The sequence below is a fragment of the Pelodiscus sinensis genome, chromosome 1, assembly GCF_049634645.1.
Source record: "Pelodiscus sinensis isolate JC-2024 chromosome 1, ASM4963464v1, whole genome shotgun sequence".
In the NCBI taxonomy this organism is placed as follows: domain Eukaryota; kingdom Metazoa; phylum Chordata; order Testudines; family Trionychidae; genus Pelodiscus; species Pelodiscus sinensis.
Window position 1 is genome coordinate 301,030,473 of NC_134711.1, and position 134,966 is coordinate 301,165,438.

A 134,966-nucleotide genomic window follows, 5' to 3' on the forward strand; every position below is an offset into this window, starting at 1 on the left:
CAACTCCGCATGTTCTCATTGTACATCTTCTTTTTGTGATAAGGGATTAATTTTAAATATATATATATACTACAGACAGGAGTTGCTAAAATTATATTTACAATTGCGTAATATAGATAGCATAAAGCAAGAACAGCATCTTATTACATTGATTTATTGAAGGGTATTGCTAGGAAGTAAACTTTTACATTGTGGCTTTGTCTACACTACAGTGTTTTTGCGGCAGAGAGTACACTAATGATGGACTCATTAGCATGAGTTGCGATGTCATTAGCATATTTTCTGCTGATGCTTTTTGAGCAAGGGTTTTTCCTCTCCCACCCAGACTTCCTGTTTGTGTCTTTGTGGGTCTTTCTTGATTTATAAACCACCACCCACACACACATACTTTCTTGCAGCCTACCTATTTGTTTTGCCTTTGGTAAATTTCCACTTCTCAAAATCCCTTTCCTGCAGAACAACAGCTGAACTGTTTCCCCTAATCAAACACTCTCTTAACCTAAGTATTTTGTGGATAGAATACAGTCCTAAAGATTGTCTCTGTTCTGTGGAAATGTGATATAGCTTTTGCCTGCAATATTAGATACATATTCACACAAAGGGCATTTTTCTTAGTAACAACTTCATAACCTCAACAGGAATTATAAATTCCCCCATGCATCTCACTTGGTAACTATTGGCCAGTTAGCCTAATATCACTTCCAAGCAAAATAATGGAAAAGCTGACATGAGATTCAATTAATAAAGAAATAAAGGCCAGAAATATAATTAATGCCAATCAGTTTGGTTTTCTGGAAAACAGGAATTGTCAAACAAACCTGCTTTCATTATTTGAACAGATTGTGAGTTTGATTTACCAAGATAACTGTAAATGTAGTTCATTTAGATTTATCAGTCATTTAATTTAGTACTGCATAACACTCTGATTAAACAATTAGCGCTATACAATATCAGCAGAGCACATGCTAAATAGATTAAAGAGTGGCTAGTAGACAGATCTCAAAAAATGGTTGTCAATGGGGAATCATCATTAATGGGGATGTCTCTAGTAGGTATCTGTACCAGTGTACACGGTTAACCGACAAGCCGTGGCTCATCAGTTAACCTATACGGTTACACACATTCCCCTCTCCAGTTTCCTCTGTATCAGAGGCAGCAGCGCTGAGGAGCAGGCAGGAGCCGGTGCTCAGGGGGAGCAGGCTTAAAAGCCAGTTCTCTGCAAGCATTGGCTACCACTGAGTGATCAGGATCCCCTGGGCCCATTCAAACAAAATGTGTTTTAATACAGCCCAAAACAAAGCTATGCTAGAAACAAGGAATGGAAGTCAGATATACAGAATGAGGAATGAACACCAGCAAGCAGTCTGAAAACAATGGAGGGGTTATAGTAGACAATACAACATGAGTTCCCAGTGTGATATCCTGGGGGAAAGGATCAGTGCAATCCTTGGAAATATACACAGAGGAGCAGTGAATAGGAACAGGGAAGTGATTTTACCTTTGTATGTGGTATTGATGAGATCAGTTCTGGAATATTATATCACGTTCTTGTGGCCACAATTTTAAAATGAGGTTGAAAAGTTAGAGAAAAGAGAGACAAAAATGTTTTGAGGACTGGAGAAAATGCTGCAGAGCAAGAGACTGAGAACGCTTGATCTGTTTTGCTTCTGAAAAACAACAAATTGAGAAGCAACTTGATTACACTGTGTAAGTACTTTTAAGGGAAGATAATACTGGGGACAAAAGGGCTCATTTGTAGGAAAAGGCGTAGCAAGAACCAGCTACTGGAAGCTGAAGCCAGACAAATATATTTGATAAATTAGGCACAAATGGTTAAGAGTGAAGGTTATTAACTTTTGGACTAAACTACCAAGGGAAGTGGGCATGTTCTCCATCTCTGGGTGTCTTCAAATCTACACTGGTTGACCTTCTGAAAGACATGCTGTAGCCACCCAGAAGTCATTAGGCTCAACACAGGGTGGATTGCCCTGAAATTGAATGGTCTATAGCCGTGGTCACCAACCAGTAGATCGCGAGCTACCGGTAGATCTCAGGGGCTCTAAGAGTAGCTCTTGAGCCCTCTCTGAACTGTGCACCTGCGCAGTACATTTACATTAGATTTCCTCATGTAATGTAGGCGGGGCTTCAAGGCAGGGGCGGGGCAGTAGATCTTCGCCTGTTCTGAGACTTAAAAAGTGATCTTGGGTGTAAAAAGGTTGGAGACCACTGGTCTATAGTATACAGGAAATCAGGCTAGAGGATTTAATGGTCCTTTCTGCCGTTAAACTCTATGAAACTATGATTTATTTACAGTAGCTTCAGAGTAAACGTCCTATTGGACAGCCTCTCGGTTAAATATTGAGACATCTCTCTTTAGCTATAAACAAAAGTGAACAAATGGTTTCACCATCTACTTCCTTAGGACACTTCAACATTTCATTTTTTAAAAAATTATGTGCTTTTTGTATCTAAAAAATATTTTCTCCGTGACTTTCTTGTACTGTTAATTTTGTAATGTGTGTAACCGTACTGAATTTTAAACATCACCTCATACAGAGCTCCTCAATGGAGCATGAGCTTCCAAAATAAAATCACTGAGGGTATGTCTACACTACCCCGCTAGTTCGAACTAGCGGGGTAATGCATGCATACCGAACTTGCTAATGAAGCCCGGGATTTGAATTTCCCGGGCTTCATTAGCATAAAGCCGGCTCCGCCATTTTTAAAAGCCGGCTAGTGCGAACCCTGTGCCACGTGGCTACACGCGGCACGGGCTAGATAGTTCGAACTATGTAGTTATTCCGAACTATCTGTACGCCTCGTGGAACGAGGTGTACAGATAGATCGGAATGGCTACGTAGTTCGAACTATCTAGCCCGTGCCGCGTGTAGCCGCGTGGCACAGGGTTCACACTAGCCGGCTTTTAAAAATGGCGGAGCCGGCTTTATGCTAATGAAGCCCGGGAAATTCAAATCCCGGGCTTCATTAGCAAGTTCGGTATGAATACATTACCCCGCTAGTTCGAACTAGTGGGGTAGTGTAGACATACCCTGAAATTATTATTAGATCTAGGTTTTCCTTGGTTCCATATGTTTTTATATTGCATCAGTGGGAGAAATGAACTGTGATGATGACTGACTACATTAAGGAGAAAAAGTTATTACTAGTCTATCTATCACCTGCATAAGCAGGCACCAGCAAAGAGAAGGGAGTGCTTTGTATGAAGCAGTATTACAATCTGAATAGACTGCAATTATAAGAGGAAAACAATTATCTCAATATAAAAACTTTTCAGAAACTGAATTGCTGAGAGTAAATGGTGGTGAATGGCTTATGGAGCCTTGCAGCACTAGGAAAGAATAATGGTTCATATCTGAAATTACTAGTTACTTAAATGGTAAGTTTTGTGGGGGGCAAGAGTCATCTTTTGTCCTGTGCTTATGCAGCACCTACCAAAATGGGGCCCTGGCTCCATGAATACAACTCCTAAGTGCCGTGCTAATACAAACGACTGAACGCTGCTACCACCTGCCTACAGTTTGTTGGTCTATGTTAAATGAGTTGGTGGGCTGACTAATTCCCAGTGGTCCAACCCAAACTTCCTTCACAGTTGGCCCCTTTATTCACACAGCAAGACTGAAAAGAGACAGACAAAACAAATAAAAGATATTTTATCCAAGCCAGGCCTGAAACACAGTGGTGAGGGAGTTTGTCCTGCTGCTGCCTCTGCAGTAGCTAATGTGCATAAAGTAAGGACTTTGATCTCCACGGTGGCATGTTTGGGAGAGAGGAAAGGAAAATGCAGGAAAAGAAAGGAAAACGCCAATCCTAATACAGGCAGTCCCCGACTTACGCGGATCCGACTTACGTTGGATCCGCAGTTACGAACAGGGCTGCCCCAGGGTACACGGACTGCGGGACCTCGCGGTCCTGCCGCCCGTGTACTCTGGGGCTTTCTCTGCGTCTCCCTGGTCTGCAGACCAGGAAGACGCAGAGCAAAGCCCCGGAGGGGCTCGGGCAGCGGGCTGGCCCTTTGCCCGAGCCCCCTCCCCCGCCCCCTGCAGCTTTGCAAAGCCACAGGGGGGCTCGGGCAGAGGCAGCCCAGGCGCCCCTGGACTGCCCCGCTGCCGGCTTCCCCGCGGCTTTGCAAAGCCGAGGGGGGGGGGGCTCGGGCAGCGGGGCACCCCAGGCGCGCCTGGACTGCCCCGCTGCCGGCTTCCCCAAGGCTTTGCAAAGCCGCGGGGGGGCTCGGGCAGCGGGGCACCCCAGGCGCGCCTGGGCTGCTCTGCTGCCGGCTTCCCCGAGGCTTTGCAAAGCCACGGGGGAAGCCGGCAGGGACAGCCCAGACGCCCCGCGGCTGTCCCGCTGCCGACGTCCTCAGATGCTTTGCTCCCCGTCTCCCTGGTCTGCTGGTCTCCAGCAGACCAGGGAGACTGGGAGCAAAGCCACGGAGGACCCAGGCGGCGGGACCGCGGTGCGTCTCGGTCCGCCGCTCGTGTCTTCCTGGTCTGCTGGGGTAGGGGGGGGGGGGCAGCTAGTACGCCCCCCACACCCCCAGCAGACTAGGCTTTTCTCCGGACGCCTGTGGCAGAGCAGCTGGGGTGCTGCCGGTTGGTCCCGCAGCGCCGCTCTGGGCGCTACTGGTCCAACCCAGCAGCACCCCAGCTGCTCTGGTCCTGATTCAGCCGCTGCTGGTCATTTTCAGCAGCGGCTGAATCAGGACTCCTGGGGCAGAGCAGATGGGGTGCTGCTAGGTTGGTCCAGTAGTGCCGAGGAGCGGCGCTACTGGAGCAACCCAGCAGCACCCCAGCTGCTCTGCCCCAGGCGTCCTGATTTAGCCGCTGCTGAAACTGACCAGCACTGACTACAGGAAGCCCGAGGCAGAGTTGCTCTGCCCCGGGCTTCCTGGAATCAGCTGCTGATCAGTTTCAGCAGCAGCTAACTTGGGGAATGCTTGGGGTTCTTAAGTTGATTCTGTATGTAAGTCAGAACCGGCGGTCAGTTTGAGCAGCGGCTGAATCTGGACGCCAGTTCCGACTTACATACAGATTCAACTTAAGAACAAACCTATAGTCCCTATCTTGTACGTAACCCGGGGACTGCCTGTACTAACAATAAAGTATCAAGAATCCATTTATTAGCAAAAAATTTTATTCAGTACTCAGTATCTTATGGCACTATACATTCATTAGCATTGCTTTTTCTTGACATACAACTCAAATGCAACATAATTGTAATAAAACAGTAGAGTAAAATGCTATCCATGTGTATTTAACAGAAATTCCTTTTGTTAGGTTGACAGTAGGTCAAAGTATCCATTTAAATTGAGACCTCTCACAAAAAAATAAATAAAAAGGTAACAGCTTATTAATATGTGACCAGGCTACTCTCTAAATTACCTTTTAAGTGTGTCTGTTTATAAAGAGCTTTTCTAATTGATTGTTCTATTAGAGAGTTTGGCTGAAAGCCCTGGAACACCAATCAAGAATGTCAACCAATTTGTGAGCCATAAACACTTTTTAAAAGACAATATTTAAATCCCCTGAAAATCTAGGGGGATTAGAGCATGACCATCACCATGGTATCTGAGCAATAACAGCTTATAAATCAGTCTTGCGCTATACTTCATTTAAAAAGACATATTTAACCATTTAACTGCTAGTTTACAGAACATTATTGGCAACCTCAGGAGTCTGTAAGCTTTGTGACCTTCCTGCAGATCCTAAAGCAGAGAACAGGTCATTTTACAGAATAAAAGATACTCTTCATTTAACTTAATTGTGGGTAACACACACAGTTTGTTCCAAGCAGTGAATGAGGTCGAACCACTAACTGTGGGAACAATGAGTACAGTGCAGATAACAATTTTTTATCTTTATTCCTTATGCAGAGAAGAGAAGATGAAATAAGAGCTAGCAACCTATGACATTTCAAGAAGAGACACTTTAAAAATGCATTAAACAGAATCAGCTTCTATGCAGAAAATTAGAAAATAACTGGAAAAAATGTGCTCGTTTTTATCCTGTTAAGAATCCCACTAGATATGTTTGGACTGCTCATCATAGGACTAAAACAAATAGGATTTCCCCCAAAATCAGCCTGGAAACCACTAAAAATGCTCTGTTAGATTCCTGGAGAGTATGAAGTAGTAATTTGTTGTTTCACACCCAGCTACAGGATCGCATGTTTCCACTAGTATCGCTAGGGGATATTAAAGAGAAGCCTACTAAAGTTAGAAATTGTAAATCATTAGGTCCATGTAACTTGCATCCAAGTATTTTAAAAGAATTGGCTGAGGAGCTCCCTAGACTATTGTTAACAACAAAGATTTGTGTCATACTAAAAGCAAAAGAGAGGTATATTTACTTACAAAGGCAAATAAAGCACTTTCTAGTGACAAATTTAATTATAGCACGTTATAATCTTTGCCTAAGAAGTTTTCTCACTTATACCAACCTATTACCAACTCCTGCTTTTCAGGCCAAGAGGGATTCAACTTTCACAAGCTCAGAGTGTGCTGTTCCATATATTGCTGAAGGGATGGATAACAAAAATGGAAAATATAAAGGGGAGCAAAACAGACAAGGTCCATTGTCTTTTTCTCAAGAGCCAGGAAAATTTCCTGGACTCCTGGTGTGCTCACTAAAATGTTCCCTCTGTTATTTGTTAGCTTATCTGCTTTACCTTATATGTAAATGTACTTTCATCATCCTCTGCCGGTAATTAAGCCATGTGGACAGAACCAAATACTGTCTAGACCATTCCTGATAGACATTTATCTCACCTACTCTTAAATATCTCCAGAGATGGAGATTCCACAACCTCCCTGGGCAATTTATTCCAGTGTTTGACTACCCTGACAGTTACGAACTTTTTCCTGATGTCCAACCTGAACCTCCCTTGCTGCAGTTTAAGCCCAATGCTTCTTGTTTTAGCCTCAGAGGTCAAGATGAACAAGTTTTCTCCCTCCTCTTTATGACACCCTTTTAGATACCTGAAAACTGCTATCATGTCCCCCCTCAATCTTCTCTTATCTAAACTAAACAAACCCAATTCTTTCAGCCTTCCTTCATAGGTCATGTTCTCTAGACCTTTAATCATTCTTGTTGCTCTTATCTGGACCCTCTCCAATTTCTCCACATCTTTCTTGAAATGCGGTGCCCAGAACTGGACACAATATTCCAAATGAGGCCTACCCAACTCAGAGTAGAGCAGAAGAATGACTTCTCGTGTCTTGCTCACAACACACCTGTTAATGCATCCCAGAATCATGTTTGCTTTTTTTGCAACAGCATCACACTGCTGACTCATATTCAGCTTGTGGTCCTCTATAACCCCTAGGTCCCTTTCTGCTGTACTCCCTCCTAGACAATTGCTTCCCATTGTGTATGTGTGAAACTGATTGTTCCTTCCTAAATGGAGCACTGCATTTGTTTTTATTAAACTTCATCCTATTTACCTCAGACCATTTCTCCAATTTGTCCAGATCATTTTGAATTATGACTCTATCCTCCAGAGCCATGGTAATGAATGTTAATAAGTTGATAGAGATCCTATAGGTGTTTTTCTCTATCTATGATATTGGAGCAAATCTGGTTGTATCTTAGGGCCTGGCTGTAAACAATTGACTGTGAAATGTGTTGTGGATGGAAGCTAGAGACATGTAGGTAAGTGTAATGTTCGCTAGGTTTCCAGTGTAAGGTGGTGGAAATGTGGCCATCATTTACTTTAGGGCCAAGGAAGTGGATCTCTTGTGTGGACTGGTCCCGACTAAGGTGGATGGTGGGGTGGAAGTTGTTTAAATCCCTGTGGAATTCTTCAAGGGTCTCCTTCCTGTGGGTCCATATGATGATGTCTTCATTAATGTGGAGTAAAGGTGCTAAGGGGCAAGAGCCAAGGAAACATTTTTCAAGGTCAGCCATGAAGATGTTGGCATATTGTGGGGTCATACAGGTACCCCTAGCTGTGCCGCTGACTTGAAGATATAAATTGTCCCCAAATTGGAAATAGTTGTGGGTGAGGACAAAGTCACAGAGCTCAGTAACAAGGTATACAGTGGAGTCATCAGGCATAGTATTCCTGACAGCATTAAAACCATTAAAAGCAGTCAGCCGTCAACTGAATAGCCCATGTGAGTCAGGCAAAAACTTCTACCCAGTGAAAATTTCCACCTGGGAGGAGAAGCTAACTGCTTTAAAATTTAAGCAAAAAGTAAAGGAAAAAAATACAGGTAGATTGAATATTTTATTGCATCATGCAGCTAATCACAGAAAAGAATATATAAGAACCAGAAAAGTTCAGAGAAGGGCAGCAAAGACAATTAGATTCTACTTTAAAGACATACTGGGAAAGGATTTCCAAAGACTGAGAGATTAAACATACTCTGAGTATTTAGCTTGGAAAGGAGAAAAGTAAGAGAAGATATGACAGAAATCACTACAATAATGCATGGAAATGAGGCTCAGGCAGATGTTCCTGTAGCCTTCATTGATTACGGTGTTGAGTAATAGCTATAACCCCTTTAAACTCTAGTATTACATAGAGGTCCAATCTCCATGGCTACTATGGTATTCAAAACATTTGGTCTAGTACTACATGTGGGCTGGTGACTTGAGGAGCATGTGAGAAACAACATTTGCATCCAAGAAGCTGTACTTTTATAAAAAGCCTTATCACTAAAAAAAACCCAATAAATATAACTGCCATGGAGATTGTAATAACTTGAAAGTACATGCCCAACACTAGATTTTCCAACTCTTTCATCCTCCCATCGACACACGGAATCCTGAAGAAGAACAGAGGTGGCTGGCTCCTGTCTGAGGGTCAGGAAACAAGGATCTCCAGGAAGTGATGATCTCCAGCCATCAGTCAGGTCCCATTTATAGTAATTTACCCATACAACCACCTAAGCTTATTAATATGCATGAGGGTTGAACCCCTTTATGTCCATCTTGGGGAATGTTATACCGTCTATTATTGGCTTGACAGGCCAATTCTATAGTTCACCTATCAACTTATTAACATTCATTACCATGGCAACATGCAGTTACCTTAAGGAAGTCTGCAACTTTTTACCCCAGCCATCAATGGTCAGCCTATAATGTCTACTGATCTCTCTGAGACATTTCAGAGAGGTAGCCGTGTTAGTCTGTAACTGAAAAAAATTAAAAAACAATGAATAGTCTTGCAGCACCTTACAGACTAACAAAAAATGTAGATCAGGCATGTAAAACTTGAAGCCTACTGAGGGTCGCACGAATGAAAACAGATAGCTTTCAGGGCCACCAAAGAAAATGTACTTCTATCGGAAAGTCGTAATTATTTATTATTATAGATTATGTTTTGGGTATATTTTATAATATTTTTTCAGGTCTTGTTTGAATACAATAATTTGATGTGTAAAATTGTTATTTGCTCATAATAATTTTTAATTTAAATATAAATTTAAGGTACTTTTCAATTTTTTTTATATGATACATAACTTGTTTTGTTGAAATAAAAGCAAATATAGACAGTGGTTAATCAAATAGAACAGGCTTCTGTGAAAATTTGAGATACTTTGTAAGTCTGAGATTTTGCATAAACATATAATTACTCGTGCGATTGGGTGAAATCCATAACACAAAGGCTGCATCTAGACTGGCAAGATCTTGCCGCCTGTCTACACTGGCCGTGAGTATTTGCGCAAGAATACTGACTTTGTAATGTACAAAATCAGTGCTTCTTGCACAAATACTCTGATGCTCCCGCTCAGGCATAAGCCCTCTTGCACAAGTATTCTTGCGCAAGAGGGCCAGTGTAGACAGGAACGTTAATTTCTTGCGCAAGAAAGCCCAATGGCTAAAACATGTGATAATTGGGGAAGTTTCTGAAAGGTAATGACATTGGGGTGATAACTTTCCCAATTATCACCCCTATGTCATTACCTCACAGACACTAACCTTCCCTCCTCACCCCCACTCTGTTCTAAAATTTGATTTGTCAATTTCACATGCGTTCATTTTTGTGATTGTATCACTTTGGTATATATGGTTGTGCCGATTTTCTTCCACATATTGATCTGAGGAAGTGGGTTTGGCCCACGAAAGCTCATCACCTAATAAACCATCTTGTTAGTCTTTAAAGTGCTACATAGTCCTGTCTTTTGTTTCAAGAGCAAGGATACCTCCTTTGCAGTAACTGGTTAAGAGACTGGGCAATCTTGCCAAGGGCCCAACAGTTACTTTCTTTAAGAGAAAAGGAAAATACAGGCTGACACTGCTCCTAAAGCCACTGTTGTAATTTTTGTCTAAAATATAACTTACAAATCTGAATGTGAAGTGATGCAGCCCAGGCTAACATGGCTGCAGCTATGAGTACATAAGCACAGGCCTGCTCGTGCTGGTGGCCAGCCAGGGAACCATCCTGTGCAGTCCAACATCAGCTCTTCTAGATGTGAGGCAGGCAGACCCAGAACTGTACCTGCTCCTTGCTGAATCTGTGATCACACTCCATGTGCTATCTCTGTGTGCTAAGAGCTGCTACCTGCTTTCCTTCTGTAGCCAGGAAAAGATGCTTTTTCAAGATAGCTGAATTGTTTCATTTTCTCTGTAACTCCAGGTCCTTCTCCCTATCTGCTCCTCTCTACAGTCTATCGCCTTTCCTCTTCCTACTGTCTCTCATTTCTCTCTAATGTCTCTCTTCCCCATCCCTATTATCTCTCTCTCTCTTTCCACAGGCTCCTCCCCTAGTTACACACAGCTTGGTCCCAAACCCTCCCCCATTATCTCTTTTATCTCCCTTCCTGTCCTGCTGATGTGCTGTCTCATGCTGAAATGGCTCAGCAGAAAGCTTTGCCTCCTGAAAGGATTCAGCTCTGTGGCTGAATGAAACAGAGCATTTCTCTCACTGTCAGGGTATGTCTACACTACAAAGTTAGTTCGAACTAACGGACATTAGTTCGAACTAACTTTCATAGGTGCTACACTAGCGCTCCGTTAGTTCGAATTTAATTCGAACTAACGGAGTGCTTAGTTTGAACTAGGAAAACCTCATTTTACGATGATTAAGCCTAGTTCGAACTAGCTAGTTCGAATTAAGGGGTGTGTAGCCCCTTAATTCAAACTAGTGGGAGGCTAGCCCTCCCCAGGTTTCCCTGGTGGCCACTCTGGCCAACACCAGGGAAACTCTTCTGCCCCCCTCCCGGCCCTGGACCCCTTAAAGGGGCACGGGCTGGCTACGGTGCCCGTGCCAGGTGCAAGCCTGTCAGCACCCAGCCAGCAGACCCTGCACCTGGCACGGATTGAGCCAGCCACCTGATGCCCCCCAGCCCTCCCCCTCTTCCCGGGACCAGGCTGGCGGCTCCCGGGAGCTTGCCCGGGACCGCAAGAGGCGGGCACCTGCCTGGGCTAGTGCAGACGTCGCGGACCTCATCCACGATCTCCGCACTAGGCACAGGAAAGTGGCCGTCTAGGGCAGGAGAGCTGCCAGCCTGGCCACCCAGGAGCAGGTGTGCATGAAAATCAAGGTGATCCAGTGAGACCCCCGACCCTGAGCCCTGAGCTTACAATGGCCGTCCTGGGTCAGACCAAAGGTCCATCTAGCCCAGTAGCCTGTCTGCCGACAGTGGCCAACCCTAGGGACCCTGGAGGGGATGGACCGAAGACAGTGACCAAGCCATTTGTCTCGTGCCATCCCTCTCCAGCCTTCCACAAACCTTGGGCAGGGACACCACTCCTACCCTCGGCTAATACCACTCCATGGACCCAACCTCCATGACTTGATCTCACTTCCCTTTAAACTCTGTTCTAGTTCTAGCCTTCACAGCCTCCTGCAGCAAGGAGTTCCACAGGCTGACTCTTTGCTTTGTGAAGAACAACTTTCTGTTACTAGTTTGAAGCCTGCTACCCATTCATTTCATTTGGTGTCCTCTAGTCCTTCTTTATGGGAACTCATGAAGAACTATTCTGTATGCACCCTCTCCACCCAACTCCTGCTTTTAGAGACCTCTATCCTGTCCCCCCTCCGTCTCCTCTTTTCTAAACTGAAAAGTCCCAGTCTCTTTAGCCTCTCTTCATATGGGACCTGTTCCCAACCCCTGATCATTGTAGTTGCCCTCCCCTCTCCCAGCCTCTCTCTTCCCCTCTCCCACCTCCTTTTCCCAGTCTCCCCCAGTTTTGTTCAATAAAGACAGATTCCATTTTTGAACACAATTGTCCTTTATTTTGTACATCAAGAAGAGGGGCTAGGAAAGGGTAAGTGGAAGGAGGTGAGGGAGGAATGGGGTATGCGCCCCCGATGGGGAGGACTGGGCTGGCTCTGCGGGCTTCTGGGGGTGGAAGCTCTCCTGCAGCCCCCCCAATTGCCCTCTCTCCCCAGATGGCAGCCTGCGGCAAGTGCAGCCAGGCTGATGGCCGAGTGCTGTGATATGCCCAGTGTGGGTACTCTGGGCAATCCAAGCCAGGACTGCTTTGCAAGCGGGGCACCCCTGAGAACTGTCTGTCTGGGGTGGGGGTCGGGACCCTTTAAGCACAGCCCTCGGCTAGACTGAGACAGCATCTCCACGCTCTAAGTCCTCCTCTGATGCCCTGCCGGCACTGCTTCCGGCCATCCTTAAGCCTGGTTCAGGGTCCACTTAATGTGGACATGCTAGTTCGAATTAGCAAAACGCTAATTCGAACTAGTTTTTTAGTCTGGATCCGTTAGTTCGAATTAGCTTAGTTCGAATTAACTAATTCGAACTAAATTAGTTCGAATTAACGTTGTAGTGTAGACGTACCCTCAGACATGAGGAGGGATGCTGAGTCAAGCCATCTTATCTGCAAGGCATTTCAGCATATCACTGGGGCAGGTGGGTTTATACAAAGAATAGAAATATAGAGGGATCATGAGTAGCTACTGTACTCTCCTGCAGCTAAGCATTCTCTCACTGTGACACAGTACCAATGGCAATCTTAAAATTCCTGCTGTCGGTCGCTAAATCCAAAATGTATGTACTGCTGAGATCGTCATAGCCCCTGCTCAGGTGCTACTGAGCTTTGGAGGCACGGACTGTCCCTTGACACCTACATTTTTCTGCCCCCACATTTTGTCCCCTACACTAAAGATTTCTTCATTTGGGCAGGTGCACAATGTGTTACTAAGTCTTTCAGTGCCTATTTCATGTTTAAGCCCTAGTGTGATGCTTAAAGCAGTTGAAGATAGCATTGCCCAGCCAATTTCACCTGCAAGACCCAATCTGGCAGGCACTCTCCAATGGCTAACTCCACACAGACTAGCACAAGGGAGAGGAACCTTTCCTTATAAGCTGTAGTCAATGTACCAAGGATATGAGAGACCCCAGTTCAATTTGCATCCCACTCCACTTAATGAGGGGGAAGGTTTTGCCTGAGGATTTCCCACTTTTCAGGGAAGTGCTAGTAACCACTAGACTCTGGAATATTCAGATGCGTGTCTTGAAGCTGTTCCTCTTTGCATAAATAATTAAATGTGCACTGGCGTAGCATGAGAAAATGTTCTCTAGTCCAGTAGTTAAGGCACTTAGCTGAGAGATAGAAACCCATGTTCAAATCCCTGTATTACACTCCCAGACCAGGGATAGTTTTAAAACATTATGGTGAAGAATTTGTCCCTCTTCTGCTTTTATTTGGTAGCTTGGACTATTCCCTTTTCTTTCAAATGCTACCTGCATATTACCTTCCCAACAGGATCTTAATTTGTCTGGTCCCCCCCAAAAGATTCTAGACAAGTATGCTTCTGGAATAGCCTTTGCAGGGCTTTCAGCAGCTGACATAAAACAGAGCAGCTTAGACACTGCTCCACTTTACACTGGGAAGCCGGCCAGCCCCAGGTTAGAGCAAGCCATGTCTGCATAGCTCAGACACAGCCCAATATGGGATTCATAGTTTTATTTAAGGTCTGAGATGGAATCTCAAAATGACAACAAAGTATTGACTTGCAAAAAGTACATTTGTTCAGTAACAGATCATCAATGTTCTAAAAACACATTGTCCTTCCACTAGCAAGAATCTCAATAAACCTCACTGCATTAAATTGTATTCTGCAACCGTGGGTGTTCACTCAGTTTTAATTTTTATTTCACGTTGTGACAAGTTCTTGTAAAAAGGTGCTTATTATGATGGAAATGTATTGCAGTGGCACTTCCTCCGCCCCCCCCTTTTCTAGTGATCAAAGGGAGCTACTGAACAAGAGAGCATAAAAACAGCAACACTTGAAACAGCTTATTATACGACAAGCTAACATCAACTGCAAAAGGAACAGCAACACTGTCAAGATATGTCAATCTGCTTCCAATACACAGTAATAGAACAATGCTGTAATTACACTGTGTCTGGGTATACACTAGGGGTGCATCTAGGCTGCTTTTGCGCAAAAACTTGCCAGCTGTCTACACTGGCCGCTTGATTTTGCGCAAGAACGCTGACGTTCTACTGTCCGAAATCAGTGCTTCTTGCGCAAATGCTTTGACACTCCCGTTCGGGGAAAAGCCCTCTTGCAGAAATGTTTTTGCGCCAAAGGGCCAGTGTAGACAGGCAGCTAAGACATTTTGCGCAAAAGCAGGATAAATGGAAAAAAGCCATAGTGGACGCTTGGAGGCTCCATAGCTGCAATCAGCTCTCGGACTTCCTGGTAACCCAAGCCCCCTTAAAGCAGACGAAGGCTGCTGAGGTCACAAGGCAGGAGCCCTTCTCCAGCCTCTGGCCAGAGGTCTGCCACGTGGCCCCTGCCATCCAGCAAACACCCACAAGCACGATGGCAGCTCCAGGTGGGGATCAGCCACCCGCACCCCCAGCACAGGAGGAGTCCAGGGCCAGAAAAAGAAGGGCCCCATCCTGGACCTTGGGGGAGCTGGAAGCCCTCCTGGACCTCTGGCAGGAGGAGGCTGCCCTGCATGAGACCCACTCCCGGCGCCGGAACGCAGAGATCTTTGCCCGCATGGCCCAGGCGCTCGCCCAGCAGGGCCATCCAGCCCGGACCCTGGAGCAAGTCCGGGCAAAAGTAAAGGAGCTGCGCCTGGGCTACGTCCGGGCCAGCGAGGGCCAGGGAGCAGGAGCAGACACCTGCCCCCATTACCAACAGCTCCATGCCATCCTGGGCCAGCAGCACCGCAGGCACCGGATGTCCCCTTGGACAGCAGCATGCGCCCCCCCCCATCACGAGGACCAGCGAGGCGGGGGAAGGAGACATCAGTAGTGCATTGGAGTATGAGGCCAGCACTGCACCCTGCAGGCCCCCTCCAGCAGCCCCGATGTCTCCCGTGCATCCTCAGAGGCCGGGGAAGGATCCACCGGTGAGTCTTGCACTTTGCACTCACAAGGGCGGGGAGTTGGGGGGAAGCCAGGCGCCCAGAGGGGGGAGGGGGAGAGCATGTCACTCAGGCCACGTGAGCTGCACGCTGTATAGCATTAGGCAGAAAGCAGCACGTGCAACCACATGCAGCCTGGTGACCAAGCGGGATGTGGCCACGGCAGGCAGCTGCAGGGCACGCCTGGGACCGTGCTGCTCACACACATGCGGCGGGACCAGGGGGAAGGGTGGATGCCGGCTGGAACCAGCCAGGGCCCCAGGGACTCAGGCCAGAGCCCGCACCACTGCAAGGGTACAGCACGCAGAACGGCAACACTGTCCCATGCCTGGCTGTGAGGCACAGCCAGCTGCTTCTGGGAAAACTGCAGCATCACAGCCCTGTGAACGTGGCCCCCACTGAGCCCCTCGCCTGATCCTGGTGCCTTGGCTGGCCCCCCGAGGGAAGTCCCCACTGTGGCCACACATTTCCCTGGGCTACGTGTGTGAGGGCTAATGGGAGGGGGAGAGGGTGAAGCACTCGGGCTGGTACTAGGGCCACCTGAGTTTTGCTGAAAGGTTGGTAGACTCCCCAGTCACCCTTGGTTCCATCCAGGAGACATCCCACATGATGGGGATCTGAGAGCCCAGACCACGTCTGCCAGATGTGCTCCCAGGCACTGTGTGGGGATTCATCTTGCTCCCTGTCAAACACCATTGATTAGCCCAAATCCTCACAGCCTCCAGCGGCAGGGAGTTCCACAGGTTAACACAACACAAGCGCCCTTCCACCCTCCACGGGGCCAGGACACAGACCGGTGGTTACAATACATGCAGGAGGACCCTACTCCAGGGGCAGTCCTGTATGCAAACATACAACACGGAGGGGAAGGGGGGTAACCGAATGGGCCCAAGCCACACTACTGTGGTGTCACCTGGGCTCAGGTGTGGAGGGCATGAGGTGTGGGGGCAGTGGCCAGGATGCCTGACTGACCCATCCTTTCTTCTCTGCCCTGCAGAGGGACCAAGCACAAGCCGGGGATCCTCTAGTCCTGCAGCAGCGGCAGCAGCAGCACCCCAAGCTGCCCAACCACCGAGGCAGCGGCTCTGCCACCAGGACCAGCTCCTTCGGCGCCACGTGCAGGGCGTTGAGCGCATCGAGGCAGCCATCACTCGGCGTGTGGAGGCAGACCTGCAGTGGTGCCAGGAGGCCTGGGGCGCCTTCCAGGCCCAGTGCATCTGCATGGCGGATTCCATCGCAACCCTCACCGCCCACATTGGCCATGCCATCCATTATGCTCCTGCTCCTGCTCCTGCCCCTTCTGCCCATCTCCTTGTGCAGCCTGCCCCCCATGTGCAGGTCTGCCACCGCAGGAGCGGTCGCAGGGGCCACCCCTCCCAGGAGTAGCTCTTCCCCCTTCCAGTTCAAGATCTCCTCCCCCTCTCCCCTTTGTAAATAAAAAAAATACAAGTTTTTTCTGTTCAAAACAAAACTGCAAAACCCCTGACTCCATGGCAGAAAAAACAAGGGAAATGAAAAAAAAAACAAGCAAAGGCACTAAGTGACAAAAGGCAGCGGTGACCAAAAAGGCAGAGGGCAACCACCAAAACTGCTAGGGCTGACAGTCCCAGCAAGAGGTCCTATAGCACGCAGCAGGAGAGAAACGGCTGTCCAGGGAGATCCCTTTAAGCACGTGTCACAAAGGAGCTCCAGCCCCCGCCCCCGGAAAGGGCTGGTGCCCTTTTGCCCTCTTCAAAATGGTTCTGGGTTTCTGCTTTTGCGCAAAAGCATCCCACCAATGTAGACGTGCTTTTGCGCAAAAGCGCATCATTATAACGATAACTCCGGGACCAATCTAGACACGCTTTAGCGGAAATACTTTTAACGGAAAAACTTTTCTGTTAAAAGTATTTCTGCAAAATCATCCCAGTCTAGATGCAGCCTAGGAGAAGCACTTTTATACCAGTGTAGCTGTGTTGACAGCAGGACTTTCACTGGCACAGAAAAAGACGCAAAGAAGTGACACCCTAGTCAACATTGCTAGACTGGCAAATCTTTCTAATGCAGACCTGTCTGATGGCAAACAGTAAGACCCTTTATCAAGAAATGGGGTTTAACTGAGGTTTCTATAAAGTACGTTGCCTGCCATTACTACAGTGTGATAAACAAACTGTAAGCTCTCTGGGGAAGGGACCTTTCAGTTCAGTGTTTGTATAACACCTAGGATAAAGGGACTCCACTCCATAACAGGAATGCTTAGGAGCCACTCAACACAAGTAAAAAAATAACATTGTCCACTCCAAGTGTCATTGCTGTGAATAAAAAAAACTCTCCAAAAGCTGTCTGATAATCATCTGCATTCATCTCAACTTTACTTGGTGTGGGAAACTGATCCTTTTTTATTATTAGAGAGAGATTATAAACCAATAGTGCTAAACTTTAGTTATTATGGAGCTCTGGACTTAATATTCCAGCTAGAGAATGGCACAGAAGCCACTATTGATTTCCATTCTCTCAGAGAGCTGGCTTCATATCTACTTAAATTAAAGGTTATACATATTCCAGCTATGGATTAGTTGTCATTCAAGTGTTGTTCTATTGTTATGAAGACAGGCTGACCTACTGGCAAGTTCCATTTTAAACAGGCAATAAACACACCTAATTAAATCTATATGGAACTAAGCTAAATAAAGAGGCTCTATGTCTTAAAACATTTCTGGACCTGACAGCATATTTACTCAGGAAACTGTGGGATAGATTCCTCCAAAGAAAGAAAATGTCATAAATCTGTACCCTGCAAAAATATGAATTCAGTGACTGTGTTTGTACAACACAAAGGTGTCCTAATCTCCCTGACTAAGAATGATCTTCTTTCTTCTCATCAGCTGGGGGACAGTGTCATGGTGTCGTGTGTAGCTGTGGCTCCACACAGGTGTGGTACAAACCCTCGGGTTAAGTCCAGCCTTTCAAAACAGGAATGATGACCTGAGTTGGGGGGGGGGTTTCATACAAAACCACAAACTTTAAAAATAGTCATGAACATCATCTCCATTCATTGTCAGAGGGCAGGGACACACACCAATCTAGTCTCACGTGGACTGAAATAGTAGGTCTCATTTCATTTGCTGGGTACGTGGATACTGAGAGGTAATTTCCAACCTTGCCCCAAAAATTGCTTAAATGTTCTTCCATTGCCCACAATGGTATGTGTAATTAATTTGGGATTTGTTATAAACTTTCTGTTTATAAAGTTTTGTTTTCCATCCCACTGATTCTGGAGGAGACAAGTGCAGGCAGCAGAAAAAAAACCCAACAGAACCAGCGAACAATTACCTTTAGCACTCTGGGAACAGAAATGGTCCATGATCTCCACTGGCTCAAGAGGAAACTCTTGCAGGAGAGGGAGGCAAACAAACGTCTAGTTCATCCCTCTATCACGCACAAATCACTGCTCCTGGGGAAAGGAGAGCTCTAGATCCTATTGCCTTTGCATGTTATTCCTACCCAGCTTTGGGAAATTGGTCCCCGTTGCCTCTCCAACAAAATCTATTCCTGGTGAGGAAAGGAAAATAAAGCTCTTAGACCTATCAGAATTCAGAATCATCCTAAAAAATGGCTGCTTCTGAATAAACTCCTATAATTGCCCCATTTGGCCCTGGGAGATCAGTGTCTTTCCATCAAAATATACCCTGCCCCTCACCCCCATACCAGGCCTTAGCCTACAAGGCAGCCTGAAGCCCCTTCCATTCTGCTTGAAAGCTGTACCTATCAGGTTGAATTAGGGTGCCTAAAATGTTTCCTAGTAGGGCTTTGGTCAGGATTAGAAAAGAATCTCCCAAATTGGCAAAACCAGCATTATGACTCCATCAACACAAAAAGCTAAGAGTGCAATTCCTGGCTTTCATACACATTTACAAACTCCATTCTCAGTGGCCATGCGGGGGATCTTACCAGTATGCCTATAACTATGGTGACCATGTTTTCCAAACCAAAAATGGGGATACATGATATAAGGGCTCTACCATCAATCAAATATTCGCCATACCCCTGACCCAATTAGCCATGCCTGCCTGCCACAGGAAATCCCGCCCCTGGAGGTCGTACCTCGGGAGTCAAGATGGACACATGACCAGAAATAAAAGGTGTCATGTGATCTAAGAATTTCTCCCACCATCCACTTCCCCAACCACCCCCATGGACTTGGGGGGATGTTTCTTGTACCTGAGACCAACCACTGGGGGGTTGCCAGGTGTCCAGTTTTGAACTGGACAGTCCAGTATTTGAGGGTTCTGCCCAGGAAAAAAATTAAGAAAATACCAGACACATAAAATGTCTGGTATTTTCTAATTAGGTACGTTTTATTATTATTAGGAGTATCAGTACCTAGTTACATACTGCCTGGCTGGTAGACACACTCATTCTGCGTGAGTGTCTACCAGCCAAGCCATACACAACTACATGGGGCGGGGCCGGGAGGGAATCCCTGGGGCTGGACTCGCTCGTGCTTTGCCAGGACAGTGTGCGGGACAGGCAGCGCCCCGGGATCTGCGTGCACCTGGGTCAGTCCTGCTCCCCGCCGGCTGATTCTCTCCCCCTGCTCCCCTCCCCAGCCAGCCCCACTCCTTCCGACCCCCTCCCGGCCAGCCCCACTGCCTTGACCCCCATCCCGCCAGCCCTGCTTCCCGCCAGCTGGTTCCCCCCACACACACATTCTCCCAACCAGCCCCCCCCATCTGAGATCAAGTGTGTCTGGTATTTTTTGAAGCCACCTGGTAACCCTAACCACAGGCCTCCATTGTTGAATTCAATGGCATTGACACAGCCAAAGTGGCCCAGGAGGTCCTTCTTGTAGAGGTTTCTGTAGCCCCATGGTCCCCTCTGCAAGTTCTGGATGACCAGTGGATCCCCCTGCAAGCCCCACTGGGACAAGAAGCCCACCACCATGGACCTCCTGATGTCCCCCAGCCCAGATCTCCTCTCCATGCTGCTGCCTCTGCTGCTGCTCCCCTCCCACCTCCACCCTACTCTTTGCCTTCTTTCCCCTCCCCTTGTTATGATTATGATGATTTTTTTTCTTTAGCCAGCAATAGCAGAGAGAGGTGTTACAGGTGGTACCTCTAAAAACCAGCATTCTCTGGTCCAGCAACATGCATGGTCCAGCAAGACTAGAGAGTCTGGGAGCCTAAGGGCAGGAGGGACAGATGGGGCTGGGGAAAACAGGGTCAGCTGCAGGCAGCACAGAACTGGGGCCAGCATACTTGGGCAGCCCCATGGCAGCATGGGTGGAATCTCCTTACAATCCTCAGGAGCACGAGGCCAGAACCCTGCAACAACCCCTGGAAACGCAGGGTTGGGGTCAGAGCCCCGCAGCAGTTCAGGATCCGAGTCCCCTGGCAGCCTACAGAAATGCTGGGCCAGAGCCCTGCAGCAGCCCCCTGCAGTGTGGGGCTGGGACTGGAGCCCCCAGGCAGGAGCTGGAGCCTGTGCCACTCAGGGAGCTGGCAGCAGCTAGGCAAGCAGCCCAGCTAGCTTTGGGGGGGTGAGGCAGGGTGTCTGCTGAGGCAGCCTGCCAGCAGCAATGAGGGAAAGGGGGAACACTTACTTGCTCTCACGTGGCTCTCAGCCCCATGCTCCAAGCACCACCTTCTGCTGCTACTATTGGTTGGATTCTGGAGAAGCAGCAGGAGAAGTTTGCACAAAGTGTCCCTGCACTCCTGTCCCCCTGCTAAGGGAGGGGAAATAGCAGTGCGCAGCCTCTTCTAGTTGCTTTTCAAGCATTGGGGCTTTCTGGAACATTTCACTGTTGCATGAGGAAATGGGGACAGGAGATTTAAATTCAGGACTATCCAGGAAAATCCTCTGCGGGGAGGTTGGATCCCAATGAACAGGGGCTATATTGTCATCCCACGCTGGTGCCTCTGTATCAGGAAAAAAATGGGAAAAAATTAGTGCACTCTTTAACGGATCTCAAAGTTGCCATATTATTACAAGCCAATTTCAAAAACCTGCTTGAAAGGGAAGCTGCAGAACTTTTTAAATTTACAAGTTTGATACCTGCAGTAGAGGTTTAAACAAAGACCTTAACTGGATTACCCGCTACATTCCACATCATAATGACATAAAAAGCCAAGCACTGGGTACTTAAGAGTACTTAGAACCCACTTCAGCTTAATTTAGCATGGACACTCTAAATGACCATTTTCCCCCCTTTTTTTCCTTCTCTTTCCCTCCTCTCTTTCTTTGCAACCTGGACCCCTTCACTCCAGTCATCTGAAGAAGTGGGTTGTGCCCATGGAAGCTCAATACCATCTACATTTTTGTTAGTCTTTAAGGTGCTGCAGGACTGTTCATTGTTTTTTCAGTTACAGACTAACACGGCTACTCCTCTGAAACTTCAACATGAAAGATGCTGCAATGAAGATATTATTTCAGCAGAACACTTAAAGATTGTTAAGCCCATTGGAGTCACGTGAAGTTTTGTAGGAACAAATATTTCCAGCAGAGGTGAAAGTAAGGGGGTGCATCTTAGTGCACTGCTTGGACAAGAGCTGGCCTAGTGTGTGCTGTTTAAAGAGCCAACTAGGGCATGGCTTGCAATGAGGTCTCCCAGCTGAGCTCTTGCTGTTGCAGCCTGATGCTGGCCAGGCACACTCAGCCAGGTAAGGCAGCAGCACTGAAGGCAGGTTACAAGTGGCTGGGGCAGCGCTGCCAGGGAGCCGTACACTGGGCAGCACGGGCACCCTGGCGTGCCCTGTTGACAGTGGCCCCAGGAAGAAGCTAGGGTGGGGAAAGAGTTTCACACTGCTGCCGGTTTCCCTATAGCAGTGCCCCCACACAGATGACTCACAGCTCCCTTGTGGCTAGGTAAAGTTACCTGGCAGTTCCTGAGCTGTTGGTTGCATATATGGTCCTGGGCTGGCCTCTGCCACAAACTGCTTCTCTGCTCTGGGCCTAACAAACAGCTGATTCTGAATAAACTAGAATTGCCCCATCTGGCCACTGGAGGTCAGTGTCTTTCCATCGAAATACGGCTCCTTTTACCTGTTGGGTTTGCAGGGAAGTTTAATCCGCTCACGCCAGTGCTCCTATTTTCTAGTAGTGGCGTTTTTTAAGGCTGCAACCTCAATGCAGTGAGCAGATTGCAGTCTTTGGAGATGGCCTCTGTCACACAACAGGACTGCAGTAGGGTGATTCCAGCTGCAATCTTTCATCTTCAAGACTTGTACTTGCAGCCTGGACTCTTCTGGGCAGTATCATTCAATGGTCTCAGTACTCACATGGGTAAGAGCTGCAGAATGGGGCCCCACGGCTGTCCAATTTCACCAGCTGCCCCAGAGTGAAGAGAAACTTCCCATCAGAATTCCACAGGCTGCTGTGTCCTTCCCCATCCCCCACCCCATGCTTCCCTCGCTTGAATTCTCTTTTTTAACATGTCAAATGTCTAGTCATCTCAACTCCCCCATCTCTAGAGAAATGACATTTGGTGCATCAGGCTTTGATGGCATGCAGAACACATGTTCGCAAACGTTTTTCATGCTTCCTTTAATACTTATCCTCGTGAGTATTTTCAATCAAATAATGTTGTAATTACTAGCTCCTTGATGCTTCCCAACTCCAGTCTAATTAATCCTGCTTGGCTCATTTTCTAGGATTAGCTGCTGAGAAGCTGCCTTCTTAGGTGGTTACACAAGCTGCATACGACAGTTATTCTCCAGTGCTCCACTTTTGGAAACTCACTGTAATATTACTATTGTTTACTTGCTGAGTGCCAAAAGTGCGCTAAAAACACATAGCAAAGACATAGTCCATGCCCCAAACAGTTCACAATTTAAATGAGACTCGGTGCAAAGGGGAGCCAAAAAATGGCGGGGAAGGAGGAATAGTAACAAAAAAGCAACGTTGCACAATTACTCAGCAAAGCCAACTAGACAGTAAGGCTATGTCTACACAGCTCCCTTTTGCGCAAAAGCCTCTTGCTCAAAAACAGCCCCTAATTAGTTATGCAAATGAAGTGCAGCAATATGCTAATCTGTGCTTCATTTGCATAGGCTTTTGCGCAAAAAGGAAGCAGCATAGACGTAGCCTAAAGGGTGAATTATTATTTTAAACTACCACCAGACTTCACCATTACTGGCACAGAACTAATGCTTCACTCCAAGATAGCACTTGCCATTTGAAAATCTCCGATGAGTTGGGATCAGACAGCAATCAGCATAACTCTTGGTTGAGCAAACACAGCTTTTAAAAAGATATTTAGCCTGATTTACAATTTTTGTGTGATGACGAATCCACCATACCCCTTGGTAAGTTGTTCCAGGTCTTCATGACCTTCAGTATTAAATATCTGTCAATTATTTCCGGACAATTTCTCTAGCTTCAGCTCCAGCCATTGGATCTTGTCAGAGCATTAGGCCACATAAATCAGAGTGAGATCAGTATCAATCCCAATCTATTCGTGTTCACCCATTGTATACAGCGCCCATCTTATCTGATTGGCATTTGTCTCCTCATGTTTCCTATGGCACTTGGATTGTTATCTCAGCACTTCCCAGGGAAATTAGGTCTGCTCATAGGTGATGCTACTAGGAGATCAGGGAGCTACTGGAGCACCCACTAGCTTGAAGGGGTTTCCATAATATATTGGCTTTCCAGTTTGGTTCAACAGCTCTCAACACTCCCACTATACAAATTATTTGAGCGCCTCTGGGTCTGCCTGAAGACATCTGAAGGGATCTTCACTCAAACTGAGTTTATCTGTCCCCCAGGAGACTTGCACAGGAATTACAGAGGTTTGGGAGGTTTTTTTTTTTTTCATTAAAATAACCTGCATTCAAGGTTGGAAGGCTTTGCCGAAAAAGACAATCTAGCAGCATATTCTAGGTGGCCAGTCTTCAGGTTAATCCAGTCTCTTCAGGTAGCTCATAGGAGCACAGGATTAAAATACGGAGTGATACCCAAATACCCTGTCTGCAATAGTGGCCAGCACTAGATGCTTCAGAGGATAATGTAAGAAAATCCCACAGTAGGCAGCTTTGGAATGATCTGTCTCTTACACAATGTGCTGGACACTCTGGCCATATCTACATTAGGAAACTATTTTGAAATAACTAAATTCAACTTAACATTCAATTTTACAAAATCAAAATAGCGTGAATCCATTATAGGGAAGCCTCGAAATTAGTCTGAGGCAGACTCCTTTAATGTGAACGCGCTACCTCGACTTAGAGCCCCAGGAAGCACTGGGGAGTAATTAGTTCCAATTGCTCTGGGGAGTAGTTATTTTGAAGTAGTGACACTGAAGCATCCACACTACCACTATTTTGAAGTAACTATTTTGAAATTAGCATTAGTCCCCAAGAAAAGCAAGAGTACAGATTTCAAAATAAGGGGCTTGATAGTGTGGACAATCCCTTATAAATTCAACCTAAGGGGGGTTACTTCGAAACAAAGCCCTAGGCTACGACTACACTGCAGGCTTCGTGCACAAAAAACATTTTGCCCAAGAGGTCTTGCACAAGAGCATGTCCACACTGGTCAAAGCGCATCACAAAAGCCATGTGCTTTTGCGTAAGAGAGCATGCACACTAGTGGGATGCTCTTGCACAAAAACTTCCCCACCGGAACTACTTTGGAGAAGGCAAAAGGGCACCAGGACTTTCTGGGGCTGGAGAGGGGGGCTGGAGCGCCTTTGAGACGTGTGCTTAAAGGGATCTCCCTAGACAGCCGTTTCTCTCCTGCTGCGTGCTTTGGGACCTCTTGTAGGAACTGAAAGCTGTAGCAGTGCGTGTCGTGGTTGCCCTCTGCCTTATTGGACACCACAGCTTTGTGCCCTAGTGCCTTTTGTGAATTTTGCCTTGTGCTTGCTGTGCCATGGATTGTCCTGTGCCTGCTCTGGCCCCACACAGCCATTTTGGAGTGCCTGCAGCTGCTGCTCCATGCTGCGTCACTACTCCTGCATGAGCTCGACACCAAGCTCACTCTGGACTCCTTCTCCGTGAATGCATCCCCACCTGACCGTGGAGAGGCGATACTAGAGACTGGACACCAGTTCTGACTGGTGGGACCGGCTGGTCCTGGATCAGTGGGACAACCAGCAGTGGCTCCAGAACTTCAGGATGTGGAAGCAGACGTTCCTGGAGCTGCGTGCCTGGCTCGCCCCTGTGCTCCTGAGACGTAACACCCAGCTGTGGCCCGCCATCCCCATGAACAAGAGGGTCGCCATCGCCCTGGGGCACACCAGTTCGGGGTGGGCAGGTCCACAGTTGGTTCTGTGTTGATGCAGGTAAGTCCTGCGGGGGGGGGGGGGGGGGCGCTGCACTCCCTGCCCAAGGGAAGGGAAGACTTCAGACTGGGGGACGGTGAGGGGAGTGGGGGAAGCCTCGTCGCCCAGGGCTGTTGCCATCCCTCTTTCACACAGGCCTGCTGGTATGGGGGGGAGGGAGCGTGTTTCTGGGGCAAAGGGGCCCTGGTGCATTTGGGGGCAGAGGGCATCAGAGGACATCACAGGGAGGCAGGCATCCCCCAAGGGTTCATGCACCTACCCTGCCTCATTCAGTGTGTTCCCTGTGTTTGTGTGCCCTTCTGCAGGTTGTCCACACCATCAGCAACATTCTGCTCCAGAGGGTCATCCGCCTGCGGGACATGGACCCAACAGTGGCCGGCTTCATTTCCCTGGGGTTCCCCAACTGCGGGGGAGCTGTGGATGGGACTCACATCCCCATCCGTGCCCCGGAGCATTGAGTGGCCCATTTCATAAACTACAAGGGGTACTTCTTGATGGTGCTCCAGGCCCTTGTGGACCACCTTGGCTGCTTCACAGACATCTATGTGGGGTGGTCTGGCAGGATGACGCCCGCATCCTGAGAAACCCCAGCCTGTATCACAGGATGGAGGCGGGCACTTTCTTCCCCCAGCGGGAATTTACAGTTGGGGATGCCCACACCCTCTCTGCATTGTGAGGGACATGGCCTACCCCCTCATGCCCTGGTTGATGCGGCCATACACCGGACGCACGGACCTCGGCCAGGAATGTTTCAACCAGCACCTGAACCAGGCCCGTAACCAGGAGGAATGCGCCTTCGGACGGCTGAAGGTGCAATTCTGTTGTCTGCTCACCCGTCTTGAGATGGGTGAGAAGAACATTGCGGAGGTTGTGGCAGCACATTGTGTGCTGCACGACATAGTGGAGTGGAAGGGGGAGGCCTTCCTCCTGGCATGGATGGCATCTGAGGGCTGGGTATTTGAGCAGCCCCGCACAGCTGTCATCCAGCAGGAGCACTACCATGGGGTGCGCATCTGGACATATTCTCCCAGGCCTCACTTCTGTCTCCTGCCTACATCTCCCCCCCTCCCCTCACCTCCCAATAAACAAAACCGTTTTTTTGTTGAAACAAGATGAAACTTTATTTGTATTTACAACAGGGAAAGAAGGATGGGCAGTGGGAGGGGGCTCTGAACTGCGAGGGGGAGGAGGAAGAGGTTCTTAACTGGGAGGGGGAGGAGGAAGGGTCTCTCAACTGGGAAGGGCAGCTCCTGCCAGTGCCTCCACAGGTGCGGAGGCCTCAGTGTCCTTCAGGCTGGGTTCAGGCAGGCAGCATGGCAATATGGGCAGGACGGGGTGCAGCAGGTGGGGGCATGGCAACAGTAGCAGGAGGGGCGGCTGGAGGGGGCATGGCAATGGCAGGAGGAGGGGCAGCTGGGGGGGGCGTGGCAATGGCAGGAGGAGGGGCAGCTGGGGGGGCGTGGCAATGGCAGGAGGAGGGGCAGCTGGAGGGGGCATGGGCACGGCAAGGAGGGCAGGAGAATGCGGCAAGGCCATGTCATAGTGAACGGCATGGCTGATGTGCAATGTCAGGGTGGTGATCACGTCACACATCCAGTCGCACCTGTGGAGGAGAGGCTCTGGACTGGGAGAGGCGTCTGGCCACTTAGAGCTTGACGCTGTGTGGTCACTGCCAGAGCAAGTGTGTCCAGCCTGCAGCTCCCTTCCCCCCCCCCCCCCTCGCAGCACATCCAAGGCCTCTAAGGGGCCTTTAAGGAAGAGACTGTGAACTGTCCTTACACTCTGCAGGCTGCTGTTTTGATGTCCCTGTGCTACAGAGCAGGGCTGTGTGTTCTCATTTAACCATTCTCATTGTTTCTTATTCTATTCTCTTTAATCAGTTGATGTTTAATAAATTGTATTTGCTTTGAACCTTATGAAGTGATCACTGGGCCAAGAAGGCCTGCAGTGTAAAGAGAGCACCTCGGAGTGGGGACACCCTAACTCCTGCCCCTAGTGACTACAAGGTCAGGGATTAAGCCCCCGGAAACCTGGGCCCAGCCTTGTTGGGGTTTCAAGGGCTCTGCTGCTACTCAGGATAGTAGAGGGGGAGCCCTCAGGATCAGGGAGGCCATGGGGTAAAGGAAGTGGGAGCGGGGACTAAGATCCTTTCGCTGGTCCATTTCACCGGGGTGTATAGAAGCTAGGAAAGTTCCCCACAATAGCGGGACCATTCCCCTGCTTACACATGCGACTGAAAATGACCACGTTGCAGTGATGGGTACGGGGGTCATGGAGGTCTTCTTCCTCGGCCCACAGGTCCAAAAGGGCCTCAACCTCAGCCCCGGACCAGCAAGGGGCACGCTGCTTCGTGCCCCTCCAGGCCTGTTAGGAGCCCTGGGGTGGCTGCTGGGAGCAAGGTTCAGGCTCTCAGGGTACCTGGGGGCAGACATCCTGGGGCTCCTGGATGCATCAGGGCAGAGCCATGTGGTGGAGCTGCTGGCTGAGCCGCTGCTGCTGCCGCCATGTGGCATCTGCAGGCTGCATGTGGCTTTAAGGGCAGGTCCAGCAACCAGGAAGTAAGGAGCTGTGAGTACGGACCATCCAAGCGGCCACTTGCGTTTTTTTCCTGGGAGGCCAGTTCTTGCGCAAAAACTCTTGGCTGCCTGTCCACACTTCCCTCTTGTGCAAGAACCCTCGCTGCTGCTTCTTTTCAGGAAGAAGGGCTCCTGCGCCAGAGTGGGTTTGGGAGCAAGGAGCAGTGTAGACAGCCCCTTCTTGCGCAAAAGCCTCTTGCGCAAAAATGGCAGCTCATTAGGTATGCAAATAAGCCATGGCGATATTCATCACTGCACCTCATTTGCATATCTTATGCAAGAATGCTCAATATAGCCTCAGCATATTGCTCTATTGTATTCTGGGCTCCTTCTCAAGAAACCTCCAACTCCATATATCCACTGTGCCTCAGTGACTCTACTGCCAGTCTTCATCTAGCCCCTGCCTCAGGGCCAAACTGCAGTCTGAAATGGCCACTTATCATCGGCAAGGGCTACGCCTACATTGGCAAGATTTTGCGCAAATACTTTTAACGCAGGAGTTTCTGCATTAAAGTATTTGCACAAGAGAGCATCTACAGTGGCATGTATTTTGCACAAGAGATGTGCTTTTGCGCAAAAGCATCTATGCCAGTGTAGACGCTCTCTTGTGCAAGAAAGCTCCGAGGGCCATTTTAGCCATCAGGCTTTCTTGCGCAATAAATTCATGTTGCCGGTCTATACTGGCCTGTTGCGCAAGAACAATTGTGCAAGAGGGCTTATTCCTGAGCGGGAGCATCATAGTTCTTGCGCAAGAAGCACTGATTTCACACATTAGAACGTCAGTGTTCTTGCGCAAGAACTCCCCGCCAGCGTAGACAGGCAGCATGTTTTTGCGCAAAAGTGGGTGCTTTTGCGCAAAATCATGCCTATGTAGACATAGCCAGGGGCTGCGTCTAGATTGGCATGATTTTCCGGAAATGCTTTTAACGGAAAAGTTTTCCGTTAAAGCATTTTCAGAACAGAGCGTCTAGATTGGCACGGACGCTTTTCCGCAAAAGCACTTTTTGTGGAAAAGTGTCCGTGCCAATCTAGATGCGCTTTTCTGCAAAAAAGCCCCGATCGCCATTTTCGCGATCAGGGCTTTTTTGCGTAAAACAAATCTGAGCTGTCTACACTGGCCCTTTTGCGCAAAAGCTTTGCGCAAAATGGACTTTTGCCTGAACGGGAGCAGCATAGTATTTCCGCAAGAAGCACTGATTTCTTACAGTAGGAAGTCAGTGCTTTTGCGGAAATTCAAGCGGCCAGTGTAGACAGCTAGCAAGTTTTTCCGGAAAAGCGGCTGATTTTCTGGAAAAACTGGCCAGTCTCTAGCCAGCCAAGGTGTGTGGACCTGCTGCCTTATTCTATCTTGGTTGCCTCCCTGCAGCGCTAGTACACTCAGGCCTTGCCTCAGGGTCTGCAGCCTGGGAGTGAGGTCAGGCCAGAGCTCCTCGGCTCTGCTTGCTTTCCCCCTGCACTACTCTGTGTCAGGAAGCCTCCAGCTTCCCTGGCAGCCACATTGCTCCTGCTCCCCTTCTGAAGCAAGAGTTTGTCTGTTCTCTTTCCCTTTAGGAGCCTTTATTCATACAGCCCTCAACTGGGCCCTAATTGGCTTCTATCTGCTGCAGCTGCTTGCTCCACAGCCCAAGACTTCTCCCAGGGCTGGATTTAACCCTTCCTAGGCCAGCATGGACCAGATTCCCCATCACATTGTCCCACACATTTGGTCTGATCCTGATCTCTAATAGCTAGAGCTTGAAGTTTAATATCCCTTCCACAATATTTGTTACCATGATTATGAAATACTGGCTATTCTTTATAGCCATATACATGCCCATTGCCTTTCTGAATCTTAAGTTCATCTCACCAATTTTCTATGGCACTAAGATCCATAGTTCCACAGTGAAAACATCCTTTTCAGTTTTTAATTTCCCATAAATTTAAACATTTAATTTAGCTATCCATTTTTTATATGTGAGTTACTAATGTGTGTGCTATTGGCAGAGAAGCTCAGGGTCTCTCTCAATCTCTCCAAGCTTTTTCTATTCAGCTCAATTAATTTCAAATAAGGTAGGTAGGGGTGGGTGGGTGCTCAGCCCCACTCTGCTCAGGCCCTGCTCCCACACCATTCTTCCCCCAAATCCACACCCCTTTCTACCCAGTTCCACCAGGCCATGGGAGGAAGGGAGATATGCTGATTAGGTAAGCCCTAAGAGCTGGGATGGACTGAGGGGAAAGAGGAGCCAGCTGCCAGAGGGTGCTAAGCACCTGGCACCTATGTATCAGATATTTTGATTACAAAAAGCTTGGGTGACATTTTATGTGCAGAGTTCAAGAGGAAAAACTGAAACAGGCTGCCTGTAATGTGACCCTAGGCAATGAGGGAGCACCTAAGAGGGAGCTGATCAGAAGTCCTCTTCATGGCTATAAAATCCCATCCCCCTAAAGAAAGCATTTAATATTTGTCTAATGCTCTCAGCTACATAATTTTTTTTCTTAGTGTAGCCACACGCTCTGTATCACACATGGCTCTAATGCTGAAGCAAAAGTAGAGATGGTTTCATTCTGAGTTACTATGGAGATTTGGCCTGGCACTAGTGTACTGCAGCATGGCACAACCACAAAGAGGCAGCAGATCCAGACCACAGTTCTAGGGCCCTGGAGATCTGGCATTCTAACATGACTTTCTAAATCTGCACTATTTTCTTAAACCCCAGCACTAATACATTCATGTTGTGGGCAGTAACTTTAGTGACCTGACAAACAGATCATTCTGGGGTTAGCTCATGTCTCAGCTTCCAAATACTTACCACCTTCTCTCAAGGCAAGTTCTTTGAGGCAGTGACTGTCTTCATTTTGCACCCTGTACAGGATGGAATTTATTGTCAACACTTGACAAATAAATAATACATGAAGCTGGATAAATTATTGTGCCAGAAGATGAAGAGAGAGAATGCAAAAGTAAGGTTGGGAACCAGAGTAACAGGAGTGAAATTCACCTTTGGAAGCTTTAAAATTAGCCTTTTTAAAAAAAAAATCAACACAGAGCATTTGCCTCTGTTCCCTAAATGACACATGTTCCTGGATGTCCATATTCTGACTATTTTTCCATGAGAGAATCTGCCCACTTTACTACATGCTCCTCTTTAACATTCATGACTTAAAAAAAAAACAGCGAGGTATTTCTTTTTAATGTCATCTTTAAGACTGCATGTCCCAATGGGGTAGGAAGGCCAGCAGTTACTGCCAATGCTATTTGCCCTCTCATACATCTCAGCTGATTGATGAAGGAAATAACAGCTGAAAGAGGCAGATGGGTGAAGAGGGAGGAAAAAATCATTAAGTACTAAACAGATCAAGCAGACAGAATATAAAGTGGAAGGTGATCTTCAGGAATGAAGGATTAACAAATTAAGGTTATCACTTAAAGGGCAGAGTTTCTCACTATGTAATAAAATATAAATGAAATAAAAAGGGAGCAGACAAATACACTGTTCACTCAGATATCTTCAAGGTCTTAGCATGGCATGAAGCCTGGCCTGTCCCTCAGTCCCTGCCTCACTCTTAATCTCTCACATTTATTAAACTACATAGCTCCTTTCATCCAATTGCTTGTCAAAGTTGGGTAAGTATTAGCCTACCAATCTTATGGATGAGGCAAGTGAGACATTGAGTAGGTAAATGACTTGTCTAAAGTCACTAAGTGAGGTAGAAGCAAAATTCTAACTAGATTCCTTTATATCCTGCCTCTGCTCATTCCAATCCCCCACAGGTGCCTAACCATAGAATACTAGGACTGGAAGGGATCTCAAGAGGTCATCAACTCCAGTCCCCTGCCCTCATGGCAAGACCCAGTACAGTCTAGAGTCTAGACCATCCCTGATAGACATTTATCACTAACAGTTCACTATATCCTACCTGGATCTGAAGCAGTGTGATGCTGCTTTTTCAGTGCACTCTAATAATGGATACAAAGTTAAAAGGGAAATTGAAGCCGCCTCTCCTCCCCCCCCCCCCCAGTTTTCATGGCTTTCACCATTCACGGTGATCCCAAGAATGTATCCCCCACAAATGGCAAAAGCTTCCTGTAGGAATTCCAGAAATGTAGCAAAGACTAGGGAGTGGCTAGAAGCACAAAGAAGATCACTTCCTTTGTTTAAAAAGCACTCTGCTGCAGAAGCAAAGTTTCTGAGAAAGCCTATTTAAGTAAAATGAAAAATGGAAAGTGACCAGATGGTAAATGGATGGTTTAGAATAAAACTCAAGCAGGAGTCTTTGAAGGGAATATAGATAGGATAGAAATACTGTGACTCAAAATGGATTACAAAAAGAAAGTCAGTGCTAAGACTTTCCCCTGTACAATCCAGTTAGAAGAGATACTAAACAAGTGGAGTAATGTAAAAAAGAAAAAAGTATCAGTGGGAACAGGAGATTTCAGCAACCAGGACAAACCAGGGACCCACTTGTGTCTATATGGACAAGAGACAACAAAACAAAATTAAATGGAAAACTCTGCTAAAGTGCTCGTAGTAGAAAGGGAAAATCTGGGGCAGGCAGTGTGTAAATGGAGGCTTTCAGTGGGGCTAAGGGTGTCACCACTGCAGGCACACACCAGCTGACTCAGGTTTGGCTAACAAGCTGTTTAACTGCAGTGCAGAGATTTGTGCTGGGGCTGCAGCTCAAGCTCTGAGAGCCTCCCATTTTGCAGAGTCCTGGAACCCAAGCTCCAGCCCAATACCGAACATCTTCACTGCAACTCAACAGCCCCTTAGCTGGCATGGATCAGCTATGGGAAGAGGAAGTTAATTGCAGTGCAGACATACCCTAAGAGGAAATACAAAGAACTAAGAGTCCAGTCCCCAGATGATGAAAATCACAGTTCCATTGGCTGCAAAAGCATTACTCCACCTTACACTAGCTGAGGATTCAGCCAAATTATTTTAAGGCTGAGAATTAAGATATAGACCCAGTTGGCCCACCAAGTGATAAAAAGGACTGGGGGGGAGGGACAGAATTGCAGGGCCGTAGGCAAGGTGGGCAGCAGCTCTGCACTCCTAGAAGGGGCATGGCTAGCCTCCCCTCCTCCCCCGCCAGTCCTACAGTGACACTTAGAGCATGCTTCCCAGTGATTTGTAGGGCTGCCCCAGGCTTCAGCAGAAATGGAAACATTAAAAAAAATATGGAATAAGTCAGAAACTGAAGATTAAGGAGCCATCAGGATTGGTTGACATTCAGCTGCTTTCAAATCATAGGAGAGATTGAGAAGATCTAGTTAAATCTTTTCAGCTATTTCCCCATATAACTACTGGGAGTAGAGTAGGATTATTCTTATTCTCTATTTTTCCCCATCATTTGCTTACCTTATGTATAGCAATAAATGTCTTCCATCAGTTCTCTTGGGAAATAAATCAAAAGATCACCTAGAGTTCATCTGTTCTTAGGAAAATATTTGAGGTTCATAGGCTGGTTCATATTTGTTACCATTAGGGTGATGTGATCCCATACTCATTTTCCCACACTTCCCATTTAACATCTGACAGGTAACAGTGACCACTGATGGGGTCACATACTCGCTCTCTCTCTCTCCAATCTGCTATCAACTAATGCCAAGGGAGAGCAAAGCTGCCTGTGCCACTGGTCCCACTATTCCATCAGATGCAGGTAAAAGAGGGATTTTCCTGCACTAGCATGGCCTTAAATAGCCCGGTCTTCTCATCTAGCTGCCTGTAGGAGGATGGGTCAAGGTCCATGTTGACCTATCGGTGAAGCAGCCACTGCCAGTCAATCTAGCTCTCTAGCCCTGAAAGGGACCATATACATCTTGATAAGCCAGACAGCCCCACACTGCTCAATGAGCAATGAGGCCATTAGAACAAGTTACCTTGAAATGTGATATATTCGCCATTACTTGAAGTCTTTAAAACAAGATCAGGTATCTTTCTAAAAGGATACACTATAGCTCAGCCATTATGGGCTTTATGCACAACTCACTGGGTGAGGATGCAGGGGCTTTCAGTTATGAAAAACTGAAACTAGATGATCATAATGGTCTTTAAAACCTATACATTTATACTCCAAGCTCTAATTTAAAACCTGAACTGCTGGAAACATGTTAGGTTTAACCATGGTCTGAGAAAACACAGGTACTTTGCACAATTGAACTCTTAGATGACAAGTATTAATTTTCCACCCAACAAAAAGTTTGGCTAACATGCTCCAGAACAAAATGTTTTGGTACATTAACTTACTCTTTTATGAATTACTTGTGCCACCTGAAATGTACTGAAATCTCCCCTAAGCATTATTTGAAATCAAAGTTTGAATTAATAGTGCAGTATATAGCTGCAAAACTGCCTTTTTTTAAAACGCTGATATTCCCTCATCTAGGAGTCCCTCACTGTATCAGCATCGCCAAAGTCAAGCTGCAGCATACAAGAAGCCTTGCTATGATTGCAGCTAAGAGAATAACCAAGGCCTGGTCTACATTAGGGCTGTGTCTACATTGCCGTGATCTTGCGTCAAAGCGGCCGCTTTTGTGCAAAAACATGCTGCCTGTCTACACTGGCGGGGAGTTCTTGCACAAGAACACTGATGTTCTAATGTAAGAAATCAGTGCTTCTTGCGCAAGAACTATGATGCTCCCGCTCAGGAAAAAGCCCTCCTGTACAACTGTTCTTGTGCAAGAGGCTAGTGTAGACCAGCAACATGAATTTCTTGTGTAAGAAAGCCTGATGGTTAAAATGGCCATCGGAGCTTTCTTGCGCAAGAGCGCATCTACACTGGCATGGATCCTCTTGCGCAAAAGCACATCTCTTGTGCAAAGGCACATGCCAGTGTAGATGCTCTCTTGTGCAAATACTTTAACGCAAGAGTTCTTGCATTGAGTATTTGTGCAAGATTATGCCAATGTAGACGTAGCCTAGGAGTTTAGGTAGAATTTAGCCACCTAAGTTCAATTTTCTGAATACTATACCAAGCCTGTTGAGTCAGCTTTAAGGTTTTGGTACTCCTTTGCATGAGGAGTAATGCTAAATTTGACCTGGCATGGTCAACTTTATGGCAGTGAGATATAGCGTTACGGAAGTTTATGTTCTTGTCGCCTAGCTGCAGCGCCATGTGCAATCACCAGTCTGTGCTTGTCTGAAGGCACCAGAACTACCATTCCACTGTGTAGAGAGGATCAAATGCTGGCAGCATTTCTAATTCACTCAATTCAAGGGCTTGCATGAACAGTGTGCCCACAGCATCCTGAGATTTGTCCTTTTGTTGGAGTGCCATGCAAACACTCTTGACATAGTCCACCATAGGTGCACCAAGACATCATAAGGTTTTGAGGCACAGAGTGTCCATGCTCATGCTGCTATGGTGTCTGCATGGGTAACCAGGACCAAAAAGAGCGTGAAAAGATTGTTTCTTGTTGAGCTCAAAGGGTGAAGGAGAAGACGAGCACATTATGGGCTGCTGACAACATGAACGTGTAACCACCCACTGCACAGTTTTGGTCCCAAAGTTTACCAGTAGCATAACACAGAATGCCACGTGGTGCAGGCACTGTAAGATAGCTACCCATAGTGCATTGCTCTCCAAGTTAACAGCAGTTGCCCTACTGGGAACCCACTACTTCAAACTACACTGAATTCTTCTGCACAGTGGGGACATGGACTTTCGACTTTACAAAAATCAGGTGGTAAGACATCAACCTTAAGAAATTCAACTTTACCCTGTAGTGTACACATGGTCCAAATTACCATTCACCACTTCTTCACATGGTGATGGGAAGTTGGTGAACTGTGCCATTCTAGCAGAGAGACAAGTTAAACCACAATCACTGCTTGAGGTGATGGGCTACCTGGAAGCTTCTTCAGCTCTAAAGGCAGCTCAAACCTTTGTCACCAAGACTGAAAGTGAGGCAGACGTGCCAGCATTGAAGATGACATTGACTAGTGAGTTAACAACTGATTCTTGCTTAAATCATGGTGGCAGGAGAAACATCCCAGGAATGCCAGACTCCACCGTGCACCCCACCTCCTCCGCAGGCTAGGAGAAGATGCTGTGCCAACAAGAGTTTGCTTTCAAAAGAGGAATGGCAGCCAACTATAGACAGACTTCTCCCAAACAGTACACCTGGTTCCAGAGAGTGGTGTCTATGGGGCTGTGGCAGACGCTTGTAGCAGTACAATATACCCATTGCTTCCCTTGCCCAGTATAACCACTGATTCAAATTAGAGGTCAAAATGATTTAGCAGACTATCCACATTGTGAGTATGTATGCACAAATTCCTGAATGTCTTCTCTGAAACTAACGTAAAAGGGAATCTCTTCACTATACTAATTATTAATTCAATTAAAAAGCCATTTTCCTTTGCAACAAAGATATCCCACACCATTTGCATTTTTCAGTATTTGCTATTAAATTATGCTTTTTTGGCAACTGGAAAATAGACAGTTTTCTGAGCAGCTATACATATAGGACAAGTTGGTAGAAACAAAAATACTATAAAACTGATGAACAAGAATCCTGATTAGACCATCTTTACAAAAAAGTGAGGCGTAACTATTACATAGCAGTTCAAAAGTATCATGCTGTCATTTATGTTATTTAGCAAACCAAAAACAAATCAAGCTAAAATAAATTAGCAGCCAGATTCATGGATTGTGTTCTACAGAAAGAAACACAAAAGCGCAAAAGTGATACTTTATTCATATTTGTTATTTTTATAGAACCCAGAGTAAGATATACAAACAGATAAAAATTACCTAAGACCGAGTTAGTTTACATCACTAAATTCAATTTAAATTTGTATTGATAAAATACTGAACAGAGATGACAAAATACTCCAAGTTTAGAAAAACAGATTGGCTACAATGGCTGAAAAATTCTAGTTACCTTTAATTGATCACAAAGTATCTCTTGGTTCTATATTCATCGTTTAAAACTAATTGACGCATGTTACAAAATTTCCATGGTACACTCAGTCTCTGTGCTCATAAAATATATTTTGTCATATCAAATTTCCTTATAATGGAAAGAATTGTGATGTCATAATATTTTACCATAACACATGTCAAAAGAATATTGAAAGTAGCTCTTCCACCCATATAGTGACACTGGATAATACTGCAATATTAGTTGAACTTTTATCCATTCTATTTGTTCACCCACAGCATCATTTTGGTCAGTTTTGCAAGCCACTGTATATCAATTATATCCTTATGACCAACACAAATAACATTTCTTGTGTTAATAGGGAACCCACCAGACCAGAAATGGAATTTAGCCCTGTGTTTTAAGGCAAAAACAATCCTGTAACATGCTGAGTGCCCTCCTTTCCCATTGGCTAATGAGAGTTGTGGCTGCTCACCACTGTTCAGCTTCTTACAGGATAAGGCCCTTAATGGGCAGAAAAACACAAACACAGAGGCAGAGGCATTTTTGCCACTGTACTATAAATCAAAGTCAACTCAGAAACTCACATGCAGATTAAAAGAGCAATGAGGCAGCCAATATTTTAGTACGGGAATATTGTGATTGGCTGAATATTATTTTCTTTGGACAAAAATAAAAACTGTTGTGTTCAGAGTGGATGAGGATAAAGGTTAGTTGCATGATCTTCCTTCCCTTCCTTCTTAAGAACAGAAGGGCCTTGCAGAACAAAAGAGCTTTACTAAATATTTGACCTGGAATTATACAGATCTCTTCTGCTACAAAGATTAAAATTGTAATCTGGTGAGGAAAAAAAAAGACCAACCTTTTCCCCTCACACACACACCCCATAAAAAAGCCTTATTAGGCAAGGAAGCAGTCTGACGCACAATGTACACAAGGAAAAATATGCAAGTTTCAATTCTGTACGGAATAAAGCATGAATTATTTTTCAAGAGAATATACTGAGAAAGCAAAAGCTGACCATATGGCAGCCTTCTTTTCTAGAAGAAACTGAAAAGATATACAGCATGGTAACGAAACACCAATCAAGCTGTTTTAATTGTCAGTGTTATATAAATGGGACATACTGGGCTGGAAATATATTCAAAAATCAAGGGCCTTGAATGAAAAAGTTATAAGAAACTGCAATGATATTACATGATTATACACATACCATATAAGCAAAAGCCTATCTACATGCATTTATATCGACAGGAATAAAAAAACCTAAATGTAGTACTTGTAAAATTTATTCAATTGCTAGCATTAAACCGAGGTTGCTCTTTCATCCACATAATAGACACAGAATTAGCAGTAGGAGAGTAAGCTTTCCACTCTGTACTAACCACGTGGTTCCACCCAGGTTTCTACTCCTAAATTTAACATGGCACTTCAATCTTCAAGTAAAAGTCAAGCCATGTCCACAGCCAGCCACAAAGAACCTCAATTCCAACTGTGGTTTTTATAATATAAACATGTGTCTACAACATAGTGAACTGAGACCACATTGTTATTTTACTGTCAAATCATCATCTAGCAACTTCCCATTACTGACTGGGCAATCCAGTCCCCTATCAAAAATAACTAGTGAATTTTGTGAATATACTCTTCAAACTTACATTTTAATAATGAGTTTTCAATGGATGGAATTTGTAAAGGAGATTAAAACAACATAACCAACTAAATCAAAAAAATTACTTAAAACTGGTATTAGTAAGACAACATTTAGTTGATGTCTGTTATATTTTAAGGTTGACATGACTGATTTCTGAAAAATGTTAAGATGACTTAAGAACTTGAAGACATTGCCCAGTCATGTATCACTGAATCTTCTAAAAGTCCTCATGACTAACAGCCAGTTTCACAAGTACTGAGTTTGCAAAATTATAAAGAATAAGATGTAAAGTAAAAATATATTCCATAAGTTCATGATCAATAAAGTAAAACAAAATGCTGGTTTTGTAACAGTGCAACTGCAGCCTACTTTGCATGCAGTGCACGATTTGCTACATTTAGTGGCACTTATGTATTATGCAGTAAATACTGAAAATAAGACTCAACTTTGGGATCTGCATCGGCATAATCACATTACAAAATGTGCTAAGCTACAGCATTCTGAATACCGACTCATTTTTAGTACTTAGATTTCTAGTTTTTAATACATTTCAACACACTGCCTCCTGTCCTGCTAAATGTGTGAATATTGGAGCAAAACATTTCATGAATTCTGCTCCTGCACTGGAGCAGGTCTCAGTCTGACCAATCATTTTCATCAAATTCTGAATCATCATCAGAATCGCTGTATTCCACAGCAATGCGCCTTGAAAGAATAGTTGCCACATCATTTCCAACAGGTTCTCGCTTTGCTTCTTGTTCACGTTGCTCTTGTACCTTTTTCAGCTGAATTCCTATAGAAAGGAAAACAATTATTTTCAGAAACTTTTCTTTGCATATAAAATAGGTTGTTGCTGCATGTTATATTTTAAGTTGACACACAACCCACAGGTGTGAAGGAAAAAGAGACTGGAAGTCATGAAAACTTTCTTGATTAAGACAGACACACAAAGCAGACTGAAATCAGTCTTTCCAGGACCATGTGCCCATAACATTTGCAAAATAGCTGGATACGGTTTAAGTTAAAGCTCCAAAAGACTATAGAGCACTTTCATAGGAATGATTTTAAAACTATGTTTTTTAAAGCAAGCATAACCGAATGAAGACTGTAGCACCTGCTTACAAAATATTTTAAGTGTTAAAAAAGTCAAATGAAATAACTGTGAAAACCAAGCATTGATTCCAGTACGTTACAAGGGACCCCATGGAACCCTCACACTTTTTTAAATGGCTACTTCATATACTGAAGATAAGTAAAAGTTTTCATTTGACTTCATTTAAACAAGCACCTGAATTAATCTGAAATCAGTTATAACTTTGGAACATGTGACTTGGTGTACAGACCGCACCTCAGGTTTTTCAAGGAGATTTAACACTGAGTAGAGGCACACCATACTTCATGTCCAAAAAGCACGGACTGTCAAGATCCCAAGGCTTGCCCAATTGTAGTGAAGTATTTCTCTCAGAAAATTATAAAGACAAAATTGTGGCTTGTTGGTAACAGCAGCCATGAACACAAATTGCAGTTGTCTCACTGTGTATAAAAGGAATAGGTGTGAAATTCTCTGCTCACTTACCCATTCGAATAGCAGCAAGAAGATCACTTCGAGCATCGCTGATTGGCGGCTGTGTGGGCTCATGTCGTTTTGCCTCTGAAACTGGAAAAGCATGCATTGGGGAGGATGTGAGAGATGCACCTGTAGTAGGAGGACCTGGTGGGGGAGGAGGTGGGCCAGGGGGAGGGGAAGCTGTGACAAGCACAGAAGAAGGAGCAGCAGCAGTGGCAGCATAGGTAGATCCGGTCACTAACCCAGAATGGGAAGGTGGCATAGGAAGCTGAAGAGGACTAACAAAAGCAGTTTGGGCTGAAGGAATCATAGGGGGAACTGGAGTGGAGGGCGGTCCAGTAGGATTATAATAATCCACCATCTGAGCTGGGAGCATTCTGTATTTAAAAAACAAAACAAAAAACAAATATAACCTTAAAGAACTGAAATGTGTGTCAGTAAGAAGAATAACTACTTCAGTCATTTCAGAAAAGTAAACACTTAGCATTTACTCAGTAGTCACCCTTTAAAAAATGTGCTTATTTTGCCTCAGGTACCATTAATTCACTCTCCATAGCTTTCCCCAGCAAATTCCTTAGATTTTCACATAGAGAATATTGTGAATACCAAGTGGTAGTATTATATTGTTATCCAGGCAGCTGACATTAAGAGAAAATACTAAATATGACTTTTCATATTCAAAGAGCTTTTACAAATACTGTATGATTCTCAATATCCTGGTGAAGTAGATAATAGAAGTATTTGCTTCTAAAGAATCATTTTAACCTCTCACATGTGATGTGGGAAATGTCATTAATATATGCATCTATTTCCTTTTTTTCTTGAAATTTGGAATATTTTCAGTGCATTACTCTATAACTAGTGTTCCTCACATAAAAAAACCTTACCATGATCACTTTGGTCAGCAATGCACTGAGAAGCTTTTCATATTTTACAGTCATATCAACGAAGCCATATTAAATATTATTCTGTATTTTAGGTTTTGACTATTCTCCTTCTCCATTCAGTTCTCACTGTTAAATATGCTTTTCAAATCAGCAAATTTTCTTCTTCCTACCTTACTGAAGTGTTCACAGAGTTAGTTATGTTTGTATAGAGTTCTGAACATGTAAAACAACTCTTAAGTACTGTATTATGATGATGACAAATGCACACCCTATTAGTCTTTCCAAGAAGCCACCAGTAAATCAGAAGTTTTACCCATAGTCTGCTGGTACCAAAGGTACAGAGCTGTGTGGGCCCTCTGAGGCCTGGGGTGGAGGTGGAGGTGGTTGTTGAGGTCTATTTAAGGTAGCATGCCGCACTGTGATAGAAGATGGTCTATATTCATGCTCAAGACCCTGGTTTACACCCATATACTGTGGTCCATCTCCTGATCCATATGAAGACATCACTGGTTGCTGGTGAAGGGAATGATTTGGAGTAGCAGGATAAGAATAATCGGTAACATCGGACGCATGGGACCTAAAGTAAATGGGATGGGATGAACAGAACAAATGAGTGTAGCAGAATGCTGTCTCAACAGCTAAGCAGTAAAGCTAATGACTACACAGGGAATAACTTTTCTTGTAAAGAGTTTCCCTATTTTCATTATCAAGCACGTGTCAGGTGATGAAAACTACACCAGCAGCAATGAAATTATTTCAAAATAAATTAATTTGTACAAACCAGAATACACAAACTAAATCTTAATCTGCAGGGTTTGTATCTTTTTGCTCTTTTGGCATATTAACTGACAGAATATTGTAGAACAAATCAAATTAATTTAAAAAAGCAAAACCAATATTAGCTTTTTTTTCTCCTAGTTGCAAGAAAACATTGATTTTTTTGACAACACACAATTAATAACTGTGGGTAACCAGCTAGGTATTAACAGAAAGCAGAAAAAGAAAGCAACAATAGAAGTCAGTTATACAGAAAATATATTTTACCAAAGCAGAGCGCTAATTTCAAAAGCTTCATCTTTAAAAGCTTTCTTTGTGTAAGTAGTTTGATTGGAAAGGCGGAGAGAGATTGAAAAATGCAAATATTAGTTTAGCAGAGAGTTCATAAAGATGCAAAGTCTATGATGTTTTGTCAAATAAACCCAAGAGAGGAAGCAAAAGGATCTCTTCATCCCATAACTGCACACAGCTGTACTGCATTAGTAACAGTCGTGCAGCCTGTCACTTGGTTAAAACAGATAGTCAGCAAAATGATGCACATCATCTCTTAGACTGGAAACAAGGCAAGCAACAAAAAGCCAGGGTTTTGAATAAAACAAAATGACACACCCTTTGGGCATTTTGTCCTTTTTCATGCTTCCTGCCTGCTCCAGTTTCTTTGCGTCACTCATGAACTCAATGCCCATTTTCCTTCTTTCCCACTCTTCTTTTCTTGTTCTTACTTTTCTCACATTTATTTGCTGGTTTCTATTTGGATTCAGCTTGTGTCTCTCTCTCTGAAGTACAACAGGTGTAACAAATGAATTGTAATAGGCACACACAGTCTGGTAACTTGGATTTCAAACTTTATGGCTTTGATTGGGACAGCATACTCACAAAGGCTTTTTAATTACCTAAACTCTATATTAAACTATAAGATAGATGTGCTTCTATTCATACTTTGTATTTTACAAAAATGTACAACGAAGTTCAAAAGGTTTGTATGTCCTAAGTTAGCCTACAAATAGTGTCTATAAATAAACTTTCTATTTGCACGCATCACCATAAGACCATTTTTGTGAGAACTTGATTCATTTCTACTTTTATAGCTTCATTCACAAGGTAGATCAAAGTTAAAAGGATGCATTATACAAATTACTAATCTTCTTCATCCTACCACACTAACCCACAGTTGAACTGCAGATTTTTGCAATGTGGTATTATTATAGCCATGTCAATCCCAGGATATCAGACACACAAGACGGCTGAGGTAATATCTTGCATTGAACCAACATCTGTTAGTGAGACAGTCAAGCTTTCAGGCTACACAGAGCTGTTCTTCAGGCCCGGGAAAAGTGGAGTGTCACAGCCAAAATGCAAGACCAAACAAATAGCGTATGTGCCAACTCCTTATGCTAAGCTACCTGACTCATCTTGTATTTAGCAATGACACTAGTACTTTTCCAAGACCTGAAGATAAGCTCAGTGTTATTTAAAAGCTTGTGTCTCTCACAAACAGAAGTTGGTCCAACAGAAGTTATGACTTCACTTGCCTTGTCTCTCTAGACTTTGCAATACAATCAGGTATTTGTACCATGCAATATTGATTATTCACATTACTATAAGCATTTTAAAATCTGTAACAAGAGAGAGATGGTATAATGTCGTAACCAGCTTGATACTACTAACCACCCTCCTGGCACCACCCACACCAAAATAATCCAGATCATAGCTGAAGGACCTCATAGTTCCTCCTTAGGGAAAGTTTCACATTGCAACTATTTCTTTGAGGTTGCTTTCTTCACATCACAAAAGTCTGCCTAGAGTGTGTGATGGAACACATTTTGACATTACAGGGAAATAAAGGGCAAAAAGAAAGACTTAGAATGTGTGAAGGAAGAAAGCTCAAAGATGCAAAGAACCTACATCTTGTAGTTGCATAAAGGGCCCTGATGTTATCTGATCTGTTCAGTTAGGCTTGGTTCAATTAACCAATGTGCCCTTAATAAACTTGCACAGGATCCCCATCTCAGGTCCCTCCCTCCAAACAAAATGGGGTGTGAAAAGACACACACACACACACACACACACACACACACACCTGCCAGTGCCAGGGAGGGGGTGGAGTAGGGCAGGGTGAAGCAAAGAGAAGGACCTGTTTACATGCTGTGATGTTAGCTAACAGGCCAAAATGGGGAGCTGAATCAGTCACATGAGACAGGGGCTGAACAGGATGACTGTAGGAGAACTTGCTCTGGAATAACCTCCTTGTCCTATGGCTTCCCACCTGGGAAGGTGGGAGCCTCCCCTCCATTGCCTTACTGTACAAGGCACCCAAATTCTTACCTGGCACTAAGTTCAAGCAAGATTCAGATCAACATTTTGAAAATGCTAACTTAAAAGAACTTTGAATAAAAAGAAAAAATAGAATTATTAGCAGGACACCCTTTTGGCATTAGAAATTATGGTAAACTAAAACTGTTAAATTACCAACAAGCAAAGGAAAAGGATGAATATTCTTGAAATTTAACACTGATAGAAAGAACAGCAAACATTCTTACTGGTTTCCAAGGAGTCAACTTCATCTGACAGAAGACCACAGCAAACAAAACACACTCGATACTGAATAAACAAAGTTCTGAGCAGACTCCCCTTCATTAATCACAACTATACAGTGAACTGAAAATATCAATACATTCTTGCTCAGTGGTGGTTGCCCAATGGCCATGGAAAGTAAACAAACTAAACACTTACTGGAATTGTGAAATAGTTTGGCTTTTTGTTAGATTCCAATTTCTTCCTTCTATCAATTAACTACTACACAGAAATATGGTTACTCACCATTGTAATGGTTGTTTTTCGAGATGTGTTGCTCATATCTGTTCCAATTAGGGGTGTGTTGGGTAGCTGTGGAGCCCCCTGGAGTGGCACCGGTACAATGCCCTACATATGACCCTGCCAACCTGGCCCCTCCTTAGTTCCTTCTTGCTGGCTACTCCAACCGAGGGGGAAGGATGGTAAGGTATGAAAGAGATATGAGCAACACATCTTTAAGAACAGTTACAACAGTGAGTAATTGTTTTTCTTGTACGAGTGCTTGCTCATATGTATTCCAAATAGGTGATTCACAGGTCAATACCCAGGAGGAGGGGGTCAGAGCTACAGTCTGGCTGACTCCAAAACTGCAGTACCAAAAGCTGCATTCTGTCATGACAGTTGCACAATAGCATAGTGCAAAGCAAAGATATGCACCAATGACCATATAGCAGCTCTGCCGCTTTGCCAGGAATGCTGCCGAAGAGGCTTGGGGACGAGCAAATAACGACAATAAAAACCCCTGCCCCAGAATTAATGAGGAAGCTCCTCCACAGCCCCTCAATACAAGAAGAGTCCGTGAAGAGGGGTGGGCAGAAAGGGTGGGAGAGGAAAGGTATCAACTAGCCCATCTCCTCTGTTCAGAGGACCCAGCCGTCTGAAGTGATTCAGGACCAGGCATAGGAGAAACAGGATATTCTGTCTCAGAAGGGGAAAGGATCAGGCTACATCAGCACTCCATACTTGGGCACACCTTCAAAGGGCTAGCTTGAACCAGCCCTGATTGTTACCCAACCACAGCCCAGGTGATTTGCAGCAGTAATAACAAGGCAGCCAACAAGAAAAATTAGTGCAGGTCTGAGGGTTAGTGGTACGCCCACAGAAAGGGCCTCCGCTGAGGCTGCAGCTTGAAGGTCTATCTTTGTGTTGCCAGGGTATGCATGCCCAAAAACGTCATTGTTACGAGAGTCTTTGAGGCTGCGAAGATAAGACTTACTCTGTTCAGCAAAAAGGTCAACTCTATCAAAGGGAATGTCCTCTATAATTTGTTGCACCTCTGGGGAAAGGCCCGAAGGCTGCAGTCATGGCACACACTTCATGGCAAAACCAGAAGCCAAGACCTGGGCAGCTGAGTCCCCAGCATCTCAGAAGACCTGAATTCTGGTCAGGGAGTCTGCCTTCCCATCCTGGATGTGTGGCGCAAACTCACTACAGGAGCCCTGGGGCAGCTGGTCCTGGAACTTCAGGAGGGAAGACCAGGCAATAACATTGTACAGGGTCAGGATAACCTGCTGATTAGCAACACACAGCAGCAGACACCTTCCCTTCCCTCCCCACCATGGAGTAGATCTTTCAGCAAAAAAGGGCAAGACGCTTAGTGTCCTTAGACTTAGGAGCCAGGGCCTAGCGGCCTTGGCATGCCTTTTCGTTCACCGCCTCCACAACAAGAGCAGGGAGGGTGGGTGGGTGAAGAGTTATTCAAACCCCTTAACTGGCACAAAGTATTTGTGCTCCACCCTCTTTCCCATAGGTGGGATGGACACTAGCATTTTCCATAGTAGTTTTAATTATAGAAAGGACCACCCCAGACAGTACCTCTGTGGTCATGATGTCAATGATGGTGTCACGCTACTCAGCCATCTCCGTCTGGAGGTTTAGGCTAAACTTCAGGAGCTTCAGGGGGCGCCACAGGCAGAGCAGGGTCATGGGGAAGCTAACCGTTGCCTCTGGAACTCTGGGTTTGGAGGAGGCTGATAAGAGGCCCAGCTGGAAAGGAGCCCTGGGCTTGGTGGTACAGCCACGGAATCCAAAACTACCACTGAGATGGCCACTGTGGGACCAGCAACCTCCGGGAAGCGGGGACAACAGATGTGGACCAAGTTGAGCCCACTGAGAGTTCCCTCTGGGATGATGCTGGCATGCCTGAACAAGATGGCTAAGGTGCTGCCAATTTTGTAGCAAAGGAAAGAACGCTCAGTGCTTTCTATTGGGAGGGGGATCAGCCATGCAACATAATCAATGTGGAGACCTCGACAGAACCCGTGAAGAAGGACATTGATACAGGGATCAGAGCCAGGATCAAGACAGAGAACTACACGGAGAACAGGACCAGGACTGGTGTCAATGCTGAGATTGGGAGAGGCGACCGGAATGGGATTGGTGCTGAGGAAGGTATGGCGATGACTGGTGCCACGCCAGGAATGCTCCTAAGCACGGTGCCAGCTGAATGACACATGATCCAAGAAGTGACATTGGGACAACATGTGAAGCCATAAAGAACTCCAAATGGGATGGCAGCATCGAGACGGGAAATGGAACCATACCGGTGCGGAGTTCCACAGCACTGGTCACTTCTGGACTGGTCAGTGTGTCAAGAACACACCGAATTGGATCAGGAACAGCTTAGCAAGGAGGCTCTTGAGCAGGGAGCAGCTCCAAGAGGATTGGTGAACCGGATGTTGAGAGTCAGACCAGGGTCACAAGTTGGACCAGCAGTGCTGGGACTCTTGAGCAGCACCGGGACTCTGAGACACATGCAAGAGGGCCCAACATAGCAGGTTTTCCCTGAGAGGTCTGGTGCAGAGCCAGGCATCTGTCGAGCAGCAGGAGATGGGGCCTCATTGAGATGACCCCAAGAAGCTTCAAAAGATGTCCAGCATGGAGGACAGGCCCACAGGCACTGTCTCAGCCCTGGGAGAGTCCAAGACTATAGGAACCATAGCACAGAGTCTTTGACAGTCATGGATGTCAATGGAGTGGGTCCGAGGAACAGCAGCGGTTCCAGAGTGGACTTGGCCACCTTGGAGTTGTGCCAGTGAGTGAGAACATTGCCAAGCAGAGACCTTCAGGGACTTCCTGTGCCGGGGAAGTGGGGAGGGGGGCAACCGACAGACAGACTTCTGCAGCATCAATGCCGGTACCAAGGATTGTGTGCTGCGGACTGAGGTGCTTGGTGCCAGGTCCAGGTGATAAGGTTCAGGGTGGCCTCCATAAGAAGTTACTCCAAACAAAAGTAAAACCTCCATTCTAGCACAAGGTTTAAAAGCAGCACAGATTTTGCATTTATCTGGTTGATGAGATTCCCCCAGACACCAAAGACAGGAGATGTCAGGGATGCTTTTTGGCATGTGTTTCAAGCAATAGTTGTAGTGCTTAAAGTCCCGGAGCTGTGGCATGCCCTAAGTCTCCCAAGGGACATGGGAGAGAAGGGAAGGCCCCTTTGCTCCTACTGCTAAATACTTAGCTGGCTATCTTTTAACTACTGTTAAACAAATGAACTAGCTACAACTAGTTAGGAATGAATGGCACTTGCAAAGCAAGAAAGCCAAAAGTTCCAACCGTCACGACTGGCGGTAAGACAGAACTAAGGAGGAGCCAGGTCATCAGAGTCATATATAAGACGTCGCATGGATGCCACATTTCAGGGGGCATTCACAGTCAAGATGATGACTAGCAGATAGGGTAAAAAACTTTCTGGCAGTCATGCTTGGAGCATGCACACACCTAATTGGAATGGATATGAGCAAGCACTCAAACAAACATTTAGGGACTTTTTTTTTTACGTAGATCCAATTGAAGAGACTCAGATGTCTGGCTCTCCCTTTGTATACAAATCTCCCGCTGAGCTCAAAGGGAGTTTCATGCACATGGAGGGAGCAGAAAACTGAAGAGGAGTTCTGTTGTGTGGACCCGGCAGGAGATTTTTGTTCAAAGTGACTTGTTTTAAGCAATAACGATGCATCTGGTTTTGAAGCTTGATTTTATAAAAAAGTAGAACAAAGAACCGTCCCTCAATTACAGTATCCCACTAAAGGCAAAACTATTTTTCACCACCAGTTACCTGAAATATTTCTCATTAACACAGAAAAACAACAGAAAAATCTGACAGATGACTAGATCCTGAAATAATTAACAGTCATCTTGCACAGAGAAACAACATGTACTGTCAGAACCAATAAAATGTATAAGGTCAAAATGAAGGAAGACATACTGGTTAAATACAAGTCTAAATCTTTCTTCCATTATACCTGTTCAAAATGCAAAAATAAAATAAGTAGCAAACACCATCATGCAAGTTCAATACAATGATTAAAGATCTGAGAACAAAAATCATAAGAAATTGATGCACAGAAATTTAAAGTAATTAGTACATATTCCTTAAATTTCACATTGCTTTCGAAGTATTTTGAGAACAAGTTTAAAATATGTATTGTGTCTTTTCTATACTGCTACATTCTTAATCTAAGGCTGCTCAATCTCTGAACATGTAACTGTGATATAGCAAAGGGCTTGTTGGAAACAGACCTAGTATCTGGGGACAGTGATCCCTCTGAAGATGCTCCATGGTACACATTTTGAGACAACCTGTTGTCAGGCCTAAGCTCTTTGTCATATGCCATCATATTCCACTCCTGGCGCCTGTTCCTGGCTTTTCTAACCTTTTTCACCTCACGGGTTGTGCCATCTATACGCTTTTGCTCCTAATGTTCAAAGGAGAGAAAAGCAAGCATGCAAAAGAAAGAAAAAGGAAAGGAAAAGAGCAGGTTAAAATGCAGTTAGCGTGCATAGAAATAAGACTAGAATAACAGATAAGCTAAGTCTACATAAAATTCTTCTGCAGTAACAATGACAATGAAAGAATTAAATATATCCTTATACTATGGACCTCATAGAAGCTGATGTGATTATATTGTTACTGTTTCTTTGACAAATTAAAATTTTCTACAAAAGTCTAATTATCTTCTATTTCCCACCACCCAGTGAACAGAGTAATTGTCATTGTTAAAAGATACTCTTAATCTTTCGTCACAATACATGGCAATGATGTATTCAGACAATTCTGATATGCATCTGGTAATACTACAGTACTTAGACCTACAAATAATGTGTAAAACATGATCAGAATGAATCATATACAAATACCAACTGTTTTGCATGCCTAAAATCACCTAGATTTTTGAAAGAAATATAGAAAATTGATAACTCTTTCCAGTTGCTATTACATACAAAGAGAGCACAAATTGTGGTAACTCATTTGCCCTTTCATATCTGAACAACAAATAAACAAAATCCCTCCTATTCTGTGTTCACTCATTTCACATTATCTTATAGAAAATAAGTCACAATTATATTTGCAATTCAATTCAGTAATCTATTTTACCACAGTGCTATCAGTCTATTTCATATACTTGAGATTTTGGTGACAGTTTTCAGTCAATTCTTTCCCTCTTCCTCTCTTTCAGGTATTTATTTTAATCCTTTCACAAACATCCATGACCCCAATGGCTACTATCCTGCCCTATCTTGAGGAATACATTTTTCACTTCTTAGAATTATAATTCCATTAGTGCTTTGGTGATAAGGATGTGGGGTGATGAATATAGAACTCTACTTTCAAAGAAAACGGTGATGTAAGTGGTACCTGTCTCTCTAAGTAACATGCAACATGGATATATTTGTATATGCATCTGATATAGGATTAAGATTGCCAAATTTCTAGGATGGCCTGGAGTCTCTCTGGTCACTAATCTCCCAGTGACTATTGAAAGCAATGCTGGGGATTTTAATAGGATATGATTATATCACGTAGGGGGGAAAAAACCTCCTGGAATATCATTAGTCGGAGTTGGCAACCCTATCCAGAATCCACAAAAACTGTCCATGTATATAGAAAAAATTCCTGTGGATTTGCAGGGCTCTAAAATGTAGCACAAACAATGTAAACAAGTAGATGCTATAGATTAAAGATAGAGAAGGAGTGCGTAATGTAATTCTTAGTAAAGAAGTACTTCAACAGACATGGCAAACATTATTTGAGACCTCCGGGAAATAATTAGCTTCAGCAAAATACTTGCCTTAAAAGGGTTAGCAAAATGTATGCACAAAAGCATCTGCAATGAAGTGCTAGGTATGATATAAAGAAACAGTTTCAGCATATACCTGCAGTACTTTGAAGAAAATTTAAAAATTCACCTATAATTAATATATCAACCTGACGTCTCCAATTTACAGTATAATACATCAGATCACTGACTGACTTTTCTACAATTGTAGAAAAATCACGTCAACTGCTTATAGTCTTAAAATTATTAGTTAATATGTACACTATTCTTCAGAGGGAACACAGAGGAAAAATTAAAAAGCAAGGGAAAAGAGATAGCATAATTATTCCCTCAAAACCTGTTAGATTGCTGTAACACTCATCAAAATCTAATTTGGCTCACATTTTTTAATATAGATTTAAAAACAGGAAAGCAAGAACTTACAATTTCAAGTACACTAACCCTTAGTTCATTATCCTACATAGTGTGCAAAGCATAACAGTGCAGAACAGGGGACCTTATACAGGTTAAACACCTCTAGTCTGGCCCCTTGGGGACCTGACCAATGACAAACCATGGGAAGGTCAATAGAGAGTGGGTCTCTATTTTTATTTCACTGAGGTAAATAGATGGAAGCAATGCTTTCAATGGCACTTAATAATGTATAGCTGTATTAATACATCCTATATAAGCCTATTCCTTGCTAAGGCTTATCCACTCTCTTCATAATAAAGTGTTAAGTGTTGTTACACAATTCCACTGTATTGGCCATAAGGCAACAAGTAGATAAAGCATAAAACACATGCTTAGGCTTAGCAGCATTACAAGCACTTCCATTGCTTGCTGGTCACTTAGACATTTAGGGGTAATTTAGAGCCAAATAATAGCACAGAACGCTGAGCGCCGGAACTGATGGCTATGAACAAATTTTACAGGACCAAGGGAAAGCTGGCCATACCCATGAAAAGTTGACAGCCAACAAACTAAAATCATGCCAGACTATGGATGTTGCCGGACCAGAGTGTGCTAGACTAGAGAGGTTCAACTTGTAGTGGTTTTTAAATGCATGGAAGATTTTTAAAAGTTACACTTTTGTTCGATAACACCATCACTTGAAAGAGCCATTATACTACATTTTCATGTATGCTTCCCTGAGTTTCCTAACCCTGAAAAAACAGGGTCAACAAAGAATAAAAGATATCAAGAATTTCCTATGGCCGATAACTCAACCATTTAAGGTAACTGCCCCACATCTACTCTGAAAACCTGATTCTGTGTGTTATAATCACCTTTTAGTCGCTCACTGATTGCAATGGAAGTTGAGGCAAAGAACATTACATGATCAGATCCTAAATTAGTAATCCATTTGGATGCCTGGTTTTTAGCAGACATCCAAACAGTTTTCATTTAGAAGACTTGTAGAGATTTTACTTTGGTAAGATACAAATTATTTGTGGAATTCTCGTACTAAATTCTAAATAGAATTTCAGCTGTAAAAATGTAAACAAATCAATCTTGCTTTCATTAGTTTCATTTGACATTGGTGTGTATTATTCTTTTATTTTTTATTTTTATTTGTGGGGTGGTGGGGGGGGGGGGGAGGGAGAATGCTGCAACCCTATCATAAATGGTTGCCATTGCCATTTGGCTAAATACACTCAAATCTAAAAAGTTGCCATTCTGTGAAGCAGATTAGCAGTCTGTAATAACTACCATACTAATAAGATTTGTAACAGATGGGAAGGTTACTCCCCTGGTGCAGTAACTGAAGTTCTCCAAGATGGCTGTCCCTATGGATGCTTCACCTTAGGTGCTTGAGCGGTGCTGCGCCTGTAATTGGAGACTATAGGTAGCAGTGCCCATAGTCGGCTACACATGAGGAACCACCGACATGCGACATTTAAAACTGCTATTCCGCATGCGCAGCCAACAGTCTCTTCAGTTCCTTCTCTAAACCGGATGTAGAGGAGTCTGAAGCAGAGCGGAGGAAGGGGGGAGGTGGTGGAACGTCCATTGGGACAACCATCTTGAAGAACTCCAGTTACTGTAACCTTCTCTTTTTTGGAGGAACATCCATGTGGGCGCTTCATCTTAGGTGACTGCAAAGCAGTCATCTTGCTTGGTGGTGGGAACTTCAGAAGATGTGAGTCAGTGTCAGAGAGTATTGTTCGGTTGAACTGGGTATCAGAGTCTGCGAAAGTCTGAATGGCATAATGTTGCGTAGAAGTGTGCACCATGGCCCATTTGGCAGCCTTGCAGGTTTCCTTCATTGGTACGCCCCGGAGAACGCCATTGATGCTGCCCTAGCTCTTGTGGAGTGAGCCTGTATGTTGGACAGGGACTCCTTCAGAGATATAGTATAGTCAAGGGCTACGCCTACACTGGCCCCTTCTTCAGAAGGGGCATGCTAATTTTGAACTTGGGAATAGGAAAATCCGTGGGGGATTTAAATATCCCCCGCGGGATTTAAATAAACATGTCCGCCGCTTTTTTTCCGGCTTGGGGAAAACCGGAAAAAAGCTTCTAGACTGGCGCGATCCTCCGGAATAAAGCCCTTTTACTTTGAAGTAGGAATAAGAGATCCTCCGAAAAAGGGCTTTATTCCGGAGGATCGCGCCAGTCTAGAAGCTTTTTTCCGGCTTTTCCCCAAGCCGGAAAAAAAGCGGCGGACATGTTTATTTAAATCCCGCGGGGGATATTTAAATCCCCCGCGGATTTCCCTATTCCCAAGTTCAAAATTAGCATGCCCCTTCCAAAGAAGGGGACAGTGTAGATGTAGCCAAGGTGTATACATCCCAAGATTCATTTGGATAGTCTTTGTTTTAAAAATGGGTAATCCTTGTGATCTCTCTATACAGGAAGTGCAAGTCCCCTATCGTGAATCGTAGAAAGTGTCTGTGACGGGTGTATCAAAATATGAAAACAGGCATCGTAGAGGTCAAGGGTAGACAGCCAAGCTCCCTTTTCCAAGGCAGGAATGATAGTGGTGAGGCTTACCATCTTGAATCGCTGAAATCAAATGAAGTGGTTGAGTTCGTGGAGGTCTAAGATTGGCCTCAATCGTCCTGTCTTCTTCGTGCTGCGGAAATAGTGGGAGTAGAATCCCTTGCCCCTGTGCTCTGGTTGAGCTTGTATGGCCCCCTAGCTGGAGAAGATGTTCTGCCTCTTGTACAAGCACATGTTCATGAGAGCGGTCTCTGAAGACAGACGGGCAAGGCGGACACAGGGGAGGTGGTAACTCAAAATAGGATGCAATAAACAGTTTTGAAGATTTCCAGCACCCACCTGTCAGTGGTGATGGTATGCCACACTGAACAGAATGCAGCTAGTCTGCTGCCAAATAATGTGGAGGATTTGGATAGTTGCTGTGGAAAGACTGGGGCTCTCAGACCCTCGACCAGCACTTCAAAAATGCCTGTCATGATGTTGATGGCTGCTGAGCTGTCTGCTCAGGGGCCTGTCTGTGCCTGCTTTGGTGTGGCCAGCATCTGTGGTCATAGTGCCTCAGTTGCTGATTGAAAGGTGTGGGTTTGTACCTCTGCGTGAATGACCTTCCCTGTTTTTTTTTTTTTTTTTTTTGGTAACAGGTACATGTATGCCAAGAGTCTTGAGTGTGGTCCATAATCCTTCAGTGTATGAAGTGTGGCATTGGTCAATTAAGCAAAAAGCTTAGTTCCCTCGAAAGTCAAGTCTTCAACTGCAGCCTGAACTTCCCCTGGAAATCTAGAGAGGTAGAGCCACGATGCCCGCCTCATGACAACCACAGAGGGGATGGATCGTGCCCCCTCATTAATGTTCAATTTAAATTGTTTTCTTTGTCAGTGAGAAACTCACTAAAAGATGTGAGCTGATCAAATATGTGGTGTGTGTACTTGGCAAGGAGTGCCAAATAGTTTGAGATCCTGAGCTGGAGGCTGGCTGATGAACATGCCTTCTTGCCCATCAGTTCTAATCTCTTCCTGTCATAAGGGACCGTGCAGGTAGCCTGATGTATGGCATCCACCACAAGGGACTTTGGGGTGGGGTGGGGTGGGGAGGGAAAACAGAAAGTCTGCCCCTTTGGGTGCAACGTAGTATTTCCAATCTGACCTTTGGCAGGTCGGAGATATTGTCTGCCAGATGGTTTTTGCTGGGTTCATGAGGGCTTCATTCATGGGGATGGCTAGTTTGGCACGTGGAGAGGCATGCAGTATATTTGTCAGCTTATGCTAGGTCCCTGGCATAGCTGAGGGAAATCGCTAGTGTGTCCCCAACTATCTTAAAGAGTTCTTGGAATGATTTAAAAATCATTCCCTGAAGTCAGAATCCCTGCCATGCTTCCCAGCCCTTTACCCTGATTCTTGCACTCCCCATACCTCCAGTCTCATGCCCTGAGCCCCTCACATCCCGCAAGCCAAAGCCCTGACTCCTGCACTCATGCACCCACAGCCGCCTGCCCTCAAGGATTCAAGCAATGCCAGGTAAATTTTGTAGTTTTCTATAAATATGTTGATGAAAAATATGAACCCAATGAAATTATTCCTTTTCTAACCTGAAGAATGAAAATTACTTTGTGTCATAAAAGTATTTTTCATTTTTTGATATGCTCTAATTCTCTACTTTTCAAGCATTTGCTATCAGTAAGATATTCTCTCTTCCCCAAAACACACTAGCCAAAGTACCGTCAGTAATGATATTTGTACATCTATTTAATGTGCTTCTCCATTTCAGATGATTTGGGCCTTCCACAAATTCTTACAGCTTCCTTAAGCCACCATGGCACTTTTAATGAATTTGAACAGTAAGTTCCACATAGACCTGTCTGGAACTAGACAGTTGCAACTAAGACCCATGTTCTCTCCCAATGCATAGCAGAATTCCCTATTCATTACTGGGACAATTTGTTGTGGCTAGCAGTCTTCTGGTGACTACTGACCAATCCTTCCAATTCAATCTACTTCTATTCTTGGCAGGCATGTATCCTGCCTCCCTTCTGACGGCAGGGTTCCTTGTAGGCTGAGCAGCGAAGGGCACAGCAGTTTCATCAGGTCTGTGAACACTAACATGAAGTGAGAATTCTTTGTGATTTATGATGCTGAGAATCCCGTTGGGTCATAAAGAGTAAATTTCATGTTATGTATCTGGAGAAGTGAAATTTTACTATTGTGACTCTTCATTAGAGTAAGGTTGCATACATGCATTCTAAGTTTGAACATGTGACTCTTCAAATCAGTAGTCTGATGGTCCTTCCCTGGAGCTATTTTCTTCTGGAATCCTTCAGACCAATTAGGACCCTTTCCTGCAACTTCATCTACCTTATTCTCTCTCCCCACTTTCTTGGAACCGTATGAAGAATCTTATGGACCTTCCAGAACTTCCTCAAATTAATCAGCAGCAAAGAGGGAACATAAATGAGCATCCATTAAACACTCTATCCCATGCAAGCTAAAAACAAACACTTTAAAACAAATATACACATACATCCTCATGATACGTGATGCACATTGTTCTGACCACTACCAAATACCTGAACACACTAGTAAAAATTTGAAAGATTCTTCTCTTTGAAGAACTTTTTTTTTTGGCTTTGAGGGGCAACAAGCAGTATGATTCCTAATCCTCATCAACTCTAGTTGCTGATCCATAAAATATCTGTACTACCTTATTGACTATGTCTTCCAATAGAAGCAGAAAAGCAAAGAGTCACAATTAAAGAAAATAAAGGAAAAACGGTAATTATCTGAAATTTTTGTTTTCCTGGGGGAGTGGGACAGCTGGATAAAGAACCCCTAATGATGAAGAAATATAAAACATTACAATTCAACCTTTATGGCTACCAATGCATAAGCTGATTTCCAATATACTAAAAGTGGAGAACAGTAAAGATTAAAAGAAAACTATAGCTCTGGTTCATTCCATTTCCAGATTTCTTTGAATAAAAAACAAACTATAATAAAAATTCTAATGCTAAACGTACCATTTCAGTCATATCTAAATAGCAAAAGACTTTAGACATATACATAAGCTAAACACAATTTAGCTTGTACAAGTGTACATGCATAAATTGTTGTACAATTTATTATACTGCTATTTACCTTTTGTCTCCTTTTCTCTTTTCGTTTGTCTTCTGTATCTTGTAACATTTTTTCTTTCCAAAGATCAAAAAAATAGGAGGGATCAGTATAAAACTTCAAACCATCTTTCTTATCATCTCTGTAAACACAATGGAAGAAAAGCTTAGCAAATATCATCTGTTATTTACAACTCAAGAGGCCCAGCTTTTAGGTTTGTTGGATTTAAGCTTAATCCTTTTAATCATTTAACTGAAGTAAGTCACATCAAGTAAGGATGTTAAGTATTGTGTAATAGACTAATTGAATAGTCGATGCATTTTTGTATCGACTATTCAATTGGTTAATAGGGCAGCACTGCCCCTTTCAAATCTGATAAGTCCTTAACATCCCTAACAAAGTACATCGCACATACTTTTAATTCAACATCTATGAAAAATCTCCAGAGTAATGTTATATTTTAGTGAAATTCATTTACAGATATCTAACAATTAGAAGTCTTGGCATCATGATTTGAGGATTTCAGTACAGGCAGTCCCCGGGTTATGTACAAGATAGGGACTGTAGGTTTGTTCTTAAGTCGAATTTGTACGTAAGTCGGAACCGGCGTCCAGATTCAGCCACTGCTGAAACTGACCAGTGGCTGACTACAGGAAGCCCGAGGCAGAGTTTCTCTGCCCGGGGCTTCCTGGAATCAGCCGCTGGTCAGTTTCAGCAGCGGCTGACTTGGGGACACCTGGGGCAGAGCAGCTGGGGTGCTGCCGGGTTGGTCCAGTAGCACCGAGGAGCGGCGCTGCGGGACCAACCCGGCAGCGCCCCAGCTGCTCTACCACAGGCGTCCGCGAGAAAAGCCTGGTCTGCTGGGGGGGTTGGGGGGGCATGCACTAGCTGCGCCCCCACCACCCCCCAGCAAACCAGGGAGACGCGGGCGGCGGGACCACGGCGCGTCTGGGCGGTCCCGCCGCCCGCGGCTTTGCTCCGCGTCTCCCTAGTCTGCTGGGGGCCCCCCCCAGCAGACCAGGGAGCCGCGGAGCCGCTTTTCTCGCCCCGGAGGACGCGGGCAGCGGGACCGTGGCACATCTGGGCGGTCCCACCGCTCGCGTCCTCCGGGGCAAGAAAAGCCCCGTTCGTAAGTACGGATCCGACATAAGTACGGATCCGACATAAGTCGGGGACTGCCTGTAATTCAGATAGATGTTATGGGTCTGTTACAGGAGTAAACTGATGAAGTTCTGTGGCCTGCCCTTCAAATCTTTTGAAGCACAATAAAGCAAAATTTCTCTGTAACACTGCTATACTCAAGATATAATTAAAAAGCACAAACATATATGCAAAATACTCCATTATTCAGCTATTTATGGGCACTGAACTAATAACATTTTAATTTTTAAATATTCAAGTTGATACTCAAATATGCTGCAATCTCTCTGATTGATATAAGTGATATTTATATGGAGCTTTTTCAGATACATTACTGAAGTACTAGCATGTACTTTTTGCAGAAATATTGTGTAATCAGAAATCACAAGACATCCTGTTACAAGCATTAGTTATATTTAAACAATCTAATATATACGACCTTTAGGGAAAGAAATAATGTATTTCCCAGGATAGCTAGGAAAGACTTAAAAATGAGATTCTTCCAATTGACATTTTAAATAATAGAAATCAGAGAATGAAGTCCTGATTATGGTGTTTATTTGCTGGAAGTCAGGTAACAAAAACAAAGAACAACAGCACCCAAAAGTCAAAATAAACAGAATAAAATGGTAAATACAGTATTCTTCCTTTACTCTCCTGTATTTATGAAACTTCCATTTCCTAGTACCAACTAGGTTGAGATTTAAATTATTCTAAAATGGGATGATTTCAACCAGAATGTAGGCATGGAGTGGAATTACCCTATATAATAGTTTACAATTATTTTGCAGTATGAAAATCCAGTTTTCCATTCAGCACAAGCCCCCAAAACACCCCATATTGTATAGCCCCTAAAATTACGCATCTCGCTTCTTAGGTTCACTTTCAGATGTTAATTTGAGACATTTCAATTCAATATGAATGAATGAATGAATGAATGAATGAATGAAAAGCACTTTCAGATCAATGTACTGTACTTGTTAATAGGGAAAATACCTTTTACCAGTTTTTTTCCCACATTCAGAGGAATACCAATTAACTATAAAATAATGTTTAGTTTTAAAGCTGCTCCATAGGAATCTGCAGTGCCCATTATGTTACCAGAATAACCCAAGGAATTGTGAAAAGGAATTATCTGTACCTGACAGATATGCACACAGTGTCCCTTTTCCACTGCTGCTCCTCTGTCTAGGTATTTATGCCACACTCACAGGTGAGAGTCATTTGGCATGGCAATACTCTACAACACTGCTTTGCACATGGATAAATTAAGATAGAGATGAAGTGACTTTTCCAAAGCTAATAAGGAAGAGAGGTTTAGAAATGGGGTAGGTCTCACTCACAGTCCTAGGTTCCAGCTGTGTATCTTTAATACAATAATTTCTATAGTTCCTTCCATATACAAAACACTGAAAAAACCAATTATGTTATATTATAGCCAATAAGCCATTTTCCACTTTAATAGAAAGCTAATCTATGAAGCTAATATTATGGATTACTTTTCAAATACCAAAAATATTAACACCTAGATCTTAATAAATTGCTACAATTTAGTCTAAATCATTTATTCTGTCTTAACTTTTTATCACCTTGAATTTTGTAAAGGGTGACCCCAACCACTACCTCGCAAAACATGAGGGTACACCTAAAACCTTCCATTCAAAAATGCATCTCTACTGTGTAGTTACCTACCCACACCATTCTATACTACCCAGGATGTATCTAGAATTAAATGAGATGAATAGCACAGTGCCCCAGAATTCAGGTACTGAATATAGTCATACCTATATGGTGTAAGAATATTCAATGGAGGTGGTTTGTCACTCTGATTGTAGATGTCAGCCACTGGATTAGGAATGCTATTTTTTGAAACTACTTGCTGGTCCTGTATTGTTGAACTTTTAAATGCTTTTTTCATGTTGATATCCTGTAATGATACTATTAGAGAAAGAAAACCATGTAATTGTGGATTTTTTTCTAATATTACTATAAACCAAAAATCAGATCTCAGTTTTATAACATTAAAGAGTTATCTGAAGATATTTAAACAAACTGCTTGGTACTCATATGTACAGTAGTAGCAAAACTCAAGTTATATTTATAAATCATGTCAATGCATCACAAGAAAATAGGATTTACCATACTGAATCCACATTAGGGATATAAAATCCTGTTTAATTGGTTAACCAGTTACACATATTGCTTGATCAGTTAACAGATTAAAGGAGAGGGGCAGGCAGAGGGGGGAGTCCCCCACTTGGGTCCACCACAGCAGTTTTTCTGGATGGGCCAGAGCAGCCCCCACCTGCAGCACACCATGTGAAGCAGCTCCCTGCCCGGCCCCACCAGTTAACTGGACCCAGTAAGCATCATCCGTTAAGAGTTACCATTTAACATCCCTAATCCACACCCCATCTCCAACAGGGTCATCAGGTGCCTCAAAAGGTATGAGAGCCGCACTCTGATTTTTTAACACTTAGAGACTGGCTTGTCCTTTTGAATGAGATAGATGTTCCCAATCTACATTCTCAGTATCATTCATTAAATATATTTTTGTCACATCTCGCCTTATCTGACTGTGAAAGGTGAGTCTTTTCATACCTCCTCCACATGAGCATTTTTCCATCTCCTTGACCATTCCTAGTGTCCTTGACCACTACATTTTTACAAAATATCCTAGATGAGGCTACACTACTGATATATTAAATATATTTAAGGCATTATTTATAATGCTCACCAACGCATTCTTTATGCAGCCTAAGCACAGCTAAACCATAAGCAGAAGTTTTCCATTCACTGGGTACGTGTACTCTTTGAGTTGGGGAATGTGATTACCAGTTCAAAGAGATGTAGCTTATGTTTACACTGCAAAAAAACCCATGGCCGCAAATACAAGAGCATAGGTAAACTGACTCTGGCTCACACTACAGATCATAAAACAGCATCGACATTTGGGATGCCAAGTCCCTCAGACCCACCTCTCAGCCTTCAGAGCCTGAACCTCGGCACTGCAAATTTTATCCCCATAGTGCAAGACCCAAGAGCTCCAATCAGTTGACTCAGTCTTTGAGACTCATTGCCATGGGTCTTTTTTTGCAATGCAAACATACCTCTACTCCCACTAGTTCTCATGGAGCTACTGCACTAAAAACAGACAGGAGCTGCAGCCACATGAATGGCAGGAGGGGCTAGCCACCGTGAGTGTGTGCCCATCAGAGAAACTAGATATGTACTTAAGGTGGCTCATGCTGCTATGGCTGTACTCTATTCTTAGCACACCTGTTTGATGAAAGCTAGATCAAATAGGTCTCCTCAAGCTGGGAGTCATACCCACAGCTCATAGTGTAGACTTACCCATTTAGCTATCTACAATGACATGCAGGTCCAGTTCTTCAGTTGATATAGTTAATTTAGAAACTTTTTAAATGAGTGAGTTTAGATTTTTCCCTTCAGTGTGTACTGCTTTGCATTTACTTGCATGTAATTTCATTTGCCATCATGGTGCCCATTTACCTAGCTTATTTAGATCATTATGAATTCCTCTCAAATAGTCAACAGGCTAGTCGACTAGTCACTTCCCCCACCAGTGCTGCTTCTATTAGATGGAGGTAGCAAAAGGAGGGGGAAGAGAGAGAGGTACTTCAAAGAGACAGCACCGCATGAAGCCCAGAGTCCCACGGGCAGGTGGCTCTGAGGCATACATGGAGAGCTGGCTTAAAAGCCAGCTCCCCACATGTATCAGCTCCCGCCTGCCCCCCTACCCTCGCTGTTGCCTCTCAGAGGCAGCAGTGAAGGGGAGCAGGTGGCTCCATGGGAGCTGACACGCGTAAGCAGCTGGCTTTCCATGTCTACCAGCTTCCTTCTACCCCCTCCTCTGTGCTGCTGCCTCTCTATGAGAGGTAGCAGCCCGAGGTGGGGGGCAGCTCCACAGGATCTGGTACATGTGGGGAGCTGGCTTAAAAGCTGGCTCCTGCCTCCCCCACCCCTTGCTGCCTCTGATACTGAGGCAGCAAAAGAGGGAATGGGAGTGTGTGGAGTTGACAAAATTAACTAGTAAACTCAGGCTTATCGGTTAATCGCATAGTTGTCTACACATTGACATCCCTACTAGACAGCCATGAACATTGAAACAAAAGCTGCTCTATATGTTTCTACTGTTTCAGAGGCTAACCAGAAACTATCCACAGTGGAATAAATGGGCTGACAAAAAGTTTTAATTAAAAAAAAAAAAATCAAATGAATTTTGTGCTCCTAAAATGTACCAGATTGAAAGACCTGAAGATTGAGGTACTCTAATTTATCAAAGACTTGCTCTAGTTTCCTCCTATTTTACTACAGCAATGACTGGTGTCTCAAACACATAGTGCAGGAGCACCTGAAAATAAAGCAGCCATCCTATGGAAGTACTTTGAGTCACTAGCAGTCTCGATGTGAAAAGCTTCATGTTTCCAATCTCCTCAGCTATATATAAGTTTGTAAAATCATTTGCTAATTTTAGGGAACCTTAAATATCAGGGTGATATTGATCGGACATCCATATTATATTGCTGTGCTCTTCCAGTCAAGGGAACATGTTCAGCAGCTGCTTAAAACTCTCGTGGTTGGCCATTAAAAACAGGCAGACACATTACCCATTCAGAAGTAGAGCTAATCAAAATAGATGAGATAAGGTTTGTGGTCTGAATGAGAAGTTGGCAATTTGCCCTGCCAGCTTGATTGGTTCCAATTGACTAGATTCAGAGCTGGCATTAGAGGTGAGCAATCAGGATGATTAGCTTGAGTGCCAAATTAATGCATCTGGGAAGAGAGACCAAATTGTTGTTTTGTTTGGCTGTTAGGGGGTAAAACATATAGGTCTAGCCCTGACTAGGCTGCCTCAGACATGGTCTGCCTTCGTAATACCCTCACTGAAGACATGCAAAAAATGATTTATATTTCACACTAGATTCTTCTGGCAAATCCAGTTTCAAGATTGAGACCCTGTCACATGAGGAACAGTACAATTCCCAAAGCAAGTGTTTGATTACAGCTGCAAATCCACAGTATGCAAGTTCCTTTAATTCAACTCAAAAGTATCCTTTGCCTGGCACATAAGTGAAACATATATCCTAATTTTATAATATTTAAATTAAATATGAAAATTATTTTTAATATTTAAAGTCAAATTCTTTAAGAGATCCTTTTTTTTTTTTAATATACCCAGTTAGCATTATGACTAGATAAATCCAGCATCAAATGATATAGACCCTTTGAATTGAATCATTTAAAAAATAAAAAACCCAAGTGTTTCAATGTTAGGAAATTGAACTTGCAAGCAAGCTTGCACATTTCAGCTTTTTTTAAAAGGTAGGGCATAGGAATAAATATGTTTTTTAAATTATTTAATGCACTTTGTGCTTCCAATAGTATGGGTCTTAAGTTTTTAATGTATATTAAATCTTAGATGACTATCAACATAGTCATTAATTTTGTAATTATATACATAAACAAGTCATGTTGTAACTTCGGCTTTATCCAAGGAAGTGCAGTCTCTGATGATACAAAGTTTGTAATGTATTAGCTAGTCAACTCTCCACTTTCATTAGTGAAAGAGGATGATAATAGCATAGATGAGAGACAATGATATTGGAGACACACTGCTAATAAACATCAACACTAACTTGCAAGACCACTCAAACTTCATAGTTTTACAATTTATCTGTGATGACTAGATTAAGATGACATTCATGAGTGTAAAGTTATGTCTTAGGGTTATGAGTTACATCTCTTCAGAGTTATGTCTCTTATGTCACAAAGCCCTCAAAAACTAAAATTTTAAATCAAATATGAAAAGAGTTAAGAGATTCAAAAATGAAGCTCTCCTAGTAAACATGATGAACAATCAGCTCAGCATTATTCCAAAGGAAAAGTACTGATTGTTGTGTAATTAATTACTGTGACCTTGTCAACATCACTTCTGGTTCAGTGCTTTTATGCAATTACCTACCCTCTTCCACTGTTGAATCCAGCTGGGTTACTTTGACAGCAAGACGATCAATTCTGTCTTGAAGAGAATTTGCTCTGATGTAGAAGTTGTTGGCCTCATTAAACAACTCACCAAATACATCTTCAGCATGTTTGCCTGTACAGAAAAACAGAGAATGCCATCTGTTAAAGACTTATAAAAATACAAGGAACAGAGCTTCGATGGCATATTATTAAACACTCATAACAGAATTACAGTATACTGATGTACTACACACCTAAGCAATGCAGTATTACTTTCAGACAGTTAGATGCAATGCAAATGGTCAGATAGCTCAAAATAAACTTAAACCATCTCCTTAAGTAGCCGAGCTGCTAACAAAAGCATGCAATCACTAAAATTCATTTCTGTGCTGAAAACTCCATGTTAGCCAATGTTATTGCTATCTTTTAAAGGTTCCAGAGCCAATCCAAAGAATAGCAGTGAGCCTCAGTAAATTAGGTGTAATTTAGTATATTTATTAAATCATCTGAACAAGAGCGAGTAGCAAGTAATGGTAGGGTTATATTAAGGTTTTAAATTGTGCCCAATAACCAGGCTTAAATGTACACATGGCTAATTAAGGACATTCCAAACATGCCCTTCAATACTGCATATTGACTGCCGAGTTGTTCAATGAAATCCTTTTGGCTGCTTTGGAATCTACTGCTGGACAGTAAAAATGTCTGCATTATAGAATTGTGAGAGAGCACCTCCCTTTTCCTGGACTCTTCATTTAGGAAAGACAGACTTTAATTTAACAGTGACAAGTGATTCTCACAGAATAGGGATGAGGGAAAATGTACAATAGTCTGATATTATTTTCTCACTTTTCTAAGGGGGTAGGGACTTCCTAGCAGTAGAACCTCCTGTAAATGTTGTGTCAAAATCTGTAGATAACATGATGAGCTAGTTCCGGAGGTACACCCCAGCTCCGCTTAATGCTCCACCTTTGTCAGCCCCCCCTCCCCCTAAAAACGTGTCTTGGAGATAGCTGACAAACAGTCATAAGTATCAGGAAAAAACAAAGGAAACAAACTTATCAATGCCTCTATTCATCTTCAAGCTTCAGAATTATCTGTTTGCAGCTCATTATTGCTTCAGTGTATTTATAGTTTTAATAAGACAACACTGCATCTGTTCACATTCAGAAGATTATCTTCACAACTAGAAGAACTAGGGAAAAATGTTAAAAAGTTTGTGTTTTACTGATGCTGTCTGTATGGGAGAAACTGCACCACTATGCTTCCCCAGGCCCTTCACAGTCTTTTACAGACTGACTTTCATTCCCTCTGATGCCTTAGCTAACTCAAAAGCTAAAGTTTACAAAGTGCTTTAAAAGAGGAAAAGTAATGTATGCTTTAAGTATCAGTTTGTCACTTAAAGGAGGTTGAAGAGATTATTAACCATCTCTAAAGTGAATAACTTTCTCTTTTTAAACATTAAAAATAATTTTCAACTGCACTTCCTGCTCTAAAAATGAATGATTATAGAACGCTAACTTACTGCTGATCACCACCTGGTAAAACAATTTCTGGGTCAATGGTTTTACAAGCAGAGGGATCTGTTACTCCTTAATTTCAGGAACTCCTCCCCATCTCAAGTAGATAGATAAAATGAAAATCTTTTCCTCTTCATGTTTAAAGTTACTGTGATAATATGGAGGAACCAAAGAGCCGTTCCTCCCTACACTTCCAAGTATCATCCTAACACTACTCCACATTATACTGTACTTGACAATATGGCTTGCAAAATACACTTACCGTATATACTCGAGTATAAGCCGAGTTTTTCAGCACATTTTTTGTGCTGAAAAATGCCCCCCTCGGCTTATACTCGAGTCAGCCTCCTGCTCGTGGGCGGGCTCAGCGCGTCTCTGCCGCCGGCCAGGTCTAGCCGCGTGAGCCCGGAGCTCCGGCCCCGGTAACCGAGGCGCTCGGGGCGGGGGGCGCTGCCGGGAACGGGCTGGGCTCCGTGTGTCGGGGGCCGTCGCTGCACGGGGCGCTCGGAGCCTCTGCCGGCCGCTTGGGTTGCGGGTGCGCCTGCAGGTGCTGCTTGGAGCCAGCGGCCTCGCCCCGGGGCCGCCGGCAGGGAGGCTCGGGGAGCAGCCGAGAGGGGCTCTGGCCTGGGAAAGGTCCGGGCGGGGGCGGCGGGGGCTGAGCTGGTTGGGCCGAGTGTCCGAGCATCTGTTCCCGTGTGTGACTGGTGCTGGCGCTGGGCGCTTTCTTGCAGGCGGCCCTTCAGGGGCTCATTGGATTGGCGGGAGGACTTTGAGCGGGAGTTACGGTATTTTTGATATCATATTGTTTTTGTTGACCCCCTTTTCCACTTACAGAGCTAGGTTATTGTTTTTCTTTGAAATAAATATTCATGTAATTTTATTGGTATCTATCTTCATTTTTTACATTTACCAGTAGCTGCCTCATTTCCTACCCTAGGCTTATACTCGAGTCAATATTTTTTCCCAGTTCTTTGTGGTAAAATTAGGTGCCTCGGCTTATATTCGGGTCGGCTTATACTCGAGTATATACGGTAAATCTTTTCGAAAGATCACTATTATGCTTCATAAAATACATATCATGGTATTCTCTCAAATTCTGCAAAAAATCTGTCCACAAAGTTTTCATAGTCTGTAGTTGATCTTGGTATTAACATACTGAATAAAATGTCTCTGAAGTTACCTTATGTAACTAATGAAAATGATTAGTACTCAATACAGAAAAACAAATCAATGATAAAGATGAGCCTGAGGAGTAAAAACCTATCAGTGTTAGTTACAGAAGACTATCTTCTTTTAGCTTATTAATGAAAGTATCAGAGATTGAAAAAATAGTGTTTCTTTGCTGTGCCTGAAGTTGCTAATATGCTACAAGTATTCATGTTGACTTCAAAGTAGAGGGTTTCAATGCATTAATTGAAGCACTCTTTTTCTAACTGTGGAAGCCTATATTAAAGATAGATGGTAAACAATGGGAGAAAGGCAGCAAGAAAATCAAAACACATTTTATCCTTTTAAACATGATAAAAAGAATGCAGACTTAGCAATTTAGTTTAATATTTTCAATACATTAATGTACTATATATTTGAGAGAGTTTGTCTGTTCAAGAACTTTTCCTACATTTTCCTAAGAATTAGGTTCACCAAATTTGGCAATACAGCCTCCTCTTATAACTGAGATCAAAGAAACAATTGGTTGTACCAGGAAAACGGGATGTGCCTAGAATGGGATTGCTTCTCATAAAACTGTACAGAAAAGAGATAGAATCACCAAGCTCACTGAAGGTGCCCCCTGGTCCACGACTGCCCCAACCCTGAGCCTCCCACCACCCTTTAGGGAAGGAAGGGGGGCCCGAAGCTTCCTTCCTCCCTCCCTCTCTCTCCTGAGTTATAGGGACACACTGCTGGCTGTTCCCCTTCATCAGCCAGAGAAAGGCAAGTGCACAATTTGCTGCATGCTTCCCTCTGGCTGGGACGTGCAGAGGGCAGATGAATCTGGTCCTGCCCCAGCCAGGGGACATGCACTCCTCCCCTGGCTGAAACTGTTGGAGCTACAGAGGCCATGGAGACATGCTTCTCACCTGGCCCCAAGCTTCTGCCATGAGGGAGGGCTGAGGTTGTCCTCTCCCCCCAAGGCACCCTGCATACTGAACCCTTCATCCCCAGCCCCACCACAGAGCAATGATTTAAATGAAGCATGTACATTTTCATTTTATTTTCCAAAAAACAAAAATTGAGTTAAGGACCCAAGCAATGCCAGGTAAATGTGCTAGTGAATTTATAAACTAAATTTATCTTGCAATGTATCCAATGCAGGGGTACCGACTGGCTCAAGTCCTGCTATTACACGGAATGCCACTAATGTGCGATGTGCCCTGCTGTGTTAGTTTCCCAACATATGTCTGCATAGTTGAAGGTCCCCATCACTGTCAAATCCTGTGCTTTGAATGATTTTGTTAGTTGTTTAAAAAAAGCTTCATTCACCTCTACCACCTGGGTAGGTGGTCTAGTAGACCCCTAGCATGACATCACTCTTGTTTTTTACCCCTTTTAACCTAACCCAGAAGCTGAGATGGGGAGAATAGATCACTTGATTACCTGTTCTGTTCATTCCCTCAATCAACTGGCATCAGCTACTGTCAGCAGACAGGATATTGGACTAAATGGACCTTTGGTCTGACCCAGTATGGCCATTCTTATGGTCTTAATAAATTTAAGTTCAAAAGAATAATATCTAATGTCATCATCTAATGATGTTGGAAAATTAGAGATATCATAGACTTTTTAAGTAGGTGTTTTATCTGCATCTATTACTTCAGGAAACCTTTTGTTTGTCAGAAAAGTCTAAAATTTAACATTTAATTTATAGCTAAAGTAAATGCTATAATTATCTGAATTTCTAAAATATGCAACAATTGAAGCTCTTTAGTTATCAAATCCTAGACTTCCTAATAGCCTCTTAACTAAAGTTACCCTAACTTATTTTCTTTATTGTCATTCTGTTTACAAAGGGATCCTCTTTCTGATATTCGTGCTTAATTCCCACTAGTATTTACATGTCATGTGCATGTAAAAGAAAACAGACTCGTAAGAAAAAAATAACTTCCCTAAAACACAAATTGAACCAACTTCCTATGGCCATCTAATGCCAAGTGTGCTAGACTAAGCAAGGGACTTGCCAGGAACTCATGATTCATGTTCTAATCTTGGCTTCTACATTTATTTCTATTGCCTAGGGCAAGTTCACTTACTCTCTCTGTCACAGTTTCTACATTTAAACTCTAGCTACCTTAGAGAGATTTTGTTTGCACAGACCTTTGAAGATGAAAGTAGTATAGAAGAGCAGAAGTATTATACACTTTGCAAATCAAAGTTTTTAAATGATATTTTGTCCATTTAAAACAAAACAACGCCTTTGAGCTACTCTATTTTCCATTAACAAACAAAAGCTCAAAACTATACTTACTTAGACTGCTAAGTTGTCGTATAATAGCAGCGAGGGTACTATTGGTTACACATTCCAGTTCACTCGTAATTCCTTCAGGAAGGGCTCCTCGGCAGAGATGCCTAGGTTCAATGTTCCTCTTAACTAAAGGCATGGCTCTCAATCTGCAATTTAAAAATATATATAGAGAGAGGTTTCAAGCAAAATGGGAACTTACAAGGTACACTAGACATTAACCTTATATACATTAGTGATTCCTTTATTGCTTATTTTAGACCACCCTCATATGTTTTAGGCACCACTCCAAAAATACAAGGGTGACAAGCCTCTATACAGCAGTTTATATAGTCCAACTGGACTTAATAGACAAATGAAGATCTAACATCCAACAGGAATGCTCTGCAGAGACCACAGGCTGCAAAAATAAGATTATTAAAATCTCACTGGGTCACACAGCTGTTGATTGTGTAGAGGTTATTTGATTTAATTTTTTGTAACTATAAATACATTTGTTTTTCGAGGCAATGTTGGGGAAAATATTTGTTTTAGGAATGATGGGAATGAGGTAAGGGTGCAGACTTGACCAAACGTATTTTGGAAGGCCATTTCAAGTATAAAAAGCAATGTGGCATTCACAGACATACATGGGCAAAAACCAAAAAGATATCAAGGCTGGTGACCCTGAATATGGAGTCAAGAGCTGAAGATGGAGACAGGCAAACAAGGCACAAAACAGAGCAGACTGAAGGGAATGTGAAAGGAAACAATGAAATGATGGCTGTATAATACAGGTCCACAAAAAAGTTGAGACATAAGTCGAACTTGATGCAAAATTCAACGTGGATACAGTAAAGTGACTCAAAGGTAGAGGTAGCAGTAATAAGGGTTTTTTTAAAATATTAATTAACAGATTTTCATAAATTTAGTCAAAGCAACTGCGAGGCAAGAAAGACTATTCTGAGATGGACATTTGTAAATGAACTAACAAAGTGAGACAAAGTGAGCATAAAGATTAGAGAGAGGAAGAAGTTGCAGTTGTCATTGGAGGTGATCAGCACATGAACCAATGACTTTACCGCAGAGATGGAAAGCTCATGGGTTTTTAAGTCTGCTGTCAACAGCCATACACTAGTCAGGAAACACTGGAGTAGTAATGAAGTAAGTAACTTTTCATTTAGTCTTGTGGGAATTGAGTCACCATGCAATGAAAAAAGTTATGCAGAAAGGGAGGTTACTTATCTGTAGCAGGAGATACTTCAAGGTATGTGGTCCCTATCTGTATGCCACTGAGCATGATACACATGCCCTATATGCCCAGAGTGTTTCAAAGTAATAAATGTACATCAATCCATGCATGTGCCTTTGTACCACTTCACGGTTTCACTGGAGGCAATAAGGGTGGGGTGGACCAGACCGACTGTGCCTTCAGTTCTTTCTCTACCACAAATCTACCAGATCTTCATCAGATGAGGAGGGCAAGATTAGAATATAGATAGAGACCACATATCTCAAAAAAAAACCAAACCTACAGTTTAAGGGAAGGCCCTTAAACGAGGAATCTGTCGTGAAATCTCACACCAGGGCATGGTGAGAAGAAAAAGTATGTACCAAACTCTACACGGCCACCTCATATATGTCTGTAAGAGAAAGTCATAGAGCACGGCTATAGTTGATGCTTGCACACTTATAAAATGGGCCCATATCCTGCCTGGTGGGTACTGGCTCAGTAACTGAAAGCACATCATAATGCACCCTGAGACCCACTTTGAGATTCTCTGGGTAGAGATGGGCTATCGCTGAATTCTGTCCACTTTGGCAACAAAATTTAGGAGACTTCTGGAATGGCCTCATCCTTAGGGCACATTACAAGATAAAGTCCAAATTTACTAAGGTTGATTTCTTGCCACCCAATTTTGTAAAGCCCAAGGTCTATGTTCCCATGGGCAAAAGAATTCAACATACTTCAAAGTAATGCAGCCCCAGTAGGGAGACTGCCATGGACTGAGAGAGGTGCACTGTGGGTAGCTATCCCACAGTGCCTGCACTGCTTTGCATTCTGTGTTATGCTCTTGGTGCATAGAATCATAGAATCATAGAATAATAGGACTGGAAGGGACCTCGAGAGGTCATCGAGTCCAGCCCCCCGCCCTCAAGGCAGGATCAAGCTCCGTCTACACCATCCCTGACAGATGTCTATCTAACCTGTTCTTAAATATCTCCAGAGAGGGAGATTCCACCACCTCCCTTGGCAATTTATTCCAATATTTGACCACCCTGACAGTTAGGAATTTTTTCCTAATGTCCAATCTAAACCTCCCCTGCTGCACTTTAAGCCCATTACTCCTTGTCCTGTCCTCAGAAACCAAGAGGAACAAATTTTCTCCTTCCTCCTTGTGACACCCTTTTAGATATTTGAAAACCGCTATCATGTCCCCCCGTAATCTTCTTTTTTCCAAACTAAACAAGCCCAGTTCATGAAGCCTGGCTTCATAGGTCATGTTCTCTAGACCTTTAATCATTCTTGTCGCTCTTCTCTGTACCCTTTCCAATTTCTCCACATCTTTCTTGAAATGTGGCGCCCAGAACTGGACACAGTACTCCAGCTGAGGCCTAACTAGTGCAGAGTAGAGCGGCAGAATGACTTCACGAGTTTTGCTTACAACACACCTGTTGATACAACCTAGAATCATATTTGCTTTTTTTGCAACAGCATCACACTGTTGGCTCATATTCAACTTGTGGTCCACTATGACCCCTAGATCCCTTTCCGCCATGCTCCTTCCTAGACAGTCGCTTCCCATCTTGTATGTATGGAACTGATTGTTCCTTCCTAAGTGGAGCACTTTGCATTTCTCTTTATTAAACCTCATCCTGTTTACCTCTGACCATTTCTCTAACTTGCTAAGGTCATTTTGAATTATGTCCCTATCCTCCAAAGAAGTTGCAACCCCACCCAGTTTGGTATCATCTGCAAACTTAATAAGCGTACTCTCTATCCCAATATCTACATCATTGATGAAGATATTGAACAGTACGGGTCCCAAAACAGACCCTTGAGGAACTCCACTTGTTATCCCTTTCCAGCAGGATTTAGAACCATTAACAACAACTCTCTGACTACTGTTATCCAGCCAATTATGCACCCACCTTATCGTGGCCCTATCTAAGTTATATTTGCCTAGTTTATCAATAAGAATATCATGCGAGACCGTATCAAATGCCTTACTAAAGTCTAGGTATATGACATCCACCGCTTCTCCCTTATCCACAAGGCTCGTTATCTTATCAAAGATGCTGGGACCAAAATTGTGCAGTGATTCATAATGCACGCATCTACTCTCTCCTCCCCCTGCTTGAGCTCAACGAGAAATAGTTTTTTGTGCCCTATTTGGCCTCAGTTACACATGCAGATGCCATCGCAATGCAAGCATGACTTCCCTCGTGGATCCCATTGTGCATCAAAGTATTGTGATATTGGTGTCTACTTTGATGTGCCTCATGGTACAGTATTTCGAGAGTGTAAGCACAGCATTCCAGGAAGAGGAAAAAGGAGAAATCGCCTCCATCTAAGGTGCCACGGGAACACTGCACAGGCAAGCCCTTGCACTGATTGATTTGGAAATGTCCCCAGCATTCAATCCTCTGGACACAGTGGAACCCCAGTTGTGGTGCCATGAGAAAAGCACAGACTGGAGAGACAATATAGTGCTGCAAGTATGGGACAATCCGCAGTGGCTGCAAAACTTCCAAATGCTCAAGGCCACTTTCATGAAACGTAGAGAATGGCTTTCCCCTGCCCTGAAGTGCAGGGACCTAAATGAGACCAGCTCTGACAATGGAGAAGCATGTGGCAATTGGAACACCAAACAGCTATCGGTCACTTAGGAATCAGTTTGAAGAGGGGAAATCTGCAGTGGGGGCTACTGATATACAAGTAGACAAAGCAATCAATACCATTCTGCTACAAAGGGTAGTAACTTTGGGAAATGTGGATACAATAGTGAAGGGCTTTGCTACATTGGGGTTCCCTAACTGTGGTTAGCTGATAGAACACACATCCCCATTCTGGCACCTGACCACCTTAAAGAGTACATAAACCACAACGGGTACTTTGAGACAACTGAAGGCACTGGTGAATCAAAAAGACCATTTCACTGACATGCAGGATGGTCAGGAAAGGTGCATGACACACACATCTTTAAGAACTCTTAGCTCATCAGAAAGATGCAAGTTGGAACTTTTCCCCCCAGACTGGCGAATCAGAATCAGAGAGGTGGAAATGCCAAGAGTGATCCTTGGTGACCCAGCCTACCTCTTGCTCCGATGGCTCATGAAGCCACTGCACACAGGTAGCCTGGACCAAAGTAAAGAGTAGTTCAACTACTGGCTGAGCAAATGCAGAGTGGTAGTTGAATGTGCTTTTCAGCATTTAAAGGGGAGGTTTAGGAGTCTGAAGTATGTCTCTGCATTAATAGGACATCATGGAGATGTTGTCTGTAAGGATTTGAACTGCACAGCTAACAATTCTGGGCACAAAACGTGAACACACATTTCTTGATGCCCTCAGCTCCAGCAGGTTGATGTGCAATGCCATCTCATGTGGAGACCATTTGCCTTGGACCACTTGGTTGGTCAGATGGGCTCCCCAGCCTAGCAGAGATGCGTCTGTAGTAATTTGCACCGTGGCCTCGGTTTGGTGAAATAGAACCCTTGACAGGAGATTGTCCACTAATGTCCATCATCATAGAGATGTGATAATGTCCGGAGATATGGTAACTCTCTAGTTTCGAGAGTGTTGAGATGGGAGGCTGACGGTTGCTATCCAAAGTTGAAACCAATGGAAGTGCAAATGGGCATGACAGACCATGTTAAAGTAGTTGCAGCCATATGCCCCATCAGAGGCAGGTGAGTATCATGGTAGAAGGCTTTCAGGGGGTAGCTGAGTTAGTCTAGGAAAACTTAAAAAACAACAAATAGTCTGGTAGCACTTTAAAGACTTAACAAAGGATGTAGGTGGTATCATGAGCTTTCATGGGCACAGCCCACTTCTTCATGGGCACAGCCCACAAAGCTCATAATACCGTCTACATGTTTTGTTAAGTCTTTAAAGTGCTACCAAACAAAACATGTAGACTGTATTATGAGCTTTTGTGGGCTGTGCCCATGAAGAAGTGGGCTGTGCCCATGAAAGCTCATGATACCACCTACATCCTTTGTTACGTCTTTAAAGTGCTACCAGACTATTTGTTGTGGAAGAAGGGGTCATGAATATCGTATTTATGAGATCTTGTACAGCTATGAAGCTTTGAGGTAAGTATGTGCGGGCTGAGATTGAGTCTAGGCGAGTGCCTATAAACTCTATGTCTTGGACTGGGTGCAGTGTTGATTTCTGTTTGTTGATTAGAAGGCCTAGATGAGTGACAAGGGCTCTGGTTAGGTTAATCATGGAGGCGGTCTCCTCACGACACCCGATTTATCAGACAGTCAAGGTATGGAAAGATGATGATGTGTTATCATCTAAGTTATGCCACAATGACTACTAGTAGCTTGGAAAATACTGGGGGGGGGGGGGGGAGCAGTCGATGACAGGCTGAAAGGTAGGACTTTGTATTGGTAATGGTCTGGTCCGAGAGCAAGAGGTAGGTAACGCCAGCGTGCCGGATGAATGGCGACATGAAAGTAAGCATCTTGCAGGTCGAGGGCTGCAAAACAGTCCCCTTGATCCACTGCCGGAATAACTGTATTTAGCGTGACCATCTAGAATCAGTGTTTCTTTAGAAATTTGTTCAGTTTGCGGAGGTCGAGGATCGGTCTCCAACCCACCTGTCTTTTTCTCTATCAAGAAGTAATTTGAATAGAACCCCCTTTCATGAAATTCTTTAGGTTTTCTCTATAGCTCCAGGTGGCGACTGATCTCATTTTAGTAGGGTCTTGTGAGAAGTCTCTCTGAAGAGGGATGGGGGGAGTGGGGGGAAATAAAGCTAAAGGGAATAATGTATCCTACGCAAATTATTTTCTGCACCCACAGGTCTGATGTTATCAACTCCCACTGCGTTAAGAAGGGATGCAAGTAGTGAGTTAAAAGATGGCCATGTTGCATTGGATTGTGAGGGAGATTTTCCAGACCCTTGACCACAGCCTCCAATCTGCTGCTTTGTGGTTTGGTTGGTAGAGGGGCAGCCCTGGTTGGAGCATCTTCTCTATGCCCGTTGACTTGGCCAGATGTCTTCATAGGGTCTCTGTGGCAGTCAGTTATATTGTCCATATTTGTTGCAGTTATAGGGGGTGTATCGTTTACATCTGTAGGGCATGGTGTATATGCCCAGAGTACAGAGCATGGTTCTTGAATCTTTACTACCGTGCAGAACCTCATCTGTTTTAGCTGTGAACAATTTCAATTTGTCAAATGATAGATCCTCGACTTTGAACTGATGTTCCGGGGGAATACCAGAAGCCTGTAGCCAGGACCCCTGTGTATTACCACTGCTGTAGCTGTTGCCCTAGCCACAGTATCTGCGACATCCAGTGCAGTCTGTACGGCAGTGCGAACGATTGTACAGCTCTCATGGACTATTGCTTTTAGAACAGGTCTTTTTGATCCAGGGAGGTGTTCCATGAGATCCCCCAATTTTGAATAGTTAGAGATCTAATTTCTTGTGATTCTTGTCTTGATTGGCAACCACCAGCACGTGACAAGCGGCACACCAGCCAATTTCCCTTGGCACACAGGGCAGGAGCTCAGCCCCTCCCCTCCTCACACAGCTGAGATCTCATGCTGCGGCTTCAGTCTCGGTTGCACAGCTGAAGACTGGAGAAACAGCTCTGGCTTCCTGCTTGGGGAAGAGAAGAGAGGCATACATGCATACCTGATGCTGCCCCAGCCCAGACCGGGCATGCAGCTCCTGGGAGCTAAGGGGTTAACCCCCGCTCCCTTGGCTACAGGCTTCTTGCTTCGGGAGGTGGCGGGGCTGGGCAGCTGGTCACACATGGAGCACGGGGACCTCGGCTGCTTGCAGGGTCGGGGAGCCCCTTCCCCAGCACCCCTCTGCACCCAGCCAGGCTGAAGCCAGCTCTGGGCAGCCCCGGGATCTGCATGCCCCAACACTGGAGCCTCAGCCTGCAGGCAAAAGGCTGATCTGGGCAGGGATGAGACTCTGCTCCTCCCTCACATCTCCTTGCCCCAGTGCTGCTACCCTGCCAGTGAGTGCACTGGGGGCACAGAGGTGCAAAGGGCAAGGGGGGGTGAAGGACGATGCTGTGGCTGGGGATCAGGCTGCAGGGGGCATCATGAGGGGAGTGAGGCTGGAGCAGAGGGAAGATGTGGGGGGGATGCAATTTTACTTTGCAAAAGGAAAGCGCAGCTTCTACTTCCCACTTCTTTGTCTCCCTCCCCAACTAGCTATTTGGCTGCATTCTCACCCTTTCACTTTCTATGTTACTCCTCCAGACCCCTCCCACCCCCAAACTCCCCCTCGTGCCCCCACCTCACCCCCTCTCCTGCCGCCCAACTCCCTTCCAGACCTTGCCCTCCTCACCCCATCCTGCATCCCTATCCCACTTGCTGGCAACCCTGTGCTGCACATTGAACCTCACATTTTTGTTCCCACCCCAGAGTCCAAGGGATCCACAAATATCCACTAACTCTGGAGCCCCAGAAAAGTAAATCTGGCCTATGGGAAGTCGTGAACCTCAGTCCTCCCTGTCCATTCCCCTCACCCCATGGGGACTGGAGCACTAGAAGTGTGAGGTGCTGCAGCTGGAGGCCACATCAGTGAGGGTTGGGGGTTTTGGGAGGAGTTTTTTACTTCTCTCATGTGCTCCCCAACTCATTTTTCTGTGGGTCAGTGACCCCTGACCCAAAAAAGGTTCCTGACCCCTGCCATAAAGAAAGAAAATAAACGTTGTGTGTTAGACATAATATTTTTATTTAAAATGAAGTTTGATAAACATGAGAAAGTTAAAATGCTTAGTCTGTTTAATAATTTAAATTAAACCATTTTCCCCAGCTGTAGAACTACTAAAATAGCTCGGACGTAATTACGTAATTAACAGTGAGTTTCCATTAGCAACTGGTAGTCCACGGAAAGGTTTACATTGACCCAGGTGGTCCATGGGGCACGCACTAGAGAGAGATCCCTCCCTCCTCCCAGTAGAGCGGCACAGCTCAGGGTAGGAGAGTTAAATCTTGACATGTCACTTCAGAAAGCCTATACCAGGGGTCAGAAACCTATCAACTGGCTGTGCAGAAGGTAACTTGCTGCAACAGAGGGCTGGCAGCATAGCAAAACAGCTTCCTTGGGCCACAGAGCCCTCCACATTTTCTCAAAGGATCCTTTTCCCCACTATTGAATTTTAGCTATCATTGGGTTGAAATATAGCCATTTCACAGCACACATTACTGCATAAATATTTTAGGTAAGAAAGCCACGGTACTAAACTGAAACCTCATGCATAATTTCAGGAATACAAAATATAGTTATCCAAACGGAGTTTAGCTTAGCACAGCAGAGTTACATCCCTTCTCTTTTAAAAAGCACTGTAAGATTAGTAACAAACAGCTAATTTTTCCATTTCACAAAACAAAAACAAAACACCCCCCAAAACTCATGCAGCATACAGCATTCCCCTCATACTATGTGAGCAGCACAGGTCAAACACAAATATAAAAGGTAATGATAACATTTAAATACTCAACACAGCTACCTGAACCAACCTGAAGCATAGTGACATTTTCCTGGAAAAGTTCCTTTCCTATCTAAATATTGTCCTAACATGACCCTCCTTATTTCCTGAGATCTGACATTACAATTTAGCATGGTGTGGCTGTAGGCACACAAATATAATCTGAAATGATGAACAATGCAAGACAGCATACATCATCATTAACTGGGAGTTTATTTTTAAAAGTCAAAGTGTGCTCCTTTAAAGGATATAAACTGAATATCTTAAGAATACAAAAAAATGAAACATAGTAATGAAATATAAACTCTTGCATTTCATTTTAATTGAACTGAGGGAAGGATCGTTTTTCTTTTCTAAAGAACAGTATCACTGCAATTGTGTAATGCCATGAACACAAGCAACTTGCCTACAGTTTACTATGTATTTTAATGTCATGTTGGGGAATTAATGGATAATATAAATCTTGTGATGCAGAAGTTAACACCTGCCAAATAGAATGCATGAGCCTGCATTATTATTATTTCTACTGCAACACACTGAACTCCATACATATTTCAAAGATAGTTTTGAATTTAACTTAAGCTGTCGTGTATGCTGTAGCAATATAAGCATTCTAGAAGGTAAAACTGTCAGAATATTTTAACAGATGTAAACTGCAGAGGTGACATACTAATCGCATTTAACACTATCTTATTGGATTTCAAGCGCTTGGAATATTTGTCTGGGTCAAGTGTAAAGTCAGGCAAAAAACAAGGTAGAGCTGACAATCCTTTGGTCTTCTCTGTGTAATCTGACTTGTGTTTTCTGTACTGAAATGTATTGGAGACAATTTTTTATTTCAGAACATGGGGAAAGCTACTGGGGGGAGGCTGTTCTAGATTTGATTTTAACAAATATGGAGGAGCAGGTTGAGAATTTGAAAGTAGAAAGCAGGCTGAGTGAAAGTGATTATGAAGTCAGAGTTCATAAGTCCAAGGAATGGTAGAGGGAGAACAGCAAAATAAAGACAATGCATTTAAAGGCATCAGACTTTAGCAAACTCAGAGAACAGGTAAAGCAAGGTCCCATGAGAAGCAAGTTGAAGAGGAAAAGAATTGAGAATGTTTGACAGTTTTTCAAGGAGATGTTAAGAGCACAAGAGCAAACTATTCCGCTACATAGGAAAGATAGGAAGTATGGCTAGAGATCACCCTAGCTTAACTAGGAGATCTTGAATGATCTAAAAATCAAAAGGGAGTCCTACAAAAGTGGAAATTAGGACAAGTTACATAGGATGAATACAAATATCCAAAGTCTGTAGGAGCAAAATTAGAGAAACCACAGCACAAAATGAGCTCGAATTAGCTAGAAACAAAGGGTAACAAGAAAATATTCTACAAGTACATTAGAAGCAAGTGAAAGACCAAGGATCATTACTCAGTGAAAAAAGAAAAAAAAACAACAACAGAACATGTGGAAATGACAAAGGTGCATAATGACTTGGTGAAAACAAAAACAAAGAAGGTTGGTGGATGTCTAATATAGTGAATGCCAGTGAAAATGAGGAAGGTTCAGAAGTTAATAGGAAAAGAACAAGTTAAAAATTACTTAGACAATTTGGATGTATTCAAGTCACCAGGATTTGATTAAATGCATTGTGGAATACCCAAGGAACAGACTGAGGACACATGTGAGTCATTAATTGTAATCACTGAAAACTCATGGAAGACAGAAGAGACTCCAGAAAACTGGGAAAAGAGGGCAAATGTAGTGCCCAACTATAAAAAGGGAAATAAGGACAACCCAGGAAACTATAGACCAGCCGGCTTAACTTCTGTACCAGGAAAGATAATGGAGTAAATAAGTAAGTAATCCATTTGCAAACATTTAGAAGATAAGGTGACAAGTAACAGCATAAATTTGTCAAGAACAAATTATGTCAAACCAACCTGATTTTTTTTTAATAGGATATATGGGAGAACTGTTAGGTGAATCACATCTATATTTTAATAAAGCATTTGATACTGTGTCACATGACCTTCTCATTTAATAAACTAGGGAAATACAACCTAGATGGGGCTACAACATAGTGGATTCATAATGGGTTGGATAACCATTCCCAGTGATAACTACTCTATGGCTACATCTACATTGTGCATTCTTGTGCAAGATATGCAAATGAGGTGTGGCGATGAATATCGCTGCACCTTATTTGCATACCTAATGAGCCGCCATTTTAACTCAAGGGGCTTTTGCGCAAGAAGGAAGAGTCTATACTGCTCCTTCTTGCGCAAAACCCCCCTCTTGTGCAAGAGCCATTCTGCCGCTTAGTACATCCCAGAACAGTTCTGCCTGAAAACAGTAGCAAGCAACACATTATAAGCAAGTCTTCTCTGCGCCAATTAGGCCTCAAATGGAGTAATGTCCATTCTGCCCACCCACATTTAAGGAAAGATGTGAACAATTTGGAAAAGGTCTAGAGAAGAACAAAAAAAATGATTAAAGATCTAGAAAATGTGACCTATAAGGAAAGATTGAAAGAACTGGGTTTAGAGATGTAAGCGTTTAACCATTTAACAGATAAGCATCAGCTTATTGGTTTCTGTTATGGTTAAACTCCTGCAGCACAACCAGCTTCCAGCATGCACTGGCTCCCAGCTGCCAGCTCCACTCCCAGATGGCTGGCTGCCACCCTGCCTGGCCCATCTTCTGGGGGCACCCATCACTATCCTTCTGTCCCTAGTCTCACCCATAGAGCCCCAAAAACCATTAATCATCTAACAGGTAGGATTTTTAACATTTACTTGCTTACTGTTTTTAAACCTTTTTTATGTCCCTAGTTTGTTTAGTCTGGAAAAGAGACGACAGAGGGGCATAACAGCTTTCAAGTACCAAAAAGGCTGTTACAAGAAAGAGAGAGAAAAAGTAGTCTCTTTAGAAGAGAAAGTGATGACAGGAACAGGAGGAATGGGCCAAGGGAGGTTTAGGGTGGACATTAGGAAAAACATCCATACTGTCAGGGTGTCTAAACACTGGAATAAATTGCCTAGAGAGACTGTGGAATCTCCAACATTGGAGATTTTTTAGTAACATTTAGACAAACATTTGTCAGGGATGGTCTATATTTTTCCATCGGCAGCGTATGGCACACGTGCCATGAGTACCTTAAGTGGCACATGAGCCGGCAGCTGCCCTATGTGCCGTGGTTGGAGCCAGTTTGCAGTGAGGCCATCCCTGTTGGAGCAGGAACTGTGGCTGTAGTAAGGCTGCCCCATGGCAGCCATGCAGCCCGATCGGTGGATGGCTGCTTCGGGGACCAGGGCTACTCTGGGGGCGGTTAGGCCATGTGGGGAAATGGGGCACCCCCCGAGTACTGGGGTCAGGTTGTAGCCAAGCTGAGGTGTAGAGGCTGTGGGGAGAAGGGGAGCTTGCTTGCTCTGGGGCATGAGTGAGTGTAAGGGCTACCTGGGCTGTGGTTCCGGGGCTGGGCAGCAGTGGCGGGGGGGGGGGGAGAGAAAAATATGGGATAAAGTTGTGTTGACCCCTGGGCACCTGGCAGGAAGTCAAGGGCACCATGGACTCCGCCCCCAACAGGGCTGGACACCCCAGGGTCTCCCATCCACCCCCACCTAGCTCATTTCCCTGAGCACCCTGACCACTGCATTGTGCCCCCCGCAAGATTGAAGAACTGAAGGTCTAATTTCAGCAGGTTCTACTCACAAGCTTAATATATTTTAATAATTCCTATCCCAAAAGTCAAAAAAAATATAAGGCAAACCAGGCATGGGTAAAGCACCACCAAAAGTAACACGAGCCAATATAACTATAGTAAAATTAAGATTGATATACTGTATTTTCAAATATTTTAGTAGCTACATATACAGTAACTCCCAGTACCAGATCAATTGATAATGGCTTAACAGAACACTCAGACTGAATAATTCAGTTGGGATTTTTAGAAGAAAATTTCAGGACTGGAAGGCTGAAAAGCTTTGCTCTATGAAATTAGATATTGTGTCAACAGATCTCCACTGAGCTGGCAGGACGGAAATGTTCCAGAAATTAACTTCGAAACAAAGACAGAACGTTACCAAATAGTCACTTACCAAAGTGAAGCTTCAGCAATCTTCTCCAAGTAGGGTCATCAAAAGCTTAGTTTATGTTGCTGCAGATGCTGGAGATTACCAAGGAGAATACTGAAAAGTCAGAAAAATATTAAGATCAACTTTTTAGCATTAAAAAAAAACAAACAACTAACACATTTTGGAAACAAGTGTTTTTTAAAAACACAATCAGAACCTCTAATTTTGTAAAGTCAGTTTTGGAAATGAACACACCTCATGATATAGAGCTTTAAATTAGCACATCATCTGTGCATAGAGTACCCGTTTACAGCTGACTCTACAATTCTGTTCTCCCACAATCAGTGCTCTAAGTACATGTCAAGAGTGGGGGGGGGGGGAGGAAGGGTGTGCACAGGAGGGAAGATAATGGGGGATGGCTCATTTCCACTTAGTTTTTCAGTTGGTCAGATAGTTATGGAAAATATTTCATGCAGCTGCAATGGCTCTACATCTTGCTCCAGTTCTTGGTTATTTGGCCAGTATAAACCAATTAACTATGCCTGAGGAGGATTAGTGGCTTGGGAGTCTGCATATCCCAACACAGCAGCTGAGTGAATAGGTAACTTAAATGGCCCTGGTTAGCAGAATGTGAGAGAATCTAAACAATTTTCTTCTCAATATTTGGTGAAAGGAAAGCATGATTATCCCTATTTTACAGATAGGGAAAAACAGCACCGATTCACTCAGGCATGATCACAAAGGAAGCAGAACCAGGAACTGGACTTAGTTCTCTCAAGTCTTGACCCTACATGCCTATGAGAAACATAACTAAATCGCTACCTCAAAACCCATGCTACCAGAAGCTGTGGTTCACTACAAGTAGGTCAAAGTCTCGTGTCAGTTTTAGGAGCTGGGGGAAAGGGGCGGGGCAGGCATCCCCATTCAGTCCTGACTCACGCTAGGTACAGGAGCTCAGACTTCTCCTCCCGCACTCCAGACAGGGGCTGCTGCCACCCCTGTATTAGAGGCAGCAGCACAGGGTGATGGGGAGCCGGTCCGCAAGAGTAGGTGGGTAAGAACTCATGAGATTACTCGACTATTCAATTAATTGATATTTAACATATATAACAGAGCACAGTAGAAGCTTCACAGACATTTAAAACTACAAGGTTCCTACCACAGATCTTACAACCTAAATTAAAACTAATGCAGACAGATGTCTAAAGAGAAGAAATGTAACATTAAAGATGTGATTGAACTGCATTTCCCATATACAGGTAGTCCCCGGGTTACGTACAAGATAGGGACCGTAGGTTTGTTCTTAAGTTGAATTTGTATGCAAGTTGGAACTGGCCTCCAGATTCAGCCGCTGTTGAAACTGACCAGCAGTGGCTGAATCGGACACTCCTGGGGCAGAGCAGCTGGAGTGCTGCTGGGTTGGTCTGGTAGCACCAATCCTTGGCGCGGCGGGACCAACCCAGCAGCCCCCCAGCTGCTCTACCCCAGGCGTCGGCGAGAAAAGCCTGGTCTGCTGGGGCGGGGGGGGGGGGGGGAGACACTAGCTTTGCGTCTCCCTGGTCTGCTGGGGGGAAGCGCCCCCCCCCGCGCCACCAGAGGTGGCGACAGTGGGGGAGGCACCCCGCACTAGCTGCCCCCCCCGTTCGTAACTAGGGGTCCGATTTAAGTCAGACTGACGTAACCCGGGTACTGCCTGTATATATTATTAGAACTAACAAGATGGTTTATTTATGCCCTTTCTGTTTTTAAATCAAGTGATTTATTGTAATGAGAATAGGATTAAAGGATGACAAGGTGACATGAGTGAAGGGGTAAATCTGTCCTGAAGCACTGGGAGGTGCTTGAAGGACAAGAAGCTTACTTGGAATACTAGAGGAGAGATGATGCCAATGCAGAGGCAGCAGCATGAAAGGAAGAATAGAATAGCAAACAGAGAAAGTAACGAAGAAATCAGTCAAGCATAAATTGTTGGCAAAGCACAGTACAAAACCCTCTTGTACGTTCACTAATAAGAATGATCGCTTAAGAAAAACACTGTGGTTCTTTGCAGTAGCAATGTAGATCCCACTGTAGGTGCACATGCACAAAACTGATTTTTTTTTAGCACCTCTGGTCAGGGCCATGCATGCCCCTTCCTTGTGCTCTCATTGAGGGTAGAAAAGGCAGAATGACAACCAAAGAATAGGAGAACTGGAAGTGACCTTGAGAGATCATCGAGTCCAGTCCCCTGCCCTCACAGCAGGACCCAGTACCATCTAGACCATCCCTGATAGATGGCTAACCAACCTGCTCTTAAATATCTCCAGTGATGGAGATTCCACAACCTCCCTAGGCAATTTATTCCAGTGTTTAACCACCCTGACAGTTAGGAAGTTTTCCCTAATGTCCAACTTAAACCTCCCTTGCTGCAATGAAGCTCCCTCCCTCAGTTCCCTCATAATTCAACACACAGCTAGCTGAGGAATCTAAAGTATGAGGGAGGCCAAGTCACAGGATATGTACAGACTACAACATCTCAAAGAACCAGTTATTGTAGGGCAAAGTAACTATTCATTCTCCTCTGAGTATGTGTCAGGGATGTCAACGTGTAGTCGGCTACACAATTAACCGATAAGCCTAATCTTATTGGTTAATCTTGTCAACTACATGCATTTCCCCCCTCCTTGCTGCCTCTATCAGCACCAGATCCATCTGCCCTCTCCACCCCCATGCTACTGTCTCTAATAGAGTGCAGAGAGTGAGGGGGGTAATTTGGAGCCGATACATGTCAGAAACCAGCTTTCAGTCCAGCCCCCTGCACGTATTGGCTCTATGGACCTACAGCTCTCACCACAGCTCGGGACAGGGGGCAGAGCTGGTGCTGGGGGGAGCCAGCTGGGGTTGCAGTTGGGGGTTGCAGGGTGGGCAAGAGAGGCTGCCATGAAGCAGCCCCTCTCCGAGAAGGGTCAAAGCTCCCTGCAGACAGAGGCTGTTCCAGAGGCAACAGCGCAGGGCGACAGGCAGCTGGTCTGCAAGAGGAGCTGATTTTTAAACTGGCTCCCCTTGCGGGCTGGCTCTGGCTGCCACTGTGCTGCTGCCTTTGATATTTTGTGCGGTTGCACAACTATTCAGTTACACTATATTTAACATCCCTAGTGTGGACTAGGGTTGTGAAAATGTAACCATATACACAGTTAATAGATGAGCCTGGGCTCATATGTTAACCTTCATGGTTACACACAGGCTCCTAGTACACGCTGCTGCCTCTCTAGCAGAGGCAGCAGCTTGGGAGGCAGCTGGGAGCCAGAGTAAAAGCCAGCTCCCCGCATGCACCAGCTCCCAGGGAGCCAACTGCAGCCCAGCATGTAACCACTGAAATTTTCAGTTGTTATACTTACTTAAATGCATTTTAACGTTCCTAGTGTGGAGCCCACTGTAAGATTGGCAAGTAGTATCCTCCCATGACAGCGAGAATGAATAATTGTTAAGCAGTCTTAGCAAACAGATTGAAATGTTGTTAGACTCATAGAATCACAGGGCTGGAAGAGACCTCAAAAGGTCATTGAGTCCAGCCCCCTGCCCAAAGCAGGACCAATCCTAACTAAATCATCTCAGCCAGAACTCTGTCAAGCTGAGAATTAAAAACTTCTAGGATGATGGAGATTCCACCACCTCCCTAGGTAACCCATTCCAGTACTTCACCACCCTCCTAGTGAAACAGTTTTTCCTAATATCCATCCTAGACCTCCCTGCCCCCGTAACTTGAGACCATGTCAAGTTTTGGAAGAGCAGTGAACCTGACTGTCATGTGTGTCAGGTCCGTTCAATCAGCCCCTAGTGGCTCTGACCATGTTGCTGAGATTCTGTAAAGGCTTGAAACACTAAGTCTAAACAGAGTTGAAGCACCCCTCTGTCTTAGGGATCATAGGTACATTGTATAGGTGCAGAACCTCCAGCTAGCATCCCCTGAAAGTTTAGCCAATGCTGCCCATTGCCCAATCCCAAGAATGGGTGCTAGCCCCTCAGGCTTTCCCTATAGATTAAATATATCACCCCCCAATAATGTCTGCTTCAAATCTGTGATACCACCACTGGTTAGATAAACATCTATCAGGGATGGTATTGTGCTTGGTCCTGCCGTGAGCGCAGGGGACTGGATTTGATGAGATCTCAAGGTCCCTTCCAGTTCTAGTATTCTAGGATTCACTGTCAGTAGAGCTCATTGCCAATTTCTCCATGGCAATCTTATCACTTGCTGCTCTGTGACATACAAAGAGGATTCTGACATGCATTTCCTCTGGTACCAATGAGACCTTCGTGCACTAGTCCAGAAGGCAGAGCTTCAGCCTCAATTCACAATTTGCAAGTCCTCACACTGAAGGATAAATATGCTGAGCAGCTGCTTGGAATACAGGATTCTCCCAGACAAGCCACTGACTGTGTCCATCCTTCATAGGAATCAGTCCATCACAGGATGGACATGATGAAGCCTGCAGGTTTTAACTTTCCCACTATAGATACCCTAGATCCCGGGATCTACTGGTAGATCTTGGAGCCTCTGACAGGTGATCCTTACTAGTTTGGCCAAGAGATCCTTACTAGTTTGGCCAGCATTTCAGCTGCCCCTACCCCCCATTGCTACTCATCTCCTGCCTTTTGCCTTGGAGTTGCCCCTCCCCCTGGGAGCCTCCTGCTTTCTGGGCAGGGCAGGGGAGGGAGAGGAAAACGCTGATGTCAGGGTGCCCTCTCTCCCACTCTGTATCCTATCTCCACAGAGCAGAGAGGGAGCACAAGAGGGTTTGGGATGGAGTTTCCTGGGTGTATTAGGGAGTGGTCCAGGGCCAGGACAGGGTCACCCTTAGCCCCACTGCACCACCACCCAGGAGCCACCTGCAGTGCCCAGCTGGATCCCACATCCTAAGCTACTATCCTAGTCATGAACCCCCTTGTGAAGCCCTTGTCCTTGCCCCGAACACCCCTGCATCCAAACGTCCTCCCAGAGCTTGCGTATAGAACCCCCTCCAACATCCCAACCCTCTGCCCCAAGAGCAGCACTTCAGATCCCTTAATCCAAGACCAGAGCCTGAACCCCAACCCTCTGCCCCAGCATGATGAGAGTGAAGGAGGATGGGCAAGAAAGGGAGGACAGAGCGAGCAGGGGCGAGGCCTCGGGGAAGGGGCAGAGCAAGGGTATTTATAGTTGAGGTATCAAGTATCAGAGGGGTAGCCGTGTTAGTCTGAATCTGCAAAAGCGACGAGGAGTCCTGTGGCACCTTATAGACTAACTGAAGTGTAGGAGCATAAGCTTTCGTGGGCAAAGACCCACTTCGTCAGATGCAGGTCTGATGAAGTGGGTCTTTGCCCACGAAAGCTTATGCTCCTACACTTCAGTTAGTCTATAAGGTGCCACAGGACTCCTCGTCGCTTTTATAGTTGAGGTAGTCCACCTAAATTCAAAAAGTGATCTCGTTCTCAAAAAGGTTGGAGATCACTGCCCTAGACAGAATGGCCTCTGTTCTAATCAAAGAATTTCAATCCAATGGTCATTGATCAGTTCATGAGCAGCAAGCAGTTTTGAAGATTTTTAAGTTGATTTAGGCTGAGCTAAATAGAAGGCTAGACACTTACCAAGTTCCATCTTGCTGTCACAGAAGACAAGAGGAAACAACAGAAGAGTTGCAGGGACCCCAGCTTTTACAACCTCTTGCAAGAACATGAAGCAGCACAGAGTGCATACGAGGCCCTAACTAACACTTAATAAAGGAAAAATTCAACCTCTCACGTGAGGCTCATGCATATTTATGGTAGAACCCACACTGAAACACATTCATAGAATTATGAAGAAGTAGAGGGAACAAACAAGGAGCTTGAATTTAATCTGAAATGAGAAAGTCAGTGGTGAGACTTGTAAAGAGCAGAACAAAAGGAAAAGAAGATAATTTAAGCTACAGATGTTGAGTGCAAAACATAAAAGAAATATAAGACAGAGCTCACTAAAGTGGAGTAAGCTGACGTAGTTCACACAGGAGTTATCTATACAGCCCTACACTGCAGACTACAGGTGTGTGAGGTGTATGCTATGACAAAGTGTTGCACTGTAATTGCCTCTGGTGGATACTGCTTGCATCAACTAAGTACCACCTAATTTGTAAGAACATACTCCTTGGTGAAAGACGACTACATTAACATGAACTAAGTACCTTTTATGTAATGCCAGGAGCATCCACAAAGGAAGTCATACCAAAACACTTTGGTGTGCTCTGCAGTTCTCAGCCTGCAGTCTGCACTGCACTGCAGTGTAGACATAGACATAGCAGTCAAAGGTAAATAGAGGAAGTTTGGGTATATTGTTTGTCTATATAAAATGAAAAATAAGACTGAAAAATCAACTCGTTGGGAAGATCAGTTATAAAAAAGACCTTGAGATGAGAGATGAAAAATGTATCCACTAAGCCTACAAAATAACTTGAAATAAACTTTCAAATTGTTGCATTTAATTTTAATAGTTTCAGAGGGGTAGCCAAGTTAGTCTGAACACAAAAAACAAACAAATAGTCTGGTAGCTCTTTAAAGACTAACAAAACATGTATCATGAGGTTTCATGGGCACAGCCCACTTCTTCAGATGATCAGAGTGTTGGAGTCCAGAACCAAGAATAAATAAGGGAAGGGGGGGAGGGGGAGGACATTGAGTAGATAAGCTGAGCCAGTCTGTAACAGGAAAAACTTAAACAAATAGGCTATAAAAGACTAAATAGTTAAAAGAGGCTGATAAGAACCATTAGTTTGCATTAGGAAAGGAAGATGATAAACACCAGATTATACACAGACATCAAGAACCACTGGCACCTTCATTGTTTGGTTTGAGCTTTCATGGGCATAGCCCACTTCTTCAGATGACCGGAGTGTTGGAAGTCCAGAACCAAGAATAAAAGCAAACATTAAGGGAGCTTCAAGTTGCTGTTTTGTTTCAGACCAATTCCACAAGCCAAATATACAGAGAAGGATTGGAACTCCACTTCATTCTCAAATTTAACTCTCATGCTAATGGTTTATCGCTAATGGCAATATCGGTTGGCTCCCACATTATCAACCAACCAAACAATGAAGGTGCCAATGGTTCTTGAGGTCTGTGTAGAATCTGGTAGAGGAATACAATTTGACATTTATAAAAATCATGACTGGAACAGAAAAAGTAAAAAAGTGTTATTTACTTCTTCCCAGAACACAAAACCCAGGGGTCACTAAATAAAATTAAAAGGCAGCATAATTCAAAACAAACAAAAGGAAATATTTCTTCACACAGCACATAGTCAATCTGTGGAACTCCTTGCAAGAGTTGTCAGGGGAAGCCACATCTTAGGGCCTTTTTTATTATATAAAGCAGCATTTATTAATTCCCCCAAATGTAATTAATTGTGACCATTTTTGCTATGGGGGTCTTTTGTTGTATTTAAGCCTTTACATGGTCACAGTTACATGTATTGTATTATAATTAACAAGGCCATAAAACCACTACCCCAAGTCCTAAATCTTTGGTGACATGATGGCCTTTGCAATTTCTGTCGAGATATGAAACATACCTACTGGAAGGTAAAAGTTAAATACAGCACATGGTCTGAAGCTAATGACCTTTTGAGAGTTCATGTCCCAATTGAAAGGGATTACTGCTATTACAAGCCCCAAAAAATTAACGGCACGCACATGGTTTAAAAAAAAAAAAAAAAAAAAAAAAACCAGGTCTGTTGGGTGACTATGATGGAAACTGGTCATTCTTTAGAGATTAATAAGCAATGTTCTATCAGCGGGCAGCGTGTACTCTGGTAGAAAAACAAAAAGCTCCATTCTGAGAAGACAGTTTTTAACAATGCATTGCGTGGTGCATATTTAAGAGGAAACTTGTGGATATCACCACCACAAATATAGCCACTTTCTCTAACACAATGTAATCAATCCCATCCAGTCTGGAGGATGATCAGGCAGATGTAGAAGGGGATGCACAAGATTTCAGAGCCACTTGGTTAGAAGAGCTCCCTCTCATCTAACTGGCCCTGGTCCCGTCGCTGGCACTGCTGTAGCTCATCACATGGCAGCTCGGACTCAGGCCCCAGCTGTTGGAGCGGTCACCGCTCACCACATGGCAGCTCGGATGCAGGCCCTGGCTGCCAGAGCTGCCACTGCTCACCAGGTGGCGGTGGAGACCCAGGCCCCAGCTGTTGGGGCTGCCGCCACTCACCACATGGTGGCTCAAACCGCGGCAGCCAGAGTTGCTGGCGCCATCGCTCCCCACAGGGCAGGCCCTCGCCTTAGCTCCAGCCCTCAGGAAAGACAGAAGCTAGGGCCAGGGCAGTATGGTGGCTGCCCAGCTGCTCCTGGAGGGAGGCAGCAGCCACTGCACAGCCCTGCTGAGGAGGTGAGCGGGAGGCAAACTCATGGTGCACACCCACACAGGCACACACCTTAGAGCAGAGGTGGACAATTTTGATGGAGGGGGCCACTCCAAGATGGAAAGTGGTCAGGGGCCGCATTCTTCCATGATATTAATGGAGATACGGGGTCTGGAATGAAGGTTGGGTGCAGAAGGTTGCTTAGGGTAAGGGATTTGGATGCAGGAGGGAGACTGGAGTCTGGGAGGGAGTTGAGATGAAGTAGGTGGTTGTGACCTAGGGCTGGGGACTGGAGTGCAGCTGTTTGGGATGTGACCTAGGGTAGGAGGGGATTGTGATCTGGGGCAGCAGATTGGGGTGCCAGATCTGGGAAAAGGTATATATGCAAGTGGGGACAGAGGGTTTGATGTGTTGAGCGTGGGGGAGCGGGGGGAAGAGATGGGGCAAGAAAGGGTTAGGGTGACAGAAGCAGGCTGTGGCCAAGTGTTTTACTTGCCAGCTGCCAAATGAGCCTGCCTGTCTGAAGGCTTAAAATGTTTCCCAGCCAGCCTGCCTGCCCAGCCATGTGCTTCAACTGAGCCCAGGAGAGGGGGCATGTTTCTTCTACCAAGCAGCTCCCTTTAGCTGGTTTCTGCTAGAAATCGGCCAATGGGAATGTGCTGGGGGCAGGGCAGCTCCTAAAACTTCCCCCCTCCCCTCCAGTTTAAAAACAGAAACGGAGCCTTGCAGCCGTTTCTGAATGGCTCACAGGGCTGCGGGGCAAGCAGAGGAGCCTGCCTGTGGCTCCCCGCTGCCGGCCAGATCCAGTGGCTTGGCAGGCCGGATCCAGCCCATGAGCCGTATTTTGCCCAGGCCTGCCTTAGAGGGAACCCTGTTAACCAGTTAAACATATAGTTTAACTGGTTAATATTTTAAATGGGATTTTACATCCCTAGAAGCTACCTACAGATTGACAAAAACAGTTACACTCATTTCACATTTGGAACATTCTTTGCAACAAGAAAAAAAAAAGTGAGCTTTTTTGGTGGAGGTTTGCTTTCAATTATCCCCTCCCCCCCAAAAAAGCAGCTCTCCTATAAATGCTTGCTGATCCCTCCGGACAATGAGGAAACCCTTTATCATCATTAATGAAGCACACAAAAATACTAGATAGATCTTGAGAGCTGAACCTGTCTCCATAACTGATCTAGGTACGTTAAAAGTCAGTTAAATAGGTGACTGCATAGCCACTGAAAATCTCAGCAAGTACATGATTCCACACTGCGTGCTCTGCGGTATAACGGATATGTAAGCTTTATACTGCAGAGCCTTCAGTAAAGCCTCCCTGGGAGTGAGGCCACCAACTCCTTGCAACTCCCTGGAAACTGGTTGAGTAACAGACACCATTAACTAATAAGCATCAGTTTATCATCTGTAACTAGCCTAAGTCAGCTGACTCCAACACACAGGACTGCAGGACTGTAAAACTGTTCTGTAGGAGTTTGGGCTTATGCTGGAGCCCAAGCTACGGGACCCAACAAGGGAAAAAGGTCTCAGAACCTTGGCTCGATCCCAAGGCCAAATATCTACACAACAATTTTAAGCCCTGACACCTGAGCACAGCTCAGATTAACTATGCCAGCTACAGGTTCTTTATTCCACTGTGGAAACCCTCAGAGCCCAGGAGATTTCAGGGCTTGCAGTAAAAAGACTGTCAAGTGGGCACATCTGAAACAAAAAAAAAAAACAAAAATAAATATGAAATCCCCAAATGTCAATTTTAAAGGACTTTTTGAGCTAGAACTGTATTAGAATGTAATCCATGTAAATATGAAAAAGTGCATCCTAACAGGGACACAAGATATTAAATGTCATTTTAACTTTACAATGATCAGATTATTTGGATTTCTACAGCAGGGATTTGTGGAGGCATTTTTATAAAACATGCTGTTACAATTGAAGTATTGCAATGTAGGTAATTAATATCTGCATTTAACCTGTGATTCAAAATAGCCTGGCATCTAGAAAAGAAGTTTCAAATCATATTTTGAGATAGTAATTGATGGTTACTACAAGAAATGACATGGCATTTTTATCATTTGAAAAACCTAAGCTACTCTTGTACACCATTCCTATAGGCCAAGTTGAGCTTTAGTATGTGCGGTTTTATTTATATATATATAAATAAAATAAAAGGTCACATTTTTACAGGGTCAAATTTGCTAATATGTGAAGCTCTGCTACACTCAAAATACATGCTTCAGCAGAATTCTTCTACTTTCAGTAGATATGACCTTTCCATTTAATATTGTCATGCGGCTCTTGCATGATAAGCTTTCATTATAGTTTTCATTGTCCGTTGATCACAAGTTTCCTTTCATAGCACAGCATGGAGAACTGGCATACAGAAGATTCATATTTATCTTTTTAGGGCCCGAAGGGACCATTATGACCATCTAGTCTGATCGCCTGCAAAACACATGCTTAGAACAACACTAAGTGATTCATGCATTGATCACAGTAACTGTGGTTTAATAAATATAAATAAATTCAATTTAGAATTGAAGACTTGATTTACATTGGCTTTTTACAGCACCAAGTATATATGTACACACACAAGTTACTGTTGGTGACAGTATTTTGCTTCAAAGAAAAATATAATCACATGAGTCCTAGCTTCTAGGAAACCACTAATTTTATATCACAGCTCAGCTCATCTTTATTAGGGTGTCAACCAGGTTCAAGTCCCACATGGTAACACAAATGGTAAGCATGTGGGGGGACAGAGGGGAGAGGACACAGCTTTGCGGGAGCCAGGTTGAAGTCTCACATGGGAAACATTTTTCTTCCTGTGCATTACAGACTGAAACTTAGGGATCCGTTTATCCTGTTGTCCATTCTGATTTTAGTGGCCTACAAAAGATCCCCACTAGTATTGGCTGTTAGCTTGAGTAGTTAGAATACTGATCCACAAGATCCCATGCTTCCAAGATATTGGTAACTAACAGGTAATAGATTAACATGGTCTACCTCAAACTCAACTACTTGTTTTTTGCTGAGTGGCTCTTTAAAGACTAACTTTTATTATGGCATAAGCTTTCATAGAATCATAGAATTATAGGACTGGAAGGGACCTCGAGAGGTCATCGAGTCCAGCCCCCCGCCCTCAAGGCAGGACCAAGCTCCGTCTACACCATCCCTGACAGATGTCTATCTAACCTGTTCTTAAATATCTCCAGAGAGGGAGATTCCACCACTTCCCTTGGCAATTTATTCCAATATTTGACCACCCTGACAGTTAGGAATTTTTTCCTAATGTCCAATCTAAACCTCCCTTGCTGCACTTTAAGCCCATTACTCCTTGTCCTGTCCTCAGAAACCAAGAGGAACAAATTTTCTCCTTCCTCCTTGTGACACCTTTTAGATATTTGAAAGCCGCTATCATGTCCCCCCTTAATCTTCTTTTTCCCAAACTAAACAAGCCCAGTTCATGAAGCCTGGCTTCATAGGTCATGTTCTCTAGACCTTTAATCATTCTTGTCGTTCTTCTCTGTACCCTTTCCAATTTCTCCACATCTTTCTTGAAATGTGGCGCCCAGAACTGGACACAGTATTCCAGCTGAGGCCTAACTAGTGCAGAGTAGAGCGGCAGAATGACTTCACGAGTTTTGCTTACAACACACCTGTTGATACAACCTAGAACCATATTTGCTTTTTTTGCAACAGCATCACACTGTTGACTCATATTCAACTTGTGGTCCACTATGACCCCTAGATCCCTTTCCGCCATGCTCCTTCCTAGACAGTCGCTTCCCATCTTGTATGTATGGAACTGATTGTTCCTTCCTAAGTGGAGCACTTTGCATTTCTCTTTATTAAACCTCATCCTGTTTACCTCTGACCATTTCTCTAACTTGCTAAGGTCATTTTGAATTATGTCCCTATCCTCCAAAGAAGTTGCAACCCCATCCAGTTTGGTATCATCTGCAAACTTAATAAGCGTACTCTCTATCCCAATATCTACATCATTGATGAAGATATTGAACGGTACGGGTCCCAAAACAGACCCTTGCGGAACTCCACTTGTTATCCCTTTCCAGCAGGATTTAGCACCGTTAACAACAACTCTCTGACTAAGGTTATCCAGCCAATTATGCACCCACCTTATCGTGGCCCTAAGTTATATTTGCCTAATTTATCAATAAGAATATCATGCGAGACCGTATCAAATGCCTTACTAAAGTCTAGGTATATGACCGCTTCTCCCTTATCCACAAGGCTCATTTCATGAGTTTCAACTGACTTCATCAAATCCAAGAAGCAAAAGAACTTTGTGCCTCTAAGGAAGTGAGTTGTAACTCTCAAAAGTTTATGCCATAATAAAATTATTAATCTTTCAGGTGACACCAACTCCTTGTACTAACAGATAAATAGTAGCTTTCAAACAAATTACACTATCTATTTTCCTTTTATCAACTCTATCCTTGTTAAGTAGGTCTGAAGTTTAAAAGCATGGGCATTCTCCATCAGGTTTCAGTAATGTTAACTATGTCAACTTACTTTTCCCTCATAAGAGCATTTCAAACTCCTACTATTTAAATGCCAGCATGACAGGCATCTTAAATAACTTCCTGAAACTTCATACATTTCTGTAGCTTTCATTTACAGTTCTCCAGGTAATTTCAATCCATGTGATAATATCCATCTTTAATACAAATTGAATTCAATTCCCTGGATTTCTGAGTCATTTCTCTCCATCAGAGGCAACAGTGCAGGGGAGGGGATGGCATGCTATTTTGCAGAAGCCAGTGCTTGTGGGGAACCGCCTGCCCCTCCTTTCTGCCTTCCACAGAGGCAGTGGTGCAGGGCATGGGCAGTTGGAAGCCAACATGTGGGGGGAGGGGGGAGCCTGCTCCTTCCCCGGGTGCTGCTGCCTCTCTAGCAGAAGCAGCAGCGGCGGGGGGGGGGGGGGGGAGCAGGAAGAGGCAGCTCAGGAGCCAGCACACATGGGAAGCCAGGTTTTAAGTCAGCTCCCCATTCCCTCCCCCTTACTACCTCTGATACAGTGGCAGCTTGGGGGGGAATAGTCATTAGGATTAACGGATAACCTTGGGCTTATCAGTTAATTGTGAAACCAAGCACACACTAACATCCTTATCAATGATAATAGCGTCATTATCCTTCAGGCATGTACTCGCTATTTTAATATTGGTTCCATTATTTTATTATTTCTAAACAGTATCAATAAAATTCAGTATGGGTCTAAATTTGAGAGGTGTTAAGCAAGGACAGCTCTCCAGTAACAGGATTTGTGGATACTCAATCTCTGGGGAAAACAAATTACAGCCACTCCCCGACTTACGGCCACCTCCACTTACGACCAAAGCAGTCGTAAATGCGGATCCGAGTTATGAATGGCGATCCACAATTATGAACAGCACAATCGCCATGTAACTCTATGGGATCCGAGTTACGAACAGTTCAAGTTACGGACCAAGTGTTGGTCCATAACTCGGAGAGCAGCTGTAGATGCCAAAGCTATGTTCACAATAGGGATGGTTAGATATCAACTTTCTGAATAATCATGTAACCACATCAAAACGTAGCAGTTACACAATTATTTGATAATCACAGGGGGCGGGGCGAGCAGCACAGGGTGTTAACAGCCCCTGTCCACAGGGGAGCCAAGCTCCTCATGGACAGAGGCTGTGCCGGCATCCAGGGAGCAACCTCTGTCTTCAACAAGCCTGGGCTTGCACAGACGGGGGCTGCTCTGTAGCAGTGGGGGGGAAGGAGGGGGAGAAGGAGTCAGTGCTCGTGGGGAGCCATCTTAAAAGAAGTTAGAGGCAGCAAGGGGGATGGGGAATAAAGGTAGTCAACATGATTATACAATAAGACCAGGCTTACTGGTTAATCTTGTATTCGACTACATGTGACATCCCTACTTCACACTATCCAAGAGTTTAGATTTCAGGGTGCATGAACAGTAGTGCGCATCAAAGTGCCATGCTGTAACTCCACTGCATAAACCTCTTCAAAACAGAACTACATAACAGACTGGAACCTCTTCATTTATTCTCTCAGGACCCCTGCAGAGGAGTTACAATGCAGCACTTTCATGCATACTCATATACACACCACCATCAGTCTCAACTGTGGGACGATGTAGAAAAGCCCTAAATTTATAGTGTATGTCAAAAAAAAAAAAGTATTGAGTTTTTTAAATGGAACCTCAGAATTCTGATAGTCTTATAGATAAGTAAGACTTGACTTATAGCCTCAAAAATCAAGTTTAGCTTTGACAATTATTACAGGCTGACTGGACAGGTGGACACAACAACTCCATGTAAGATAACTCTTGCCAGATACAGATAAGCAATTAAGAGGGTAGCAGGTAACTGTTCTGATCATTTTAACTTTGACAACACTATGAAGCTTAAGCTTCCAACACATTTAACACTTGATTCTGCTGAAAACACAATTATGCTATGTTTTGAAAATAGATCACTTTTTCCCCTTTTACCAGTACATGGTGATGCCAGATAATATGCTTGTTTTCAAAACAACAACTGTTAAGAAGGAAGAAAGCTCTGAAGTTCTTGCCAAAAGTAACATGCCATGGTTTGACAAATTATGACAGCAGGCATCTTACTAAACTCAGTAATTGAGAGGAGTTCAGTTGCATCTTGAATATCATCCCATGTTTTACATCCCTTTCCCTTATTTTTCAGATACACGCTGAGCCTTTTTGTTATGGGGGCTCATTACAGGGCGGAGTTGAGAATAGTTAGGGCAATCTAAGGGGTCTTTAAAAATCAGTTTAATAAGCTCTGAGACCACAAACATTGTATACATAAATTACAGTTGCTGATTTAGTTCTGCCAATTTGTGTGAAAACAGCAACCTGAGATCACTTGGGAAAGCAACAAAAAAAAATAGTCTGATTCAGGGTGCTATACGGATTCACTTTTTAAAAGAGTTACTACAGCTTATACAGGTTTACTTCTACATTGTGAGAAATAAAATATATATTCTAAGAGTAGAATACTGCAATTTTAGGGCACAAACTATTTTTCACACATCAAATGGCTGAACCCCAACTTTGAGTGCACAATTCAACTGAACCTTAACTATAAAGCTCAGTGTACACCTCCACAATATTAATTACATTTTCAGTTGACAGTCTCCCTAAAGGCAAGCTGAAAGTAAACATGTTGAAATGTATACATTCATTATATAATGAAATTAAAAACAAGCAAAACATGTTGTATGCACTCTCTCTATACATTTCAGTCACTGGCAAATATAGTGATGTCAAAGTGTCTGAAAATGGTCAGAGGAAAAATTACTTTGACAAATCCAGATTTCATGCAGAGGCTTGTTTCATTTAATCATTCCAGAAGGAACCTATTATACCTAAAAGAAAAATAAGTTTTTAAAGAATTATAACAAGTAACAAATAAGATGGAAGAAAGAAATAAAAGCAGCAGCCTTCCAGGCAAATACATGATCTGTAAGACATTACAAAAGATGGCCTTATTACACAGGCTGTTTTTTCAGTACCAATGTATAACCCAGACAGTTTTTACATTTTTGCCTGCCAGTGGATGCATCCATACAAACTAAAGAACATCACCATGTCACAAAAAGATAGCTAGCACTAATGTAATCTTAAAAATGAGTATTGTTAAGAAACAGAACGTCTCTCGAAATGCGGGCAAGAAATCTGGGCTGATGTAGACAAGTTATAAAAACTAGTCTGCACTAGTAAAGTGAATTATAGCCTGATGAAAAGGAAATAACGGGGGGGGGGGGAGAAAGATGTTCTGTACATCTGAATGCTCATTAAGTTTACCATAGGAAAGAACTATAAACCATATCCTTCAAGTTGGCAACCAACCAGGCAGGAAACTGAGGAACAGTCAAGATTTGGGTTTTCCATATCCTCCCCTATTGCAGATCACTGTATCAGACCATACCCACAGGGAGTTTTTTTTCTAATCTTCCACTATTGCTAAAGCTCCACCATAGTGGGAAAACTACCATAGATGAGCTACTGGCATTTTTACTGTTATGAACAGGTCTAGAGGAGAGTGGTCTATGAAATGATGGCAGGTACAGGGAAAAAAACCCCTCATAATGTAGACTCAACCCAAGGAATATACATTAATGTCTACCAATAGCTTTGCTACTCTAAATGATTCTATAGTTCACATTAAGACATTAGATTCTTCAGATCCTCACTTTAGGAGATAATGTTATGAATGAAAACTTTCAGGTACTATCCAGTTAGATGGAAGTTCAATTTATATTGATACACTAGCAGATTTACTCATTGTTGCTCAGGTCCCTAATTAACATTTTTTTTTAAAAAGGAAAATGTACATGCTTTATATGAATGGTTGTCTTTCAAAAATAGCATTTTATTAAGTTAATTTTCATTTCAGATTTCTTTTAGAAAGGGATTGTAAAAATCTGCCTGATTAATTTTAATATTTTTTTAAATGGGATTTCTGTCAAGTATTTTTTTCTTTATCCCTACAAACTCTTATTCACTATGGTTTTTTAAAGGACTATAGTCAATTTGGTTTCCAATAACATTATCTTCTAGCGTTCAAAGCATTGATTTAGCAGTGCCAAAGCACAGCAATACTCCCAATTTCTCCATTTAATCTCTTTTCAGTAATGTTTATGGAGAAGCAAGCCTATTCCAGGTGCATCCTATTTTTCTGGCTCATCTTGGTTAACTCTCTTTCAATGTTCACTCAGTTATGTCAAATTTGAGCACTGTACTTAATTTGTTCATTCTGTCTCTTTTCTGTTTGGTTTTATGAGAAGCAATCCCATTCCAGGCACATCCTATCTTCCTGGCACAACCTAACCCTTAATAGGAATGTGAAGGTCTTATCGGTTAAGGTTAACCAGAGGGGACTGGAACCGCTCCCCGCCTGCTGCAAGCAGGGGCTGCTCCAACCCTGGCCAATACAGCCTCTTCTTGCAGCAGAGTAGGGTCACTCCAGCCAGACTGGAGCAGTACCCCCGCTCATCTCCCCTGTAATCAGTTAACCAGCTGAATAATATATTTAACTGGTTATGCAATTCAATGGGATTTTGCATCCCTAACCCTTATCCAGACAGGATAAGGGCTATCCCAATGATAAGGAGGTGGGGTGGGATAGGGCAACTGCCTAGTGAGCACAGAGTGATGGGTTCGAATCCCAGGCCCCCCATCTCCCCACCAGTACCGGTCATCTCCTGGATGGGCCCAGCTCCAGCACTAGCAAGGCAGGGTAACAGACGTCCTGATGGAAGAGAGGTAAGGTAGGTTCTGGAGTGGCCTAGGAGATAGGGAAACTGCCTGGGGAGTGCAGGGTGGTGGGTTGCTTTAAGTTCTGATAAGAGGAAGCTGTATTCTGAATTTGTTGCTCCTAGCTCTTACTATTTAGGAGGAGTTCTCTAAAATATATAGTAGATAGAGAAAACAACTATATTAAATGCAATCATTCTTTGGGCAACTTTCAGGAATTGTGTTGCATACTTGCACTGTGAAAAAATGCATATAAGTCATACTAAAAGTCTGTTCATAATGTACGAATAGAAGTTGGAGTTGGCACAGCACAGACTACTTCTTTTTAAATCATCTGTGATGTTTCCAGAGTATGAACCCCGAACAGATGTCAATGATACTTTTTGCAGTTGTACATATGATCTCTCCCAATTACCAGCATTTGTTTCAGATGTCACATTAAACAAGTTACAAAATCTCCAGATATCTGCAGCTATAAAAGAAACTATTTGCATGCTGCCCAACTCCAAGATAAAATATGAAGCTAATTTCATGTTTAGCCAATTTCATGTAAAGTCCGTTTATAAAGCAAGTTCTCAGATATCTTAATTTTGCATAGGACTCTGCCAACACTAAAAATTCCACAAGTTTGTAATGAAAGATGTTCCCCTATATGGTTAACACACACACACAAAAACCTAATTTTTAAAACAACTACTTTGACCATATGTAAATTACATATCTTACTAGTTCATGTGTGTCCTGCTAAAACAATTAAATATGATATAAAATAGTTACTTAAGCATTCCTTAATATCTTCCAACCTTAAATACGTAATTTAAAACAAAGTGTGACAGGTTCAGTCACAGAGGTCTCCTTAGGGCTGTCACATAGTGTGCAGATCATGCTATTAAGCCCACCTACCTGCTCTCTGGGACACCCAACCACTCTGTCCTGCTAGGCCAGAATCTCTGGTCTCCCCAAGCTAAAGCACAGGATTAGAGTAACTGACCCTTAGTGGCAGAACAACACAGCTGTTGAACCAGTTCAGATCTGGGAGGGCTAAGCTACAGAACATTGACAGCACCCAGGAACACAGCCCCCAAAAGGTACCAAACCCCCAAATAAATCCATCTTATTTTGTAAGAAAGATTGCATGTAGTTAGCTCTCTCCATCAATGAGAGATATGCACAGCTGTGCTCCCCCCCCCCCCCCCCCCGTAACAATTATTTACACTGGGCTTGATAAACAAAACAATGTTTATTAAGCACAAAAAATAGGATTTACTTGATTGCAAATGAAAACTGACAGATCAATGTTACTAAGCCAAATTAAAACAAAACACACCAGCTCATTGTGATACATTAAGATTATAATTCTCATCCTACTTCTTACTTCAGATGCAATATGTCACAAATCAGAGTTTTCATTCTCTGGTTTGCATCTAACAGCCACTTCTGTATCCTCTTTGGGGGAAGGAAGGCGGTCTCAAAGGACAGCTGAAGATAAAGCAGACTGTTTTCCATTCCTTAAATAAATTTTCTCCAGAATGGGAATCTTTGTTTAATGCTCCACATCCCAATGGAAAAATACTGGCTCCATCAAGATGGATTCCAGCACCAGGTGGCATGTCCACATGTCTTTGTAGGACCATCCACAATTTGGGTTTACAGGAAAAATAAAGCCACTTGCAGACTGTTGCCTTGAGGATTGGGACATTATGTTTCCAGAGTATCAATGGCCCTCATTAACACATTTAGAATAAATGGTCACAATTCATATTTCTAACATCACATGTAAGAATGATACATGCACAAAATAGGATAGAAACATTCAGCAAATTATAACTTTAAAAACGATATCACTATGCATTTTACCTAAAGCATCTTCAAGTTACACATTCATAAGCTAACTTCCTTAAAGAATGAGAGTGGGGAGGCCATGAAACAAAGATTGTTACTTTTCCAAATTAACCTTGAGTATGCATAGTCAAATAAGGATATCATCATAAACTATGAAAAAAACATGTTTTCAACATGTGTGGCCTAAAAGTGCTGCTGGACTAAACTATTCTTAACCTCATATCAACATTCCCATTACTCCACATTACATATTCGTATATTGCATAATAGATGTGTAGTATGGGATTTTTGTATCTATACGTACATACAGACATACATACATACAGCAGAATCACTAAACGACTAATTTCCACTTTCTGGAAATGTTTAAAGATTTCTGAAAAAGTTGAATCCAGACCCTTGCCAGGTATGATTAAATACAAAAATACTAAATTTAATTATATAAAGTTTAGGTTGAAGCCAGTCTGATTTGTGAAATGGGTAAAATGAAACATGATGTACCATTTTAAATGTCTATTGACAAGTATTGGAATTTATTTTTGGTAGGATTTCAATTAACATTCAACTCTTTAAAAATATAGTTGGCACTTCAACATGATTTAAAATTAATAGTTTGAAGAAGTCTCTTTTGCAGAATTATCCTATTTTGTCTGCAAGAATTTCACATACCACAGTCATTGTAACAGCAAGAAACTTAAAAGAGACTTTCCATAAACTTCCATGATCTTCAACTTAGTGTCTTTGGCTGAAATTTCTCATCTTTATGGCAAGTCCCGATTGCCAAGTTTTGACAAGGAAACTAATACTGACAAGCAAAAACTGAAAACAGTAAAGTCACCAACGCATGTTCTCACTTGTCCCCTCTGTTGACAGACTGTGTTCCCATTGGGAACTCCCCTATAACCAGCATGAATAATGCACTGTGGGTATGTCTCCTACAGTGCGTGGCAACATGACCTGTCACTAGATGTTTCAGGAGCACAGAACGTAGTAGGCAGCATCTTGGGACCATGCAAAACATGCAGTCAGGCATCACATCATTCAGGAGCTTCTGGCATCCTTTTGTGCCTTTTTTTCAAGCTGCCGTTGCTTTCAGTGCACTCTGGCATCCGCATCAAGAAACAATGGATTCTGCACTTCTCTCACATGCTCTATTAGTTGTTGTGAGAACATCATAACGGCCGTACTGGGTCAGACCAAAGGTCCATCTAGCCCAGTAGCCTGTCTGCTGACAGTGGCCAGCACCAGGTGCCCCAGAGAGGGTGGACCTAAGACAATGATCAAGCGATTTGTCTCCTACCATCCTTCTCCAGCCTCTGACAAACAAAGGCCAGGGACACCATTTCTATCCCCTGGCTAATAGCCTTTTATGGACCTAACCTCCATGAAATTACCTAGCTTCTCTTTAAACTCTGTTATAGTCCTAGTCTTCACATCCTCCTCTGGCAAGGAGTTCCACAGGTTAACTACGCACTGTGTGAAGAACTTTTATTAGTTTTAAACCTGCTACCCATTAACTTCATTTGGTATCCTCTAGTTCTTCTATTATGGGAACTAATAAATAACTTTTCTTTATTCGCCCTCTCCACACCACTCATGACTTTATATACCTATCATATCCCCCCCAAGTCTCCTCTTTTCTAAACTGAAAAGTCCCAGTTGTTTTAACCTCTCTTCATAATACAGCCTGTCTCCAACTTACGAACCAGTTACGGACCAAGCAATTGGTCGTAACTCGGTTTGTTCATAAGTCGGACCCCACTGAGTTACACGCGACTGCACTGTTCATAAGCACGGATCGCGTTCGTAACTTGGGGTCCGCCATTTACGACATATTTGGTTGTAACTGCGAACGGTCGTAAGTCGACCGTTCGCAACTCGGGGACCAGCTATAGAGGACATAATTGAGTACATCGTGCATGGCAAGAAAAAATAATCTTAGAGGAGTGATACGGACAGCGGCAACCTGTCATTTCATTTGGCAGTCACAGAGCTGCTGTACCAGGCAGAACAGTACTTTTGGATTAGGGAAACCAACACTTATTGGTGGAACTGCAGAGTCATGCAGGTGTGGAATGAAGAGTAACGGGTACAGAGCTGGCCCACAATTTGTGGTGCAAAAACATCTAAATGAGAGCTGCCCTCTCGATTGAGAAGCATTTGGCAACTCGTGTCTGAAAACTGACAACTCCTGATTACTACCAGTCAGTCATAAATCAATTTGGAGTGGAGAAGTCTACCATTGATACCAAACTGCTGCAAGTGCGCAGGGCAATAAGTTACTTTCTGCTATGGAGGACTATGACTGGGAAATGTGTATGACGTCCCATAGATTTATAGACATGGGATTTCCCAACTGTGGAGGGTGGGACAACAGATGGCACACACGCCAGTTTTAGTGCTAGCCCACCTTGCTACTAAGTACATCAACTGGGAAGAATATTTCTCAATGGTGCAGCAGGTGCTCATGGATCACCATGGGTGTTTCAGACATCAACCCAGGAGCAGTCTGAAAAAGATCCATCATGCACACATCTTCAGAAACAATGGCCTGTAACAAAAAGCTACAAACAGGGGCTTTCTTTCCAGACCACAAGATTACTAGGGATATTAGCATGTAGTCATTTACACAATTAACCAATAAACCTGGGCTTGTCGGTTAATCCTAACTACACACACCTCTGCCCCACTGACAGAGACGGGGGGGGGGTGAGGAGAGAGAAGGGGGGGAGGAGGAGGAGGCAGGAGCCAGTGTCCATAGGCACCTCCCCCCCCACAGAGGCACAGGGGGGGATGTAGGGGGCAGCCACCCCCCACACGTAAACTTGTAACTGCTAAAAAATCCTGCATTTACACATCTACATACCCATCAGTTAACATCCCTAAAGATTACGGTTGGGGGTGCGAAAATGCCCATGGTAATCCGGGAAGACATGGCTTACCCTTTTTAGTCCTGGCTCATGAAACACTATATGGACACCTGGCCAGTCCTAAGGAACATTTTAACAATAGCCGGAGCAGGTGCCCCAGGGTGGCCAAATGCACTTTTGGGATATTGACGGCAAGATGGAGGTGTCTCTGGCACGCTAAACCTCATTGAGAATAATATTCCCATGGTTATTGTGGTTGATGGTCAAGAGGGAAACCAGGCACAGTTTCTCTAAGCTTGAAGCTTTTATCTTGCTCCATATGTAGCCCACCCATGTACCACTTTGGTTCCTGCACAAAAGATTGCTAAGTGGTACAGGATAAGAACATAAGAAAGGCCATACTGGGTCAGACCAATGGTCCATTTAGTCCAATACCCTGTCTACCAACAGTGGCCAATACCAGATGCCCTGGAGGGAGGAATCACAGCAGGTAATCCTCATGTGATCCCTCCCTTGTCACTCAGGATAGTGTCCTACAGCAAGGGAAGGGACAAAGCTACACTGCCATGGAATCTTAAGCAGAAAATTTACAAATACCTCTCAAAAAGTTTTGATAACTTCTTTGTAGGAGTATCACTTTGCTTCATGGATATTATGATAAGCTTGTCTCAGTTCTTCAATCTTCGCTCTTCACTGCAGCGTGGCCCACTCATACCTCTTTTCACACAATGATCAAGAAACATGCCCATAAGTGTACCAGTTCTTGTAAGTCATGCTCAGCTGAGACTGTACAGACTCCTCTGCCAATGCACTGATCATAACCAAAGCCCCACAGCAATCCAAGCAGGGCGAGCCTTTGGTGCAATGGCCAGACATGGGCACCCAGGACCATGGCATTGCAGACTGAGCCATCCCACCCTACAGGTGAGGGGGATGGTCCAAGATAATTCTAAGCCAGCTCTCCCCCAAGAGAGCCAGCTTGAAAGCCAACTCCCCACATGTATGGGCCAACCCATGTTGCTGCCTGTCTAAAAGGTAGCAGCAAGGTGGGGGAGGAGGGGAGAGAAGGGCCAGCAGCTCTGCAGGATCTGGTGCTCATGTGAAGCTGGATTTTAAACCGACTCTCCCAGAGCACCAACTCCCCTCTGCCCCCCGTGCTGCTGTCTCTGTGGAACGCAGCAAGGAGAAGTGTTGCATGTAGTTGTTTTGAATAATTGATAAGCCCAGGCTTATCAGTTGATCATTTAAATGTCTATAAACAAACATCCCTACCAGACACTATCCCTTTGACTGAACTCAGAGAAGCCATCAAGCAGAGAAAGGGATTTCATTTAGTGGGGCTTGCAGCTGGTCATGTGGCTACAGGACAGTGGAGTTCAAACTGCTGACCAGAGAAGCTAATTGAGAACCACGGGCCACTTTTTGGAGGCCAGAATCTGCAACAAAAAGCCTGGAGGTGTCTCCACAACATGACTTAATAAGGGAAGTGAAAAGAAAAAAAAAGTGTTCTTCACAGAGCTGGAAGTTTGTGTCAACAAAAATGGATTTTTTCCCCCCACAAAAAAGTCATTTTGCAGTGCAATTTTGTCACCAAAAAGCTTTCCTCTCTCCCTCAACAAATCTTGCCATGTAGACAAAGCTTTAGCCTCTTTCACTGATGTTGTGTGTGTCTTCATGATTGTTCCTCACAAACAAATAGTACTTTCAAAGGAGACAATTGACACTAGCAACACAAAAAAGTTTATCAGAAAAATTGGTATTTATTTCTTGTGCTGTTCGAAAAGGTACGGTGCTATCAGCATCAATCACTCTATGGGTTGATTTCCAAACTATGAATGTTCATTATAAACTCCTAACAAAAACAAAAACAAAAAAATCTTTATAAAAATTTTAAAATAGTTAAGCAAGTGAAAGTGATTCAGTTTCTGACTATTATTGCTTCCAAGCATCCACTCAGTTTTCTAGGGTTAATAAGTAGAAGGATGGCCAAAACATGCAACTAAGAGTCTCTTTACACAGTGGAGTAATACATGCTACAGGGATGTGTCTTCTAAACCACACTAACATGTTGTACATTAATTGGTCCGAGACCCCACTGATGCACACTGTTTCCTAATGTTTTTTGCATACTACAATATGTTAAAATGCAGTAAGGAACTTTTAACATGCACGAGACAGGGTCTACTGATCAAGTTGGGCCTTGTCTACACTTGCAAGTTTTGTTGCCAAAAACCCTCTAGAAACAAAACCTAGAGAACGTTCTCATTGCAATGCAACAAAAGTGGCAAGCAGCACCCAGTTTTGGAGACAAGAATCTTCCATATCTGCAATGGATTTTAGTCTCTCCCCCATCCACAATCATGAAGAATGTACTACAGTAGATGTGTCAGCTTTATTGAACTCTGGCATGTTTCCCACAATGTCCAATTAGCCACTCTGGCCAGCACTTTGAACTCCACTGTTCCACACCCATTTAAACAAATGCACCCCCTCCCACCTGCAAACCCAGAGAACTTTAAAATCCATTCCCTGGGGTCTGGCTCCTTGTGTAGTGGTTCTTATGGAGTCTTCTCATGTAAAGTGGGTGGCTATCACTGAAGACTCTCTCCTACCTAGAACACTCCAGGGATTTTTGATTTTATCAGTGTGTGGAGTGAAGAAATAGTGCAATTGCAGTTGCACATGAACTGGGACACAGTCAAATTTCTCACGCCCTTTGCGTAAAGAGGTGCAATGAAACACCCTACAATGAAGACTCAAAATAAAGGAACGCAGGCAGGCATTCCAGAAGGCAAAGAAGCTGATCTGGTACTGCACCCAACAGATGCTGTTTTTATAAAAAACTGGACACAATCCTGGGAGGGGACCTCATATCCACACCCCAGGAGAGAATGGATACTTCCTATAGCATAGAGTCAGAAATAGGAGTTATCCCGAAGACAGAAGTTATTGATGAAGAGATAGAAGTGGATGAGGATGCGGGGCTCAATCTGGTGACAACCTGTGTGCAAGGCAGTGAGGAATTGTTCTCAAGTCCCAAAGTGTATGAGGACTTTCAGCAATTGGATGTGAAACATGAACCAAGAGAAGAGACGCCAGGTAAGTTGCTGTGGAAATAAGAGTGGGAGCACCATGAGAGAGTCGGCCATGCAGGGCCACAAGAAGTTGTATTTCTGTGAGCGGGCTAAGCCCTGCCTGGTTTTGCATTATGTCCAAACAGAGCATTGAGGGAGACAGAAATAGAAACAGAATCTTGCTAGGAGATAGTATTGAAACTTCACCTGATGTACTTCTTATTTTTCTCATGGAGTTTCCATGGCAGGGTTGCCATTTCCCCATCGCTTTTGTATGCAACTGCCAAACCAAGGCAGCACAGAATTTAGCTACATAAGAAGTGGGTCACTCCCCACAACTTGCATCCAGAAACAGGGCCTACATTTGCCTCTTAAGCTTCAGCAGGGATATGTCAGAGTAATGGCAGCCTGTGGACAAGCATAGGATTAGTACACATTGTTTCCACATTAAGCTGCACAAGCGCAGACTGTACTTACTTGGGGACCATGCCCAACCCGCCTCCTTCAAAACTCAACATGATCAGAGTGTCTGGAGAGATCCATGATTTGCTCTAGGGCAACACAAAAAATGGCACGTTTTGTTCAGAGATATGCATGTCACTGTGAGGAGAAAACAGGGTAGTAGAGGTTGGAGACTCTGAGGGAGACAGAGGCACCCATCTGTCATCCTGTCCATCTCGGGAAGTATGCTATCTACCAGGAGCCCATATGTGAGAAATTAGAGAGGTACTTCCTGACTACTACCCCATGCTACTCATCCATGTGGACACTAACGATACTGCAAGTTGTGACTTTGAGCAGATCAAGAGTGACTACAGGGCTCTGGGAGTACAGGTGAAGGAGTCTGGATTGCAGGTGCTGCTCTCTTCAGTCCTTCCTGTCAAAGGTACCAGCCTAGGCTGAGACAGGTGCAACCTGGATTTGAATGTCTGGTAGCAAACATGGTGTCACCAGGAGGGCTTTGGCTTCCTTGACCCCAGGATGCTGTTCCAAGGCCTATTAAGCAGGGATAGGGTTCTCTTTTTGAAGAAAGTGAAGAGAATATCTGCATACAGACTGACTAACCTAGCAAGGAGGGCTTTAAACTAGGGGCAGGTGATGAAAGCCCACAGATAAGTGAAAAACATGGTGACCTGGGAGATAGGAAGAAGCATGGACTACAATAGCAGAGATAAAGGGGGGGGGGGGGGAAGAGAACAGGTAGACCTGGGGGCAAAATCAAATCTGTATCTTAGATGACTATACAAATACAAGGGGTATCGCGAATAAGCAGGAAGAACCTGAAGTGCTAATAAACACCCACGACTATGACACAGGGAATTAAAACCAATAGTAAAAGGTTTTATAGCCATATAAAACAACAGGAAAAAAACAAAAAAAGAAGAAGTAGGACCACTAATTACTAAGGATGGAGTGGAGGTTAAGGATAATCTAGGAATGGCCCAATATCTAAAGAAATACTTTACTTCAGTCTTTAATGAGACTAATGAAGAGCTTAGGGATAATGGTAACATAACAAATGGGACTAAGAATATGGAGGTAGATATTATCATATCCGAGGTAAAAGCCAAACTTGAACAGCTTAATGGGAGTAAATCGGGGGGCTCAGATAATCTTAAACCAAGAACATTAACGGAACTGGCACATGAAATTGCAAGTCCATTACCAAAATGTTTTAATAAATCTCTAAACTCAGGGATTGTACCATTTGACTGGAGAATTGCTAATATAGTTCCTATTTTTAAGAAAGGGAAAAAAAGCGACCCAGGAAACTATAGGCCTGTTAGTTTGACATCTGTAGTATGCAAGATCTTGGAAAAAATAGAGACATTGAGGCTAATGACAATAGGGACAAATTACAACATGGTTTTATAAAAGGTAGATCATGACAAAACCAACCTGATTTACTCTCAAAAAAGGAGCAGATTTTTTAGATAAAAGAAATGCAGTGGATCTAATCTACCTCAACTTTAGTAAGGCATTTGATACAGTACCACATGGGGAATTATTGGTTAAATTGGAAAAGATAGGATTAATATGAAAGTTGAGAGGTGGATAAGCAACTGGTTAAAGGGGAGACTACAGCGGGTCATACTGAAAGGTGAACTGTCAGGTTGGAGGAAGGTTACTAGCGGAGTTCCTCAGGGATCAGTTTTATTTAATCTTTTTATTGCTGACTTTGGCACCAAAAGTGGAAGTGTCCTGATAAAATTTGCAGATGACACAAAGTTGGGAGGTATTGCCAAATCAGAAAAGGATCGGGATATCATACAGGAAGATCTGGATGACCTTGTAAATTGAAGTGATAGCAACAGGATGAAATTTAATAGTGAGAAGTGTAAGGTAATGCATATAGGGATTAATAACAAGAATTTTAGTTATAAGCTGGGTCACATCAGTTAGAAGTAACGGAGGAGGAGAAGGACCTCAGAGTCCTGGTTGATTATAGAATGATTATGAGCCGCCATTGTGACATAGCCGTGAAAAAGGCTAATACGGTCTTGGGATGTATTAGGCGAGGTATTTCCAGTAGGGATAAGGTGGTGTTAGTGCCATTATACAAGGCTTTGGTGAGACCCCATTTGGAATACTGTGTGCAGTTCTGCTCTCCCATGATTAAGAAGGAGGAATTCAAACTGGAACAGGTACAAGGAAGGGCCACCAGGATGATCCGAGGAATGGAAAACCTGTCTTATGAAAGGAGACTCAAGGAGCTTGGCTTGTTTACATTATCCAAAAGAAGGCTGAGGGGGGGACATGATTGCACTCTTTAAATATATTAGAGGGATAAATACCAGGGAGGGAGAGGAATTATTTAAGCTTAATACCAACGTGGACACAAGAACAAATGGATATAAGCTGGCTAGTAGGAAGTTTAGACTTGAGATTAGATGAAGGTTTCTAACCATTAGAGGAGTGAAGTTCTGGAACAGCCTTCCAAGGGAAGTAGTGGGGGCAAAAGATCTATCTGGCTTCAAGATTAAACTAGATGGCTACGTCTACACTGGCCCCTTTTCCGGAAGGGGCATGTAAATTTCACCAGTCGTCGTAGGGAAATCCGCGGGGGATTTAAATATCCCCCGCGGCATTTAAATAAAAATGTCCGCCCCTTTTTTCCGGCTTTTAAAAAAGCCGGAAAAGAGCGTCTAGACTGGCCCCGATCCTCCGGAAAAAGTGCCCTTTTCCGGAGGGTCTTATTCCTACTTCAAAGTAGGAATAAGACCCTCCGGAAAAGGGCACTTTTTCCGGAGGATCGGGGCCAGTCTAGACGCTCTTTTCCGGCTTTTTTAAAAGCCGGAAAAAAGCGGCGGACATTTTTATTTAAATGCCGCGGGGGATATTTAAATCCCCCGCGGATTTCCCTACGACGACTGGTGAAATTTACATGCCCCTTCCGGAAAAGGGGCCAGTGTAGACGTAGCCGATGGGTTTATGAAGGGGATGGTCTGATGAGATGACATGATCTTGGTAACTAATTGACCATTCATTATCAGTAGGAAATAGGTCAATGGAGGGATGATAGGAATTACTATAGAGAACTTTCTGGGTGTCTGGCTGGTGAGTCTTGCCCACATGCTCAGGGTTTAGCTGATCGTCATATTTGGGGCTGGGAAGGAATTTTCCTCCAGGGTAAATTGGCAGAGGCCCTGGAGGTTTTTCGCCTTCCTCTGTAGCATGGGGTACAGTTCACAGCTGGAGGATTCTCTGCATCTTGGGGTCTTCAAACTATTTGAAAGCTTCAATATCTGAGATATAGGTGAGAGGATTATTCTAGGAGGGGTGGGTGAGATTCTGACCCCCTGCTCAATGCAGGCCACAGACTAGATGATCATAAGGTCTGAAGGGGCCGTTAAAGTCCAAGGCTGTGTCTAGACTGGCCAATTTTTCCGGAAAATCAGCAGCTTTTCCGGAAAAACTTGCCAGCTGTCTACACTGGCCGCTTGAATTTCCGCAAAAGCACTAACGATCTCATGTAAAATTGTCAGTGTTCTTGCGGAAATACTATGCTGCTCCCGTTCGGGCAAATGTCCTTTTGCACAAAACTTTTGCGCAAAAGGGCCAGTGTAGACAGCTCAGATTTGTTTTGCACAAAAAAGCCCCGATCGCAAAAATGGCGATCGGGGCTTTTTTGCAGAAAAGTGCGTCTAGATTGGTACAGACGCTTTTCTGCAAAAAGTGCTTTTGCGGAAAAGCGTCCATGCCAATCTAGACGCTCTGTTCCGAAAATGCTTTTAACGGAAAACTTTTCTGTTAAAAGCATTTCCGGAAAATAATGCCATGCTAGACGTAGCCTATGAGTATATATCAGAGACTTGGTAGGATAATATAGACCAGGGGTCTCCAAACTTTTCTGCCCGAGGGCCGCATTAACTATCAAACAGCAGTTCGGGGGCCGACTACACACTTGAGGTCCAAATAAAAAACAATCAAAACATGGATGTTGTTTTTAATTATTTATTTAATATTATTTTATTCAGTTATTATTAAATAACACATTGATACACTACACATGAACACCTGTATTAGTGTGAATGGTGAAATTGTTTCCTAGATGCCAAAATAGAGCCCAGCCCACTAGTGACCTCATGAGAGAGCTAGCCAATAGGATAAGAACGCACTGACCAATAGGGAGCAAATGTCCACGCCAAGTCCCAACCCCTCTTGCTGTGAGGGACGCGCAGAGCCCGGGCTCGGCCGTCGGTCCGCAGGGCGTGTGGCCGTCCGTTGGCGGCTCCGATCCCCCGCACCCCCGGCCGAGGAGTCTCACTGCCCAGGGCAAGGGCTGCGCGGGTCCAGAGTCCCTCCTCCGTCCCGCTGGCTCCTCCGGCTTCCCTCTCCTGGCTGCCTGCCCAAGAGAAAGTGAGTGCCGGCCGCCCCTGTCCTTCCGGCCCCTCCCCCTTTTGAGCCGGCACGCACGGGGCATGCCGCTCACCCTGGCGTCCCTGCCCCTTCTCCTCCTGGGTCCTGCCGCCTTCCTCGCCTGCCGCGCCTGCGGCTGTGCGCCCTCGCTCCCCTCCCCGTGGGCTTTCCCCTGGGCTCCGCTGCGCTGCGCTGCGCCGCTCGGCGCTTCTCCGGGGGAGGGGCTGTCAGTGTGGGGAGTTTCTTCCCCGCCCCAGCTCCACGGCGCTGCGCCGCTCGGCGCTTCTCCAGGGGAGGGGCTGTTAGTGCGGGGAGTTTCTTCCCCGTCACAGTCTCCACGGGCCGGATGAGAGGGCCTCGCGGGCCGCATCCGGCCCGCGGGCCGTAGTTTGGAGACCCTTGATATAGACGATTGGAATATTGGTATAAAAGGTACAGCATACACTTGGACTGAGGTTGAGATGGACATAGGAGACAGACTTGTTGAGAGTCTCTGGGTTAGGCTATAAGGGGGAAAAAAAAAAAACCAAGGGTGATGTCACGCTCAGGGTTTATTACAGACCACTTATCCAGGCAGAAGAGGTGGATGAGGCTTTTTTTAAAACTACTAACAAAATCACCCAAAGCACAGGATTTGGTGGTGATGGGGGACCAGACATATGTTGGGAAACTAATATAGCAGGCACAGATTATCCAATAAGTTCATCGACTTCACTGCAGACAATTTTTTATTTCAGAAGGTTGAGAAAGCTACTGGGGGGAAAGCTGTTCTAGATTTGATTTTAACAAATAGGAAGGAACTGGTTGAGAATTTGAAAGTGGAAGATAACTTGGGTGAACTATGATTTCTTGATCACAGATTCATGATTCTAAGAAATGTAGAACAGGAAAATAGAAATAAATAATGGATTTCAGAGAGCTGGTAGGTAAAGTCCCATGGGAAGCAAGACTGAAGACAGTTGGCAATTTTTCAAAGGCACACTATTAAAGGCCCAAAAACAAACTATTCCACTGTGTAGGAAAGAGAGAAAGTATGGCAGGAGACCATCTTGGCTTAACCAGGAGAACTGATGATCTAAAAAACAAAAAGGAGTCTTATAAAAGTGGAAAATAGGTCAAGTTACAAAGGATGATTGTAAGCAAACAACGCAAGTATTCAGGGGCAAGATTAGAAAGGCAAAGGCACAAAATGATCTTGATCTAGCTAGAGACATAAAGGGTAACAAGTACATTCTACAAATATATTAGAAGCAAGAGGAAGAGCAAGGACAGGGTAGGCCCTTTGCTCAGAGAAGAGAGAGAAACAACAACAGGAAACTTGGAAATGGCAGAAGCGCTTAATGACTTGTTTTGGTTTTCACCAAGAAGTTTGATGGTGACAGGATGCCTAACATAGTGAATGCTAGTGGAAATGGGGTAGGTTTAAAAAAAAAAGTTAAAAATTACTTAGAAAAGTTAGGCATCTGCAAGTCACCAGGGCCTGATGAAATGCATCCTAGAATACTCAAGGAGATGATAGAGGAGGTATCTGAGCCTTTAGCTATCATCTTTGAAAAGTTATGGAAGCTGGGAGAGAAGACTGGAAAAGAGCAAATATAGTGCTCATCTATAAAAAGGGAAATAAGAACAACCAAGGAAACTACACCCCACACAGTTTAACTTCTGTGCCAGGGAAGATAATGGAGCAAGTAAAGGAATTCATCTGCTGACTCTATTAGCAGCAAGAAGATAACAAGGTGATAGGTAACAGCCAGCCTGGATTTTTAAAGAACAAATCATGTCAAACCAATCTGATAGCTTTCTTTGATAGGATAACGAGTCTTGTGGATAAGAGAGAAGTGGTAGAAGTGGTATACCTAGACTTCCGTAAAGCATTTGATAGCATCTCGCAATACCTTCCTATCAATAAACTGGGGAAATACAACCTAGATGGGGCTGCTATAAGGTGGCTCCGTAACAGACTCTATAACCATTTTCAGAGAGTAGTTATTAATGGTTCACAATCATGCTGGAAGGGCACAACAAATGGGGCTCTGCAAGGGTCTGTTTTGAGACCAGTTCTGTTCAATATCTTCATCAATGATTTAGATGATGGCACAGAAAGCACACTTATTAAGTTTGCAGATGATACCAAGCTAGAAGGGGTTGCAAATGCTTTGGAGGATAGGCTCATAACTCAAAATGATCTGACAAACTAGAGAAATGGTCTGAGGTAAATAAGATGAAGTTTAATAAAGGCCAAATGCAAAGTACTCCACTTAGGAAGGAACCATCAGTTTCACACGTACAAAATGGGAAGCCACTTTTCAAGCAGTCAGCTAGCTCCATAGGTGCTTGTTCAGTGAGATGCCCCTCCCCCCACCAATCAGCTGAGCTCCCCACCTGCACAGGAGCTTTGAACTTCTGAGTGGAGCTTGAAAAACTATTGCGTGAGTGCACAGCTTAGAGGGAACCATGCTTCCTGTTCTAGCATTCTGTGATTCTGTGCTAGGGAAAGGTTACAATCAGGAAAAATGCAGTCACTATTGTTAATGGTTACTTTTTCAGACCAGACCTTGAGAAGTCAGGCATGCTCCCCTGCAGACAGACTCCATCAACTAAGGAAAAAAATCTCAAAGGACAAAGGAGGATCTGGTCAAGGATTTTTTGTGGCATTCAACACTTCAAACAGTGAAAAGGGAGCCAAGAACTAGGGAGATGCAAGTCAGAAGAGAAACCACTGAGCACGTGCTAAAGCTCATGGAAGATCAACATGAAATGCTGAAGAGCCTTATCAAGATGCAGAGCCAATGGGACCAAAGGCTTCTCTATCAGCACATGCAGAACTCTTCTCACAGCAACCCTCCCTCTACACCCACACATTCATTTTCACAATCAGGTAATGTTTTTTCCGCAGCACACTCCACTCCCTGTCAAAGCAGATGTGACTGACAGCTGGATGTTAACACCATTGTGAGGTTTTCCAATAATCCCTACCATCCCTGACCACCAAGCATCCTGATTGAAAGACAGCAATGAAAACAAATATTTCCATGAGTTTATTTTGTGTAACACAATCCACCACACCAAAGTTCCCAGAGCAATTAATAGCTCTTGGTTTCACGGGAATGCCTCATACAGAGCTGAGCAGTGGGATGAGGTAAGGAAGCAACTCTAAGGGTACGTCTAGACTACATGCCTCTGTTGCCAGAGGCATGTAGATTAGGCTACCAGGCATAGGAAAATGAAGCGACGATTTAAATAATCGCCGCTTCATTTAAATTTACATGGCTGCCGCGCTGAGCCGACAAACAGCTGATCAGCTGTTTGTCGGCTCAATGTGGTAGTGTCGACATCAAAGGCATTTGTCGACCACCCAGGTATGCCTCCTGGGATGAGGTATACCTGGGTGGTCGACAAATGCCTTTGATGTCGACACCCGCGCATCCAGACTACCACGCTGAGCCAACAAACAGCTGATCAGCTGTTTGTCGGCTCAGCGCGGCAGCCATGTAAATTTAAATGAAGCGGCGATTATTTAAATCGCCGCTTCATTTTCCTATGCCTGGTAGCCTAATCTACATGCCTCTGGCAACAGAGGCATGTAGTCTAGACGTACCCTTACATACAGAAACATCAGCACTTTTCATTGTCAAAGTGGTTTCTCAGAGCCTCCATGCTATTGATGGCGACCTTATGGGTTCCTTTCAGCACGAGTGTCTGTGTTCAAACTGTGCATCCAGGCACTGTAATATTTCACCATTGCTCAAACAATTTATGTAAACAAAAGCATGTGGCCACCACCTTGCGGATATGATCCTATGAATGGTCCAGCTTGCCATAGACACACCTCCACGTCCCTTTCAATCTGCCAAAGGGACATTCCACAATCATGTGACATTGGCTTAGCACTCTTTACTGCTGTCCTGTTTAAGGATTCATAAGCTATGTCTGTGAGGGTAAGCCAAGTCACCAAGGATCACTATGGTATTTCCACATCCCCCACTACAATTGTCTGGTCTGGAAAGAAATGCCAGCATGCAGCTTTCTGTACAAGCCACTGTTCCTGAAGATACATGCATCATGCAACTTTCCAAACCTTGTGCATTTCACAGGCATAAATGCAAAGTGGTAATTCACATGCACCACAAGCACCATAGAGAAGTATCCCTTACGAATGATGTACCCTGAGGCAAGATGGGGTGGCACTATAATGGGAATGAGCACACCATCAATTGCCCAGTCACAGTTTTGAAAGCCTATTTCAGCAAAGCCAGCCACTATATCATCCACATTTCCCGGAGGCAGTCCTGCATAACAAAACATGATTTATTTGCCCTGCACACTTCCGTAAGTACTGCCATGATGATAGACTTTCCCACTCCAAACTGATTTGCAACTGAAGGGTACCAATTGGGAGTTGCCAGCTTCCACAAAGCAATGGCAACACACTTCTCTACCACCACAGTTCATGGGCTAACTCAGCGCACAGCTCCAGGAAGGTCGCTTTATGGATGAACCAAGGGTCACTTTCTGAGGCACCAAGGGTACATCTATATTACAGTGGGATGGGGCTGCCCGGTGCTTGAATAGGTGGGGAATGAGATATCACACTAAAATTAGCAGTGTGGATAGCTTTTACTAGGAATGTTAAGTAACAGTTAATAAGCTAATTGGGGGGGAGGGAGGGCAGACACTTGCTACCACCACTGCAGCTCTGCATTTTAAATTAGTAAGAGCCACTGGCTCCAGGACCACTGCACCCCTCATGCTGTGGAAATGGTGCTTGGGGGAACCAGATTTTAAACTGTCTCCCCCCAGCACCAGCTCCTGCTTCCTCCCTTGCTGACTCTGATACAGAGTTGGGGGGGGAGAGTAGTCAAATAGTTACTCAACTACCCAGTAAGCCTCTGACTATTCAACTAGTTGCTTACATCCTTAGTTTTTAACCCACAAATACTTAAGCAAAAATAAACGTTAGTCTTTAAGGTGCCACAGGACTCCATGTTTGTGTGTGGATATTGTGGCTCAAATAGCAGCCCGGGTTCTCAAGACCACCCAATCCCAGGTCACACGGCTAGTCAAAGAGCAGGTCTACAGTACAACCGCAGTAGCACATCTTGCTATGCCCACAGGACAGTGCTCTCCTGTCAGCTTAATAATGCCATCTCCTTAAGAGATAGAAGCTCTGTCAGAAAGAAAGCATCTGGGCAGTAGCTCTCCCAACAACAAAAAGATAGTGTGTGGACAGCTAAAGTTGATATAGCATGCATGGCTCAGAAGGGTATCTTTCACACCCATAAATGAGGTAAATTGCATCAACAACATGATAGTATAAATCAGTTCCAAGTCTCAGGCAGAACCAGCTGTATTAGAAACTGCTATTTTTAGAAACATTCAACTTTAAAAAAAAAACACAACTTCTGTTAAAGTTTTCAACTACTTTTGTTTCAAGTAACACCAACTACTTCTATATGTTTAAAAAAAAAGTATTTTGATTTTTTCAGTTTTTGTACATTTGACAGAGTATATTGTGTTCACTGCTCTCCAGCCTGGTCAATTCATCTCCCAGTTTTTAATAAATCTTTCACACAGCAAAGCAGGAAAAGTATTTTTAAAGGGAAATGCAACTGCAAAACCACAAAAGCTGACAGAAGGAATACTTAAACTTTTAAAAATGGCAGATTTCAAGATCTCACTTAAGGCACAAATAAGATCCCTGTTAAGTATTGCCACTAACTTCAATGGGTCCTAAGTAACTAATCCAAAGATATAGAATAAGCTGGTGGCACAGAGGGAAATCAAATCCAAAACTAGCCTTTTGTACTCTAACCGCTAAACCACACTTCTTCCCACACACAAAATAAAAGATTTCTAAAATCTAGCTGCTGGGATAAAGCCACAGGTCACTTTTGGGAAGTCTTGAGATGTCCGCAAACTGTCCTCCCAAGGGCCTTTTAGGAAACAACCCCTGTTCCAAAAACTCAGCAATAACGAGCCTGATGGGAGCCAGCGGGCAGCAATCCGGGGGGAGGCAGATTCACGAGGCATGGCCGCACCGAGGGGCACCCGGCGGGGCTGCGGGCTCCCTCCGCTTTGCAGCAGCTGGCGGGTGGCCGGGATGGGGCGGGGACGGTTACACTATCCCCTTCCTCCGCCCCCGCCACCCTTCTCGGCGGCCGGGGTGCCCGCAGGGGAGGGAGGGCTTCCAGGGACTTCGTACCGGGGGGGCAGAGACGAAGCGTTGGGCCGGGGTCCCCCCTTTCTCCAAGCGGGTTCTCCCCACAGCTCACCCCCCCCGCGGGCCGGGCCCCAACACTGGGCTCGGGAGGGGGAGCGCCCCCCGTAACCTTGCGCTCAGGGGACCATCTCCGCCCGCTGCGGGGGGAGGGGCGCGCGTCCGGCCGGGGAACGAGGGGGATTATCCACCCGGGCTGGCGGGGCGGGAGCGAACCCGCCCCCTGCGGAGTCTCCCTCGGCGGCAGCTGGTCGCTGACTGGGAGCGGGGTGGGGGGGGGGGGGGGGGGGGGGGGGGGGGAGTCGGGACAACCCGCCGCGAAGGATGCGCGTTCTGGGTCGCCTCCAGCCCCCACCCTGGCACCGGCTGGGGCGCGCGTCACCCGCACTTACCTCGCGCCGGGCCCCATGCCGCCTCGCGCCAGCCCCTCCACCCGCCTCCTCGGCAGTCGCCGTGCGGACGACTTCTCTCGGCGTGCCCCGAGTCCGAGACCCCCACCCCCACCCTTGGCCCCGCCCCAAGACTCGCCCACTAACCGAAAGGGTGGGGCAAGGTTCCGCAATGGGGCTCACGATTCGCTCGGGCACAAAATGATTGGCGTTGGAGTTGGCAAATGGGGAAGCAAGAAGCTGTGGCCGGCGGCCTGTCACTCAACTGGCCGCAGCAGGGAGCCCTGAGAGAGTGACCTGACTCTGGAGTGGACCCTGCGGGAGGGGGAGGATTCCTTTCCCCCGCCGTGCACAGAGGCGCCCCTCCCACCGGATCCCCCCACAGTCCTTCCCGCTGCCCCCATGCTGTTTGAGTTACCACCGGACTCCTCAGTAGCACAGTACGCAGCAGCCCCCCCCCTTGTTGCCAGAGTCACCCCCAGCTCTCCCCTTACCAGAGCTGCTCCTGTGCACAAAGTGACCTGACCCAGGTAGCCAGGGCTGCTTGCTACCTCACCCCACCACTTCCTCAGCCTCCACTCACAATTACCAGCCATAGACACGCTACGAGGGGACTCCCCTCACAAAATTTCCAGAGATGCCCCCAGTTACCAGGGACCCTACTTCCCCCACAAACATCCCACCACCCGCCTTCACTACCTCACACACTGAGCAGAGGCAGGCCCCTTTCCTCTGGCAACCCACACCACTTTAAATACAACCACAATTATTTGGAGTCTGTCACAGCCCCACCACCCCCTATACCTTAGCCACAATCCCTTCCATAGATCCTCAGTAGCTCCCTTTACCAGTCTTCCCTCCCCCAGCCTCCTTCTCTCCATTTCAGGGTCTCCCCCCACAGACCCTGTCCTGTAATCCCCCATCCCAATTGCTAAAAACCCCTAGTTACCAGGACTCCATATACAGTGGAACCTCTCTCCTCAATTTCCTGGGCCAATGAGACTGGGAGGGCCCCTTTTTTGAACAGTTGCAGGGGATCCATAGACCTTGTGGCCCTTGTCCTGCCAGTGGGTTGAATTGTGAGAGCTGCAGCTGCTCACACAGTATGAACAATATGCCTTTTCCTTCTTCACTGGGGTTTCGTCCTTTGTAGTTAGTCCTGTAACTGGGACTTTTGTTTCCCAGTGCAAAGGTCTTTATAAAAAATTAAGTCAGTCTCTTATCATGTGAGTAAGATTTTTGAGAGGGGAGAAAAAAACTGCCAAATGAACTTCAACAGCTCAGGGCACTTTAGTAAATACTCACCACTGAAAATAGGATTAATGAAAGCCATCTTAAGTCAGTGGATACCCAATCTTTTCAGGCAACTGCAAGTTTACTCAGCTGAACTCTCTGCTGTACCAATTAGTGCCCACCAGCTCTGCATTCAGTTATACATGCTTCACTCCATAGGGGAACAGAGTATAAAAGTGGGGTTTTGGAACATGTCATTCTCCCAACACAGGATAAAGCAGGCAACAGAGGAGTTGCCTGGTCCCCATATAAACTACAAAAACCTTGATTCTTCCACATTTATTATTAAATAATATATTGTTATGCAAGTGCTTCCATTACTTTTGGAAGGAATACTTGGATATTAAGAGTCTACTCCGTGTAAAAACAGCAGAATCAGGCCCTAAAATATGGACGTTGATCCTAGGGTACTAATAGTATTAGGAATACTAGTATTAGTATTTTGTCTTCAAGGTTATGGGGCAAAAACCAATGCACAGTATGGCTTTTTCCATTTTTAAGTACAGATTTTTCAGCACGGTAGCTTTAAAATCACTGAGGCAAAATAGACAGAAGGCTAGGTGTCATTAAGCAACATCACTTACATGGGAGATGGAGGTGGCCTCATGCTCAATATCAGGGTCCAATGGGCAACATTCTTTAGAGCAAATGGTCTCAGAAGGTATTGAGAAGAATGTTTTTTATTCTAAAAACGATTGCTTTCCCTAGCATACATACAGCAAAAGAGAAAATTATTCAGAGACAGTATCACAAGACAGCTGGAAAATTACTCAGTATTGTTAAAATACTAGTATATTAGCAATGGTTCAGTAATATTTTATAGTGGCATTGAGATTCTCCGGTTTAAGAAACATTAATTTTAAATAGACTTATTACTACCAGTGATTTATATCTGCTACAGCAATAGAAACTGTATGTATTCACCATAAAACAAGAAATTAATGCATATTTATTCCACCCAGTTCCTGCCTCCTGGATTACTTCTCAGCTCACATTTTTCAATTTTCATACTTTAGTGACATTGTTGCTCCAATACTTGTTTTTTAAAATAATTTCTAAATGTTTGTAGAAATGGAAACCAGAAGCAGTTTTAATATTTCTATTTTGACTTATTCTTAGAATTTGCTAATGATGCAAGCTGCCAAGACACTCCTATTTAATCTGTTATACATTTAATTTTACACTAAGCAACAAAAATTGTTGGAAAAATTATTTGCAATGAATCAATCTGTTCTAGTTAAAGGTATTGTTATTTTGGAGTACAATCCTTCAGTTCTTGTTTCAGGAAAACCCTCTGAAACTTAAGAGATGTCCAGGACCAATGGCTTGACCCTCCACCTCATGAAATCAGTTGTAGAACTCCCAATGGCCACAAGTGGTGCAGGAGTCAGGAGTCAATTGGAACAGAAAATGCAGGAATATTTGCTATCAGATTGAAATATATTAGCAGAACTGTTTTGGAACTGTGTAGGGTAAGCTGTTTGCACTGTAACTGACTCCGGTCAGGATTAGGAGGCTCGCACTTTCTTGAATCATTCATTTCACACAAAAATATAAGGTCAAATAACATTATTCCTATACTCCTGTAACTCTCATTGTACGAGGAGTAAGGGAAGTTGGAGCAAGAATGCTCTATTTAGTGCTGTGTAGACACTCCCAATTTTGAAATAAGCTACACAATTGACATAGCTCAATTTGCATAGTTTATTTCGAGTTAAGCCCTGCTGTGTAGATGAGACTAACAAATATATCTTGAGCTTTTGTGTGTAAAACCCATTTAATTAAAGTGAGGTTTAACCACAAAAGCTCATAATATAATATACTTGTTAGTCTCTAAGGTGCCAGAAGATTGCTCATTGCTGAGTAACGTTAAAATAAACAATATTACCACAAATGATAGAGTTCCCTGATAATCATTACAATGCCTCCCATTATTAACGGAATATTGATATGTCTCAGAAGAGTTCAGTGTTGAATCAGCATTTAAAATAAATTGATTTTTCCTCCAGCCACACCCTGTTAAAAGGCTTCCATATCTTGACTGAGGTAATTGATTTAGTACTACTAGAGGATACTTGCAATGCACAAAAATGGATGCATTACTGCATTGTGAATTACTAAATATGCATTAAAGGAATTTAGTCATAAAAGGTCTGGTCTTCCTTAGCTTTCATATGCATATCCAAATTAAAGAAAGCAAAATGCAAAATTTTATGAGATCACTCACTATTCTGTAATTTTATTTGCAATTTTTTCTTCTCTACTTCTCCACATTAATCCACTCAAATTAGTGGACTATGGAGAAACTAGCAAATTATATTAATGTGAGATTCAAATAGATCTTAGATATAAATGCAAAGTGGCATTATTTAATCTCATTTGTAATTGATCACACGAAAAATGAAGAAAAGTAAGAACAAAAGGTAAGGCCAACAATTTTTCAAGTCACTTGCTTTCAGCATCTGCACAAGCTCTGTAATTACATCAATAATGACTAAGGACCATTAAGTTTAAACTCATATGAAGTATTTACCATTTTAAAGCACTTACCTTATTTCTCTAGGCTAGCTTCAGGGTCTATCAGTGTTCTGTGTAGGATATCTGTCATAAGAAGTGGTCTGTAGCAGGAACAAATATAGGACTACAAAACCATTAATAACCTATCTGTTGAACAAACTCCTTTTTTAAAAAATAAACATGCAAAATCACCCATCCAAGCTCATGGTCAATCAGGAGCTCTTCAAGAACAAAAATAAACCTTGTGAAATATAGGAATCATCAAACCACGACACACCTATGATTCAGTTAATTTGGTACCCATCTCTAATAGTAAATAATACCAGAAGATGGTATAAGAAATCCCACAGAGGGCAAGTGTGGAATAACTTACTTAAAGAAGACTCTTCCCAATGCCCATCCATTACTGGTTGTCTTATGCCCTGAAAAATGAGGTTTATGTCATGTATTTTAAAAAAAGTTTTCCTATCAGTTTTCTACAGTTTGAACCTTTCTTGGAGTGAGAAAAAAATACTTAAACTACTTTTCCATAGTAAAAGATTTTCAGGGTGGGATTCATTAACATTATAGCAACCTCTTTTCTCCCAAGATTGATAATCAAAACAAAGTAAGACCCAGAATGATCAGGAAAGACAACTGTTTCTATTGGAAACATTCAGTAATTGGGATCTCCTAGTTTCATAAAAATGAGAGGAGAAGCAACTAATTTAGTCCATTCCCTGCTAATGCAAGAGTGGTCTCTATAGAGCATTTTTTAGTATTCTGTCCAATCTAGTTTTCAATATCCCAAATGACTGGGATCCCCAACCCACTCCTTCCCTTCCACAGCTGCATAAATCACACTGACTAGATCTTCAACCTATATTTTTCTTTTCTTGGTTTGATCCCATTAGTCCTAGATATACATCATGTAACGCAGCCACCAAATCATATGCCTCCTTAGTGATTAAACTGCTGCATATTCAGCTCTTTTAATCTTTCCTTGTAAATCAGTCCCTCTAGTCCAATGATCATCCTTGTTCTCCTCTGAATATCAGTCACTTTGTCAATATCAAAGGTTTGTCAATAAACCTTCTTAATGTGAAGAAGGTTTTCAAAGGAACAAATGACAGATGGCTAGCTCTTATTGACTTGCAATGTGCCTTTAAAAATCTTCCCCATGGAGCCTATAGAACAGAATAGAATAGCCTTAGTGGGTTAAGAAAGTACTAGTTATGGGAAGTATAAGAACCCAGAGGATCAGGGAAGAGCCAATCTGCCACAAAAAGTGCATACCAGGGCGGAGCACCTTCTATGGCAGAGTTGGAGAACTTTTTTAGGTCGGGGCCATAGATCCACAGAAAAATCAGTTGGGGGCCACACACAAGTGAGAAGCAAAAAAAGAAAAAACAAATCCTCACTGACAGCCCCCAACTGAGAAGGAGAAAGATATTTTCCACATTCCCCTCACATACCAGAGCCTTGGTGGGCCTAGGCTAGTAGATTTTGTGTGCTCCAGCCCCAGAATTAGATGGGGCGCTAGAGTGTCAACGTGGGCTCCCCATTGCTGGGGGCCAGCTCTGAGCCTCGGGGGCTGGATCCAGGCAAGCTGGGGACCCCATCTGGCCCCCAGAGCTTAGGTTTCCCACCACTGTTCTACAGCATTAAGAACATAAGAACGGCCATACTGGGTCAGACCAAAGATCTATCTAGCCCAATATTCTGTCATCTGACAATAGAGGGAATGAACAGAACAGATAATCATGAAGTGATCCATCCCCCTGTCGCTCGTTCCCAGACTCTGACAAAGAGAGGCTAGGGACACAATCCCTGCCCATCCTGGCTAATGGCCATTGAAGGACCTCTCCTTCATGAATGTATCTACTTCTTTTTTTTTTGAACCCTGTTATAGTCTTGGCCTTCACAACATCTTCTGGCAAAAAGTTCCACAGTTTGATTGTATAGAGGTACTTCCTTTTGTTTATTTTCAACCCCTGGTTCTTGTGTTCTGGGAAGGAGTAAATAATTCTTCTTTATTTACTTTCTCCACACCTGTCAGGATTTTATAGACCTCTGTCATATCTCCTTTAGTCATTTCTTTTCAAAGCTGAAAAGTCCTAGTCTTTTTAATCTCTCCTCATATGGCAGGCCCCTTCCATACCTCTAATCATTTTTGTTGCCATTTTTATACTTTTTCCAATACCTTTTTTGAGATGAGGCAAACACACCTGCATACAATATTCAAGATATGGGTACACCATGGATTTATATAGAGGCATGTCTCATTCTCTATCCCTTTCTTAATGATTCCCAACATTCTGTTAGGTTTTTTTTTCCTGCCACTGCACACTAAGCAGATGTTTTCAGAGATATATCCACAATCATTCCAAGATAGCTCTCTTAAGTGGTAACACCTAATTTAGTCCCCATTATTTTATACATATAGTTGGGATTATGTTTTCCAGTATCCATTACTTTCCATTTATCAACATTGAATTTGATAAGATAACAATTTGAGTGATCTAAAGGATCAGAAAGAAGATTGAGTACTATCCTGAGAACTGATGAGGGAGAGAGTTTGACTAGAAACTGGAAAACTAGAGTATTTAAGACAGATTGTTGTTGCCTAGACTAGACACAATGCTTGGACGAGGTTTTAGGGCAGAGAGCAAAGTTTCAGGGCAGAGAACACTCTCTTTGGGTTAAGGTCAAATATTCAATGAAAAGATGATACTCCGCCATCATGTGATCTTACCCCATGCCTGACCCTTAATGATCTACTTTAGTATGTATGGAACTAATGCAGAAAAGCAAGTCTCAGAGATGCCATCTCCCTGTTCGCTTTTTATATGGACGTTCATTAGTTACAAATATGCACCAAGTTATGTCAAAGTTTTCACAAGCTTCCACTATTTTTATAACATGCTGAAACCCAGAATTGCAGGTGCTAATCGAGTAGTTATTGCTTTAGGTTGGTAGTCTCATGGGGTAGGAGCCCCGTATCCTCTTTCAGGGAGCAGGAAAAAGCACTAGGAAGTAACACCAAAAGCTGCAGGGGAGTAAAAATGCTCTGATTAAGAGTTCCCTCAAGGGCTTGGAGCTAAACATTGCAATTCACACTCTTAAAATGTCATAGTAGGGCCCACACGCTTTCGACTTGTGACTGTAGTCTGGAAAATAGGGTATGGTTGAAGGAAAGGATAGGAAGTGACAATGGAAAGGGCACTGGGTGCAATGAGGGCACTGGGATTTTTTTCTTTTATTAAAAAACATGTTATAAAGGGTGTAAATCAAAGATTTCATAATACATAATGGTTTCTAGACCAAAATACATAAATAAGAATAAAAGTGAAAATAAAATAAAAATACAATCAAAAGAAGCAAAAATTAAAGAAAATGAAACTCTTATCTTACAAACATAAACCCCGTGGCATAATTTTACTCACCAGAGTAGCACCATAGCTACCTGATTAACATCAGCAAGTATAAAATTTGATTATTGGCATCCATGGAATGAATCATATGAGTGAAGATATAGAATCAGCAAAATGTAGGAATGGAAGAGATCTCGAAGGGTGATCTTCTAGTCCAGTAGTTCTCAACTTATTTACCATTGTGGGCCACACATGCAGCTGTCTCTGTTATGCGGACCACATCCACACAACATATATACCACCTGAATGGTTCTCAGTATGTAAAATGGGCTGCAGTTGTGAGCTGTTTGAGAACCACTTTTCTAGTCCATCTCTCCTTGCTGTGGCAAGATCAAGTATATATAAACCATCTCGGACAAGTGTTTGTCTAAACTGTCTTTAAAACCTCCAATGACGGGGATTCTACAACTTCCCTTGGGAAGCCTATTCTAGCACTTAACTATCCTTATACTGTAGTTAGAAAGTTTCAAGCTAAGAGCTTTTTTTAACATTGTTTTTCCCAATATCTAACCTAAATCTTCCTTGCTGCAAATTAAGTCTATTCTTCTTAGCCTATTTTCTGTGGGCATGGAAGCACCTGAACATTGTCCCCATATAACAGCTGTTATCAGGTCCCTTCTCAGTCTTCTGATCTCAAGACTATATATGCTCAGGTTTTTTCCCCTTTCCTCCTAGAGCTGGTTTTCTAAACCTTTTATCTTTTTGCTCTCCTCTGGAGCATCTCCAATTTGTCCACATATTTCTTAAAGTGAGATTCCCAAAACTGGATACAGCACTCCAACTGAGGCCTCACCAGTGCTCAGTAGAGCAGGACAATTACCTCTTGGCTGTGTCTACACTGGACCACTTATTCCGGAAAATCAGCCGCTTTTCCAGAATAAGCTGCGAGCTGCCTACACTGGCCCTTGAATTTCCAGAAAAGCAACGATGCTCTACTGTCCAAAGCAGCCGCTATTCCGGAAAAACTATTCTGCTCCTGCTCGGGCATAAGTCCTTATTCCGGAACACTGTTCCGGAAAAGGGCCAGTGTAGACAGCCCAGTAGTCTTTTCCGGAAAAAAGCCCCGATCGCGAAAATGGCAATCGGGGCTCTTTTCCGGAAAAGCGCGTCTACATTGGCCACAGATGCTTTTCCGGAAAAGCAGCCTGCCAATGTAGATGCTCCTTTTCCGGAAAAACTGAAAACGGAATAGTATTCCGTTTTAAGCAATTCCGGAAATTCATGCCAGTGTAGACACAGCCCTTGTGTCTTACTCACAATACTCTTGTTAATGCATCCCAAAATAATATTCGCCTTATTTGCAACTGCATCACATTGTTGGCTTATATTCAATTTGTACTCTATTATAATTCCCACATGCTTTTCAGAAATGCTACTGCCTAGCCAGTTATTCCTGATTTAGTGGATGTTCATTTGATTTTTCCTTCCCAGAGCTGTGTACTTTGCACTTGTCTTTACTGAATTTCATATTGTTGATTTCAGACTAATTCCTCAATTTTTCAAGATTATTTTGAATTCTAATACTATCGTTTGAAGTGTTTGCGAACCCTTTAGCTTGGTGGCAGCCACACATTTTATAAATATATTCTCCATTCCATTATTCCACGTCATTAGTGAAAATGACCCCAAGACAGACCTCTGTGGTGATCCACTAGACGTGCTTTCCCAGTGTGACAGCAAATTGTTGAGAACTACGTTTTGAGTACTATCTTTCAACCCACTGAGCACCCATCTATGGTGATTTCATCTAGACCACATTTTCCTAGTTTGCTTGTGATAGCATTTTCAGGAGGGTGACATTAGATTGTAGCCTTTTCAGGGCTGTCATCAGGTCTATCTATGGCTACATCTACACTGCAGGTTTTTTGTGCAAAAAGTCTTTTGCAGAAGAGTTCTTGTGCAAAAACTTATTGCGCAAAAGCGCATTCACACCTCAAAGCGCATTGTTTTTGCAATGCACTTTTGCACAAGAGAGTATCCACGCTGCATGGACGCTCTTGCGCAAGAAAGCTCTGATGGCCATTCACAGAATGGCCATCAGAGAACCGGTGCTTTTTCAGATAGGCTCTTTTTGCACAAGAAACCTCTGGGAACGTCCACACAAGAGTTATAGCGCAAAAAGTAGTTATGACTCATAGAAGGAGGTATATCCACACTGCAAAAAGCCCTCTCTTCTGTTCTGTTAATTGTAGATTTTTTGCGCAAAAATGCGCTTGAGGTGTGGACTTTTGCAGGTTTTTGCGCAAAAATAGCCATTTTTGCTCAAAAACCTTGTAGTGTAGACATAGCCTATGTATTTGTACAGGACATAGCTCATCAGGGTCTGATTCTGATTGGGTCCTTAGGTGCTATTATCATACAAACTAATAATAATACAAATGCTAGGTGAAAAGAGGTTTCTATTAAACTGAAGATGAAAGTTAATTGTATGATCAGCATAGTACCCTTGTACTATTAATTTTATTTTAAATTTGTTTAATTTTATACTGCCACATAAACCATGCCGCATGCATTTATACTAGCAGCATAAAACAACATGGTAACATTGTAAGAGAGGCGTTGAAAAGTCTGACAAGTGGAAGGCGAAGGTGGGATTTTGGTACATGAGAAGCAAGATTTTTGGCACTAAGCAGGCAATTGAGGTTTGGGCATTGAGCCGTGTACATTTATTCTTTCCTTCCTCCACATGAATAGAGACGAAGATTACTTTACATTTTTTGGGGTGACTTCAAATCCCAGTGTCACACCCCAGCACATCACCACCTTTGCCCAGTATCCACTAGTAATGTATGGGTACATTGTTTTCAGATACCCAAATAGCCTGCTGCAGTTCCCATATGAATGGGTTCAACACACAGGGCTAAACTGGCTAAGTAACCCAGAGTACAATATAGGCCATAATTACTAGTGAGGGTTCACATTTTAGAAACACTGGTGATCAGTTTTTGACCACAGTCGCACCAGATAGTAATTTAAAAAAATAAACATAAATAATTCACATCTTAATACAATAAAATATTTTAAATACTCCTGAATAATGAGGTAAGCTTGTTTGAAAAACAAGTAAATTTTTTAAAATGTCAAAATTAATAAGTCAAAGCACACAGGGTAATTAATTAAATTAATTAATAAGTCAAAGCACACAGGGTAATTTTCAGCAAATAAATGTAAAGTGAAGCATTTTAACTCTCAAAGCACGTGTTAGCAACTTATTATTGTTTCTTTCAATAAGATATCCCTCATCAATATTATTACATTGCTTCTCAATGTGAAATTAGCTCATAGTGAGATTAAGTTCACAATTCATATAGATTAAGACTACCTGGGGAGTGGAAATGAGATTTTTCACCAATAAATATAGACATGCATTTAAGTTTTAAAACCAGAGTCCCTTTTTGTAGTGCAATTTGAGAATGTTACATTGCTTCAATTTTTGTTTTAAAACTTATTCTACAATTTTTACACAGAAGCATTTAAGCAGGTGATAATCCAGGAGTTACATGTATATAACACACACCATCTGAACGCTTGCAAGTGCTATTAAGACTTGCTTGGGGGAAATGAGCCTACATTGATAGAAAATATTGTTTCTCCTCTGTTCATTTCTGGTACAGGTTAAAAAAGGTACCAATTGAGTAAAAGGAAGATTTAAACAAGTCCTAGGTAACCGCAGAGTTTCGGCTGTAGGAAGATCTGTCATTGGGCTATAAATAATCGCCAAAATTGGTATAGGGGTGAATGGATTGGTAAAAGACTGAATGAATTGTCAGCCATACCAAGACAGAGCAAAAACTTGTAACAAGAAAAAGAAATAAAGAAATATTAGTGGACCTGAAGAAAGGGACATTGAAAATTTCTGCCAGAGAGAGAGAGGGAGAGACAGAGAGAGCCAGGAGGAAGTACTGAAGGGGGAAAATAAAAGACTAATTTACTTGTTTAGTTGTAACTGGAATCTGAGCTAGCCTACATGTTTTCTCTGCCATACATTAAAATGATTTCTAGGATTCAAGAATCAAGGCAGTTCAATAAAGCCTGTCTGCTTTTATGTGTCTTTCTGGTTTCTCCTTTCAACTGATAACCTCATGGGAAACATTTAAAAAAGCATCTTGTTTAGAAACAACTGTCATTACATCATTTTATTTATGTATTTATTTATTTATTTTATTTATTTAAAGGCATTTTAAGAATAAAACAAAGATCATCTGCTGTTAATTTGGCTGCTGTTTTCTGTTTAGGTTAATCCAGTTTTTTGGGTTTTTAAATTATAATTCTCAGTTAAATCCTTTTCCAAGAACAAATATAGGTTGACTTTATTTTAATCATGCATTCTGCTTCAATTGCTTCCCTCTTGGTATTTTATTCCATAAAATCATTGATAAAACAGTTCTACCTGATTCCTTGTTTACTTATTGTTGCCCATCACTTATGCTTTGGGACAGGGACTTGTCTTCCTAGTGTCCAGATAGCACCCAGGATCTTAGTGGTGAAGTATAGTAAAATTATAATATTCCTTGTTCTCTTTTTAATATTATACTGTGGTCTCTGGAGTTAAGAAACTGCTGTTATTGTGTTTTCTGTGTACTGGACCTCTACATTTCTTAGATGCTGCTGGAAGGAGCTGCCATGTTATCCTCTGTTCAGGAACAACCTATCACAGAAGTGTCACATGCTGCTTTTTCTAATGGAGACTTTACTTTTGTTCATTCTAGTTTTGTTGTTTGTCCACGCTACTAAAACAAAAGTAATTTAGATCAAAAGATCTGGCTGTTTGTATGGAAAATATAATACTAATAAGCATTTTCTATCATTGTCCTTGTATCAATTATTGCACTAACTTAATTTAATTAATGAATAAGCGAAGTAAAAAAACAAACCAGTCTTAGATTTCAGTGAGACACCATATCAGCCAGCAAGGAATAATTATACAATAGCATCCTTCTAGTGGGCACACAAAGTGTTTTCATCATTTTTCTGGTAGTTCAGTAAATGCATCTTGCAGCAGCTACAGACTCTCCAATTAATTCACAGTAGTGGTCATAATTCTCACGATGGATCAGAAAGGTCAAAACTTTGCCCATGCCTTTAAAACATCAGTACAAATAAAATCTATGTCTCTCACAAAGGTCACTACAAGCCAAATGTACAAAATGATCCTCTCAATCAGTCTCATGCTCTTTGCTGATTATTTGATTTTGCGGTTATTTTAAAGATTTAAAAGTTTAAGCCAAAAACTAAAAGGAAGTAATGTTTCAGTGTTTGTCATCTTTTCTGGGAACAGAATATTAGATTTGTAGATAGATAGAATATGTCAGAAAAAGTGAGATAGTCACTGTAAATATGTAGAGTTGATTGCTTATGAGGAAACCAATTTAATTAATCTCATTGGATTCTTAGCAAGACTAAGATAGGAAAATCCAGATTGAAAACATCTGTTGTGCAGTTGTTAGAATAGTATTTCAAGGTAAAAGGATATAAAGTGAGGCAGAAAATTAATTCAGCTCTTTTTTAAGGGAATTAAAAAGTATCTTTCCATGACCAAAATAAGAAAAAGGTTGTGCAGTCCTCAAATTATAGGAATTTGGTGACCTGTAAAGAATTAAAGATGACACAGCACTAGGTCAGTTATTTAAGGGACACATAATACAGCTCCAGGAACTTTTTAAATAGCTCATTCTTTGATTATAGTGCTCTCTAATCCTTTATTAAACAGCTGATAATTCATTTGGTCAGCACCCTGGACAGTTCACACCTCTACAATATACTGCAGTACAAATTGAGATAATTTGGCAATAGAAAAGAGCCTTCTGATTTTTAAAAAATGTTTATATACTCACATACAGATGGTATGCACATCATGATAGTGTTATGACTGAAACCCATAAAAATGTAAGACAATGCTTCCTCTCTATTATTTGCTCACCTCTCTGTTTCAATACCACTTGCCATTATGGCTGGTGATACAAAAGCAAATATTGTTCCTAATATTACACACTCATAAGACATTTTTGTAGCTAGAGATAACAGTTAAAGGAGATTTACAAAAAAATAGCTTGTAGGCTCAATTTGCTCCATGGGTTGTATTGTCAGAAGCTGAGGCAAGACAGGCTACAGCCTTCCATCTAAGAGAAGTCCCTCAGGAGTATGGAGACAGCAGTGCTATGCTGGGAGTCCCCAAGCCAGGCAGAGCTACCCCACTAATGAGCCAGGAAGAAGGTGGTACCACCTGGGCTGAGGAGCCCTGATTCACCACCACTCACAGACAGCCTTACTGCAGATTTCCTTTGAAACCATGGTCAGGCAGGATCACAGCCCTACCTTATGGGTAAGTCCCCCTGTAACACAGGCTTGGAAACTACATGCATGGAGCGTCTCTGACCACAGGTGCTTATGTTTGGCCAAGGTTAGATACACATGATGGCACCATGGAGATGCTTTCCAACTGTAGTGGGTAGTGTGTAATTATTATACTGCTGTCAGTATAATTCCCTGGTGTTAGTTTGTATCACTGTCAATTTTAAATGCAGAGAAGCTTGTTTCTTTCCTTTGGGTTCCCCCTTAACACCATAGCCTTTAAACAAACAGAAATAATAATCCCTCATTAAGATGCATGCAAATCAGAACTAAACATCCACAGTGGACTGTTGACCTGATTGGCAGTAGTGATTCCTTAGGAGGTCTGCTCTTTGATTATTAATATTCTGTTTTATGAGTGCCTCCCCACAAGCCCTGTTTCAGCACTTCTTTAATTTTTATGTATTCATTTAGGACCCATCTATTTGCACTAGGGACATGTACAAGGAAAATAATTACAAATTTTGCCAAATAAAACAGGGAAAAGGGAAAACTTCCTTATCAACTTGACCCATCAATACTATGAATAACCATTCCCTTAAACCCGTAAGCAGTTCCCTAATCCTCTCTTCTCACAAGCCTGGAGAAACAGATAGGTCTTGCAGTGTACTATGAAGGTCAGCAGACTTTATGGTTTGTATCTTTATTTACTGCACAAGATTTACAGCCAAGGCACCATTATATTTGCTGCAGCTGTCATGCCCTTTGAAAAGGGCATTGTGGAATGTTTTTTATCAACTGGATATTTTGGAAGTTGGCAATTTTAAGGAGGATATGATGAAGACACCAAAATGAAACCAAATAACATACACTTATCCAAGTTCTCTGAAAAGAAAGTACATGCCAACCAATTTGATGCATAAATTGAGCCTGACTCAAGGGGTCTAGTCATACAGACTCCTCTACTCCTACCACTCCACTAATCAAAACCTCATTATCACTGTACTGAGAGGTTCATCTAATATTCATATTTCCAGAAATCTAAAAGCCAAATTCTGTTCTAAATTACACTGATGTAAATCCAGAGTAATTTTATTAATATCAATGGAGCTACTCTAGATTTACATTGGTGTAACTGAGAGCAGATTACAGCCTGCTGACTTTACCGTTCTGTGATTTACATGTTAAGACAAAAAAACTTGCATCACAACTAATCCACCCATGTGGAATATTCATGTGATATTTCTGCAGATGAAAAAAAGAAGTCTCTTTAAAATGGTGAAAATCACTAAGAAAATATTGACTCATGTTAAAAGATCATTTGGAATATGACTCTGACAGCCTATTACTTAGATTTGGAGGAGCCAGCATCAGGGGCTGTGTGACAGGGCGCCTGCCCTGCACTGGCCCTTTAAGACCAGGACTCAGGCCCTGAGCCCGGGCTGGAAACAGAGAGTCCAGCTGAAGCTGTTTGGGCTAGGGAGAGCCCAGCTGGCAACTATCTAGGGCAGCACAATTGGCTTGTAGAAGCCAGCTGAAACTATTAGGGCAAGTGAGAGCCCAGCTGAGAGGTATATAGACAAGCACAGTTTGCTTAGAGGGAGGAGCCAGTGAAGGGCTGACTGTGGAGGAAGCAGGAGCTCCTAGGAGGGAGACAAGCTGGGGAGAGTCAGCAAGGGCTGGGAGAAGGCCAGCCAAGACTCCCCCTGGCTAGGGGCTGGAGACAAAATCCTGGTTTGGGATGTGGATCACAGCATGGCTTAGGTAAACAGGGCTGTGGAGATAATCCCATGCCAATGATGAGCAACCCATACAGACTGTAACTTGCCCTGAGAGGGGCTAGATGAGGACAGTCAGGGGGCACTGAGGCATGGTGGGGGCATGCACCCTGACAGGCTGGAAAAACACAAGAGATGGCATCCAGGGCCCACCAAACATGGAAGGTATAAATAGATGCTGGCTTTAGTTTTCACTCTGAACACTATTGCACTATAGCTCCCTCCAATCCCTTCATTTAGTCTCTTCATTTTCAACCTCACGGCACCTGCCTGGAATGCTCCCTTCTGCCATCTCCCCCTTCTATGACTCTATGTCTTTCAGTTTAGTTAATCCCTCCTAATTAAACCCCATCCAAGGAATCTAAAGAAAAAAGTCCACAATTTCCTCCCATGCCCTTATAAATACCCATGGAACTAAACTAACAAGGCATCTGATAATCATCACATTTGATCAGTTTGTACAGTATAGTCCTTTTTCTAACCATTTGTGTCTTGTCTACTCAGATCGTAAATTCATTGGAACAGACTTTCTACTGCTCTTTGTACAGTATAAGCTCAACTGGCTCCAAGATGGTATAAATACTACTCTTAATTCCTCTATTTTAAATTAAACTATGATCATATTAATGTTCTAGGTTAAAAAACCTGTTATTTTTGATACAGTACTTGCCATATGAATCGTCCTCTCACTGTTACATTGTATTTCTGCCACTCCATTATATTCCTCTTTTGTCTCATCCTATACTTTGATTGTACATTCTCTATGCAGGGGCTGCCTTTTCATTACATGAGTGGACAAATTCTAGCACAATGGGACCTCGATTCCAAACTGGGGCTTCTAGGCAATACTGCAATATAAATACATAATAATGGAGTTGCCCCAGTCTGCTCTATACCCTATTAGTTCTGTCGCTAGACTAATGGGCAGCTATGTGGCAGTTCTCACCTTATTGTGTTAAGGTGACTTGAAAGGGACAGACCATTACAGTCTATTGTCCACTATTAGAAAAAATGCTGTCACATAGGTAAGACATGGAACTAGTAATTAATAATCCCATGACTCTTTCCCATTAGTAGAGGTATAAAGTCACAGGATCCAAACTATTTGGGTAATTACATTCTGCCATTGTAAATTCCTCCTAATATCTCAAGCTATAGCATTTTCAGTTTCTGTCCTAAACATTGTGCAACTTTCCTATTCTTAAACCTCTGATATATTTTTTTTTCCAGAGGTGACTGAATTTCAACTATATGGTAGTCACTAGCCACATGTGGCTATTTTGCCGGTTGAGTGTGACTAGTTACTTCAGAACTGGTTGAATACAATGAACATAAAGTGATATTACACAATTTAGGAACACAGAAGAAAATGATTTCTGTTTTG

The 134,966-nt window shown here is 43.5% G+C and overlaps 1 protein-coding gene across 2 annotated transcripts; it reads right to left on the reverse strand.

The window, feature by feature from the left end:
- Positions 1–36,801: 36,801 nt before the first annotated feature.
- WASF3 (WASP family member 3) lies at positions 36,802–118,417 on the reverse strand. Of its 2 annotated transcripts, none has more exons than XM_075919242.1 (10): positions 118,294–118,417; positions 81,412–81,501; positions 68,666–68,808; positions 63,684–63,818; positions 59,482–59,635; positions 56,582–56,699; positions 42,502–42,668; positions 41,429–41,692; positions 40,238–40,605; positions 36,802–39,454 (listed from the first exon to the last, which is right to left on the reverse strand). In XM_075919242.1, the coding sequence occupies exons 3-10, from the start codon at positions 68,796–68,798 to the stop codon at positions 39,297–39,299; spliced, it is 1,497 nt and encodes a 498-aa protein (XP_075775357.1). In that variant the 5' UTR covers positions 68,799–68,808; positions 81,412–81,501; positions 118,294–118,417; the 3' UTR covers positions 36,802–39,296. The 2 variants fall into 2 exon arrangements, with proteins under 2 accessions (XP_075775357.1, XP_075775356.1); XM_075919241.1 differs by lacking the exon at positions 42,502–42,668 and adding an exon at positions 48,991–49,166.
- Positions 118,418–134,966: the final 16,549 nt, after the last annotated feature.

Coding starts and splice junctions, on each gene's coding strand:
- WASF3 (XM_075919241.1), bottom strand. CDS start 68,798: ATGCCTTTAGTTAAGAGGAACATTGAACCTAGGCATCTCTGCCGAGGA. Junction 63,819..68,665: donor ACGACAACTTAGCAGTCTAA/GTAAGTATAGTT, acceptor TTTTCTGTACAG/GCAAACATGCTGAAGATGTA. Junction 41,693..48,990: donor TCACTGTCCCCAGATACTAG/GTCTGTTTCCAA, acceptor CATTTACTTTAG/GTCCCATGCGTCCGATGTTA.